Below are 119,223 nucleotides of genomic sequence, written 5' to 3'. Positions count from 1 at the left end.
CAAATCTCTCATTCCCTCTCTCTCTCTCTCTCTCTCTCTACAACCATGCAGAAGATGCGCTTTTGAAGCATTGCCAACACATTTTTATTTTTAAGAAGAGAAAGAGAAACAAAAGGAAAAATTTAGGTGTCATCATTAATTAAATTCGTATCTACTTTTAAGTTAAAATTAAGTTTCTGAATAACTGTTCTTGATGTTATTGATTTGCATGTATTGCTTTGTGCCATGCATTTATATCCATTTATATGCCCATGAATAACTCTAAATAATTATTTCAACCAACACTATTTCATACCAGACCAAATTAAAAGCCAACAATTTGAAATATAAACATAATGCATAGAGCATTTTGATAATCTTTTAGTAATATTTTAATCTGCTTAGGAAATTATATATAGGAGTTTATATATATATATATTCAAATCATGTTATATTAACTACTTAAAATTATGACATTCATCTAGTGTAAACTTGATCGTTTCATGCTCTCACACAATCACACTGGATTCTTATACCTGCACTACATTCCTTTGGAAATGGCATAGGCATTAGGACAGTGGAACACCTTATTCCTACCAACCCATATGTTGTGCAATAGATTATGATGGCAATAACAATTATATATGAGAATACAAGAATTTGCATAGTTCTCTCGATGTGAGGTACGTCCACTAATAAAGGCGATTACAAAAAAATTTATTATGGTAACAAGAAATCACTCAAACGGAAAAACCCAATATTACACTTACTGTCACTTTCACACAAGCAAAGAGGAATTTTCTTTTGCACAATTTTCTAGCCCTAACACACAAAAGTGAGAACATAATAAATGAAAGAGATTACAACTCATGCCAATAAATTCATGTATGGCAACTCAAAACTCTCTTTTTCCTCCATTTTCTTCCTCTCAGTGGGCTCTTATATATGAGAAAGTGGATGGTTAGGTTTTGCTGGAAAATTCACTTCATTGCACCATTTTCAAATTATGCAGAAATCCTAATATCTGACAATAGGCGTCGACAAGCAAAACATGCTGCCCATTCAAGTTGATGTCAACCAATTTGGGCATTTTCATGAAAGCTAGGAAAGAAAAAATACTAGTCATATTTGTGTTATTACCTTAAAATAACTAGTTAATTTAGAATTTTCTTAAAATCACTTATAAAACATAGTTTTACCGAATAAATAAGCAATATAAAACTTATAAGTAGAGTACTCTTTTCAATATGTAGCCGAAATGTTACAATTAATGAGACAGTACTCCTATGTACGCGTAACATGGGACATTAGGGCAGTTAGGTCCACCAACTGATGATATTAATCCATATCACTCTTAAAGGTAGTTTTTTAACCTCTATCAAGCTAGGATTTGCAAAATGTGTTTCTTTTTATTTACTATTATTTTTTTTTCATTCAAAATAAATAAATAAAAAGGAGATCTAAAGCAAGTCGTATGTGGATTAATTTCATGAAATCCGAACACGTGAACGGCTCCACAAAATGGACCCAAAAAATGCATCAATTAATCTGGCAGCTTACTATCACCATCACTCTTATAATGTCTTTATCACATCATCACGATGTCAACAAAACAGAAAGAAAAGAAAAAGATGATCACCATGACCAATTTATGGCAGAGAGAGAGAGAGAGAGATATTCGATCGTCTTGCAGGTTGAGACAGTAAAAATGTCTAAATTAGCTGCCATTTGTTTACCTTCTATTAACTAGTTGTTTTCTTTCTGTTCTGTTGGAGTACTTATATTGCTCTGGTTAGACCATGTAAAGCATGGAGAAACCCCTCCATCCCAACCCAAAAAAAAAAAAAAAAAAAAAAAAAACAGAAAGTTAAAAGCAAGAGTCTGAGCAAAAATAAATGCGTACAGTCAATGCAGAGAAAGTGAAATGCGAATTACCCAGCAATGAAAATTCAGAAGACAACTACGTATCATATATTAAATCTTTTTTTCTTTTCTTTTCTGCATGAGTCAGTAGCATTTGTAAGCTGAGCGGAAAGGGTGCTGCGTTGGTATGTCGTTCGGTCAGCTTACTGCATGTCCTTTGCAACTGTCATTTCTGTTAATCATATATTGATGTTTGTACAAAATGATATATATATGTTCGTGATGCCTATGGTTTACATGTGATCTAACTGATGTAGCCAGATGGGTGTTTCCTACTTTAAATTCATTAACTTTTTATCATAGAGAAAAATGTTGTACAAGCCTAGCTTGAGTTTTAACATTTTGTCAAATTAATTTCTAAGGTTTAAAATTAGTCAAATAAATTTTTAAGATATGTTCCGTTATCAAATCCCTCCCTCCAGCACTAATACACATATGGAGTTATTTCATTGGGTTTGACATTGTTTTAAACATACATGCATGGAGTTATTTCATTGGGTTTGACATTGTTTTAGCATACATGTCACAATTTTACTAAAATTCTTAACAAATAAGTGTATGAAAAGAGCTATTTGATAACAAAGCATACCTTATAAGGAGTGATTTGACAATTTTAAACCTGATTTGATAAAATGTTGAACCTCAAAAACCTCTAGAATTTTTTTTTTTTTTCTTCCTTTTGCCATAGTACTCTACCCCCGTTCCCCAGCCCCTTGAGGCTCTGACACATTCAAACCTTTGAGACTGGATCATTAAGGATGGTGTGACTATAAGCCATATTATTCGAAACAAAAGTTTGAATTGAATCCCTATTTACAGGAAGTGGAGAGCTGGCCGCTTGAGGCTCTGACACATCTCTATCGTATAATTTGTATTGTAATCAAATAATACAGCCCATAACTTTACAAACAAGGTGTTAGTATTTTTGTTAGCTTAATTTGGTTCTAAAATGCAGAGATTACTGTCCACAGGTTCAAACACTGATGTAGAATGCTCAGAATCCAATCTACACCATTCACAATGAGGATTCATATGTCATGAACATTCCTGCAAAGTTTCAGCTCAATCGGACTACAAACGTTTATTGATCGGAGCTGTTGATCAAGGTCTGACAGAAGTTCCAGAATGCTGTTTTCATCCTTTGCACACCCTATCCGGACAGGCCTTTCCCCTATCTGAACAGCATTAACCTGTCTGGACACCCCGTAAAAATTATGCCCAAAACGTCTATTTTATTTGGGCCCAGGTCTAGGATTTTGTCGTGCGATACATATACATCTCATTTAAGAGAAAGACGTACGAAATTGGAGGCTAGGTTTCGTGAGAAGCTTTACTCAGGGAGAATATTTGTTGAGAGCCAAATTGTTCATTGTAGAGGATTTTGTTAGTTTGATTGTGCACTTCATTGAGAAGTCTATCGGAAAGATCCGATAAAAGAAAATCACGTTGAAGAAAATTGTGAGCGAGAAGATGAGTTGGAGGCTTGTCGATCTTACAAAGTCAAGGTCTTGTATTAGTTTGTAAATGTTCTTAGTGTCTATAATTTCTGAACATCTTTTGATAGTAATTTCTTGAGTTTGACGGCCCTAAAGAGATTTTACTTTTAGATCATTTTTTAAAAGATTTCATCTTCATCACCAAAATTTTTGTGTAATTTTTCATATTTTGGTGATTATATGCTTAGATTTAAATGTCTATTAATTTCGCATAAATTATGAGATTTTTATGTTAAGCCTTTTTCCACAAGGAAAAAACAGCACCAAAAAAAAACCCAATCAGATAACATCAGAAAGAAAGAATATTCAACAGTTCGGTAACATCATTGAGAATCCCCAAAACGTACCCGACCTATTAGAGGGCCGGAGAAGGCTAGCTGCTAGAAAGAAGACAAATAATTGATCCAAGATCTAACCTAGAAGAGGATATATCGAAGAGAGCATTAATACCATTAAATAATATTCTAGATTAATTTCTTCTTTCTTTCTTTCTTTTTTTTTTAATGAATAATATATTCTTGAATTTCTCAAGCACTATAAGCCATATATCGTTGCCGTAAGCATCACCTTGACCACAAAGTCTAGAAGAGAATTTTCTCTATAGCTACTAGCCATCCACCGAATGGTTTCCTCCCAACAATTACTGGCCAATAGAGATAATTACACTTATCACTTGAAAAGAGGTGTCAAATCTAAATGAAACTAACGCTTAGTATATATATATATATATATCTAGTAAATCCGGCATAATTATTAGAGTAAGACCCCAATAGCTCTTTTCGGAGCGCTTTAAAGTTATTTTTAATTGACATTTTAGAAAATATTTCATTTAATTATTTAAGAAGGTTTTTATTTCCTGATTTCGCCAATTTTTTTACAGAATTCTTATTTTGATTTGTAGTTTGATTTATGTCATAATTAAAATTTTACCTTTCTTTTTTAGAAAAAAAAAGTCAGTTAATTTGCTTTAGCTATTTAAGCTCAACTTGTATACTTAGAGCATATTTGAGATTGCATTAGAAAATAGAGCTTTTAAGTAGAAAAATGCTTGTTGGCAAGCCATTTTTTTAACTTTTTGGATATTTAAAAACGCTTTCAATTTTTTTTATCAAATGAGTACTTTTTCTTGAAACAGACTTTTTAAGTGTAAAATGCACTTTTATACTCCTCAAACGTACACCCAAATAAACTCTTAGTTCGATTTTTTTTTGAATGACTAGGGCTTGTTCTCAACCCTATTTGATATTTTTCTCTCTCCCTAAATTACCTTAAAACTTTAATCTACTTGTGTTTCTTATTATCGTTATATGTTGTCAGAACAATTTTAATACTGTGCGGCGTCAAAAGCTTTTCACATTCCACATTTTATCCTCCTAGAGTTTAGAAAGCTGATTAATTAGCACTTCATATACTCCAAACTAACAAGGATCTGGAGGATGTGCGCCTCCTTTCCCCTTTTTAGACCTAAAAGCTTGGGATAATTAGCTTTGTGTGCGGGAAAGGAGAATTCTGAACATACTTTTGTCAAATTAGCAGAAGGAATTAACCAGCAGTCGTACGTCTACCAAAGAGCTAATAATATTGGAATTTTTCGATCAATGCTTGCAGCTATTAATATTTCTTCTAACAAGTTCTTTTTAAATAGTAATTTTCAAAGCACTTGAACTAATGGAAAGTAGTGATCCTTTTTTTTTCTTCTAACCTCATAAGGGAAACGTGCATAAAGCTAGAACTACTGTTACAAAGATGTTTCTTTTGTTCTTTCTTTCCTTTTTTGGTCTGGATTCTCAATGCAACAATAGTAGCTAGCCTACAACTTTAAGAGTAACTATTGAAATGGGTGAACCAATACTGTTTTTGGCTGCTTCCAATTAGGTGCTCACATGAAGTCATCATATTTCGAAATCCAACTTCTATGACAAAATACCCAAATGTATTATTTATATATATATACCCAATGAAGTAGAAACACAATATTATCTCTGATACCCTAACAAATATATTTAAAAGGGATCGAGTTAATTACATTCCTGATAACTATAACATGTTGATCAAAACCCATCCAAAAGAAAATATTTGTGGGTGGGGGAAGAGAGGGATGGGTTGAGTTTTATAGTAGATATATAGTAGATGGTAGATAAGCTGTTGCTGCTGCTGCTGCTGCTCCTGCTGGTATTCAGAAAGGTGAGAGTGATATGTCGTAAGCCGATCAAAGGCTTGTGTCTGGAATCTAGGGACCATTTATTAGGCAATAATGGTACACCCTTTAAGTCAGTCTCTCTGGCTGTGCCAACCTCACTGTCTCCTTCTTGGGATGCCCGCCACTGCTTGTTTGGAGCTAGCCCTTCAGACACAGATGAAGAAAACCCTAAGCATTTTTTTTCCCAATCTCTTTCTTTCCTTCCAATAATTAAAGCAGTGGATGGCCTTCTCTCTCTCTGAATCAAAGTCGTAGGAGGTCATTGAAGAACCCCTCTGATAGATTCATTAAAAAAAAAAAAAAGGAACTCCTTTCAAAAACTAGTGATAAACTCTGATAGGCCTTTCTCATCTTCTTCTTAGTCGTCATCATTTCTCTTCTTCTCTTCTCTTTCTTTTTTTGCTTTCCTTTAAAAAGTATGGAATAAAAAAATATTTAAGTTAATAACTTTTTTTTTTTGGTTCTGCTGCCTTTTAGGCCTTTTCGATAAATTTATAATCAATATATTTTGCCATTTATATATATATATATATATATACACATACATTATAGTACTACGTACACTATATTTAAAGCTAATTAACTTGGTTTGGCTTTAGGAGAAATTAGGGTTTTGGTTTCAGAATTGTTGGTAATCAACATACGGAAGGGAATCTGTACCTGATAGCTAGATTGGTGCAACTTCACATGGATGTGCGAAAGCTAACTTTCTTGTCAAGAAACAGAAAATTACACGGTTTTTAGGGTTTTCTGTCTTGCTTCATGTTCTTTACTTTAAGAAGTCATTGTGTGTGTATAAAATGCTAAATGAAGAAATTCAAAAGTTACATTTTGTCTTTTAATTTTTAAAGCCATTGAAGATATAAATATATATTTGTGGAGGAATTAATTGTTCGTGTCTTTATGTAAAATGCTGGGGAACCTATCCTTTTACATATCTTGTCATTATATGCCAAATTTAAGAGGTAAGGATTGCTTTGGGTGTTTGTTTGATCGAAACCACTCTCCATATTCATGGAAGATAAGATGATTTGAGTACGTCAGTTTCTTGGCTCCTTGTTTTTGACCCTAAGTAAAGAAAGTCGTACCGTTAGAAATTTTCTCTTCTTTTGCAGGATCCAATATTAGCTAGCTAGGAAACAGCAACTAGCAAATTAAGGTAGGGAAAGTTCTGATGAATATCTGCACTTGTCCCACAAAGGGGTATTCAATTCGGAGAAGGCTAGGGTTTTTTGGAGGTGTTGGGATCCACAAACACCTCCAAGCTAATCATTTTTAAAGGTGAAAAAGCATATTAATTTGCAGTTTCCTAAAAGATGATGAGAAAGAAAGTGGCATACGACTCTCAAAATGCATTAATTACTTTTTCTTGAAAAGAGTGATTATATAATCGTTTGAGGAGTGTAAGCTGAAGTTAAACTTGGTCCGTGCATATCTCTCTGCAGGAAAGTTGTGTGGTCCAATCTATTGAGTGGGTCGTGTAAAAGAGAAAATGTATTGGTCCCTCACCTATAAGGTAGCTTCTCATTGTCTGTACGTAGTAGCTATCATACACAACAAGATGACAATGCTCTTACACTACTATAGACCACACAACTTTGTAGCCCTTGAATAGACTTGTCAAAGTGGCTTTCTTTCTTCACTCGCAAATCTTTTCCATGTGTGATATCTAACTGCATATATATTATATTTGGCTTGCTTTATTTATTAAACCATTCTCTTTTTCATGCTTTTAAAACAAATACTTTAATATATATATATATATAATCTAAAACATATATAAAACTCTCAAAACTAATTTTACTTTTATGTTACAACAAAACACTTTTAAGTACTAACAAATTAACCGAGTCGAATCATTTTTAAATAAAATTGTTTTCTTCTAGAGTATGTTAATATATAGTTCATGATATAGCAATCATATGCAGCTTATAAACTTAATTATTCCCTAAAACAACAATTTTGTTCTGGGTAGCATCTTAATTAGGTCACATTTGGCCATTAATTGTGACGAAAACCATCGATCACACATGACTTGCACGCATTTGATGTAGGGGCATTTTTTTCGTAACATTTACCTTTTTAGGGTTAACCACACTTTATCCTTCCAAACTATCACCTTAGTCGGACTTACACTCATAAACTATATGTATTCCGTCCATATTTAATGTCAAATCTGACTCATATATAGTACTACTCGGAACAAATTGGTGGTTTAAGAGAAGGATTAATTTGCAGTACCAAGTCATAACTTGTGGGTGTAAGTGCAAATTAATTAATGGGGTGTTAATTAGTTTGGGGGGTCCCTGGTTTCCTTATTTGAATTAAAAAAAAAAAACCTTAATTCAAATTAAGGGTGAAATTAATTAGGTCTCATAAGCAAACAACAGATGGAACCAAAGTTGGGCGACCAAGGGTTGTTGACGCTTCCTTTGGTACTAGCTAGGCGTGCATTCATCAACCCATGTGATAGGAATTGAGATGCAAAGCCTTTTGTAGTTGTCAATAAAGCATGGCACACCGGCCACTTTTTTAAAAATGTGCAGCAGCCCTGCATGGTCCCCCAGTCGAAAATAGCAACTATATACGACTCTGTAGAAGCTACATTAATACTAGTTAACATGGTAGAACATATATTTTCCTTAAAAACCAGAAATTAGTATGTCGTTTTGTGATGTACTTAGCAGAGTATTAGCCGTAACCCTTTCGTTGAGGCAATTACTGCTTATTCAGTGAGGAGAGAAAATGATAAGATATTGACTAGCACATTTATTTAGCCGATGGTGAGATGTGCCACGTGGCTGCATATGTGCCTTTGCTTTATCTTTCCGTGGAGCATGGTCGGTTGAATTCCGGCATCTTCTTTTTCTTCTCATCCGGCTCAACTTCTTCAACAAGTTTAGTCTCTGCAATTAAAGCAAATTCCAACTTTGAAACCTAGCTATTCCCAGTTGCTTGCTCGAGTTTGCTATCAACTTGAGAAGGCACATTCAAAGGTACCTTTATATATATATAAGGTTTACAAATATTATTCAACCATGGAAATTCATCTGCTACAGAAAGAATATTTAGAGTTCATGTAAGTTCACTTGATACTAGCTAGATCTTAACCTAGCTTTTATTTCAGCAAGAGTATGATGATATATATTTAGACTTCTGCTTTGTGCATGGATCTATCTCACAATAAGCTAGAGAGTCTTGCTTTTTAACTTTGGAATCTCTCATATATATGATTTCTATTTGCCCTTCAGTTCTTGTGATTGAGAATTATCAACTAAAATTTTGAGAGTCAACAATTAATTCACTACATATTTCTCATGCATTTTCGATTCTATTTTACTTTTGGGAAAATGATTTCTCCTTATTTTAGGGAGGGTTGTGGGTATAGGGGATATACCTAATCTACTGGTTTGTTTTTTTTTTTTTTGGAAGGATTCCTTCATTTTAGGAAACCTTTCTTTATATATATATATATATATATCTGGATCCTCTTTCATCTAATAATTCTTCTTTTATGGATCTGATGCAGATATATGGTCGTGACAATTAAACAACAAATGCAATGCTCATTTAAGTAAACCTAGATTTTTTATTTTTTTTTTATATTAATTAACCAGTAGTATATATATATATGCTGGTTAATCAATGATGAGAAGCATAAGATGATAAAAACTCCAAAGGAAGCAGATTTTTCACAAAAGCAGGAAGGCAATTCGGGTGATGATAAAATCACCAAGGCTTCATCTAGCAGTACTACTTCAACACCATGGTTAAGATTGAAGGATCCAAGGATAGTAAGAGTATCGCGTGCTTTTGGAGGAAAAGACAGGCACAGCAAAGTATGCACCATAAGAGGATTAAGAGACAGGCGGGTGAGGCTTTCAGTTCCTACTGCTATTCAATTGTATGAGCTTCAAGATAGGCTTGGCCTTAATCAGCCTAGCAAAGTTGTTGATTGGTTGCTCAATGCAGCTAAGCATGAAATCGATGAACTCCCCCCACTGCCTATACCACCACCCGGTAGCTTTAGCCTCCTAAATCATCATCAATCAATATTGCCACCTTCCAATCAAGTCGGTGCTTCTCAATCTAATGACCAAGAAGGCTTTAAGTTCATGAACAGCAGTAACTTTTGGAGTGCGGATGCTTTTTGGCGGGCTAAATCCAAAGAAGCCGCAAGAGAAACAATCAATCCAAAGGACAATTGGGCAAGAAGGAATAATGAAGAAGAAAAGCTAGAAGGTAATGATTTTTCATCCAACACCTTCTTGTCAAGAGCTAATTTACCTTCCTTAGCAACAGGTTTCATGAATAGTACTCCTCCTTTGCCATATAATTATCATAATTGTGATCCTTCAAATTTCCCCCCTCATCATTTGGGAAGCCATGGATTCATCACATCACAAACAGATCAAGATCACCATAGCTTTAGCATCATGCCATTGCCTTCTGCCTTGTCTTTATCAACTGGGTCTCAAATTTTGGTTTGCCCTGGAACAACACAATCCTTTTTCCCTCCCCATGCTATGGCTTCAGGGGAGATTGATCCCAGACAAGTCAACCATTTTCAAATGTTGAGCTCAGGTAGTCAACATAATCTCTTGCAAAATTCTCTTGCTCCACCTGTATACCCTATAAGCCAATCAATAAGACCTGTCCACTTCAGCATGACTCCTAAGCTTCTTCATTCTCCAACCAACAGAGGAGTTGAGCCAAATGAAGACCAAGATTCTCCCTCTACATGATACAGAAACAATACACTAGTGTTTAAGGAAAGTTTCTGCTCGTTTGTTTCAATAATTTCTAATTAGTTTATGGTTGCCTGTTTGATTTCCTACCTAGTTTTGCTTCAGTGGTTAATTAATAAATATGCAAATAATGCAATTGATTTCAATTTAAATGTGAGACAAAAACTTCAAAGTATATTTGCTGCTGTATGAAGACTTTGATATTGGTGAGCCACCGCCTTAGATTAGTCTCGTTCAAACTTTTCATTCATTGACCTGAGAAGGTTATCTGTACTGAGAAAAAAGAAACACAGCCAAAATCAGAAAATCTGACGTTGCATTTGAAAATGTACACTTTTGTGAAAATTAACACATTGTTACATACCTTATCATCATTTTACTTAGGTGTTAAATTATCATTTATTTTAAAATTTTAAATTGGTACAAAAATTAGATATTTGATTGATATTTTAACATTCTCTCACTAGTGTGAAATATGCTCAAATTATTTCCTTAATAGGTGAGGTCTAATACGTAAAATAATTGATATTTGAAATTAGAGATGATACAGATCAAGTCAATATTGTTCAAACTTATGACCTATATATGTTCTAATACCATGTTAAATAATTATATATTTAACCCAAAAACTTAAGCTTATAAGAAATAGTTAAATAATGAATTTAATCATTTAATTAACATTTTAATAAGATCAAATCTTCATGTTTACAATCTCATTTAGAATAATATCCCACTGTGATGCATTGCTTTCTCTCTCTCTCTCTCTCTCACTTTTCTTTTCTTTTTTGTTTTGGTGGGGGGAGGGCTGTGTACTGTTGAAGCTATACAATTGCACAGTTTACATAAAAAAACTTTTTTTTTTTTTGACGTGTCCGCACAAGAGGGTGGAAGCGAATTCGAACTAGTGACCTTCACTTTATTAGGCGTAGTCCCAGCAGATTGAGTTACCTCTTCAGGACATAAAAAACCAAATTAAAACCGTCCAAGATAGGAGGGAGATTAGAAAAGCCTTTGAGCCAACCTGAAATACAAAACCTAAAGGAAGCTACTTTGGTTCAAAGAGTACTATAGAGAGTGTTGTATTTGGCTTGACCCAAAACATAATCTCATTAAGGACAATACACATTCCAAGACTTTTCCTAGAAGGTTCTTGTGTTCCTTGCTCTCCAAAGTGTATAAACCATATACCATGGCCAACATAAGCTTGTATAATGCAGAAGCAGATATGTTCCATTGTCTTTCAATAAGTCTGATAACCAAACAATACTCAAACATGGAAGATCAACTACAAAGTGAGGTTTGAAAGATTTCCAGAAGAAAAAAGGATAGAAAAAGACATGCGCCTTTGTTGAGTAAGATAAATGAGAAATTGAAAAGAGTGCCAACGTTTCCAAGAGCCAGCAAGATAATTTATAGAAGAAATAACATGTTAGTAGTATATATATATATGTTGAGTTTACAAGTGTGAGTGTAAAAATATTGAGCTCCACATTAGAAATGTGTCACAAGTTCGAGGGGTTAATATAGCATAGCTAGACTCAAAGACTCTAGAAGGTTCTTGTGTTCCTTGCTCTCCAAAGTGTATAAACCATATACCATGGCCAACATAAGCTTGTATAATGCAGAAGCAGACATGTTCCATTGTCTTTCAATAAGTCTGATAACCAAACAATACTCAAACATGGAAGATCAACTACAAAGTGAGGTTTGAAAGATTTCCAGAAGAAAAAAGGATAGAAAAAGACATGCGCCTTTGTTGAGTAAGCTAAATGAGAAATTGAAAAGAGTGCCAATGTTTCCAAGAGCCAACAAGATAATTTATAGATGAAATAACATGTTAGTAGTATATATATATATATATATATATATATATATATATATATATATATATATATATATATGTTGAGTTTACAAGTGTGAGTGTAAAAATATTGAGCTCCACATTAGAAATGTGTCGCAAGTTCGAGGGGTTAATATAGCATAGCTAGACTCAAAGTCACAAATTTGTCTTAACATGCTATGTTATGATTTCATTGAAAGAATTCTCAAAGCAGTATTAGAGCCGATAGTGGTATGTAGTATGGTGAAGTGATGCAAGCACGGACAAAGCTCCGATCCTTGGAGTAGGAATAAATGTGCAATATACGAGCATGGACGAGTGTCATTGGAGTAGAGGGAGTGTAATGATATGGTGATAGACTCACACATGAGACAAAGATTGTTAAGTTTACATGTGCGATGAGTATAAAGAGATTGAGTCCCACATTGAAAAGATGTTACAAGCTTAAGTGGTTAACTAGCATAGTTGAGCTCAAACTCATGGGTTTAAGTTTTTTGGGTTGAGTAATATTCCAAACATATTATATTATAATCTCACTGAAAGATTCTTCAAACTGTCAATCTCTTAAGAAGAGTACAGTAAAAGGACACCCCTAGATGACAATAAATAAATAAAAAGATAGTTTGTGGTAATTTGCAAGAAATAAGACAAGAATAGGAAGATGAGCAAATAAACGAGGTTTAATTGATTCCCCATCCTCAAAACCATTTTCTCTAGTTCCCTAAAACCTCTATTGTTAGATTTTGGGCGTATTTAATACTGTACACGTCTATAAATGTACTGCAAATACTGTAGCTAATTAATTGGTTAAAAAGTTTCCTTCCTAACCTTGTTGGCCTCCCAACAAACTGCCTCTATATCTAGGACAGAAGGATATGAAACAATATCTATTAGTAGAGGAACACTTAAAAAATTACTATCGGGACAAAGGCTCTCCCAAGCACATTTTAAAAGCAGATCTCATGAAAGCTGTGACATATATAGTTCGTTGCTGGAATATTGTATATATCTCGACAACTAGCTTTCCATCTCTATTAATGGGAATTGAAAAGGTTTCTTCCTAGGAAGGAGTGGGCTCGTGTAAGGAGATCCTGTCTCCTTAAAAACTGAACATAAACTTGTTTTGTCTTAATTAGTATATATAGCTGCAAATTTGGTGTTCATTGTTGTAGTCTGTGGAATCTAGCAGGAAAAATATTTGGCACCTACTGATAGCAGCCAACCATATATATATATATATATATCCTCAAGTTTCAACACAATTGTAAGTCTAAATGCTTGACAGTATATATTGAGTATCCCTTAGTTTCAGAAGTTTTCGCCAACTCCACGAGCAGGCTTGAGGTACTACTTTGACATGCCTAAAGCTCTTCCCTTTCAGAACATAACCATTAATATATCCAAGCTACCCACAAAGAACTAACATTCACGAACAGATTCCAAATATATGTCTCATCGTAGAGGCCTTATTCCAATCCTCTAATCTTTTGAGTCCCAAACCCTCCTCTCTATGCTGCTGGTTACAAGAAAAATAATTATATATATATATATATTTTTTTAAGTGGGAAAAGAATTATATTCAAGAAACAAAAAAATAGAAAGGTAGGGGCTAAGCACCAAACCCTAGAACCTAACCACCAAGTGCTAACTGCACCATGCAGAACGAAAGATATATAGTCACGATGAAAACAAAATAAATAAATAAAGCAACCAATAATTAGAGCCTAAAGACTATCTATTAGAAGGATTGAGAAGGCTAGTATCCGGACATAGAATTAAATTCTAGTCCTAATTAATGTAGACTCAAGAACCACACTTTCTTGCCACCAATGCAAATAAGAGGTGTGTTTTTAAAAACGTACAATTTTAAAAGTTGGATCTTATTTTCGTGCAGTGGGTATATATATATATATAGAAACAACACTTTTCTTTTTTATGGATTAATGATTTTAGCATACGCTTAACTGCATTTTTAAAAAACGCATTTCCATTAACTGCATTTTAAAACCGCTAAATCAATAAGTGCAAGAGTAATAATGACATAGAATTCACAGATTAATAACATTGCTCAACAATATATTCCCAAGTAACTTCGTTGGAACTTTCCATGTCCAAAACATATTTTAAAAAAAAATCTCCAACATTTTCAAAATGGGTTAAATAGATAGATTGAAGTTGCTTCTATCTATAGAATTGGCGAATGATCCAATAAATAACCAAAAGTATCATCAAATGGTAAAATCAAGGATGCACGTACATTATTCTAAGCCAACAAATTCTCATCATCGTGTATCCTTGATGGGTTGCTCAATCGGCTATAAATCATATCTTATGAAGTCAAAGTAATACTAATTCAAATTCCCTCCTCCATTTGCATCTTCTTGTGTAGACATGTCAAAAAAAGGCACACACACAATTTACCATTATCGTATAGATTCCGTTATAAATAAAGTGGAAATTAAATGATAATACATAAAACAATTCAAGAAGCCATAAAACATAGTCTTGGTCTAGGACTTCCCAGTTTTAACCGAGCTCTCACCATAGCAAATAAAAGTTATAAAATCCCTTTTCTTTTTTTCCCTAATTTGAATAGAAAAAAAAAATTAAAAAAATAAAAAATAAAAGTTATAAAACATATTTTAGAAGTTCAAATAAAAATTCCAGAGCTTTTATAGTCTTTTTCAAAGCCTATATATATATTTCACAAAGTTTAACAAAAATCTCATATTTAATTAAGCTTATAAATCGATAGAGTGTTAAACAACATACTTTTATGATCCCTAAAATCAACGAAGGACAAAAAAAAAACAAAGGGTTTACAGGTGTCAGCTATCACTGCCGCTAAGGGGCCAACTAGTTTTTTGGATTCAAATAAAGACAAAAAAAAAAAAGGAAAAACGCGTTAGAGCTCCCGGCGAGGATCGAACTCGCGACCTTTCGCTTACGAAGCGAACGCACTACCACTATGCTACGGAAGCAATCTGAAATGCGTGGCAAGCAATTTCTTATTTATTGTTTACCTTTTCGTGAAATCATTACTCCCTCATCAATCATCATCTTTTTGGTGTATATCACTATTCGCCAAATTGACGCTCCAGAAATTAATGAGAACCATAATGAAGAAGTTTGTCTATTGGGACTTCTGATTACTTGCCATAACTAAATTAGCTTTTACATAATCAAATTAAAATGCTGTTAAAATTATTGATCCATGCTGACCATAATGTTTTGTTGCCTTATTGTGGAAAGATGAAAAATCCCAACCCCCATGGGAAGACAAACAAAAAAATGGGACACATAACCTCAGTAAAAAATGGAACAATATCCGCCAAATTACTATCTTGTCAATTTTAGATGAATTCAATAAGAAAATGAGCCGTCGGAGACATCCTTCAAAGATAAGCAAATTACGAAGTCATATTGCCTTTCATCTTGATTTTTTTACTTTCGAAACTTGTTTTACTGAGCACGCTTACTAAAAAAAGATGAGAGAACTCTATAAAGACAGGGAAATCCATATCAAATGTACGTTCATTTTTAACTATTCTTGTCAGCATTATGTCTTTATACATTCTTAATCTCATTTTTCTTGAATTAAGTATTGAAGGTGGTTTTGTCGTTACTCCTTCATCTGTCACTATGACCTTTATCTTTTAGGATTTTTCAACCGAGCTGTCAACACGCTTGGTCACTGTATCAATAAGTTAGAAGATAACACTCATAAAAAAAAATAATAATAATAATAATAAAAAAAAGGATAAGACTAAAATATTAAATGTTTGACAATTGACTCCCTATGTTAACATGCATGCATATAATGTCATATGTTTAGCAAGCATGAGTATCTTCAATTGATAGAGCCAAAAGCAGAAATCTCTTGTCCAATTATACGCAGTATATACATGGAATCCCCCAAAAGATTACTTGAAGTAAAACCAACAAATGACTTTATCTAATTTATTACTTGTTAATTACAAGCGTCACTGCAAAATCCCTAAGAGTTTAAGCTTTAACTTTTGGTAACAAGTGAATTCTATTTCCCCTTCACGTGCTCAAAAAATTAAAATATTTTGGAAAACCAATTGATTAAACACATTATATATTTTTATTTAAACCAAAATAGCCAAAGAAAATAAAAAGTTCTTATTATGCTATTTAATATTTATAAAAATAGATTATCCAAAAATAAAATAATAATATTTAATAAATTATTGTATAACAAAATAATATGACAATAAAAATTAATAATTAAATTAGCCCTCGATTTTTTTTTAAAAAAATTTAAGTGCTAGTATAATAGTTAATTTTTAAGGTAAATATCTTATAAATTCTTAAATCGTGAAAACAGAAAACTGTTTAAACTTTTTTTTTTCAAATTTTTACTTCCTGCTTGAATTTACCCTCACCGTTACTTTATATCGATTGATTCGAATATAATATTTGAGTGTTAACTATGCATTTATGCCTTCTTATTTTTTAACTAGAAATTTGTGGTCCAAATTTTTCATAAACCCCAGATCTTGTGAACCCATCCGGGACAGCTGTCAACCAGAGGTGGAGGTTGCCAACCCCCTTCCCCACCCATGTCCCCCTATCATTCCTCCTCTTCGTCTCTTCTATAAGTATCGCACCTCTCTCTCTGTCTCTCTCCTCTGTCCCTCTGCGTTTGCTTCGCTTTCGATCCAGAGGGTTTTACTGGGGTTTAAGCCCATCGTCTCCACCACCAAACCCTAGATTGCAATCTTATTTGTGGTTTCTCCCGCCAGGGCTAATTCAATTCGAAGCTGGTCGTTGTTGGAGCGCTGTCTTCTGAGCTCGACTTTTTTCTGCTGCTCCAATGCTCGAAGTAGATCCAAAACCCTAGAAATGGTCGGTGAGTGCTGCTGAGCTGAATTCAATTATTTTTATGAATTCTTCTCCTATTTGTTCGTGTAATTCGAAAAAGCGGCTCTCTAGGGCTTGCTGGCTATGTTTTTTAGGGTTCTATGAAGCTTAGTTTCTGTCTTTTGATATTTGTTTCACTTTCTAGTAGGTGACAGCTCAGAGAAAAAAATTTCCAAGAGAGAGTACTTAATGTTTGTAATATGTGCGCTTGTGTATTTTATTTATATATTCTCGAAAAGTTTTCCAACTTAAATTGGCTGCCGGAACTTGTGTAGCAATGCCAAAAAAACCCGAAAACAACACTAGATTAAGCTTACTTTAGTCAGTTTTTTTTTGCTCGTTCTTATTTTTTTATTGTTTCCATGGGTTCTAGTTTAAGAAAGAAATCATGATTCGAAGTTTTGATTTCTGGTGTTTTCCAGCAATTTATCAGCTGTCGAAGGAAGGGTAATCAATGACATGATGATTTATGGGTGAGTAATGCAAATTTTGGGGAATTTGTTGCAATAAGTGGTATGTTTGGTTATGCAGCATCGAATGAAGTGATATGAGGTGTTGAATATGAGCGATGGTGGTCGGGAGAGTGAAAGAGAGCCTGAAAAACCAGCTGCTCAGAGGAAACCTAGTGGCGTTGAATTTGCCCCAGCAATTGCAAGGATTGCGGTCGCACAAATATGCGAGAGCCAGGGGTTTCAGACTTTTCAGCAATCTGCTCTTGAAAGGCTATCTGATGTTGCTGTTCGGTATATTCGTGATGTTGGGAAGACCGCGCATTACCATGCTAATCTAGCGGGTAGAACAGAGTGCAACTTTTTTGATATTATTCAAGGGTTGGAGGATTTGGGTTTGGCACAGGGATTTTTGGGTGCTGCAGATATTGAGCATTGCCTTGCAACTTCAGGCACAGTTAGGGAAATTGCTCAGTATGTTGGTAAAGCTGATCAGATTCCATTTGCCTATTCTCTTCCTCAGTTTCCAGTTGTTAAAGACCGAAAGCTAACTCCAAGTTTTTTGCAAATTGGGGAAGAACCTCCAGGTGAGCATATACCCACTTGGTTGCCTGCGTACCCTGATCCCAGCACTTATGCTCAGCCATCTACTAGGAATGAGACAACAACAGAACCTCCAACGGCTAAAATGGAGCAGGAAAATCAGCACAGAAAGGAAGAAAGGTCTTCATTGAACTTGCATCAACAGTTGGCTCGTAATGGGTTGGAAGGACCCTCCTCGTTCATTGCTGGAGATGCTGCTAAGGCAAAAAAAGCAGCAGAAAGTAACCCATTTCTTGCTGCACCTCTACAATTTGGTGAGAAGGAGGTGTCTCCTGTTGTTCTTCCAGCTAAGGCTAAGCTTTCAAATGAAGCAACTATGGGAATTTCTATTATGGAAAATCATGGAATGGATAACCATATGTCAGTATTAGAGGCGTTTGTTCCAGATATTGAAGCAATGAAGAGCAGATTATGTGATTCTAATGAGGGACCGAAAAAGGTTCTTCTGAATAGCAGGCAAACCGTGCAATTTAAAATCGGTATTGGAAAGAAGTCCTTAGGTACAATGCTAGATTTGAGCCCAGAGAACAAAAGTTTTGAGGTAACTGCACCCTGGTTTGGCAGGGAAAATGAGAAGGACGACAAGAAGAGGAGGGCTGAAAAAATTATGAAAGAATCTATGGGAAACGCAATGGAACTTGATCATTTGTAAATTAGGCTTGTTTGATTAGAATTTGTATACTTGTTTAGGAGACTGGCAGCAGCAGATGGTTCCAGGGTAGATGTAGTCAAAGAGCATAATGTTGTCTGCATAGGGCATTATAGTTTGGATATTACAAACTGCCAGATGGAAATGTTCCCACTTTAACAAGTTTTTGAGGTATGTGCATGTCAGTTGCCATGGTAGACCCAGTGAATGATTCTTTCTAATTAAAATTCTTTTTCTTTGCGTATTATGATCTAATACTGGATGGTATATGGCTTTCTCCAGTGCTGGCTTTTTCAATGCATATTTATAAATTGACTGTGTACGAGTAGCTATTATTATGAAAATCAGTAAAATTTACTAACGCATATTCTTCCGTGCTTTTAAATGAAACTGAAGTTGGAGAATAGGTATCTTTGCTTGTTCAGCTTGCATTAAATTGCTTTTCTATTTGATTAATCGCTTTCCTTGATAGCAAGAAAATACAATATCTGTGCTTGACATCTGATTTCATGATAAATTCAATTTGGTGGTTAACATACATACCGGAAGTGGGCGGTTAGGTTTTGAGACTTTCAGCTCTGAATCCAATTACTGGAGAAATGTCCTAAAAGATGCACACTATGGTATTTTACGATTTCATGTTTTTGTCTTTTGGTTGATATTGAGCCATTTAACTAATTGCATCACTAAAAGAAGACCAATTCTTTTGTTCCCTTTTGAGTTTCAACAAAGTCCCTGCCATAGAGTTGTTCTCCATCATTAAATATTTGTTTGGCATGAGTGATAGACGGATAGATAGAATGGGAGGAAGTAAAACTAACTTGTCTTTTTGCTATATACCAACATTGCATCCATCAATACCTATTTTCCCTGAATGAGAGAGATCTTTGAAAAGTTGTTTCTTTTATTCTCTCAAATAAATTTGAAGTGTAATCAAAGGCCAAAGGAGCAGCAATGGCCACCCGACTTCTTACAAAGCAGCAGAGAGAGATGGAGTCTTTGTTCTTCCATCATTCTTTGTTCTCCATCATTAAATATTTGTTTGGGATGAGTGATAGACAGATAGATGGAGTGGGAGGAAGCAAAACTAACTTATCTTTTTTGCTATTTACCAACGTTTCTGTAGCTTAAATTCACCCATCAATACATTTTTGTCCTGAATGAGAGATTTTTGAAAACCTTTTTCTTTTTTTTTCTCAAATAAATTTGAAGTGTAATCATAGGAGCAATGTCTGCCCGACTTTTTACAAAGCAGCTGAGACAGAGATGGAGTCTTTGTTCTCCATCATTAAATATTTGTTTGGGATGAGTGATAGACAGACAGATGGAGTGGGAGGAAGTAAAACTAACTTTTCTTTTGCTATTTACCTACATTTCAGTAGCTGAAATTCATCCATCAATACATATTTGTCCTGAATGAGAGAGATTTTTGAAAATTTCTTTCCTTTTATTTTTTTTGTCAAATAAATTTGAAGTGTAGACAAATGGAAAGCAATGGCTGGCCAACTTTTCACAAAGCAGCGTTTCCAATCTCCAATATGTATGTAAGACCTGTTTAGCCATATAGCAATAGAGGATTGAAAATTACTCTCTTTGAGAAGCTCCCTTAACATACTTTGTTCCCAAGGTATGTATATCGTACCTGCCTGGGGATGTGTAAGAGACAACCAAACAGTGCGCAAAAGGTGCAAGGGTGGTTGTCTTGATGTTTGTTAAGCCATGTGGGTATTTAAGCATCTAATTGTCTTGCAGCCTTAATATGGTTGTGGTGTGGACTCAAGAGTACTCTTTGCTCGAAGATTGTGGGTGCTACAAATCAGATATAATTGTTTCAGTTAATATATATTTTCATGAATTTAGACAATCTAGTTTTGGATTTAGACAATCTAGTTTCTTCACATTCTTATTCAACAATGAAGCGGGAAATTAAAACAATCTGGTCACCCTGCACTTTTGGATTCATGGGTCAAAAACATTAAAATAAAATAAAAAGTTGGGTTTCAACTCTTGCTTCAAATAATTGCCTGAGGTAAAGCAATTTAGAAACCTTCCAAAAGAGTAGAACCCCATCCTCCAACCGACAGAACTCAGTTGTTAATACTACAGGAGTCAAAGACTGGCATTGGGGTCGGAATCTGAAAAGAGTTCTATATAATCAGGGAAGTTTACTGTGGGATGAATTTAGCGTTGTGATTGATTCCATTTTCTCTTGCTCCATCACTCTGGCTACTTCTATGATGGGAGGAGATCCATCTTCTGCAACATTTTTGGATGATAGATGATGGAATACTGAAGCAGTTAATTATTTTCATCTCCAATTGGTGACCTTGTTCCAATAGACTGGGAAACCTACAATGGGAAAGTTTCGGAAGTTTTTTGTTTTATTGTTCCATGTTCGTGTTCCTCCCAAATTCTCCTTTGGCAAAGCGAAAGGTTCTGACTAGTTTTATCTTGACAGCAGGTGAAAATATTGTTGCAATTATGTTCTTATTTTGTTATATTTTACTTTATTTTTTTCTAATTTTTCTTTGGGTGGGAGATTTGATGCAGGACTGTCCACACCAAGATTCCGTTATGGTTTTTGTACATTATTGTGGTTTATGTCTAGGATTACTCTTTTATCTTGCTTATAAATTCTTAAATTTTCCTAAGTTAGATCTTTTTGTTTTCTTTCTCTAGCGATTTTGTTGGTTCTTTTTTATAGTTGTGTGTGCCTTTTCCATTTTGCTTTCTGATTCTTGTTATCACTGATTAGAAATGACATGTTGTTTCAATAAAGTTTTACATTACTTATCAAAAAAAATAAAGAAATGCCATGTTTGTTAACACTTAACAGGAGCTAGAATAATATCTTCATGCCATGTTTCAACTCTCAACTGCAGTTTTCAGATGCCATAAATGATTAATCCGAGTTTTATTGGATTTCATTAACGACTTGCGGGTTCATAGTACTCAGTTTCCACATTTCAACATCATATGTGGTGGCCTTATGGCCAAGTTGATTTCAGCTATAGAAAACAACTGATTTTAAGGTGATTAATATTTTAATTATCAGATATTGCTCATTGTTCATCCTTTTTTTACCCCTTAACTGTGATATTTTTTTAATTTGGGTTTATTTATTCACCCCATAAATTATGAGTCATTTCTCTCCTTTGATTTGGGAAAGGTTTGCAAACAGCTGAAAGTAGGGATAACTTGCAATGCTAGAATTCTTTTAGTGACATTCTGACACCCAGACATCCGGACACACCATTTTTGCATCTTGTAACAGAAGTAGGTTTCCTACGAAAATGCTAGAATATCCATCTTTTCTGGGTAATCTTCAATTTCTAAGGCTATCCTTCTAACTTGTCAGTTTCTTATAACAAGGTAAGTTCTGTTATATCTAGCAGGACATTTTGGTGTGGGGTTGGATCATCAGCCCTGGTGATGGCCTACTCAAAGGGATGCTATTGGTGAGATCGAATACAACATAGTTGACAAGCAAATTGCCCAGTAAACAATAATTCAATTTGGGAATAGGAATTTGACGTAGTGGAGGCAATAGAACAAAGAATAAATCTCTCATTTTATTAAAAAAATGCTCAATAACAACTCAACAAGTGTAATGGTCTCCATGATTGAAACATGGTTCAATACAAACCTTTTGTTACACATCCCAGTTTAAACAGAAAGCCTAAAGATATTAAAAGACTCCAAAGACTCTAAAAATGAAATAGAACAAATTCTACTACCTAGGAAAACTTAAAAAATACAAAAAACCTCATTGGGAAAACCTAAAAAGAAAATAAAGTAAAAGAAAAGAATAGAAAGAAAATCCTACCACTATTTGAATTTAGGGTGTCACTTATCCTACATTGATGCAGGATATGGTTCCAATGCTGAATTGTTTGAATAATTCTGGAGATTGTCTTATTTTGTGGGAGCAGTGCGCATAAAGTTGCTATAAAAATTCTGATTACTGGACCAATTATGGCTTTTGTTCAGTTGATGAGAAAGATCTGAATGGTCGGAATTTTGTACTGCAAACTCAAATGCATGATTGTGTTGCTTGTATAGGATTCTGTACATATGTTTTCTGAATCTTAATGATATATGTTGACCAAGTTCTTAGAATTCTTGTGGCGAAGCATTTCTTTGATGCTATTTGGGCAGTTGTCTTCTTAAAAATGATTTCTGATGATGTGTGTAGCAGACTGTATTTCAGTTAAACAGATGGATCATATATACATTGACTATAATTTACAAGTATGTTATAAGCCTCAAATGAAGATTTACAGGCTAGCAAAGAGCTACATTCTTACTCAAGTATTATTGGGATTTTATGAAGAGTACACCAACCCATCTAAAAACAATAAGAAGACTGAATCTCATCTAAAACTATGTTACCAAAACCCCCTACATGGAAAGCAGCTTCCTGCAAAGCCTACCAGGTCGGCCTTGCCGACCTATTCTCTCACTGTGCACAACTTCAGTTATTAGGTCTTTAAAGATCAACCGCTCAACATCCAACACTACCCCGGGAATTTCGCTGTGGCAATCTGTCCAATCCATTGATTGATGCATTAAATCTTCCCATATGATGTTCTGTAGCTGATCCACCTCTGAACACAGCTCTTCCAGAAGCTGCTGCCCTCTTGTTTTTCTTCCTGGTAGCTTATTTGGTGAGAACCACTGCTGGGGAGGACCTTCCAGCTGTAACTTACGATCTAGAATTTCATTAACAATATCGAATATCAGTAGTCTTTGAATTTTCTCAGCAGGTTCCGACTTGATAATCCTTTTGTCACTTTGTTTATCATTTAAGAGCCCTGCACTTGCCTTAGTTTGTTCCAATGCAAGCAACACGTTATAATTAATGGGGTAGCCTGACACTTGGAGCTGAACGGTCATGGTGCCAGAATCAAGATCTCTGAGGAGACCTGATGCTAACAATATTTCTGAAATGTACCTGTGGTCTGAATTTGTGCCCTCTTGGAGGGGTGCAATGTAATTGATGATGGGGTCCTCTTCAGTACAGTTTATTTGTTGAAGATTCTGTACTAAATGCTGGGTGCTTTCTAGTTTCTTATCATCAATGTCAGCACTGAATCTTGGTTGTTTGGTCTTCTGCAATTGAGCTAGATCTCTTGGATTCCATTCCCCTTCATCAGGCTCAAAATCTGTTGCAAGAAATTTGAGGAGAATTCAATTCATTAGCAAGTCGTGCATTCTGTGATGCAGTCTCTCTCCCTCTCCCTTTCTCTCTCGCATCATATTTAGGAGCGAACAGTGTTTCATTGCTAAATTGGTGGTAGCTTTGTTTTGTTTGGTATTATGGGATTGTAGATTATGCAAAATGAATACAAAAAACCAGGGTTACTACTTTTTTTTCCCTTGTTCTAATTGATTTAATGGAAACCATACCATCTCACCATTAGGCAAAGCCAACGGCTATCTTAATTTTTTTTTTGGATGCTGTTGTTCTTTTTAGAATTATCATGCTTCTGTTCATATATGGTATTTTTTAATCATCCCTATGAATGCACTTATCAATGTTCTAGATGCGGGAATTGGTTTGCTGTCTATCAATGGATAAAATATATTGAAGTTCCACTATACTAAGAACTGCACCTTGAAAGGCATTTGATATCTTCTTCACAGGAGATGGCGACTCATCTCTGTAAAATGTAGCATCAAGAACAGATACAGGACTTGGTTGTTCCAACGTAGCTATTGCAAGTTCTAGCATTGACCTGTCTTTGCCGAACCCTTCTGGATTCTGAATGAGAGAAAACAATACCTGTTAGCCGCATATTTAAAATTCTTTTGTGGGCAAATAAGAGAAAGAAAACGTACCTCTTGTTTCTGGCAATACTGCTGGAAGAAGGTGGTATTGATCTTATCAGATTGATTGGTGCTTGTAACTTCTGTGCCAATATGAGAGCTCGAGCTAATGCTGCTCTCAGATTGCAGAGAAATGGTGTCACCTTGGTGACTTAAATCTCTCATGTCACTGCTGGTCTTTCTCAATTGGTCATTGCATTGCTGCAAACTGTGAGATTTTAGTCTGATTTTTCTACCTGTTGGTTGTCTAGTACATTGGCTAATGGTCTTGCTTGAATCTGATGACGAGATGGTGTGAGGTGACTGCTGCTGCAATCTAAAATTCCTTTGTTGCAGTCTCGGGCTCACGGTAACTGAACTTGTATATTTTTCTCCAATGATGTGTCCAGGCACCTTTAAGGCTGATGTTGATTTTGAAGTTCTTGCATGTGTTCTCTTATCTGTGGAACAAGACAGTGGACTGAAATGGTCTTTTAGATGATTGCTTCTTGGAGTTAGATCTTTAGCTGTTCGCATGCCAACCTTTCTCCAGTCTGCAGTGTCGCCAGGCTTGCAGAGACCTGACATACTTTCAGCTGGAATTATGTTCGAAGCATGATCACATGTTCTTCTGATAAGGTTAACTGGTTTCATGATGACTGCTGGGGATTTGTAACTCTTTGGAGAATGAGACCCCTTGACTGTGGAAGAAATTGGGTCCTTATTTTGTAGCTTTCTTGGGCTTGCTAAATTTGAGTTTTGATGAGAACTGCTACTGTTACTTGTTTGAGACCCAAAATTGGGAGCCTGTTCTCTTTTGGTATCTAATGCTTCTTTTGTCTTCTGCATTGCTTCAAGTATCTGTTTAAGAGCTCTGAGATCCCTTCCAGATTTTTTGAACTCAAGATTGGCCAACCTTTGTTCGATTTCACCATAAACAGAGAGGGAGGAGTTTGAGGCTTTTGGGGTACCTTCCTCATACTTGAAAGCTGTTTGTTGAGAACCTCTGCTCCCATCTGGCTGCCTCCACGGAGCTAGCTCTGTCGGAAACCTTGAAGCTGAGGTGGGCCTCATAACTGATTCAACATTTTTCAACCTGTCTAAGGTGGGGTCCTTGTGTGAATTCCTTGGGAAACCAGAAATTTGATTTTGCTTGTTTCCATCAGTTTTTGATGCTTTTGAGAAGGAAAAAGATTTTTCTGTTCGGCAGCTACTAATAATCCCTGATGGATTCTCACTTGTCGATGTTGACTCTGGGAAAGCTTCCAATCCCATCAACTTTGCGACAACGCTGGAAGGTCGTGGGGTGCTTTCTGGTTCTTGCTGCTGGCTAAGCATCTTGCTGGAGTTCCCATTCCTTCTCTGCAGATCCTTCACAAGAAAACTTGATTTTGTTTCAGAGGCAGAACCCCCTATGGAGCCGCCTCTGCTGTCCAATGATAGCCTTGGGAGTTCTTTGAGCTTTATGGTGGATTTGCAAGCATCTTGCGATAGCCTTCCATCGTAAGAGAGCCGGGGAGCATCCTTCAGTGACGAACGCATACGGCCATCCTTCTCTTCCTGGTAATTCCTAGGTTTAGCAAGAATGCGAAATGAATCATCGAGACCGGAAGCTCTGGGCTTGACAGGTTTGGGTGGCTGCAAAGGCCTCGGGGAATCTATGTATACCAAGGTACGACTCACCACTGCTTCCTCTTTACCAGCAGTTTTTACTGATAATGCACGGGCATCTCTGTAGATGGAGTCTTTAACAACATATCGGATATCAGGGGATCGCTGGCTTAACTGCAAAGGAGCATTATTTGGTTTGTTTATGGGGCGAGTGGGAGTTTCAGGGAAAATGGGTTGATTAAACGAAGATGCCTCAGATTGAGCTGTTCTGTTATACTGATCTATAGAGGAGAAGCTAGATGAACATGAGGAAGATGAAAAAGAGGTTTTGGATGATTCTTTCGAGACTCTCTCTTTCTCTTTCACAGACTTCTTCCGATCTTTTTCCTGCAAAATTGCAAGTGAAACTATGCTCAAATGCTTCTGCTAGAAACAAGAACATGTGTAACGATTTGAGTTTAATATTCTTACTGTAGCTCTCTGTACTGCACCATCCAGCTGCGTCGCGCGGTTGCCATTTTGACCTATGGTAACAAAAAATCGTTCTAAGTGTCGAAGAAATTAACAGAATGGTTGATGGTTTTAACATGCTCGAGCTTGCAAAACAAAAAGAAGCAAAAAAAAAAAAAACAAACAAACAAACGAGGAAATTGATGCAACGTATAGTACTGAAAGTTGCTACAATCGTTAGGATGCAGAAGAAAAAACGAGATAAGAGAAAATTCCGAGCCTGTGACAGACAAAAGCCTCTGTTCTTAATTTACTTAAGAAAAAAATTAAACTGAAACAATTATTAGCAATTTATATTAAATGGCTGAAAGGAAAATAATAATAATATAAGACATATGTAATGTAGGTACAGAGAAAATTAAACGATAATCATTCGTACAAACGTGAAGTTTTCTCAAAGAAGTGATCAGAAGTAATTAATAAACAACAAAGCCTGAGTCTTAGGGACTAAACAAACCGTAGACAACACATTCCTAGAAATAAACAACATCGTAGAGGAATACCTGCAGGAAGTCTCTTGTGGCTGTGGCTGTTCGTACGTCGGCCATTGAGGAAATGGTGGCGGTCAAAGAGCTGAAAAATGCCATTCATGCACCCAATCTGCTTCTGCAGATCTTGGTTTTCATCCGTTAAGGAACGCAAAAGCCTTGCAGACATTTTTCACGGCCTCCACAAAGCAAAAAAGCTCTGATATATCACTTGCTAATTAAGCTTCCCTTAATATGCCATCTCCAAGAATGAATGAGGAAGCAGCAGCACTCCAGGCATAATATGGGTTTCAGAATATTAAGAGCATATAATCGTACAATGACAGCAGTACTCCTGTTGGGCATAGACCATATAATCAGTCTGCAGAAAAAAGCTCAGTGGTTTTTCCTTTTAGAGTTACTTTTGGTTTTTTCTTTTGGGTTGGAGTTTCAGAGAATTTTCAGAACAAGAGAAAATAGTGGAATGAACAGATTTAAAGAGAGGAAGAAGAAAGTACAGTATCCCAAGAGATATCACTATCCATGAGAAGTTGTTGTATACTTGTATTGGGGTTTTACAGAAGTATGCAGACAATATATCTTCTGCAAAACCAAAAAGGTAGCAACGAAAAAGAGAGGGTAGGGAGGGAGGGGACCCAAGACCCACAACTTACCACTTGCCCCACCTTCAAAGGACTATCAACACATATATCTGCAGGGAAGTTCTGCAAAACCAAGAAGCATTAATGTTTTTTTGGGTTTCCTCATATAACAAGAGAAACTTTTGTCCTTTGGCTCTCTCTATAGCAATGTGGGGGGTGTGGCCTGGCCTATGGCTATGGATGTAGTATATGAAGCCAAAGCTGAAATCAGCTTAGGAAGAATGAGAAGCTGTGGCAACCCTTTTTTATCATATGGCGTAAGAGAGAGAGAGGGGGGATGTGGGATATATGGGTCAAATCTTGGGGGGAGAGGAGCAAAAGTATACTAAAATGAAAAGGAAAGATGGGTGTGAATATGTTGATGAGATCTAGAGTGGTCATTTTCTCCCACTTCCATGTGGACAAAATAATGTGGTTGTCTGGAGCCTGAGCCTCAACATGAGCATGTGGAGCCTGTCAGAGAGTGGGAAGAACTATTTTAGTGGATCTATGTACTGGAAAGCAGCATGCAGCGTCTAAACCTACCCCTTTCCCAACCATTCCTCTCTCTCTCTCCATCTTTCTGAGCTGTGAGCTAACCTTACAAGATTTTTTTTTTTTTTATTGGGGTCAAATTTATAAAATAATATGATTTTTTTTTTCTCTTGGTAAGCATGTTTTTATTTCATGTAAGGGTCAAATTTATAAAATAATATGATTTTTTTTTTCTCTTGGTAAGCATGTTTTTATTTCATGTAATTGTCATAACTTATATATATATATAAAACACCTAATTAAGCAGTTTAACAATTTAACAAGTTTTGTGTTGTCTGTCAAAGTGAATGGAGCCTTTGTCGAGGCCTACCAATCACAAATAAAATAAATAGTTGAAATAGTTAACTATATCTATAACCCGACAAAAATAACACAATACAAGGAAATTGGCTAAGAAAAAGAAGATAATAAGAATTAAAAGAAGAACATTCGAAAACCGTGTCTTCTCCAATCTTTAGCCCTATGTAATATGTATCTTTTCATTGTTTGAATATTGCAGAGAAAAGAAAAGAAAAAAAATGAAGAAAGTAGAGGCACAAAGAGAAATAACTTAAAAGAAAGGGAAGAGCTAGCTGGAATATTGCCAAAGAGGGAAGAAAACTCTAAAGAACAGCAATAGGCTGGCAAAAAAGTGTCATGTGTCCATGGTAAATTTAGTTTTGGGAGGCTAGAGGGGGGTGGGGGTCCATGTAAATCTTTTTTTGGAACAAAAATTTCCTTCAGACTTAATCTAAAAACCGTTGTGTTCATTGAGGATATACTAATCTTCCCACATGATAACTAAAAAAATATATACTTCTTACATATTAAGAGACACATGACAATTATAAACGGAAAATAAAAAAAATTCCCGCGACGACCAGTCATGCAATGGAGTTGTCACTCTACATATGAAGTACTACTCAACTCTTCCCTCGATATAAAAAAGGATGTTACAATAGAGACTACACGCATGAAGTCATCATTCATACATACGAAGTCATCATTAATGATGCTCAACTACAACTACTGCATGCATGTCAGAACAAATTATGCCAAAGAAGAGAGAAACAGATCGAATGCATATTAATTTCCTTGAATATGCAAATTTTATCTGCGTTCGTTTTCTTCATCGCCAACCATTTATTCGTATGGTCTCCATCGATCGGCTCTCCCCATGAAAGAACATTTTTAATATTCCATTTTCGTATTTTCATCAAAATCCTCTGCTTTTTCTTTTTTCGTATATGGAATAATGCTTCATTCTTTTATATTATTTTGGTAATTCTCTCTAAATTTATGTTTTTCTTGTTGACAAAATCATTGCGAAGCATGCATGGTACTGGAATATGTTATATATTCTACAGAATATGTTATATATTCTGCATAAACCTTCAAGTATTGGGACCACTTGGGTTTCCAAACTTATTATGTACAAATTGATCAATCACCTCGGAATTAAGGTTGTTTAATTGCAGTGCAAATATAAATTTTGGTATCATTAAAATGGCAGGCAAAGATGTTAGCATGATCAGTTTGCTAATGGATTGATTGTCTCATTAGGGTTGTATTATTGAGTTTAGAAACTAGGGTTGTACTGAATACATACATGATGTACGTACTATTTTTTGTCTGCGTGCCATCTCTTAATCCAAAGTATAATTATCAAAATCCCATTTATTAGCTCGGCACATTTTAATAATTTTGTCACTATGCATATAACTTCCACATGTTAAAAGGAAAATATTTGGGGGCATTACAATTTTTCTTACAATTTTCTTATAAACTCACTTGATAGTTTACATTTTTACGAAAATGAGTGTCATGTATGTATAGACTATCATGTGACATTCAACATTTTAATAACTAACATGCATGGTAAGTGTCATACATGAACTACTTATACCATGCATGTCAATTTATAAGTGTAGTAAATGTCATGCGAATTGTCACGTCATAACAATCTAAATTTAGTAACTGACGTGATCAGCTGTAACTTTAAATTTTAGTCTAAAAGTGCCACCATACCCTTTTAAATTGTTATTTTCGTTTGTATTACTTCTGTATTTCGATAATTATCTAGAGAATTAATGTCACCAATATCTTTGCCACTGCAAAACAAGCTGGATAGTACATATATAACCCTGTTAATTAATTAAACGAGATCATGTGCTCCTCATGCCTTGGTATTATTATATTCTTAATTGCAGTTTTCGTGGCTAATACATATACATATATATATATAGATTATGCCTAAGGTACAGCTGCACAACTGATTTTAGAAGGTGGGCTTCTGCTGATTTTGAAATATTTTAGAAAAATTTAGAGAATCTTGAAAAATTCACTTCTTAATTAATTTATCGGCTTTCTATTCCCCCAATTCCATGCTCCTACAATTAAAATCCGACCTACTGACGTGGCTCATTCTAATTCTCTAGAATAGTAAGCTTAGGTACATACTTTAAACATTTCTTAATTAACATGGTTCTTGTCTTTTAAAAAACTCCACCATCAGATTCAATTTTCTCATTGACTTTTTCCCATTATATATATATATATATATATATATATATATATATATATATATTTTCACGAAATATCGTGTAATTATGATTTTCTCATATTTCTTGCTTGTTGCAATTTGCATAAGACCTTGCTGGCATATATAATGCAATTATGTTTCATTTATTATTGCCTGTAAAATATTTATGAAGAATTTTTTGGACGGACTAGATCAGAAGGTCTCATTTAAGTGAAATCCAATATTGGCCGGTGCAGTTTATAAATGCAGTGGGATTTTATAAAATGATGGCTTCTTTACTGCGAATTCAATTCATGATGAGGAATGGGGCTGATGGCGTCACCAGTACTGTCAGAACCTAATATGACACTATGTTTTTCCATGGACAAATAATCTCCTACATGTGTCTTATGTCAACTACTATGATTGTCCTCCCTTGTAGCCCCTTTTCTTCATTTAAAAAAAAAAAAAAAACTATGATTAATTGAACAAGTAAGCAATTCCGTACATAGGGTATTTTTGTGAATTTAATTTAATTTTTTTTTTTTAATCCAATCTAGTTCGTATTGCATAAAAAAATAACTGACCCGAGTTTGTCTTACATTCGGCGAAAGAGCGAGAAATTGATGAGTTTATAAGAATCACATATTCTCTTCCAATCAGTAATTGTTTAAGATAAAGTATTTTTGTGGGTCTTGCTTATAAATTATTTTCTTATATTTAGTTCCGTAGCGTTATTTCTTTCCTTACTCAATTCCTTTGGTATTGTATAGAAAAAAATAAATGGATGAGTTTATTATAAGCATCACAAGTTCTTTTCCAACTAGCAATTGTTTGAATGGGGTAGCATGGTTTCTCATTTGCCAATTTAAAATTGATTAAAAGAAAAATCAAACTCTGCACAAGTTCTTTAAAAATTTTGCATTATTGACAATTCACATTAGATACTATATAAGGGCATGGACCCATGGTGGTGTCACGTGCTTTGCATATGGGAAATATAAGGACTAAAAAGAAAGAAAAGATAAGAGAGAGAGAGAGAGAGAGAGAGAGAGAGAGAGGGCTTTCTTATATCTTATTATCATAATTAATTAATTAATTAATGAATACTCTAAAACAATAGTATAATATTTGTAGGAGTGGCATGGATGGTAAATAGAACAGTAATGAGAATAATTGAAAAACGTACGTCGAATTGACAGTGCATGTTGTTTAGAATGAGAAAGACTCAACCGCCTATTGAAAGATGAGTATTGGCCTCCTTCTCCAACATTACATGTGCCATTACATTATTGTTTTCTCAATTAATTAATTGCTTCATAATATTCTTCTCTCTTGTTTCCGCACTGTCCCTATTTTTATCTTTAATTAGTATAGAATTTGTGTTTTCTTAGAGATTTTCAATGCAACTCATATTTCTCTTGCATGGTAAAATCAAGTATTTATCATTTTAGGGTCCATTTGATCATACGATTTCATCATCCCGTTTAGGAGTGCATTTCAAAACCCACGTTTTCAAATCACAAGAAAAGGGTATTTTAAAGGTCGAAGAATGTTATTACCAAACATTTCACTGCATTTTTTAAAGATCGAATTTTTATTAATTGTGTTTTGAAATCGCTATTATTTCAAACCGCTAAACAAAACAGACCTTTAGATACATAATATTTTGTATAATATTGTAAGATTGGAAGGGGGGAAGAGGGAGTAGGGGTTGATGGTGATGCTTGAAATAAATTAGATTGCAAAAGGATGCCTAACCACATGGAAAAAGGGAAGATATCACATGAGGGATGCCCTTAACTTGATAAGGCACCAACTAAGGCATCTCTGTCATAGTAAACTAGGTTCCAAGAAGCATTACCATCAACCCTACCATGATTGGGCCGGCACATGATGTCCCCCACTCATCCCCCACCTATATATTTCACCATGTGAATTAGGGCATTAATAAATAGGGTTTTTTAAGTCAACAAGAAAGATAGCAGCTGCTTAGTAAATCAAATAAACAATTATGGTCTCAGAGAGAGAGAGAGATTCAAAAGCAAGCCAACGTGAGGTTCCTATCAACATTTCCAAAGAGTTTCCATAAAGGATCCAAGATAGTGTGACCAATAAACAGGGATACTTCCACGGCCTCAAAGGTTGATTCAATGTGGGGTTACTCAAGATTCCATCTTATCCCTTTTCCATATGAAATAGTTTAAAGAGTTCTATTTAAATTATATTATAACACTCAAACTCTTATTCAATAAGTGAATCTCAACACGCGAAATATTTAATTGAAATATGGTTATGATAACATTTATTCCAAACTTGAACTGATAATAAAGAATAAACGTAATTGTTTAAATTATATTCTAACACTATTCCATATATCTAAGCTGCTTGAGGTGTAAGAAACCCTAAAATTGAAGTTGAAAACAAGCTTTGTTTATAAATTGTCACCAAAAGCGAGTGCAGCATAGGCTAGCACCTAGTTTGTAAGGAAGAAAATGGCAATTGCCGTATTGGTATGGACAACTTCATAGCGAAGGTAGCATAAATAATTCAGCAAGCTTTGGAACATGTGGCCTGGCCTTGCTGGACTGCTAAGAAAGCTTTTTAACAATTATACACCAAAAGAAGAACATTATAAAACAAAAATCACAGCCAGATATACAAAGAATAATTTTTCTACTAAATCTTCTTTTCAAGTGAAATTGAGATGATCCATTTCATAATCCATATTGGATTTCACAGATTTAATGATGTATATATATCTTGTTACCTTATTTAAAATTTTAAATGACGTGACACCATGTATACTGTTAGATGTAACAAGAGCATCAAAAAAAAAAAAATCTTACGAATCTCTAGAGTATATGATTACGGTAAATTGTATATGCTCCTTTTAGTCGGCCACTTGAAGTATGCCACATTTTCTACATCTTTGTTGGTGGTCCAAGTATTGTAATCTGACATGGTGTATGCAATACGTTTGAAAACCAAGCAGCATCATACCAGCCCTATTGAAATTTCTTAGGATACATGTGATCTTGTCTATAATTGCATTATTATACCTTCTGGTTTTATAGTAGGTGTATCAAATTTGTGTGGAAAAAGATTGGCCTGAGAAAGGGCAATCGGAGACAAATGGTTTAAGGTCAACATTGGATGATGGATCCTGTGTGTAGCTGAGAAAATGTGGAGGAACACAACATGATGGCATGCCAAAATCAATGTTAGCCCAAGATATTAGTCAGCTGCTTTGTCGGATCCTATGTGGTCCACATGAGAAATACGCAATGGCTCACGTATGTGACGTGTACCCCAACTAGACAAAAGTTTCTTCCTAGGTACCCTCCAACCAGAAATTGAGGCCATGCTAGAATTGAAATCAATAAGTGTTGGTTGACATGATAAGTTAGTGTCTGTCCAATTTCGATGATAAACACTGTTCATCGCCGAAATCCGGTTATCAAACTGAATCAATAAATGTATGTTGATTTGGGATCAAATGATTGAGTCAGTCAATTATTCGGATGTCTTATCTAACTCTAATGAAATCTTAAACCCTAACTATCTCCTTTCTTAAGAGTGTGGATCTTGTTTGCTTTGAAGCTCAATGTTGTATAATCTCAGCATTTATAAACAAATTCAAAGTAAAAGTGGTCATTAGTAAAGAGGATAAACTCGGTACATCTTCATGTTTTCCATTTCATTTCCTGCTCCTATAAGTTATTTAAACATGTTTTCCCCTTTTCAGGATTCAGCTCCTTTCTATACCTAGGCGGTGGAGTGTCCTCTAATTTCTTTTGCTCTCATTAGATTGTCATATGAGTTCTCTATGAAGACAGTACCTAAAACATTGCTGATGATCATACTAAAAAACATGCTGATGATGGAATATAACTGGCTAAACTATAGTTTACTTTGTTGTGGTTACATCTAATTACATTTTATTTCCCAGGGTTTTATTGAGATATTTTTTTGAACCACTCAAATGATATCATATCATCATCTATTTAACACTTTAGTTGCATACAATCTTTTTTTCCTTTTTTTTTTTAGTTTATGCTCCTGCATGTAATAGGTATGTTCTTTAGAGTACCCAGCAAAAAATTATTCTATGAGAGGTTTCACATGCCACTTTCACTAAATATGAACTGTAAAAATGATAATAAAGTTATGATAACCTATTAACCTAGGGATACATATACCAAGCACGTCATAGGAACAGTAATCAAGACAATGATAGGCAATAGCTTTCCTTGATTTCAAAGCTGTTCTAGAGCTATTTGAACAACCAGAGCATAACAATGACTAATATATGTAAAAATTTATGATAAAAAAATAAAAATAAATAAAAAATAAAAAAAATAAAAAAAAAAAATAAAAATAAAAAAAATAAAAAAAAAAAATAAAAATCTCTTGGGACATAGAATGTGGTTAAAGTGTGCATGACAACATGAAGCTGAACATTCCGTTCATCTTTATACGGGAAAAATCCCAAATTCAAGCCATCATCTGACCAACACATAAACCTATAATGAGCACTTGAGCGGCTAAGATCACCAATAATTGGCAAGCTTCTTTTCCTGGTTCTCCTTTTTTCTTTTTTCTTTTTATGGATGAGAAAGAAAGAAGAGCTATTACAAGAGGGTCCTTTCCACTGTACGTCCTTTTCCTGGTTCTCCTTACAAATATGTCATAAAAACCACCAGCAACAAAGTTATAGTCAGTAATTGCAATTGCAAGCTCAAATGAACCTTCCAGCACAGCCGATATTGGAACATTAGTCATCCGAACATGAATGTCTCCTTTTGATTCTCCAAGCAAAAGCATAATGGTGATGATTAGAGTTCTCGAAATGGGTGCATCTCCATCTAGAGGCAATTCAATAATGGTTCTACTAGCTAGCATGTGAAAAAATTGAAGCATTCAATGCAATAAAATATCAATACACTCAAAAGAGATGGCTCATTTGATAGATCACCAGCTCTAATGATTCAATGAAGTGATGGAAGCATGCTCCACAAAATAACAAAGCATGGTCCATGTGATACAAATAACAATGCATGCCCAAAGCAAAACGGAGAGAGATTATCCTGTGGTCTGTGAGGATTTCAACGAACTGATAGCCTTCTGGTAAAAGTCCCAAGATTTACTTCTCTTAGTGATATGTCTTTGACCAAACGGGTTTCGCTTTACATACATCTGTGTATTTTCAGCCACAGCAAATCCCTCCAGATATACACGAAGATCACCACAAGAACCTGCCATGAATTACACTTATGTCATTAATCAGTTATCTTGTCTTACAGACAATAACTTTTACATACACTGCAGATGACAAAATGCTGGTCATCCCAATTCATAGTACAAAACTTGCTGTACAAGCTACAATCCATTTTTCAGAAAAAGTAGGATATATATCTAGATAATCTTTGGTTTCCTTTTATTTATTTATTCTTATTATTATTTTTTCTTCTACTTCTAAAAGAAAAATCCCCGTCTAATGTGGCATAAATGCCTAGTGTGCCTTGTAGTGATATGTTACTCGATGGATTAGAATACTTCACACTAGAGTATATATAAACCTGAGGATCCAACCAGGTGATCCCACCAGTAAAATGGTACCTACTGAGCATGTATTAAATTTCCACCATTTGTTACATTAGGCTCGGGGGGGGGGGGGGGGGGGGGGGGGGGGTGGGGGGTGGGTGGGGGGCGGTGTGGTGAGGGGGGCAAATTATCATATGATTAAGAATATGGCTTCTTATATTAAGATATCAACAGTATTCCTTATCCTTCTTCATTCCAAAGGCAAACAGAAGGCCGAATGAAAGCTGAAGATAACTGAGCTTAAAAGGTAGGGATAATCCAGGGGCAACATCTCAGCAGCGGGGTTTCACCATTCCTCGAGCATTACCTTGTGCTACCATTAGTCGTGAAGACACTATTTATATTGTGGGGCACCATACATTTTCTGAAAAGTAAAATACAAATTAATCAGGTCAATTGGCATCTTACCTAATGAATTATCGCGCTTTTTCAGAAGCTTGTACGAATAAGGGAAGATTGCAGTGTGCAGCTACAAGATGAAAGTTTCACACAACCAAAAGAAAGAGTTAGGGACTGAGTTCAAAAAACAACATAATTTTATAATATGATCACCACCCCCCCCCCCCCCCCCCCCCCTCCATCGCACAGGGCAAAAAAAAAAGGCAAAAAATCAATATCTTACAGGATTAAGCAAGGCTTTGTATGGGGAATCATCCAACAACAATGTATTTGACTCATTGTAGCATCCCTTCTCCCATGGAAGACTAGGGTCATGTTTTTCCCAAATTTTTCTCAATTCCTTAAAAACTATGGGCTTATGCTTGTCTTCAAGAGTCTTGCACTTTGTAGCGGTGCAGTGAGATAGATCCTGAAAAAACAACCCACATAAATATGCACAATTAGATGCAAGCAGATCAGCTTTCCGAGCTGTGTCCACTGAATTATGAGTTGAAAATATTAAATTATTTTAGATGTAACAATCGTCTGATAGTTGTTCTCATTAACATGCAGGGATAATAAAAAATACAAGAGTGTAGTGGTGGATATCTAGATCAGAAGGCGTTGCATATGCATAATATGTTCAAATGCATAGCTCTCACATAAATGAAGTTGATATTGTTATGTGAATTTGTTGATTCGATATTGCTTCCATACAAAATGGGAATGCCATGCTACAAACTGCATCTACTGAATAATCTAACCATCAAATGAAGGGAACTTTTTCTCAATCAGGTATCAGATGGAAAATAAAGTACGTCAGTAAGACATTGATCAGACTATCAAATTCTCCAAATGAAATGCAATAGGGGAATTACCCACAAAAATGACCTAGATTTTAGGTGCATAGACCAATATAAAGAAGTATTTAAACACTAACACAAATTTATTGGCAGAAAAGATGCTTGAAAATGACAAATGAGGAGTCAGAGCTTGTAGAAAATCAAGGAAAACAAATGAAAAGTGCATACCCAACAAAGTAGCAGCTTGTGCTTCATATCTCCCATCAAATAGTCAATCACTCTTTCCAAAATTTTCCTTAAGAAATTAATAAATAATTGCAATTAATGCTTATACACTATGCTGACTAGCACCAACCAGCACAGGCTTTAAGGAAGGGAAAAAAAAAAGGAAGAGAGGAAACAAGCTGCTTCTCTTAGAACTCAAAATTAAATGAAACACTTATATGCATCAAACAAAGTGATAGAGTGAATGAAATCCAGTTAGAATGGTTGAAGAGTACTTGGATCTTGACGACCACACACCCACTTCAAATCTCTCAAAGCAGAACTTCAGGAAATCAAGGCAGAAGGGCCTCTTGAAAACTGAAAACAAGAAGCAAAGGTATAATCAGATATAGAGGGCGAAAACCATAGTGAATCTAATCAGTGAAACAATATTACAACATCATTTCTCACTTGCACGTCCTGCAATGTTTATGTCTGATTTGTATTTCTTCGGAGGTGGATGAATTATATCCGCAAGCAGCCCATTTATGTCAAGAATAAGAAGTTTTTTCTTCGAATGACCAACATGTGCTCTTACAAGAGAAATATGAGAAACCTTTGAGGTGTTATCCTCTTCATTGGCAACAGCAAGACAGACTTGTTTACTTTCAGCAGCACCTGATAAAACAACTTTGTCTTTACTATTTTTTACATTCAATAGACAAGGGGTTGACATAGTATTCACACAATCAGCGCCAGTCAGGGAACCTTCCTCGGGCACCTGATGAATATTGACGACAGTATTAGACTTCTTCTTTCGACTTCTCCTCCTTGTTTTCTTTTTCATCACCATATTCACTTCCACAGGATTTTTGGCTGTTTCCATGCCCATCTGTTCAATTGTAGCAAAGGGAGGGCACATTGTTGAATCTACTCCTAAGTTAGTATGCTGCATCTCACTCTTGGTCATTGGAATAGAATCAGTATTACTGACAACCTTAGAACTTTCATGTGATAGACATAATGAAGAATTGTTCACTGAAAAAGAGTTTTCACCAGTACCCCAAAAAGTAACTTTTTCTTCAGTATTTCTTTCATCTGATAGAAGTGGCATTGACATAATATTCATATGATTGGTGCTAGTTACACGACCGTCCTCTGGCAGCTTTTCAGCTTGTTCATTATTATGCAGTGCCTTAGTCTTCTTTTTCTGACGTTTTCTAGATTTCTTTTGACTCACCCGATTCACTACTACAGGATTTTGGATTGTTTCCATGCCCATCTGTTCAGATCTAGCAAAGGGAAGGCACAATGGTAAATCTACGCCTAAGATAATACCTTGCTCTTCACTCCTGGCCATTGAAGAAGAACTAGCATTGGTAAAGACCTTATATGTGTCAAGTGACAGACTTTGTGAAGAATTAGTCACAGAAAAAGAATTAATTTCATCAGTACCCAACAAAACAACTTTTTCTTCACTGTTTCTTTCATTTGATAGAATTGGTGTTGGCATGATATTCATATCATTGGTGCTAGTCAGGCAGCCTTGCTCTGGCAGCTCTTGAGCTTGTCCACTATTTTGCAGTGTCTTGGTCTTCTTCTTCCGATTGCCCCTTCTCCTTTTCTTCCTCGTCACCAGATTCACTTCCACAAGATTTTGGCTTGTTTCCATGCCATTCTGTTCAATCCTAGGAAAAGAAGGGCATATTGTTGAATCCACTCCTAAGACGGTATCTTGCACTTCACTCTTGGTCATTGAAAAAGAATTTGCATTTATGAGGACCTTACAATTGTCATGTGATAGATGTGGCAAAGCATTGGTCAGTGAAAAAGAATTAGTTTCATCAGTAGCCAATGAGAGAACTTTTCCTCCACTGTTTCTTTCATTTGATAGAATTGGTGTTGGTGTGATATTCATATCATTGGTGCCAGTCAGGCAGCCTTCCTCCGGCTGCTCTTGAACTTGTCCACTATTTTGCTGTGCATTAGACTTCTTCTTCCGACTTCCCCTTCTCCTTTTTTTTCTATTCACCAGATTCAGTTCCACAGTATTTTGGGTTGTCTCCATGCCCGTTTGTTTAAAATTCTAGCAAAGAGAGGGCACAATGTTGAATCCACTTCTAAGATAGTATCTTGCAGTTCATTCCTTGCGATTGAAGAAGAGTTAATATTCCTGAAGACTTTTTAACTTTAGTGTAAAGATCGCTTTCTATTATTTGCATTAACTGGGTCAGCTTCCAAATGCTTGACGGGATCCTTTATCATTCCTTCATGTAATTCGCCCTGCAATAGTGGACAGTGGGAAATAATCCAAACAAAGTGAGAAAGCCCATCATTATATATATATATGTATAGACAAAAATCAAACCAAACCAGAACAAAATGAAACAGACAAATGGTAAAACATATATATGTAAAGTAATAACAATTCGGGATTAAAAAGCATACAAATAATTGTATATATAGCTTAGTATCTCTTGTGAAAGAAAGAGAGGAACAGAAACCTGCCCAAAATTTTTGAAAATAAAACAGAAAACCAACAAGTATTTGAAACCAAAGATTTCATTCAACAATAAATCTCCTTTATATGCTCCATGCGATGCCTCTCCAAGGAAATTGCACTCACTTGCCAAAAACTACTTCCAGCCACTAAATAAGCATGTCTGACTATCCCTGCTGTCAATGGACATTAATTACTAGGGATCAAGCATATTCTTTAATGAATCAATAACTTATGAACTCTAGACATGGTTACCATGTAAACAAAGCCATTATCACCACATCTGTTTGTTTATTCTAGGTCCAGCTACACTAGCTGTTTGCGGCCAAGAATCTAGAAGAAATTTTTGCAGATGTTGACCTACAGGCTCCAAAAACAAAAGGCAATCCACTTTTACCACCTTAGAGCTTCTGTAATTTTTTTTTTTTTTTTAATGAATTTTAGAGCTTATGTAAATTAAAGCACTTCTAATTAAACTTTTTACTCCTAGGCGTCTTTTTAGTCTTTGCTTCCTTTGTTATCGGTGAATATAAATTTTCACTAGAACAATGACCAATGAGCTTTAGCTAAAATGGTACTTCCTCCCTTTCTAGCAGGATGGAGGGTGAGGTCATGGATTCAAGTCCCACCGGGTACATATGTAACTTACCAATCAAAACCAAAAAAAAAAAAAAAAAAAAAAAAGGACCAGCCATCCTAATTGACATTTTACACCTTGTGTACTCCTTTTAGGTAACTAAACTACGGATAATTTGATTGATCTTAATCCTAAAAAGGGAAAAAATTATATTGAATGCCAAAAAAAATTTCTTCACTAGGCGATTATATAATTATGTTACTTCTCTATTTCTTTAAATATGGGAAAGAAGAGAAATAAAATGACATCATGAAGCTGCTAATGCCAGGTGAACTCATATTGGCCATAGTGGAAGTATAGGAAAATGTTTGGGAGATTTAGCATGGTGCCCATTGAACCTCCTCCATTTTAAGCGCATATTGAAATATAAACCAAACTATTTCAACAGATGATTCTCAATTACATAACAGCCATTTATAAACAATACAAAAAAGATATAATCCCAAATCAACTTTAACCTAAAAAAAAAGACCCATCAAATCCCAAAGCGAAGGCAAGCAAATTAACCAACAAAACTACTACATTCTAGCTGGTTGCATAGAAAACCAATAAAACAGAACAACTTGAATAGCATATTATCATTCTTTTTTCATCTTCAAATTTCACTGAAAACAAAACCATAGTCAGCTGTATTCGGCTCAGCCAAGTAAAACATTTTTTTTCTTGGTTTAACATGCAAAACATCAATTCGTATACGTACATGTTCTCTGTGTTCGATAGAGAGAGTTCCGACCTTTGGTTTCGATATCGCAGCGAGCGGTGGAGGCGCACGTTTTAGCGGAGACAGATACCCGGTACCACGAGGTTTTGAGGATTGGGTCTGCGTCTAAACGACGTCGTTAGTGTAAATGAAACAAAGGCTCAACAGGCCGGGCCAGCTTAGAAGCTAAGCCTATAATTCCAACCTTGAACCACAAAGCCCATAAAGGATTGTTCAAATTGCGGGTAGCCAATTAATAGAAGGGTTTACTTGTCCAAACAAATTAATCCCGCACCTTAGATTGTATAAATACCTATTCAGGTAGGTAATCTCTATCAAGGCTCTTGTTTATTGCTCGGACAAATTGTAATTTGGTCAATAAATTGTAATCAATCTCTATTTATTCTGGTCTAACTTTTAACTATGACAATGCATCGTAACCTCAATTGTTATTTGAAATTGATGATTTATCTAACTATTGTTCCTACCTTCTTTTGGGTCGTAGATTATTAACACTTAATCTAGCCAAAAAGAAACATGAAATGAATGAATGATGGTCCAATTTTCACTTGACATTAAAAAAGAGAGCATTCTATTGTCGACCCACTTAAGAAGCATGGCAGATGATGATGAGCAGTGGGTGCAACAAATGCACAGTGGACCTACCTTTGAGTGGACTTGAGGGATCCATATGGATCGAGCTAGGCAGGTTTGGTCGAGCTAGGAAGAGTCGGACCACAGATGAAATAGCACAGCAGGTTTGGTCGAGCTAGGCACATGTAGTTAAGAATATACAACAAAAAAGACATTGATATGACAAAGATCATATGCTTAAAATAAGAGATTTGTTTAACCAGAATGACAACCGTGGCTTCAACTAGATGATCACATTTTCGTCAGTTCTTCATGTGCTCAAACCCTAAAAGTCGAGCATGCCAAAGTTCTACTCCACGTGTTACTTTTACAAGAGCATCACCGGGATCAGCTGCATATCATGCATCCCATGATTATACATCCACATGCTTCTATATATAAATCTTCAATCTATAATGCTCTGCTGATAGAAGCACAAAATTATGTGCTTTGCTATGATGCCTTGTGCATTCACTTCAGTTGCAAAAAGCCTGATGGAATTAAAGGAAGTGGTCCTCAATCCGTGTTTCTAAACTGATCGGTCCGAAAACCCATCCGCCAGATGGATTCACCCAACAACCTGAGTCATTTATTCTCGAAAGCAAGATGTGTGAGAAAAATAAGGTTATAATTGAGCCGAACCGAATCAAGTATTGAATGGCAAGAAATCTTGTCCAAGCCTCAGGTGATCGAGGCTTGGACATTAAGATAATCAGATGTTTTTTCATAATATTATTATTATTATTATTATGATTGAAATCGCAAAAAACCTTGTTGATGGTAATATAAGCATCTTCAAATTATATAATAAGTTTCATGTTAAGTAAATTAAACCAGGTCAAAGTGAAGCTCAAGCAATCAAGGGGAGAGAAGGGGGGAGTTGAGTTAATTATGAGTAGATTTGTACAGTTGGGAAGTGATGTCACATTTAAGGTAATGGGTAGCAAATTAAAGCATGTAGCTCGCAGCCACTACTTTCCACTTTCCACCCCCCCAAGCCCTTCCTCAAAGAAGCAAAAAGTCACAAGCAATTAAAGAAATATGTCAACTGCCAGGAGTACTGATCAACCAAATCACAGAACTCAAGATCATAGCCTATCAAACGGGAAAGGAGATCAAGAGGTTAAGAGAAAGAAAAAGAAATGTACTCATCAGCTGCATGATACCACCTTAACGAAGCATGTGAAGCCTTTAAAAAACTGAATATTGGTCTCCCTTGCGCAGTAAATTCAAATGGAAAATGCTATTAGCTCCTTAAATTTTGGAAACTGTTGCAGATAACGTGGCTATTAATAATGAACAGAATTGTATTTTGAAAGGGAGCTATCTTCAATGCTTTGTCATTTTAGATCCCTTCTGGCTTAGTGGGGCTTAACAGGTTAGGTTTTCCCAGAATTTATTTGGCAGCCTGCAGCCAGCCTCCATGGAGATACGATCTTATAAGTTATATGATTTTATGGAATATTTTTGTCTAACGTGAATAAAGGAATGTCAACCACCAAAAAATAAAGAGATACATGTCTCTGGAGAATCTGTCATGTATTACTTCAATTCAGCGACTCAAGATTTATCGTCCACCTCCTCTGCATTATCTCGTTGCTCTGCCTCCTTAATTTCCAATTCTGACCTATACTTCTAAACATCCACCAACTACTTTAATTCGCCATCCATTTTTATCCCATTTTCTACGGGGAGGAGCCTCATCTTATGAGCTCAGTCAGACATCTCTCAAACACTTTACTGGGAATACCCTTTATTTATTTATTTCTATAATTAAACTTGTCACGTAAGACCCATCAATTTTAATTATTTAATACTTAATGTGATAAGTGTCGTATAGATTTATAAATCAACAAGACAGTTTGTGTGGCAATGTCACATCAGTCACAAGCAAATTCAACTATTTAACTTTTGGCATGATAAGTGCCGTGTACATTATTACGTCAGTCTCTAAGAATACGTGAACATATAATATGTTTAAGAGACTGAGTTTATTTGATAAAACTTTATCTTTTTCATTTTTGTATTCTCTTTTTAAGACAAAAAATTAATAGACACTCAAAATTACTTATAATTTTATAAGACGTCAAAATGCTGTTTTAACAAAAAAAAAATATAAATAAACAAGCAACAAGCAATTTTTTGACAGTATTTTTTTAATTAAAAAAAATATTTTAAGGTGACAGAAACATACAAATAGTTTTGAATTATTCATTAATGTTTTAGTTTGAAAAAACAAAATCAAAAAGAAGAATGAAAAAGTTTTATCAAAAACGCTTTTGTCCCCTACTTATTCCGATAATATTCCTTCCTTTACTCATACTTGGCGCAGAAATTTATGACGAGTAGGAAATATTTTGTAAGACTTTTTGACTAGAAAGTTGTCATCATGATATTCTTCCAATTTACCCATTCATATTTGTCAAATAAATATAGTTGTCTTTTGGGTGTTCAAAGTAGCTTAGTTTCAAAGTCACAATTCATGGGATGATGTAGTTTACAATAGAGGTTGATCCCTTCTTTGTCACATGTAATTGACAAATGATGGTAACATTACCCTCTTTTGAAGTTTCAATACAAAATTTGAATATTCTTTTTATTTTACAATAAATATCAAATTTTGAAAATAATATGTGCTGTAATAAAATAAAATCAACTTAATTTTTTTTGAAATACCCTTTGTTTATCTAAAGGGTAGGTCCAAATTTAGAAAAATTGGAGTCTAAATTTGAGAAAAGTATGAATTTTAAGCTTAATTAGTCATAAGGATAGACCGAAGGAAAAATTAATTGGAGAAATTCATTTGTTAATACTTTTTAGAAGGTATTTTAAAAAAAACGTTTTGACGTGATATAAAGATTATAGCATTTTTGAAAAAGAAAAAATAAAAAAGAGAACAAAATAGTATCACCAAACAAAGCAAATTCCACCCTCAACAACAAAAGCAATCATTAAAATAAAAAATTTTAAAAAAAAAATCCGTTAAAAAATAAAAGGCAACATAAAGCTATTTCACCGTGCGCTCCTTCCTCATAGCTACTTAATTAAAAAGAATTCCATTGGGATATGTTCTTATAAAGAGGATAATAATATATCATATTATGCCTAATTCCCTATATAATAATCAATTAAAAAGCTCTAACCACTTATAACAAAGATGCTCCTCCATGCCTCTTTTTCATATTTGGAAAATTGGGAAGTGGTCCTCTCATGGTGAAGATTGAAGAACCAATTAATAGTCAATTCCAGAACAAGAGAAGTGGACCACCAACTTTTTGATCAGCAATCAACACCGACTACCTAGCCAAATACCAGTTAATTGTTGATTCAAATCATACCCAAATTTCCTAAGATTTGGCCTTATTTTTAATGAAAATATGCGTTTTTAATTAAACAAAAAACATAAAAAAGTATTTTGTTTAATTAATTTTTAAAATCGCACGTTTCAAAACCGTGAAACCAAACGACCTTCAACTAAAATAAAGACATTATATGACAGGCCTTTAGTCCAAGGTTAGGAGTTAGGAGTATGGGAGTTATTGCCACTCACAGAAATGTGGTAAAAGTCTACAAATATTTGTAGGGGGTGGTTGGGCTCTTGTCTCCCAGAAATAGCGAGGAAAATGTGATTTTATCTTTATTCAATCATCGTTACAAGAAAGGCAACCCCCAAAAAGTAACAAGAGCCACTTTGCCTTTTAACCCATAAATTTGAAAAACATGTCAATGGCAATTTATTTATGAGAAAATAAGGAAAAGTAAATATAAATTTTACCATAATCAATATAATAAAACAGAAGCAGAAAAAGTTCAAAGAGAATTATATAATATTCACCTAAAAATAGCTTAGTGCATCATTGCTACTTATTTTTGATATGACCATCTAAGGTGAGAGGAAGTGATAGTAACCAGGGTAATTTTTAATCAATTGAGCTAACCGTAGTAATGATTGCTACTAATAAATGGAAAGAATTTGTTGTTAGTAAATAGTTATTAATGGACAATTTAGACAAGTTGTCATGGGCCCTTTTGTTTTTACTACTAGTACACTTTACCTAAAAGATGAAACTCCAAGGTTAAATTCGACAATTCAGACCAAGACCAAGGCCATATTTGTTACCCATTTTCTTTTTTTAATTTTCCACCCATTTCACACCTACTCTATATATGTACATACGTAGCGCCTCCTCTCTGAATACCTCCTCCTAGGCTTACTCTGTTTCTGTGAGCCCCTGAGTTCACCACCTTTTGCTGATTGCTCCCACCTGAAAAAGCTCTCTGTCATCTGTGTGTGTGTGTGTGTGTTTCTGTTTTTCTACATGCACCATCAATGGGCAACCTTTGTGCCTGCCTCGCACCCAAGACAGTGAACAAGAAGAAAACCACAAAGCGGCTTGCGAACCAACCACCGCTCGCCTCCAACTCCAGCAATCGCTGGACCCGAATCCGATCCTCACGTAAAGAGAAATTCGACGACGCTTTAATTCAAGAACAAGCTCTAGCCGCCGCCGCCACCATCATCTTACAACAGCACAACGGTGCTCTGCCCTTCGATCGGTCCGCTTCGCTTCGCTATCCGAACTCGGGGTCCAAGAAGAGCAACCAGCTGCCCCGGAGTTCGAGCTCAAGGGCCAGGTCACTCACAGACCCTTTGCTACAGCCTCAGCAGCTTGTTAATCAGGTTTGGATTTGTGGGTTTTTTTTATTACTTTTTTGGAAGTTATAGAATTAGACGGTGAAGTTGGAATTTGGAGTAGTTTATGAGTAAATGTGTGTGATTTCTGTTTCTGGGTTATTTGGGTTTTTAGGTTTCTCGCGATGGTATATTTCTCTTGTGATGCTGAATTTTCTTAGTTGATGATATGATGTTTGCGACATTGAAATTTTTTATTTTTTGGAATGGAAACAAATTATGATTATTTTATTACAAGGCCATAAGACTTTTGGAAAATGAATTTAGTATGCTATTGGAGGAATAGAGAGCATAAGACTTTTGGAAAGTGAATTTGCTATTCTGGGTATATTCTTGAGTGATGCCTGTATGAGATGCCCAGGTTTAAACCCACATTGGAAATATGTTGTTGGAGCCGCGTAATTGTCTCTATTTTTGGTCTGTTGGATTCTCTTTTAACGAATTAACGATCATTGAAGAGGAATCTCAAATGGAAAATTGGAGGTCATTCGACATTTAGACTTAGGTGTAGAATTTATGTCTCTATGCTATTAAATGTGCACTACTGGGCAGAATCCATTGCTTTTGCTGTAATATCATTAACTAAAAATTATGTAACTACAATTCCTTTTATAGTGGCTAGGGATGCACTTTTGGTCTGCGCATTTTCTTTATTATAGAAAGACCGAAGGAAATTAACAAAAATGACTTTCTTCTTTGTGCTAAAAATAGTTAAATGCCCGTGTGACTACTTACTTTTATGCTCATAATGTGGTGCAAGGTAAATGCAGGAAGTGGTAAAACTGAAGGCAACGAGTGGCTATATTTTGAAATGGTTTCACTTTGTTTTATAAAAAAGGGAGATGATGAGTGGTCAAATATAACACCTTAGACGTGATAATCTTTATGTGTAAAGTTAGTAAGAAACAACTGGTTGGGACCAAGTATGATGTGTTAAGACTTCAAAAGTTTGAGATTTTACTGGATGATATGCATCAAAATCAATTGAGGCACTCTATTAGCCTTGTAAGACTAGTTTTGACGTTAGTCTACACACAAATGTATTGTAGATTGTGTAGCTTCATATATCGCCTTACTTTTTTCTCTAATATTTTCGTTCTGGTTATCAACAATATTTGATAGCACATAAAGTATGCTTTCTAGTTCAATTTATGCAGATAGGCTGTGTATTTGCTATATGATGCAAGTTTAAAGCTTTGCATTTAATCACTTTCTGGTTTTAACTGGTACCTCTCTAACACAAACACAAACACACGTACATGCACACACACATATATTGTTTTTAATTTTTTCAGCTTTTATCATTTTGAATTGCATTTGGTTCCTGACTATGTCTCTCTTTGACAGGACATCAAGCTTGATGATCTAGAAACCAGCCGTTTTGTGCTTGTTCATGGAGGTGGCTTTGGTGCTTGGTGTTGGTATAAAACTATAGCACTTCTAGAAGAAGGTGGTTTCAAAGTATCTGCTATAGACTTAACTGGTTCTGGGATTCATACATTTGATACGAACAACATTACAAGTCTTTCGCAATATGTGAAGCCACTTACTGATTTTCTTGAAAAACTTGCTGAGGGCGAGAAGGTTCTTTTCGATTGCTTATTATTTTATTTCATTTATGTGTTCATTAGTGCTTTAAAAGCACCAGGCTCACTTAAGCACAAAGGTCTCCTGAAGCCTAATGCCTGATTGAAGTAAAGTACACATCTTTTAAATATAATGTGTAATAACTTCTAGGAGAAAGATTCAGAATATATAATTAAAAAAAAAAATACAAGTCAAAATATGATTATGTTTACCAAGGGGGCAGAGGGAGATGGACCTTTCCCCCCGCCCAAAAAAAAAATCTGGATTGGCCCCTCCAAAAAATTTGAAAAAAAAAAAAAATCCTTTGAGCCCCCACAAATATATATATATAGATATAAAGGATTTTATTTTTTATTTTTTATTTTTTTATCTTGGGGTAGATGTTTTGGATTTTAGATAGAAATCGGCCATGATTTTGAGATTCTTTTATTATTATTATTATTATTATTATTTTACTTTCTTGCCTTTTGTTACTGACCAAATAAAAGCTTATAGTCTAATATAGTAATGTTTTCACCGCATTAATCAAAAGTTTAAATATTCAAAAAATTTCAAACCTTATTGAAGGAAAATTCTGAAACATATAATTGTAATAGGTTCAACTTATTAAGTCTAATTACTTTTTGTTAGAAGAACAGTGAAGAAATTGTCAATAATCTCCTTTATTAGCTTTGTGTTTATTATGGTCATAGACCTCCTCCCCCAGGGAAAGAATCCTGGCTCTGCTACTGTGTTATCCTACTAGTTCAAATAATTAGGGCATTTTGCACTTGCACATTTGTCGATGGTTTAATCATCAATGTCTTTTTGTCTGCTAATAAAAAATTTGTAAAAATCAAAATACTAATATATTTAGCCAATTAGCTTCAATAATTAAGAGCATTTTCCAATTGCACAAAGGGTGTTGGTTGAACTGTTGAAGCATCAATGTTGTCTTATTGTCTTTTTTCTATTTTCCCCCAAAAAATTTGCGTGGAGAGCAGTGCGTATGACAAATCAAAAGTCCATTTTAGTTGCTTTAAGATTTGAAGTTAATTTTAATAATTTAAGCATTTGTTAAAAAAATAAAAAATAAAAGAGCATGCTTTTTAGTGCTCTCAGTTTTCTGAAAAGCGTACAGAAAGCATGTCTCAAGCACACGTTAAATCTGAATAAGACAATTTTCCAATTTGAAGACTTGCTCTTGCTGGAGACTTCAGCTTGCTCACTCCTGAATAAGACAAACAAAACTACCTACCACAGAAAAATTTACAGCGAGAGATTACAGAACTAATCTGACCTGCTCATTTTATAGGAATTTGAACTTGCTGTTAGGTTGTTGAGTTCAAAATTACTCCTGTAGTACAGATTTGGAAGTTTGGATCATGGTCGCATTAATATCAAGCATGTAAAATACTGATATATGGGTGATAACTACCTGAAACGGGGGTTTATATGTCACACTGTATTGTCTGGAAAGCCTTAATCAAAAACCTTTTGATGGTTCGCTCAATCTATATTTTCAACTAGAATAGTGAATACTACCGATGAAATGTTGTTGGTTCTATTATGGAAGTTATTTGCTATTTCCACTCATATTCTTTGGATTTACATTTGTGTTATTTTCTGTTTGAACCTGAATTTGTATACAAGTTAGTAGAACATTTCTTTTTCTTGAATATATCTCTTACTCTGTCTCCTTATCTTTTTGTTTTTGATATTTATGCAGGTCATCTTGGTGGGACATGATTTTGGTGGTGCATGTATATCATATGCAATGGAGTCTTTTCCTTTTAAAATTTCAAAGGCTATTTTTATTGCTGCAGCTATGTTGACTAATGGACAAAGTACTCTTGATATGTTTTCCAAACAGGTTTTTCCTTCACTCTAGCATATTGAAATTTTATGAACTGTGAACTTTCTATCTGAAACTTGAGCAATTTCTATGTCCCAGTTAGTGGAACACCCCTCCCCTAACCAATTGCATTTCAAAATTGAAGTCATAGGAATTAAGGATACTTTAGGTTGGATTTCCTTTTTCTGTTTGGAACTAGCTTTCTGCCTCCACACAGTTGAATTTCCTGTCATGGCACCTGTTGATGGTGAGGGTTGCCTGTAATGTAGAGTTTAGCTCTCCTCTTTATTTTTTTATTTTTTTGTCCCTTAAGATGTCAACCTCCCCCACTCCACTCTCTTCCCCCCACCACCCAAGAGAGAGAGAGAGAGAGAGAATGAAGAAAATCTTGCCTTTGCTCTGATATAGTACTCAATACCTTCATAGAATGAAATGATGCCCCCCGCTCAACTCGAGACCAAAATTTTGGGTTTAGAAGTGGCTCTGGCCTCAGGATATGGTACAAGCCTTGTGAGCCTGACACATTGAGGGGTGAACCTTGGTGAGTCCAGAGGTGAAGATGAATTTTAACCAATGTCTGACCCTTGGGTTCCTCTTATGATAATTCAGCTGTAAATGGGATTTGTTGTTATTTTTGAATATAAACGTTTATTTATATAAATGGTCTTGGTGACATTGACTTGCACAAAATTAAAATTGCAGGCAGGTTCAAATGATCTAATGCGACAGGCTCAGGTATTTTTATATGCAAATGGGAATGATCACCCTCCAACTGCTATTGATTTAAATAAATCATTGTTGAGGGATTTGTTATTCAACCAAAGTCCGGCCAAGGTACATTTTTATTTTTATGAATTATATTACTAATGAAAACCTATTGTGTTTATTATTTGATGAGGTCATTCAAATCCCTTGTGATACGATATAGCAAAATTCAAAGACACTGCTTTCACAAGCGTTTTAGGAAAATAATATGTTGAAATACACACATATGTACATGTGGAGAAGCATGTGAATGTGCATGTGCACTCTTACGTTGTTGTTGCTTGGTATTTTCTTTGACTAGACCTTCAGAATTAAGATTGTCCATCTGTGAACATTGTAGTTCTGAATAGGTTATCTCCATGACACTGGGGATGCTGATGACGGAGTTGCCAACATGTCTTTTGGTACTAGAATTGTTTAAGTCAACAATGAGAAAGAGACACATAGCACCATGTTAGTATGTCTTGGCTGGGTCTTTGCAATATCTGTGTGTGCTGGCATGGACATTAAACCAATTGAAATCATAAACATGATGAATAATTCTTTTTTCAATGATTATTGGAACATGTGCAATGGACTAAATGTTTTAGTGACTTTGAAATGGATCCTAAGAAGTTTGTCTGTTTGTTTCTGTGTTGGGTAGCGACTTCTGAGAAGTGTGGCTTTTAGGTGGCTGCTATTGCTTGCCATGCTATTTGTTTCTGTTCAACTTTGAAGCAATGCTCATTCTACAAAAGTTTGCAAGGCCCATATCTCTTTATTTGAAAGTGAAATTAAATGCAAATGTGTGGTAGAGTTTTATTTCCAAGTGTGATGCTTTCCCTACCATTTTGTTAGTTTGGTTGCGCAAATAGAGGACCCAGTTGAGTAGCCCTTAGAATCCATTCTTATTGAAGTTGCAAAGACTCTTTGTTTCTTAAATTCTCTCTCTCTCTCTCTCTCTCTCTCTCTCTTATGTATCTGTGTTTATATTCTCACGTGTCATTTCCCATTTTCTCTTAAATCATGCTTTCTATCGTTCTTGCTGATCGCTTTCTACTTCTCCCTTCTAGGATGTTGCTTTGGCATCTGTTTCAATGAGGCCAATACCCTTTGCGCCAGTTTTAGAGAAACTCTCTCTTACTGACATGAAATATGGATCTGTACGGCGGTTTTATATAGAAACTCCAGAAGACAATGCCACACCCATCACTCTCCAAGAGAGCATGATAAACACAAGCCCCCCAGAACGGGTCTTTCGGCTCAAAGGCGCTGATCACTCGCCATTTTTCTCAAAGCCTCAAGCCCTACACAAATTATTGGTAGAGATCTCAAAGATCCCTTCAACTTAAAATCAGTCTTGTAGCTAGATGGTGTCTAGAGATTTCTTCTGCTAAAGCTCCGCTGACATGATATAGGAAAACTGCTGGATTCATTGATGTATGCAGTTGCATTATAACAGAGTTTCAAGTAATCATGTATATGCTCATAGCATTGAAAGGAAAATCCATGTAGTGCTTTTTTTTTTTTTTGGACATGTCCACACAAGGGAAGGGAGAGAGAGGATTCGAACTAGTGATCTCTACTTTATTAGGCGTGGTCCACAGCCGATTGAGTTACTCTTTGGGGACCATGTAGTGCTTTTGTCAGAACGTAAAATATTTTCACATATCTTTCCGGGTTTTCTTCGCAATCAAGAGATGTTTATATTTATGCTACTCAATTATTCTTGGAATACCCAACAGTTTGGGTGCATTATTGTGATAATCTGTTGTATGCACTGCATAGCAGGGTGGGATTCACCTTGCCCTTTTTATATTAGCTATATGTACTGCATGCAATAGAATAACACTCAGATCAAAATCTTATTGGTTAATCAATCAGGATCTTTTTAAATTCTTTGGGAATTTTACCTCTTTAAATTCTTAAAATTCAAATAATTGTTTAATCTATAAAAAACTATTGGATATTGACAATACAAACAAGCAAAATTGTGGACAAGTATTACAGTGTTAGGCTGGGATCTCCTAACTTTGGTGTTATTTGATTACTAAAAATTTACGTGATAAATTATCACTTATCATATAGAGTTAAGTAATTAAAAATTAAGAAATATAGTCAATTAATTAATATTCTAACTTAACAAAACATCCTTAATATCAGCCAAATGGGTAATGGTAATATTGGAAAGGAGGATCACGTTGTTCATTATTTTGGTTTAATACTTTTAGTACAATTTATCTCTTGGGCTCACATGATCTACTTCATGATGAAAATGAATCTTGTTATCAAATCTAAAATCCAAAGCACGATGTTATACAAATGCGCCCCGATCCAAATCCCAGCTATACATATACTGATTGTGGGACTAAGATTCCTTATAATTGGCGATTTGTAGTATTATTCTTGCTCCCAATTAGTAGGTAGTTTTCATAGCCATTACAATTTTTTCTACCCCTCTTCCTTAAACAGAAGATCGTAGGGGATCTTAAATCCTTGATTGTGGCTTCACTTACGCAAAAAAAAAAAAAAAAAACTTGTGAATTAGGCAAAAACCACTCTTGGGAAAACTTGAGTATACTCTAAACTTGATGCTGGACCATTTTTGGGGTAAAGCTCCACTCACCTTTGGCTTTTCTTTGCCTCAGCAACAAGAAAGCATAAACGTAGAAGCAAAGTGCACCACAACGGTCCCCGCTCACTGATCCGAGCTGAACTGTGTAATAGCTGTGGGAAACTGATATGTCAATCTTGTCATTTTCCCACTACTTCCGATCCACATGTGATTGTGATCCACGGTGTAAAGTGTCTCTTCACATAATTGCTTGGTAACCATTTTCATAAAGTTTAATTATGTGTTTTTTTTTTTTTTAAAAAAAAAAAAAATTCTGAAAAGGCTGAAACGGCATCAATGGGGAGTACTGCAATGTCGTACAGATGCTAAGGGTGTCCGACATATCAAATCATCAAGCGGTGATTGATGCGAAATCAGCATCGTATCCCTTGGTTGGTCCCAAATGGCAAATCCACGTGAGTCCCATCACTTTGCCAACTCAGACCGACCCACCCCTTTAACCCAAACCCAAAAATGCCAGCTCAGAAATTGACCACGTCAATCCGCCTACATCACACCCCCCCGAGAAAAAAAAATGAAAAAAGAACTCGCTCTCTCTCCCACCAATTTATTTTAAAAAATTTCGCTATAAATATATACAACTTGCTTGGTTGCTTCTCGTTCTCTGTTGGCTTTGCTTCAAATTTCAGCCCCGACAAGAAAGGTACGATATTCAACCCACCACTCCTTTGTGCTTCTTCGCAGCTCAGATCCCATTTCTCATAACCGTCTTTCTTCCGCATTTGGGTTCATTTGTGGGTTTCTTCTAAACTCTGTTATCTGATTTTTGTTTATAAATATGTACGTGGGTAATTGTGCAAATTAAATTTTCTCTTGCAATTTGGATCTGTTTTACAAAGCTGACAGATTTTGGAAGTTTTGCTTGTTGGTTATGTGAACGTTATTGGACATTTTAGAATTTTGATGTGAAATTGACTTTGACAAGCTTAAGCTTTACTCCTCCGGGCTGTATTATTTTCAAAAGTTTCATGGGTATGAAAAGAGTGAGAAAGACCCATATCAAATGTCATTTTGCATGTAGCAAAGGGGTATTCTAAGCTGGGCATTGAGAATGGTGGGATCGAGATATGTAGTGTGGGAAGGTCTCAAAAAAATGTAGGAAATTTGTGTGGTCATGGCTTAGGTTAGAGATTGTTACCATCTTCTGCCAGAATATTTCGAAAAGCCCAGAATTTTTGTGCTCACTGTTCAGCACAAGAAATGGGATCGTAGATCTGGAACAATAGCATGAGAGGAGGGGAGGTTAGTTTTCTCATCCAGTGTCGGTGCCCATTTACCAGTCAAATCATGCAGATTTATGGAAAATAAATAAGCACATTAATAAATAACCTTGCTCTCTCTCTCTCTCTCTCTCTCTATGATTGTATCTGCATGTGTAAAAGTTGTATAATATATGATAACTTCCTGTATCTTGTATGCACATTTGGTGGTATTTTCTTTAACATCTTAACAATATCTTGTCTTGTTTTCACTTGCATATGTCATATGTGCCGAAAGCAAACTGTATTATGAAGTGTAAATGTACTTATCATTGGAAATTATGTGCAGTTTGGGTATCTGATTGATTAGAAGAGGAAATGGGTCGTGGTGTAAGCGCCGGTGGTGGGCAGAGTTCTTTGGGTTATCTATTTGGAAGTGGGGAGACCACTAAAAATGCCCAAGTTGCTCAGAACCAAGGGCCAGCAGCAAACAATGAGCTTTCTCAAAAGCCTGCTGCTGCGCCTGCACCTGCTCCTGCGCCTGCTTCTGCGTCACAACCAATCGATAAGGAGATTCCAGCAGGTGTTCCTGGGCATCTTACTAACAATTACTTCCGTGCAGAGGGGCAGAACTGTGGCAATTTTATTACGGTATGATGCTAGTCAAGAATGTAAGAATGATTTAGACTATATTCAATAGTATTTTTAACTGATGTTCGATTTTCTCATAGAATTTTTCCTCCTAAATCCGTAGGCTCATCAAATATTTTAGGTTACTTGAGTCTTCGGAATGGTATATTTGGGGAAGGAACATGTTAGAAATCAGAATCCCTCCTTGTAGAAGTTGTCTGGTCAAATTGTTTGTTTGTAATTTGTGACATCCACCTGGACTGCTTGGCCATACCAAGTTCCAACCTGAGAGTTTTCCTGTTAGTGAATTGGTACACTAATGGGAATTTTTCCTGTTGCAGCTTGTTGGCATGTGAAATAGAAAAAGGGGCTGATCAAATGGCATCTGCACTGTGTGTTCTGATTTAATGGACTGCTCTATGCACAATTTTGTTTTCTTTTAGAATGGGGAAGTGTAAGAAGTTGGTTTGGCTGGGTAATGGTCCCAAATTCATAACCTTCAATCACATTATGAATAGCATAGGCGTCATACCCTTCATACATTATTAGTAGGGTCACAGACACTCCCATATGCTTGATATGGCACGAGGTGGGGGCTGCATCACTACTGCAGGCCATCGTTGAGCTTGGTTTGTTTTTTCTGCTTTATACAGAACTATCGGCTGGTTGAATAATCCTCTGATGCATAAACATAAAATTTTTGGCATGGCATAGAGACTTTCTGTATGTTATTATGACTTGGACACCCTGGAAACCAAAATATTTCCATTCGGGGGTTCATGTGTTCTTTGGCTTGAGCCCTCTTGGTGATTATGGTATGTTCCTCTGTGTATAAATTTCCTGCTTTTTTGTTGAGATTTGGTTTTCAAAGCAATGTGCTGAATCAATTTCTGCATAGATGTCCGTCCAACCACCTCCTAATGTTATTGATATTGCAGCACATTATAAAAATAACGTGCACCTCTGGCTCAAATTTTGAATAAATACACCTAGATTAACCATATTTCAGTTCCTCTTCTAGTAACGTTACCTTGCTAGCCTATACTAATGTCATTTTGTCTCTTTTCCCCAATTTCTAATCAAAGGCGAAAGTATTCAACGTGCACCCATGACACCTAATGCTTATCAATCTGGAGCATATCATATTTGTTATAGTTTGGGGGGAGCTTGTAACTGTACTTATGTATTGTTTTCTTTTGTGCTCTTTGCCTGAAGAATATTAATTAGGTGATTTGTCCTTGATTGTGCAATTTGGTTGTCAAGGATCTCTTTTAAGTCCCACGATCATAACATTGTGATAATGTTTTGACAATGGTTTGCATTTGTGGGTCCAGGATCGGCCATCCACCAAGGTTCATGCTGCCCCTGGCGGCGGATCTTCCCTGGGGTACCTCTTCGGTGACGGTGGGAAGTGATGTCTTTGATCCTTAAGAATGCATCAACCGCGCAGCAGAGCGGACGCCATTCATTATTATGAACATTAGTATTTCTATCTAAAAAGAACAATTGTACTCTGTCCTTGTGCAGAGTTATGTATTGCCTTGTGTAATTCATGTGGTTTGGACATGTTTGGTCATGGATTTCATATAAAATGCTCGTCCCTTGTTTAGCATTTAATCTTTTTTTTTTTTTTTTTGGCCGAGCATCTGTTTAAATATTTGATCTTTTTATCATAATCTTCAACTGCCCAAAGAGAAGATGGCAAGGGTAATAACAGGGGCATGTGAGAGAGGTCCCCTACCCGAACAGGAGAGCCCTCTCACAGAGCATCTGACCAAATAGGAGGGATAGGAGGAAGAAGAAGAATTCTGGATCTCATCCCTATATAAGTGACTTATTATGTTGTGTAAAGTAAATTTGATTCATTTACTTGCCATGAAGACTATAAGATGAGTTTCAAATTATTCATTGCATCCCATCTACGAATCTCCAAAATCACTGAGCACAAAGTTATATAGACATTTTTTGAAAGATATATGCTATAATTTAATAAAAATTCGGTATTTTGCCTATAAAAGTTTATGTGACACGATACCATATCATTTTCTTTTTGTTGTCTTTTTTCTTTAAAAAAAAACAATGTGGTATTTTATTGTATAGACTTTTATGGACAAAATATGGAGTTTTCATTAGATTCTAACATTTCTCTTTCTGAAAATGTACAAAATGCAATAAGTTGCCAAGGTCATTCCATGGTGGCAACTGAGCACATCATTTCTTTGCACAGTGATCATTCAAAGTAATTTAAAATAAAGAAAAAAACTAATAGATGAAAGATGGGGCATGGATTGAACTTTTATTAATAAAATGTTAAAAAAATAATGTATTTTGATAATTTTAAAATTCATATGGGTTATGATACAACTCTTTCTAAATGTTACACAACTTAATAACTTTTTAACTGCCCATCAATAATTTGTCAATATTTTTCTTATATTCTTTTACAAATTTAATAGATTAACCATTAAATTTGTGGGGTCCATTATTAAATTTGTGTGGAGTCTACATAAGTCCACAAATCTTCTGATTAATTTGTAAGATGAAACGAGAAAAATATTGGCGTAAACCATTTATCTTTTTCAAAATCCACTATAGGATTATATTATGTCCGCGTACTCATCAAGCTTACAAAATATCCAGAAAATTCGAGATTAAAAGCTCTCTTATCTAAAACATGCTCAAGATTATATATTTTATAATCTAAAATTCCACCAAGCAAATGAAGTTGAGAGTAAATACTAAATAATATTTGATGAATTTAAAACTAACATGCTTAATAAATATTTATAGGACATGTAATCAAACTTAACAGAATATTAATTTAATTAAAATTTGATTGAGTAGTATAATATCACAAAATTTACATTAAATGTAATTTAAACCCAATATATTCACACGTGAGGGGAAAAGGATAAGAGTAAATATAATTAACAAGTTATGGACCGTAAGAACCGTCTAGTATAGCATATCAAAACCTAAAACAGTTCCAGCAGCTGATAGCCCAAGCCCCATTGAGCCTACCTAGGGTTTCTCTCTCTCTCTCTCTTCCTCTCTCTCTGTGCTGTGCTGCAATAGCTAGGGTTTTGAATTCGTTGCGGTTGCAGAGAGCTTCAACAATGACGACTGTGGTTCCAACCTCCGAGGAAGATCCCGCGCTCGCCGTCGTACGATTTACTTCTGAGCTCGCCTGGGCCGACGCCGGCCCCGAGGTACCCATCTCTCTATGCATATTAATGTGTATTTGAATTTATATGTGAATATGTGGGTGTGCCTCAAATATTATTCGTACTTTGTGATTTATTTTTGTTGATGGTAGAATTTTTTTTGTAGTCATTAAATTCAGTGATTATCCGTTTGAGTACTGGGAAAATCTGGGAGTTGTTGTATAATTTGACTAGGCCTAGTATGGCCATGTGGCGCGCTTGCCAGTCTGATTGAAACTTCAGTTCAGTGTGCATTAAATTGTGTGTGTTGGTCATTGGTCAGGTTGCCGAGCCACAAGTTAACAGACTTTGCGTGGAAGCCCAAGAATGTATGGTAATGAACAAGTGGGTGGAATTGGCTTCGCTGATGCTCACTTCTGCTGACTTGATATTCTCAAAGGTGGCCGAGAAAGGTGTGAATGCTTTATTTTCACTGGTTTTTACGATTTTTGAGGACAATTTATTGCAAGTATTGTGTGTGTCCAAAAATATATATATTTTTTATTCATCAAAAAAATTGTGTAGTACTTTAGTGAATAATTTTCGCCAATGTTAGTGGCTTTCTTGAGCTTCTGAACAATGTGCAAGTGTGTAATTTGAGTGAAGAAAAGGGTGTCAATCAGTTTTTTCTGAGATAGACACTACTTGGTTATCAGTTTTGCATAGGCTCTATGAGATTTGTATGAAGTCCTCAAATTTATGGGTATCAGGAAGGATTATTGAAATCAGTAGAGTATCAGGATGCAGTGAGATCTATTGCCTGCCATTTCAGTTCCTTGGTGGTTATGTCATGGCCAATTCTGGTTATTTATTCTAGATATGTGTTGGTAGGGGTTTCTTTTTGTTCTAACTCCAGGACCATTCGGAGTTGTGTTGTGACACCTCATAAAGTTAGTCCTACATTGGGAAGATGAATTGCTTATATTAAGTGGGTGAATTATACAGGTAGTGCTCATGGGTGCTATGTAATGGTGCAGGAAAAAGCGCTAGCTATATCTGTATTATGACCCCAAAAGGACTAGTCAATTTGGAGCTTTCCTAAAATTCATTATAAAACCTTGTTTTACCTAGTAACTAAGCAATGTAGAACTTAACACTCATGATTATCTTTATAAACCACCCACTTTATGTGGGCTACTCTTCATCTTCCTAATATGGGACCAGGGTGTTACATGCTAAGTCTCATATTAGTTCCTTATTAGGTGAGATTGAGTTTTATAAATAATTTGAGGGAGGTCCAATTGCAACTTGACTAGTCCTTTTGGAGTGATAGCGCATATGTGGTTTGCACTTTCCCTAGGTCGTTACATGTGTGCTCCTATATTTCATCATTATTGGAAAATAAATAAAGGTTTATGTTAGGAGAGGAAGGTACAAGAATTAGAGTTTATTTTCCTCCCATTTTCTTTGTTGAATTTATTCATTAATAATTAAATATTGAATTCACTCTCTTACTAGAAAAATGCTTTGGTTCTTCAATAATGCTGCAATATGCGGACTCTCGTGGTTTTTCCATAATGTGGGGTTATTATAGGATTATCTACCCCAATTTCTTAGCAATTTAACTTTAGGATGGTGCATCTGTTTGTAGTTTCCTGATTGAATTATTTTGAACATGTCTTCATCATTTTAAGGCAAATATTATGGCACAGATAAGCTGATTAATTATACTTTGAATATTGTGAATACTGTGGTGGCCAGTGTGAATGTAGTCAATCACATCTTGTAATATTTAGTGAGCGTTAAACTACTGAAAATTATTGTTTGTGTTTTTATGGATACTTACCAATGTTATCATTCATATGAACAAGAATTGCTGTTTGTTGATATCTTCTTCAGATCTCGAGTGTATCTTCACTGTTATCTGCAATCTTGTTACGAAGTCTGAAAGTCCAGATGAAGAGATTGAGATGGCAAAACTTATATCTGGGAAAATTATTCAGCAACCAAATGATAAACCTGCATTGCGGTTAAAGATGTAAGGTCACATTATGATTCTAATTTTAGGTTATAAGGTTTTGAAGGCAGTCTCTCATATTTGTTCCTTTTTCCTTCTAGCTTGTTCAATCTGTACAACCTACTGGTAAACCCATACAATCAGTTCCATATTTACATGAAGGCCCTAACTTTGGCACTCAATGGGAAAGTCACTGAATACATCACTCCTTCATTCAAAAAGATGGATAGCTTCCTCAAAGAGTGGAATATCGGGATATCTGATCAGCGAGAACTCTTTCTTACCATCTCAAATGTTTTGAAAGAAAATAAGAGGTATGAGGGGAAGGGTTTCTCTCACACAAAAGTGAAACTAGTTGTATATATCAATTGGACAGGGCACGGTATTGGCTTGCAAGTTTACTACTGAATCAATAAAAAAAACATGTTCTCATTGTCTATCTATGTCATCATTAGTCTTTTTTTCTTGATTAAGGCATTACTATTTGCTTTTATGATTTTTTTTTTTCTTTTCTTAAATTCCAGTTCAGCAAAGGACTCTTTCAAATTCCTGACAAAATACTTGGCAACTTTCTCTGGTGAAGATGCATATAAAATGAGTGAAGCCAAGGAAGAAGCTGTACACGCAATTGTGGATTTTGTGAAGGCACCTGACATGTTTCAGGTATCAACACTCTTATAGAACTCAATGACTTTATTAACTACTATGAGTGTAGGTATGGTGCTTTATGTGGGCATATACTCTATATCTATACGTTTATATATTTTATCAACATAGTGTTGGGTATTTTGTAAGTTTCCTTATTAGTATGCTAAATATTTTCTTTCTGGTAGCCAAGTAATTTAAGAAACCTTACTGTGGTGCTTGGCTCTCTCTATTGCTTTCAGATCTCAGAGAAAAGGGATTTTTTTTTTCAATCTTTTAATGTACTGATTGAAACAAAAGGAATCTTCTATTATAATATAGTTGCAATGACCAGTAGAATGGTTTGTGCTGTAACAACTTAACGGTCTGAGATGAGCAATGACCTCTTAAACAAATAATGGTTGTAACAATATGGTGACTAGTGGTAAATGCACTCGGCCCCTTGCAGTACTTGGTTTTGAATCTCACTACACTTGAGTTGAAGTGGGTGGTACCTAGATCTATGTGGTTGCTCAGTTATACCCTTCTTAGAGATGCCTTCCTAGGGCTGTGGGTAGGGAGTGTCATCACCCCACTCCTCACCTTTGCTGCTTAACAAAAAGGGAAAAAAAAAAAAAACTATTTGTAAGTAAAAACCTTGCAAGAAATGCAATATGAAAACATTACTTGAGTTAATTATGGCAGAAAAGGCCAAAATAGCCTCAAGTACTTTTTCAAAGCTGACATCTTGACTTGGTCTAGCTTAATATAATCCCAATCGTTTGTGCTGCGGATATTGCAAGTATTACTGATGCACTTCTTATTAGAATCTATTAAAAATAGGTCTTTTAGAATACATTGGAGAATCTTTTGCTTGTTATACCTTAGGTTTTTTCTGGAATTGGATTCTAATTTGGGAAAAATACTGTAGCGGTCCTTGGGGTTTAACCTTTTATCAACACTCCCTAGGGTTTAAAATTGATCTAATCACTCTATGAGGTATGTTGTGTGATCAAATCTCGCTCTCTCTGTAAACTTGTGTTAGAGTTTTTATTGGAATTGTGACACATAGGTGTAAGACTACTTTATACCCAATAAAATATTCCATGTGTACAAAAGAACCACCTTAGCTTGATGCATGACAAAAAAAAAAAAAAAAGAACCCTAGAAGGGAAACAAAGAAAAAAAAACAAAAATGAAGAAAAAAGGAGGGGGACGGACCATCCCTCAACAGATGTGTGGTTGGGTACCAATCACCCCCCTCCCCCTTTTTTTATTTTTTATTTTTTATTTTATTTTTTTATTTTCTGGTTTTGGGAGCTCGTGGAATTGACTCTTTATTGCTACATTGCAGTGTGATTTGCTAGATATGCCTGCTGTGGGCCAGTTGGAGAAGGATGCTAAATATGCATTGGCATATCAGCTTCTCAAAATCTTTCTGACTCAGAGGCTTGATGCTTACCTAGAGTTTCATGCTGCAAATTCTACTTTGCTTAAAAGCTATGGTAAAATTTCAATATTGTGTAAATTAGATGAGCTAAGCTTTATTAAACTTCACATAGCTTAAATTTTCGCCTGGAATACACTCCTTTGCAATGGTTTAGGTCTTGTACATGAAGACTGTATCATGAAGATGCGGTTGATGTCACTGGTGGATCTTGCCTCTGATGAATCTGGCCAGATTCCATATGCGCTTATCAGAGATACACTTAGAGTAAATTTCTTTGACCTCCCTTGCCGTGTGGTTTTTCTTTTGCATTTTGGTTGATATATTGGTTTATGTTGCAGATCAATGATGATGAGGTGGAATTGTGGGTTGTTAAGGCAATAACTGTTAAGTTAATTGACTGTAAAATGGACCAAATGAATCAAGTCGTGATTGTGAGGTGCACTCTTAGATCTCGATCTCTCTCTCTCTCTCTCTCTAATGGGTTTTGATTATAGCAAGATCTGATTTCAGTACTTGGCTGTTGATCTGTGGTTCATAGTCGGATAATAACAAGTCAAATTAGTCAATTTCTTGTTTCCCTAACAATTTGTGTTTGATATGCAGCCGTTGTACTGAGCGTGTGTTTGGGCAACATCAGTGGGAAACACTTAGAACAAAGCTTGCAGCATGGAGGGTAAAGAACTTACTCTGTTTTCTTTGAAATAAATATGCTCCCTTTAATATACTTCCCATATAAATTTATTGTGCCCCTCTGCTGGTTTTTTATAAGATTGAATTACTTATAAAAAAAATTATGTAATTGCCAAGAAGGAAAGAAGTCTGTGGTTTATTGATGCTTTTCTGACTACTAAAGAAAAATCATGTTTATCTTGGAGATAAAAAATTGAATCATTTTTTTGATAGTGTTGGGTTTGCTATGCTGGTGTGATTCTCACTGGATTTCTTGTTGACTAGCTGATTATTCTGTCCATGGATACGGACTTAATTGTTTGTGGGAGAATGATTAGATAAAACTTCGCCTTTGTTTATGCACAAGGTACTTAATTGCATAATTTTGTTTCCATTTCCAGGGTAATATTGCCAATGTCATCAGCACCATTCAAGCTAACAGGGTCACTGAAGATGGCTCACAGGCAATGCAAGGCTTGGCGATTCGTTGAAGTGTTATTATTATTTGCCTTATAGCAAAATTTTGTTTAAAAGATCTTTATCATGAGATAGCCATGACTGTAATGTGGTTCTGATTTACAGGCTTTTGATTCCCATTTTTGATTTGGGAACGAAGACCTAATCTATTGGGAATTTTCATGGGATGCCATTTTAATTCATAGTTGTTTATCATGCTACCTATGCTAAATCTTCTATTGATGGAAGGAATACTCACGAACTTGACGGCTGTTACCGTATTTGGAAATTTGGGTGCATTTGCCCCTTCCACCACAAAATCAACACACAAGATATCTAATTGTGAGTCTTAATCCATGACCTGTAAGGTGAATTCCGTATTTTAGACCTTGTTACATTTAGATACTAGTACAACTAAAGAGACGTTAGGGGCCAGCACTAATCCAAAACTACTTATATAAAATAACATTAAGCACGCCTTTTTGGTTTATCTGGCTATTTATTTACTTCCATAACATTTGAGAAGTTACAAGGTTTGTAGACATCTCGTAATATTAAGTAGGAAAAGCCAGAATCGTAATTTCAATAGAGTGACCTCACTTGTCATTTTGATTCATAGATTTGGCCATAAATCATTTTAAACTACACTTCAGTCTTTGGGGCTTGTAACTGTCTCTTCACCAACGCAGTGTAAATTCCATCCTGGCTGAGTAGCTCTTCGTGGGTGCCGCTTTCTGCTATCTGACCGTCTGCTATAACCGCAACACTGTCTGCGCTTTTGACAGTTGAAAGTCTGTGCGCTATGACAAGAACAGTCCTACCCCTCATCAAAGAATCCATGGCATCCTATACATAGCATTAGAATTGGTTAATTGATATGTTTGATAAATGAACTAAATAAAATGCATCTAAGAGTACAATAGATAAAATCGGGGACATTTTGTATATCTTTGTCTTTTCGTCTTACTCTTCTTCATTTTAATCAGTAAAGAAAGGTCTAGGGCAAGGATCAAGGTTGAATATGCAACTTTGCTAGCTACAATAAATTACAAATTACTTTGCTAGCTTAAATATCTTAATGGGCGTGCTTGCCAGCACAGTATTATGTAAATAAAGCATTTCAAGGGAGGGGTGTAGCTCCTGACGCATAAAAATAAGGTGCACATTTTCTTTTCTTTTCTGATAATTTTGGGGCTGGAAAGGAGTAAGCTATGGGTGACCAAGAAAATGTTAAAATGGAACAGCAGAGACGCTAGTAAACATTCATACAAGAAAGTTGAGCAGCTCCGCCGGATTCAATGACCAGACCAAAAGTAGACAGTTTATTATCTAAGGTTTGGTTTGTGTCCTGTGCATGTGCGCACATGATACAAGCTGAGGTGCCACACATCCCCAATAACTGATGTCCAGCTTGCGTCATGTGCACATAGAATACAGGACGTAAGCCATATTCTATTATCTATTATTGAAAAGCAAGAACAGCAAGAACAATAAATGATTGGGTAGGAAGAAACTGAAGGTCCTTTGGAGGGGGAAGGCTGGAGGAGACTTTGAATCTATAAAGTACAGGGAATTACATAAAGGGGGAAAAGAAATATGTTTCTATTAAAAACGAAGTTAGATATGAATATTAAGTCACATAGCGCTGGCCCATTACGTCATCAGCTTATATATGCAAATGCAACGCATTTGGTACTTTTTAAATCCATGAATTACTAAGATCAGCCAATCTTACCTGAACAAGGTATTCACTCTCGGCATCTAGAGCACTAGTGGCTTCATCCAGTAGCAAAACCCTTGGGTTCATTAGTAGTGCTCTCGCAATTGCTACTCTTTGTTTCTGTCCTCCTGAAAGCCTCAATCCTCGTTCTCCAACAACAGTTTTATACTTTTCTGGAAACTTTTCTATGAATTCATGGGCATTAGCCATTTTCTGGAACATTTATCTCTTTATCAGTATAAATGGAGAAAAGTAAAAGTTGAAGATGCTCATTTGTCCAAAGGAAAGGGGGGAAAAAGGATTAAACTCACAGCTACATTTTCTATATCAGTAAAGCTTGCTTTTCCGTTGAACCCATAGGCAATGTTTTCTTCCACGGAACAATTGAAAAGAACAGGCTCCTGGCTCACTATACTTATCTGTAAAAACATTGAAATATAAGGTGTTGTTACGATTCTGTTATTATAAACTGTGGTTAGACATCATAAATGAAGAGAGCATGATAAATGGGAGATGTATTAACATTTACCCTCCCAAGGATTTTGAGTACACATCTTTTGCATGAATTAGAGAGGGGTGATAACATTAGCACCTACTAAAAATGACCCGATTATTTAACCCATTCAAATTTGTCACAAAAGTCAAATAAAATCATTCACCTCGTCCTCGTCCTCGTCTCTTTATTGATATGCAAAATATTTATTTTAGATTCATTATATTAGAGATGACAAAAACTGCTATAGCTTACATTGTCAGACATCAGAGGTGAGTGAAATGAAATCACTCTGTTTATAGGTGAGCAAAACACTTAAATTAGGTATCATTTTATAGTTCACTCTTTGCTGGGTTAGTTAAAGAACAAAAATCTCATTGCCATAGGTGGGTTACGAGTCAAGAATTGAGTTAATGAAAATGGTGCCAGCATATAACATGGGAGTTTGAAGATCCAGATCATTGTGATTTGCCTGGGTAATTTCAGTGAAGCTTGGAAAGAACATGCTTAGACAGAAAAGATCGTCCATGGGAAACCTTCATGAAGAAAAATAGGTGACTTTTGTTCATTATCTTACCCAGTTCCGATGATTTTGCTTTCAGAGGTGAAATGATATTGTTGCAAATATTATTGATTGTAGATGACTGAGAGCAAGTTCAATGGAATGCTAATGTTCATGGGCATGCTTATAACTTCCATGCTGGCTGTATAGAGAATGCAGCTGTCATCTCTGATATAGCTACAGTTTTCTTTGCAGGTAGTAGACGAGTGAAGACACTCTACTACTAAATTACACATTTACACGCATGAACAGAAAAATATCCAAAAACAAAATTACCTTTCTATGGAGATATTCATGTGATATTTCCACTAGTGGAACCCCATTTAGCAAAATCTTTCCCTTGAGAGGGTCATAGAACCTCTCAATCAAGTGGGCTATTGTCGTCTGCAATAGACAAATAAATAATTGTAACATTCAAAAAAGTCAAATTTGCTTTTTTTACTCATTTCACGTAAAGGCAAAAATGATACAAGAGAAAGTGAAAATGAAAAGTTGAGGATAATATTATTACTTTTCCACCACCACTTGGACCGACAAGAGCAACTTTTGAACCGGGCCTCAGTTTTAATGTTATTCCCTGCAATTAAAATAGTGGTTGTAGATGGAGTCACATGTAGACTTGTAGTGATGGAGCTAGCCATTTTATTTGGGGCATACGTAAAATAAAAGTTAGATAAAAAAATTTGTGCAGATATAAATGTTCATTCAATAGAAAAGAGAAAAAAAAATATTGATGCAATCCTCTTGTTCGCAAGATATCAATTCTCATTATTACCTTAAGTACCATATGACTTGGCCGAGAAGGGTAAGCAAACCAGACATCATCCAATTCCACATCTCCATCAGGATTTCTGCCATCAAGGCTTCAATATTACTCAGAATAATATTACGTCAATCTCAATAAGAGGATAAAAGTACGAGATGGAACAACTAACTGACCCAATAGGGCACTTATCTCCTGATCTTGGCATGGATGAGATACGATCCATGAGCTGAAAAACTCTCCTGCTTGCTCCTGCAGCTTTCATTGCTGTTGTATATAATCCTGATAAAGAGGATACCGAGGACCCAACTGTAGATGGATAAATTGATTAGTTTTGTAATGTTTTAGTAGCTATAAAGCTTTCAAAGAAGCAATGAAAGACAGAAAGAAAAGAGGCAGTTACAAGCAAGCAAACAATACAATTGAAAGCATGCTAGCCTTGGCTAAGACAGTTGGTTTAACATAACCCTAAATAATTGGATAAGGTGATTTACATAATTCCAAAGCAGAACCCTAACGTACGTCATGTAACTGTCAACAGTAATCAAACTGGAAGAGCCTCTTAAGAGGCTTTGCATTTAAAAGAAATTTCCCAATCTTTAATAATCATGCACAGAAACCTATCACACTTCGAACACTTTCAATATATATATATATTAAATGCAGAATGTTCTTTTACAACAAAAAATCTATAATATTGGTCGAGTTTCCTAGAAAATTTTTAAGTGTCTTATGATTATGTCTAAGACAAAAGCTAAACTCAAACATAATTTTCCCATGACAGGTACAGTTTGCAGGCTGTAGATAATGAGGAAAGTACCTGTTAGGCTATAAAGAATGAAGGATGTAAGAGCGCCTGCAGTCATGGAGCCTGTTATTGTCAAGTAAGCTCCATAAACCACCACTACGATGACAGATAATGTGGATGCTGCATTTAGTCCTCCAAAAAATAGGCCAACTACTCTCTGTGGCAGAAAAGGCAAACCTTAAAAGCTCAGAAATTCTCTCAAATATATGAACTCACAGCTTCCAAATGTGATTTGTCAAGAAACTCACAGCTTGTCTGAGGCCAAGCTTCAATGTCTCATCAACTTTTTCTGAGTAATTTGAAACCGCATAAGCTTCTTGAGCAAAAGATCTGACTGTTCGAATAGCCCCAAAAGATTCCTAAAAAGCAATATTGCTCAGGAACAAGGTTGACTTTCTGAATTAAAAAATTGACTAACATTCTTAATAATGTCTTACTTGGCTGTTCTACTTGTCTAGAACCATTTAACATCAATAAATTGACCTAGGATACCAGAAGCTAGAGGAACACATGCACAAATCAGTTCAGAACTACATTTGAGATATAATCTTTTTTTTCTCTTTTCATCTTTATTTTATCCTTTAACTCAGCAATCCTAACTTCTGTTTGTGCACCTACGAGTTCAATCATCAATAGAAATACTAAATTCGCTCCAATTGCCTGCATGGGTTGTATTATGAAACTTATCGAAGTAGCTCCTTTATCTAGTTGTCTCTTGATAAACTCTTTGATGCATTTAACATAATCAAGTCTTTAACTTTTTCTTTCCTTTATCTTAGCATTTTTTTTATAAGTAATCAAAATGTCATTAAAAAGCAAAAGGTGCAACCCAGGTATATAAGAAGTATACAAGAGAAACACCTAAGAAGGAGAAGAAAAGAGAACAAGGAAATCATGAAAGCTAAGCACAAAGAGAGCTAAAACGCAGCTGTCCAAGTACACAGAGTATTAAAAAATAAGGACATAAGCTCTACCAACGCCCTCTCACGGTCCTTGAAACATTTATCATTACGTTCCCTCTAGATATATATTTTTTTAAATATCCTTCTCCCTGTCCTGCACCCCACCTTTGCCATAAAACTCATCATAATCTTAAATCTAACCTCTTAAAACTCCCTTTTAGAATTTCTTTTTTGCACTTCAATTTTTCCAAATATCATTTATGCAACAAAAAAGTTAGTAATGTCGAAAATGCATGGTTCCCAATACCATGAATTGAAAACTTCAAAATAAATAAATAGCAATATAAAATTCATATTATGCTCACAAACCTCCGCAATTGAGGCAGCCACTGCAGCTGCAGCTTGAGTTGAGTGAGAAAGTTCACGAAGATAACGCCCAAATTTTCGAACAGCAATGGAAATGACTGGCACTACGGCCAAAGCCAACACTAAGAAGGAAGAAACATACAATAAGCAAAATTGGTACTAGAGTAATGAACATTGCTGTAAGTGAATAAAATCAATTACATGTTAACTTCCATGAAGATGAGAACATGAAGCCAATGCCAATAAATGCAGTTGTAAGATTTCGAAGTGCCTCAGAAAGATTGGTAGTTGCAGCATTCTTTATGATCTGTGTGTCTTCAGACAGCCTGCTTAGGAGTTCCCCTGTTCGAGTAACATCAAAAAATGCTATTTCCTGTGAACCATGTAGGATCAACCATGACAAATGGTATTCAGAGTTTCACATCAATACCAGTATGAGAATGATAGAATTAATTGGTACTGATTATCTAAAATATTGACTTCCATTGTTTCTAATGCTGCTCAACCTGCCACACTTAGATCTCACACTAAAGATGTTATTGACAGTTGGAAAATCTTGGTAGCATGACAGATTGATTAAAATTCCAACAAACCAACGTGTACAGTGGTTTAAAAATTGGTAATCTCACAGATGGCTGCTGGAGATTTTTTAATTCTGAGAATTAGTGTGTCTAACCTGATGTATAAGGTGACTGAATAAGTCCTTTCTCAAACGAGCTACAACCCTTTCACTTGCAGAAGAAAACAACCATGCTCGAACTGCTGTGCACAGAGAACTAAAAAAACTATGGTCAATTGACAGCAAACAACACAGAACAAATATGGGCTCTTAAAATATGAAACAATGATAGAAATCTATCCACATAAACACCAGAACTACACAGGTACAACTTCTCCTTTAATTTAGATAGTTCTATCTCAAATGCACTATTACCATCCTTCTTACGCATCTTACAACTAACTCAAACAAAAATGCATTTGATAGAGATCTTGTAGATTCGTGGGTCATTGGACAATATATATTTGCATATTATGGTGTAAAGCTCTAAATTATAGTGAAGTGAGCTCTGAAGTTAAAAAAAACAAAGTTAGGTTAATAAAAGTTACAAGAATTCTTGCCTTTCTTGTTTCTAGTTGGAAGAAACTGACTTTCTTGCCTACAAGTTTCTACTTCGGTGAAGGCTTTGCCGAAATAAGGCTTCCTTGTTTTGACTTTTTGATACTTGTGGTGTTTCCAAGCCAAAAAGAAAAGGGTAAAATCTTTGGTCCTCTTAATTCTTATGTTCTGGCCAAAGCATGCTTTGATTTATTGGAAATTGTACGCGAGAAGTACTTCTGCAAATCTATCCTCTTTATATAAAGCAATAATGGAATTACCAATGAAAAGTGAACAAAAAAGACATCGGTAATGATGTAGGACAAAAAGCCCTGTTTGAGCGGCTCTATTTACCATTCAAATGGACGCGGTGGACAGACTGCAGCAAAGGTTTTCTTTTCACGGATTTAAGTAGGTTTAGCTTGGTTTTTAAGGGTAATTTTTGTCATATTCTGTCATTAAGGTTAGCGTTTACTATTATACCCATATAAAGGCATGCTTTGGACTTCTTATTATTAGTTACCAATTCATCAATAATGTTTTAGTCAAATTTGTTCAAGAGTTAAGCAATGTTAACTCAAATCCCTACTCCTTCCACTGCGTCAGTTGATCCTATTGGATTGTAATGTTATTAGATTTATGCTTTCACAGTAGTTTATTTATTCAAATAGGTTTCTTTACTAATCAGTTGAAGCCTTTTAGGATCTTTCTTGATGCTTTTTGTGATGTTGATTACATTCACTTTTTTTTTTCTTTTTTTTTTTTCATAACAAGGTACACGCATGTGCCTGCATGCACATCATGTTCTCTTTAAAGTCTGAAAATGTTTGACAGCAGCCAATTGAACTGCCCCTTGAGGTCCAAACAATTCTTACTTAAGAGTCACTAGAAACTATTTTTTCTCAGGGCAGTAAATATGAGAGAGTATATCATACCCAATTACAACTATCAGCACAATATCCAATATGGTGTCCCTGATGGCATCCAGAGCTTCTGCCTGCTGTTCGGGAGTTCTGATTTCTCTTGATACAATGTCTATTATCATACCACCATATTTTGGCTGCACAGCAAGAATAATGATATATCTTTATAAAGACAAAGATTGCAGTAAGAACAGACCAAATTACATGTTAAAGTTTACTTTAGAACTTTTAAACTTGTCTCATGATCCTATGTGTACATATTCTTTCAGCTTATCAGAAGATAGGAGTCAGAGCAAAAGCTTTTACCTTTACGAACAAGTACCCAACTACAAAAGGAACTATCAATGGGGAATAGTAATATTATTATCACCCATTTATGTGAGTGCACATGTGAGTCACATATTGAATAAATAGTGAGTATTGTTAAGCCCAAACTTATAAAATTAAACTTTTAGGTTAAGTAGTGTCTAAACATGTCATATCAAGCCCCCTCACTTGAAAACTTCCCAAGTGTTTATCTTCCAATGGTTTAGCTTCTGATGGAAGTTTCTTGATCTTGACATGTTTGTGGCTTTGTTAAGCATATGGGTAGCTCCAACAGCGAGGCGTGTTTATGTGGTCACTACATTTAGTACAGCTCTTATATGCATGACAGCTTTTGTAATGTGAAGAACTCATACGCTAGGGGGATTTTATTTTATTTATAAATGCATGTGTGAGTGTTAAATCTCACATTGGATAATAATCATAACAATAATTAGTGGTTAACATTACACTTTTAGGGCCAAATCCATAGGCTTAAGTTTTTGGTTTAAGTGGTTTCCTAAACATGTTGAATCAAGTCCTCACTTGAAGACTCTCCAAGTGTTTATCTTGCAAACACTTAATAATTAAAACAATGATAAAGAAAGGTTTCTAAAGTCAAAAGTCCAAGCAAAATGAACAAAGGAATTTCCATGCAACAAGCTAGCTTACATAAACGTAGTACTGTGCAAACTCCTAGGCCAGTAGCAAAGAACTAGACTAGTGCCTGGGCGGTCCTATTGAAAATCGAGGTGATCAAGTGTCAAATGGTCATCAAGTCTCACAATCATCTCATTGGAAACAGCATTCATAATGCATCAGGCAATAAGAGGATTTGAAACAGACAAGCAAGACTTCCCATATTGCATTTAAGAAAACATTTAGACAAAAAGGTCTACATGCATGATTGGGCTTGCAAAGTTTTGATATGTTTTAAAAAAATCACATAGTTTTCAAGGGTCCTTGGCGCTCATGTTTCAAACATGAGTAAGGGCAAAGAAAGCTTCTGAAGCTAATTTGTGTGCATCCACCTCAGTTGATGGAGAGAATTTTCTTCAGGTTTGTTATTTTAACCAACTTTGATCCTTGGTTAGTATTACAAGCTGCTGTTTTGCAATTTTGCTAAAATAATTCCGTAGCATTTGTTTTTTTGATAAGTAATAGACTAATAGTCCCTTCTTATTAAAAAATAATTCTGTATCATTGCTATCTATATTTCAGATATTGATGGGAGAAAACCCCGAGAAAGAGGAATTTCTGAGCCCTTGGGCTTGTGGAGAAGCAGAAGTTGAGTTTGTAGAGATCCAAGTGACCATGGAGGTCGCAGTTTTCATAGTAAGCTTCAATATGTCAGGAGAGCATATTTGAAACGAGACAGATGAAAAAAGGCAGTGGAGGATTATCCTCAAATGACAATCTACAATGCTCATCTCAAAAAAGGGGGAAAAAAAAAAAAATTCTAGGTGGAGTTGAGAAGCATACTGTTAGATATAATACACAAAATGTTATGTTATTCTATATCGTCAGTCAACCCTAAAACTTGTAGTAATTCAACATGTTTACATATTTATGTTTGTCCTCGTTAAAAAAAAAAGGTTCCTGTTTTCCTTGAGTCTCCAACATATACAGGATTGACAATATAGCATAAACTTCCAACTGTATTCATTGATCGGAGACAGTGAGCCAACAGCAATCGTAAAAGAAGCTTTGCAGTTAAATTAACAATCCATTCAATATCTACCATTTGCTATTTAGTGTTGAATGATAATTAAGCGGAGGAGATAAAAATGAGAGAAAAAGAGATTGTGCATCGCCACTGATAGGAAAATTAACATACAATCAGAATACTTGATGTGGATGCTATCAACAGTGCAATGGTGGCAACAACTAGCTTCCCTGCATCAGGTTTTGCCTGTGAAACAGAAGGATTTAAACAATTAGACATATTTCAGCATTACTACTACATTATCAGAACCCATCACAACTTTCCCATTTACCAGTGATAATACTCTAGAAAATCCAACATTCGCTGCCTGCATTTGCCAAAACACAATTATAACTTTTTGCTAAAAAAAACTTTGAATTAGAGATGAACAAAATTTGTAGGCTTGCATAGGATGACTAGTCATCACCTCCACTGCATCCCCATGCTCAAGGTCTGTTGCAAGTCCATCAGCCGATTGGTCTTCATATGCTTTCCTCTTTGCCTACATCGATCAAAGCAATTTGACTTCCTCTTTTTTCAGGACCAATTAAAAGGGACCTTAATAGTCTTTCTCCAATCAAAGATTTAATATTTTCCTTTTCAAAATAACCAGACACTACCAAGGCCGTCTAAGAAAAGGTACAGATGAATACACGCACACAAATCATGGGACTGAAACAAGGAAGAACTGGATTTTGTTAAAGTGTTGATTAAATTTACTTCTTCCTATCAGCTTAAACTTTAAGAATAAGTGGTCTTTTAACATTATATCAGAGCCAGAGATCCTAAGTTCAAACTCTGACTCTATTAAATTCACCCCTCCTCCCATTTAAATTAAATATTCTATATATTGGGCCTCACCTATTAAAGAGGAGTTTAAGTCCACACGTGAGGGTGAGTTAAAGTGTTGATTAAATGATTAAATTTACATCTTCCTATCCGCTTAAGTTTTTGGAATAAGTAATGATTTAACAGATTTTTCATGAATTAGGAATTGAGAAAACCGGTACCCTAATCAAACAATATCAGCATACTTGTTATTAATCACATCCAAACCAAAAAAAAAAAAAAAAAATCAAATCAAATCAAACTCGCTACCAATCAACTCATGGGAATTAAGGATTTAAGAGAGAGGAAAATTAATGAACACAAAGAACGACTTGAAGAGGAACTAAACCACAAGATTTTCAAAACACCTTCTTTCTAAGCATGTAGCAAGCAACCCAACCATGTCACCAAGAACACATAATAAGAACAATTTATATAACAGCACACAGAAATACAATAGGCAAAGCTCAATTGGCTGAACAGATACTTGGAAAAAGAAAAGGTGACATCACTAAATACAGCAATTGAATAGGACCAAGTTCTTGACATGGGCATGTTACAGAAAATTGAACAAACATGACCCTCAAACATATGACCCATAAATAAATCTCAAATAACAACAACCTAAGATGAGCAAACAGAAAGTTAGAAACAAGAAGAAAGAAGAAAGAAAGCACACCTCCTTATTCAAGAGAGAGACTCTCTCACTTCCAGCGGAAGAAATGGACTTGGAGGTCCAATCCAAGTGCTGCTTCTTGCCCATCAAAGGAGGAAGCTGTGTTTCGCGGGAAATGGAGGTGGGTCAGAAAGTCGTTGGCAAGTGAGGGGTTCAAAACTCGGGGACAAAGATCTTCACAGGCCAAATGTTTTAAATTAACCTTTTCAAGAACACAAAAATGGATTAATAATGATAAATAAATTTATAATGAGAACGAATTTTCTTTTTATATACTTTGAGATGACCAAGTCAAGTTACACCCCCACCAGTCCAGCACCTGAAGCCTCAAGGAGGAATCACAACAACATCAAGAATCTCACCTTCCCTAGCCTATCAAACTCCAGTTGCTACCCAATTCTACATGTGATCTTCCTTTTCTTTTTTTTTTTCTTTTGTTTTTATTATATATATACACATATTTTTATTTCCCCTTTTGTGTGGCTGAGGGGTTCACTGAATGAGAAATTGACAAGTCCGTTTATTATGACTCACGAGTCACGACTATGTACTAAAACAAAACATCACGGATTCAGATCTCGTGTAAAGTTTTTAATAACATATTTTACTTTATAAGATAATTTAATTTTAAAACAACCATTGAGATTGCAACAAAGGACTCAAATTCTCAATAATTATAATTTTTGTTATTATTCTTGCCCCTTCTTTTAGCAGAAAATTATTTATTTTGATCCAAATCTTAGATAGATTGAGAAATGCAATCAAAATATAAGCATCCGTACATATGATATCAATATATCATGTCCAACAATTTTACCTACTTTACCTAAATATTTTTTATTTTTTTTCTTTTTCCCTTGGGTATTAAACTATACTTTTACTAGGTATAATATGTGAAGAAGGACACAACGTGGTACGTACAACGTGCCAAACAAAAAAGGGCACATGATCAAGATTTGTCCAATTGTGACGTGGTACAACTTTACCTAAACCTATAGATTTCTTGCCTTCTCGGTATTTGACTTAACCTACACCTTCCTTTTTTTTTTTTTTTTTTTTTTTGGTGGGAGGTGGATATTATTTATAATATTCGACCCCCACTACCTCACTGATCACTCCAATAATTATATTCTCTCTTGTCCTGCCATAATGAGTTGTTAAATAGTCCAAAAACAATAGTCCGAAAACATGACCTTGACCCTCCTTCCAAAAAAGCAAATAAAATTATATAATTATAATAATTAAATATTAATAAATTTAAGACAAAAAAAAAAAAAAAATAGTCCCATCAATTAATTAATGATATGTCACTAACAAATAGTGGTGGTGCCCCTCTCTAGAATAATTGGTATGGAGTGTTTTAATTTGTTAATTATGATATTTAGTAATTTAAAATAATTGTGTCGCATGTTAACGTACTAGCACATTATATGTTAGACGAGATTTGACGTGATATTTAATTTTTTTGAAGTTAGAAATGTGTACAAATTATTCAAAATTGACAATTATATTGTCTTTTAGGGAAATTTTATATTCAATATTTTATTGAACAAGAAAAGGTTCAATCTTTAAATTTCAACTACCACGTTACCAGCACAATGTGACTTGTCAATGATAAATTGATTTGCCTAACTTGACTCGTAAACTGAAAACCAAGAACTTAAGAACAGTAACATGGTATAAAATGGGCAAGAGATTGTTAAGATGAACTCCATTGGAGCCCAAACTATTGAAGAATTTTGGCAACCCACATATTCACGGCAGTGGTGAATAGTATATTAGCTTTGAGTAATGATATGGATCATCTTTTTATTATCATAAAGCTGATGTGACTTTTAAAATCACTATTAGATTTTATATGAATCATATTTGAATTTTGATCAAATGGTAATTTAAAAAGCCACATCAGCTTTAGGATAATAAAAAGATGGTCCTTAGCATTACTTATTAGCTTTTATGTATTTGTCAAATTTTATAAAATAGAGAATTAGTTCTTAGTTTGTAAATTCCATTATTTGAAATTAGTATATATGTTTTCATAAAAAGATTTAAACAAGGTTATGAATAGCTAAGATTGATTGTTTATAAATCAAAATCAATTTAAAAATGAAGTAATTTTTATTCTAGAATTGGTTCATTTGGTTTTGAACCAGGTCTGTGCATGGTTGGCCAAATCCCTAGAACCTGAATTTTATCTCACTCTCTCAACCAATATACATCGCCTTATTATTGCCCAAAATCCATCTATTCTTCAATAAAAATAAATAGAAAATGTTTCTATTTGCTTGACCAAAAAATGTAAAAGTATTTTTCTGTACGAGCAAGCTGATGCTTGGGCCGGAAAACGAATATTGTTCAAATTGTTGCCAAAAGTCGAAATGAGGCCTTCTAAGATGGCCTATCAAGACCCAGCTCCAGCCCTGCTGACTCTTGAACTATACTTTGGGCTTACAATTAATGTTAAACCTTAACCCATCCGATCACCCATGGTCCCATATTGTCCAAAGCCTGCATTCGTAAATTGGTAATAAAGTAGACTAAAGTTTTCCTAAATTGAGGTGACATGACAGTCCATAATTAGTTAAGTGACGAAGAGTGTATAATTGACAAGTCAATCACTAATTAATTAAATTGACAAGTCAAATTTTTTGTTTAATCATTTCATAAATTGTGAACTGTCAAGTTAATTTGTAACAAATCGCATTGCTCATAAGAAAGGAGATGATATTTTGATTGGCAAATGGTGTATAGTTTTTTTTTTTTCCTAATTAAAAATGTATGGGGACAATCAAAGTTGCTACTTTACATTGATTTGATTATAGTAGCACATGCTCCTAGGAATCAATGACAGGAAGAGCCTAGATTGTGGGAAATCGTATGCACTCTCACAAAGTTGATTGAACCATAACCTGACTCAGCCTCACTAAAGACACTAGCGACACCCAAGTTGGCGGTATGAAAATAATTTCAAATGCTTTCCATTTGAAAATTTGACTCAGAGACCTTTTACCCACAAACCATTAAGAATTAGCCCGAATACTACTAGACCACCATCTTCGATGGTAAGTGGTTTATAGTTTATGCGGTTCGTGGCGTAGATTCACAAAAGTGGTGTATAGAAGATTAGGGAATGCTAATTAAACTATTATAATCAATTGGCCAATATATTTGTTATTTGATGATAATAGACTAATCATGAATCGCATGTAATGGATTCAATCCTGCCGTTTGGAAATAAAGAATAAAATATTTAAATTAAAAAAAAACACTGTTACTAAGTCTAATTGCCTCTAATCCACTCAAATTTCCAATTTTATTTATTTATTTTTTAATGCATATTGTCTAAAAATTTGTTGTCTTTGTGGCAACGATCAGAACTGTTATGATTCTTCTGAACATTGGGCTAGGAAACCTAAACCTCATCACTTGATGGGCCTCCGATCACAGAAATCAGCGAAGGTACATGATCAAACCAAAAAAGATAATTTCATAAACGGTTTGAGTTTGGTTCCTTGAGATTAGGGCAGCAAATTTTAGATAAGTTTGTAAATTCGACATAAAATTAAAATATTATGATTTAACATAATTAATTTTGGGTCACTAATGAGTTGACTGTTCGACCCATTTAATAAACGGGCCAATCATAGGTTTACTCGCTTAACCCTCCGGTAGCCCGTATAAAATCTTTTCTCCTTTAAAAAAAAAAAGAAAAGAAAAGGTAAACCCATAATCATCGTCCTGCAATGTTGGAATTTGTTCTTTCAAGTTTATTGTCTCGAGGGTGCAGTGCCTTATGGAAAAAAAATAAAAAAATAAATAAAAATACTTCAAGTTGATGTATATATATATTCTTTGTAATCAGAAAAGTTAATCAATCAGTGTCAAAAAAGAAAAGTTAACGTATCTCCACACTAAATTATGGTCCTTCCACGAATTTTATAAAGTAAAAGCTTATGCATAAAAGAGAGCGAAGAAATGTGACACAACATATAAATTAATGTTCTTCCACGGTCCACGGACCACTTTCGCCTTTTCCAAAATTGTAAAGCAAGACAGTCAGATTTCTTTAAAAAATCATTAAACTTCTTTAACTTATTGCATTTATCAAAAACCAAAATAATGCATTTAGCCCTATTTTTATATTAAAAAGAAAATTAATGCATAATTCTAGAAAGAGAGATTATATGTAGTGTAATTTGGCAAGCCTCAATTAAGGTTAATATCGTCCCTAAGAGGTAGCTTAGTCGGCTATGCATCACGCCTAATGAAGTGGATGTCACTAGTTCGAATCTCCCCCCTCTTCCCTTGAGTGGATATGTCAAAAAAAAAACAATTAAGGTTATTACCATTTTTCGACTAAAGTACGTTTTTTGGCGCATTTAGTTCATCCTGGTTCCTTTGGTCATGAGTCTCTTCTTTACTCAGTATAAGTAGACCTCTCGAGGTAGACAACGTATGTGAGGGAGTTGTGGAGGAGTCAGCAATTTGTATAAATTGTATTCGTGTGTGGGCAGGGCGGAACCACCTTATGGTTTGGAGGGGCATAAGTAGTCCCCAAAAAAAAAAAAATAAAAAAAAATTAAAAACATATATATATTTTTAGGAGTAACTTCACTTTAAACCTTTGAATTATCATGCGATTTGACAAGACCCCAAAACTTTAAAACCTCTCAATTTGAATTCTTGAACTTTTAATTACAGTTAATTTGAACAATTTCGTCATATTTTAAACATTAAAAGTGAGACAATAACGTTTATACCCTGACTTTTTTATAAAATTCTAAATTTATCCTTAATTTTAAATTTTTTTTTTAATTTATCCTTAATTTCAAATTTATCCTTGAACGGTGTTGAAATCTTTAAAGAAAGCGCCTTTAATGGCAATCTCGCCGGACCCAATCCAGATCCACTTCCGTTGACCCCTCGAACAGTCGTGCCACCAAGACTGCGGACGAAGTCGAAGAATTACAGAACAACAATAGTTGTCGTCGTTGGTGGAGTTTCCGGGTTTGTTGTGCTGTCGATCGTCAGTTTCTTGATTTTACGGCGGCGCCAGAGAGCTAGGGATGGTACTACATGGTGGGGTCCAAGTTCTTTTTCCTTGACCAAGTCAATGAAGACCCACACGTCATCTCTACCGTCCGCTCTTTGTGTTGTCACGTCTCATTACCTTAGATTAGAGCAGTCACCGACAACTTTAATAAATGAATCCTGAAGTTTTTTTTTTTTTTTTTTGTGAGTGCAATTATCATTTGGCAGACTGATGTACTCGTGGGCCGTGTTGTATGAGCTAGATTGCGAATCGTTACAATTCTAGCATAGCCTAGCCTTTTAGTATTATTATTATTATTTTTTATCTCTTAAGTTGATGCAAAATCCTCTTTCACGTCATTACATATATAGGGCTTATATGTGTTTGTGTGTCTTTTATCAAATGTAATTTACCAAAAATTTGAAAAAAAACAAAGATATTCATACTTTATATATTTTTTTTTCTTCTAATTATTCATGTGTCACTAATTCATACTTTATACTTAATTAATTCGCAAAGTGATGAGATTAAACGAATTACCAGCAATAAATGAAACTAAACATTTAACAATAAAAAATGAATAGAGAGTAACCCAACACAAGAAGGTGACTGACCCCCAACAGTGATGAGACTAAACGTAGCTTGTGGGTTAATGAAGAAATTCATAATGAAATAGAAATAGAAATAAATTACGTCGATCAACTACCTACATTCACAGATAAAGCCCAAAGGACTACATTAAGCTTTTATTGAATGAATTGTTTACAATACAGAATGCTCTATTTATAGAGCTTATAAATAAATGTAATCTTAATCAAATCTCCTAATTTAGGGTGATCAAATCATAATCAAATTCCTAAATTAGGCTAATCTAATATTCATCAAATCCATAACTTTAGGGTCATTCAAATATACTCATTCAAATATACTCTAACAGTTAACAATATATATATATATATATATATATATATATATATATATATTGAGTTCTCAAAATAGAAATGGTAACAAACAATTCAAAATATAAAATATTTATCTCCCATCCAATAAGGCTTTACCTTGGGTTACCAAAAATCAGCTATATTTCTTAAAGTATAAGAAATCAAAACCCCTTCCAAGAAACATGGTTCGAATTGACTTTTTGATTAAATACATTGGGTCAAAAAAAAAAAAGTAATTGTTGCATTAAATTTATGTAGAGTAAAAAATGAGGGAGCCAGCTGATTTACTGTAGTTCTGCTGTAAAAAAAGATCAAGCGCCCAGATTTAGCCAAAAAATTTTAAAACCAAACAACGTCATTTTTTTAACCAAATTCGGTTTGCTTCGATCAGACAATGTTTTTGACAGCGTTGAAGGGGAAGGGGAAGAGCGGCTTGCTTTGAATATGTGGAGAAACACAAAATCTTTCATTACTGCTTTAGCAATTCCCTACAGTGGAACTTGTGGACAAGACTTCAGAGGAAGGGGGTTCGTGGTACACAGCACTAGAAGGGGAGGCTCCTTTTCCTTACTTTCGACAGATCCTAATTTACAAAAGAGCGCCTCTAACTTACTTTTATAGTTCACTGTATGAAGTTAGAATTGCATCCCACTGAGTTATGTCCACTTGCTACCTCCAACAAATATGGCTACCACGGGGCGTGTGGAATTTCAGATTTTGTCTGCATTAAAAAAAACAGGAACAGACATCAGCTGAAAATAACATAATATGTTAACAATTCTCTAAAGTCTAAAGTATTAGACTTAAAAACCTTGAATTTTATTATTTGGTGATTGCAGTTTCAACTAATTGTGATATAATTGACATTAATTATCTGCATCTTGCTTGCATATTCCTAATGGACATTTATGTTTCAGCAGGCTTAAAGGGACATCGTCCCCAAACACATTCTAAATTTTTCGAAAGAGACATTGCAACATATCACTCTTCAGAATGTATCACAGATAATGGAGTGCGGTGAACTTTGTACGGGTTCAGTATCCCATTGGGGTCCATCAATTTCTTGATGGACGCCATTAGATGCTCATGCACCTGTCCAAACAAATTCTTCTTTTTAGACAAGAGAGAAAGAACCCACAACAGATTGTACATGGCAAATTCTTTTCCTTACTTCCGACAGCAACGAATTGATTATAAAAAAAAAGCACAATGACAAGTTTCTGAGATAAATCCACGAACCCAAAACACACCCACTTAAACTATTAACCTAGCTACGTAACCGCTACATATTCGTCAAACCATACATATCTACTAAACCATGCAAAAAGGAAAATTAACTACTCTAAAGAATGTTGCCATGTTGTCCACATGCTCTGGCCACGTCTGAAGCCACTCTCTTCGCCCGTCACGTAGATGGAGCTCTTGTGCAAAAATTGCAGGAATTAGGATCTTTGTTCATTTGAACTGGATAATATTCAGTTAGTTATAGTGGATGTGCATTTGTGTCTCTTCAAAAAGTGAAAAGACAAAATTAATACCCCTCCACTATAACTAATTGGATATAGAAAGTGTTAATGAGCCAAATAAATGAACCCAGAAAAATTTTCAAACTAACGTGACAGACCGTGAGTGACAGACAAGGGAGAAGAAATTGCATTTTTTTAATTTAAAAACTCTTGCCACGTCAATTTGAAAATTTTTCTGGGTTCATTTGTTTGGCTCCCTAATACTTCTCATTGGATATTATCTAGTTCAAATGAACTGAAAAGAATTTTGTTCCAAATTGTAGCTCTCACCGCCGTCGTGGCTTCAGCAATAATAGTTAGGCCAATGATATATACTGCATCCCAATTAACTTTTGTAGAACTCATAGTAGGCATTGTCCACTATTGAGTCATGGAAGTCTCCCTTTCCCGTCATTCACACATCTTTGTATTTGCATTTTGTCACCAAGAGGTAACTCAACCGGTTGTGGACTACGTCTAATGAAGCGTAGGTCACTAGTTCGAATCCCCTCTCACTAGTTCGAACTCATAGTAGGCATTGTCATTAGAGATTCTGATGCATTAATATTCTCACAAGTTTGCCAGGATGGCAAAATTGCCCTCCATATATCACCAAATTTTGCCTAGGCCACAAGGCCCACAACCGGCATGAGTTCAACCTCCTCATCATCTAATTTATTTTCCATATCTGGCACAATGTGAATAAACTACCCACTCCCCGTGCAACTCTTTTGTATCTTCGTCGTACACATATTTCGTGCATCTCTTGCTACGGGACAACTCCACAAAATATGTTCTTTTTTCTCTGGCTCTAACTCATATTTGGATTTTGGCCTAATTAATGAGTCCTTGACTATCTTTGTTTTGACCAAATTATCTTTTGGAGCCTAAAATTTCTAAATAATGAGCCTAAAAATCCTTAATAATCGAGATCAGGATAAAAGTCCTCAATGATGGATATTAAAGCCTGTAGAGTAATATTAACCAAATAGAAATTCGGCAATAATAGAGATAAAAGCTTATGACATAATATTCTTCAAATAAAAATAAGCCAATGGTAGGAATCAAAGCATCCCTTTGGGACCAGCCGCTCTGGAGCGATAGTAAAACAATTTCCGAGAAGCATCTTCCATTTTGGAAGGATCGGAAAGAATAATCTAATGCAAGACTTTAATTAAGTGGACGATAATATATCTGAACCATACCCCTATATAATATGGTCGACTAAAAGAAGTTAAATCTTGAATATGATAATTACATTTATTAATTTCATATAGATATATGTTCATCATACTTATATCTATTAGCTCGTAATTGGTTAATTTTTTTTTTTTAAAAAAAAATGAATAATTGATTAAAATTCATCATCAATACATCATTTAAAATTAATTAAGATATATACTTTTAATTGAAAACTTTTTTTTTTTGGGAGGGTGGCTAATTTAGAAAGAGAACAAGAAATGAAATCGATCGAAATGGTTACAAAAATCGTAGAAAGATGTAGCAATTAAGGGCCCTATCTGTCCACTTGCATGAGGATGATAGCAATACACAATACGCAGAACGATAGCCACAGTACAAGACACCATTTGTTTCCAACTTACAGGACAAATTAATCGCTTTACTACCAGCTTGCAAAGAAAGCATGCGGTGCAATTTGCTTGGGTGGTCTATGTATGAACATGACAAGTCGAGAGTGAAAATTTTCTTCTCGAGACTTTTCTGCTCGAAGAAAAGTCCTTATTCTTTTTCTTATCTTTTTGGGTGTGGAAATTGTCTTCCCTTCCCTCAAAAACGGACTTTGAAAAGAATACACACAGACACTGAACATGCATCACCTGACTTGACAGTAAAGGAGATTCTCCTCTTAGATTGAGTAGCTCTCTCTCTTCCTCTGCAACAATGTGGAACCGAAGCAAAACAAGTCTTTGGACCACCCCCTCACCACCTTTAATTCCACTCTATCTAGCCTTCTTGCTAAACCACCTGACCAGCGCCGTCGCCCGTGCCACCCCGTCTCCTTACACACCGACCGATAATATTCTCCTCGACTGTGCCTCCTCTGAGAATTCAACTGCATTAGACGGTCGGCTCTGGATTGGAGACGTGAATCCAGAATTCTTCCCCCTTGAACATTCACAAAACCAGGCCTCTCTAACCACCAGAGCTGTTCCACAATCCCCCGTTGCCACCCAAGTACCCTACGCCACTGCCCGGCTCTCGCTCTCCCCATTTACCTACCTGTTCCGAGTCACTGCCGGCCAAAAATTCATTCGACTTTACTTCTACCCTAATTCGTACCCCAACTTTGATCGCTTTAAAGCCCTCTTCTCTGTCAAAGCTGGTAGTTTTACTCTTCTCAATAACTTTAACGCTTCACTCACAGCAGATGCCGATGATGATCCCGGGGATACCATATTCAGAGAGTACTGTGTCAACATTGAGGAGGGTCAGAGGTTGAACATAACCTTCACCCCGAGCGCTGCTAATGCATATGCTCTTGTCAACGGAATCGAAATCTTGTCGATGCCTTCCAATCTCTATTACACTTCGTCTGACAAAGGGCTTTTTTTTGTCGGCCAGTACAACCAGTTCTACATCGATAACAACACTACTCTCGAGATGGTATATAGACTAAACGTTGGAGGCCGCTCCATCTCAGCTTATGAAGACACTGGCATGTTCCGGCGCTGGAATCAGGACGACAATTACTTCCATGCGGCTCAACAATCTGTTGTAATTACTAACACAAGTATTGAGCTAAAGTATACTAAGGTACCTCCGTACACTGCACCAGATGAAGTCTATACTACTGCCCGGGCAATGGGACATAACAAAACTCTCAACAAGATGTACAATCTCAACTGGGAATTGCCCGTAGACTCTGGGTTCAATTACCTTGTTAGGCTACATTTCTGCGAGTTTCTATCAGAAATTACTCAGCAAAATGAAAGAGAGTTCCTTATTTTCATAGCAAATCAAAAGGTTGAGCCAGCAGCCGATGTGATTTACTGGAGCGGTGAAAATGGTGTTCCGGTATATAGAGACTACGTCGTTTCGATGTTTGACAAAGAAGGAGTGAAGAAAATGAACCTCTCTATCGGATTACAAGCAAACCCGCAAGACTGGATGACTGTTTACACTGATACAATCTTGAATGGTGTCGAAATCTTTAAAGTAAGCACCTGCAGTCTCGCCGGACCCAATCCCGACCCACTTCCTTTGGGCCCTATAACAGTTGTGCCACTAACACCACCGACGAAGTCCAAGAATAACAGAAGAAATATAGTTGCCGTCGTTGGTGGTGGAGTTTCCGGCATTGTTGTGCCGACAATTCTCGGCTTCTTGATTTTCTGGTGGCGCAAAAATGTCAAGGACTCTACAGAGACCGGTAACTCATCTCTACCATCCGATCTGTGTCGTTACTTGTCATTGGCTGAGATCAGAGCAACCACTAACGACTTTGACGATGATCTCATTGTTGGTAATGGGGGGTTCGGCAACGTGTACAAAGGCTACATTGATGACGGAACCACCCCAGTGGCGATCAAGCGATTGACATCCGGTTCTAAACAGGGGGCCCATGAGTTCCAGACTGAGATTGAGATGCTCTCCCAGCTCCGCTACCTCCATCTCGTTTCTTTGATCGGATATTGTGACGATGGCGATGAGATGATCCTTGTCTATGATTACATGGCCCGTGGGACTCTTCGTGATCATTTGTACAACACCGATAATCCTCCTCTTCCGTGGAAGCAACGACTCGAAATCAGTATTGGTGCTGCGCGTGCATTGAAGTACCTTCATAACGGCGCGAAGCAAATGATCATTCATCGTGACGTCAAGACAACAAATATTTTATTGGATGAGAATTGGGTGGCCAAAGTGTCCGATTTTGGCTTGTCCAAAGTAGGCCCCTCTGGAATGTCCAAAACCCATGTAAGCACTGTGGTCAAGGGTAGTTTTGGGTATTTGGACCCAGAATATTACAAACGTCAACAATTGACTGAGAAGTCTGACGTGTACTCATTTGGTGTGGTTTTGTGTGAAGTATTGTGTGCAAGGCCGCCCATAATACGTACTACAGAAACAGCAATGAGCCTAGCGAGGTGGGCGCGAGAAAGTTACGGCAATGGAAAGTTCGAGGAGATGGTTGATCCATCAATAAAGGGTGAAATAGGGATTCGGTGCTTGAAGAAATTTGTTGAGGTCGCGATGAATTGTTTACTTGACAACGGAATCGAACGGCCATCAATGGATGATGTGTTGGGGGGCCTTGAGTTCGCATTGCAATTGCAAGAGAGTGCAGACGAAGATGTCGGGCTTAATGCGGTTGAAATTGAGGCACTGGATAATGAGAAAGGTCTCTTCCCCAAGTCTACACTTGATGACTGTGATGACATGTCTAGTAGCAGCGGTGGACAAGTGTCAAGTACAAATAGCAACAGCAGGGTGACAATAATGACCAGTGGAGAGCAAAGTTCTGCCAGTACCAATAAGGATTCGGGCAAACTGATGTCCTCTGGGACAATATTTTCTGGGATTGTGAATCGTAGCGGTCTGTGAAAGAAGATGGTAACTGAATTTTTATTATGACTTATTTGAAGTCATATTGGGGACCCGGATAAGGTTTGCCAGCAGTTCATTCTATTTCATGACTGAAGCAAGATGATAGTGTTAGTGCATGCATGATGCATCTAATTGAACCACGTCTAAAGTTGTAAATTATTGGGTTCTTCTTGACTTGGCTTTTGTGATAATTTAGATCTTGGCAAGATAATATGTCGACTAAAGATTAAGCAAGTGTGGGCTTTCATTATTGAGTGCAACTATTCTATGAAAATGACAAATGTGGTGAAGCTATATTTCCATATTAGAAATGTAAAATCCTTTAAAATATTGTCTATTTATGTTATAGAGCCTAAACATGTTATACCTCGGTAGAGTATTTAGTTATCATTAAGGCTCTATTTGTTTTGACGTAAAATGTTTTCTATCGGAAAATGTTTTCAACAGAAAATGTTTTTCTGAAAAATGATTTCTTGTAAAACATTTTACGGTGTTTAGCACATACGAAAAATCACAATTATATATAAATAAGACAAACCCTAGAGGAACAACCGCATCTCATACTACGTCTCTCTCTCAGTACTTCACTCACACCAATGTGAATGTCGGCTAGGTATGACCCTTTGGACTCACAACTTTTCTTCTTATTATTACATATACAAATCATTATATATATATATATATATATATATATATATATATATATATAATATGATTTCAAGGATTTATAAATATATACATGAGGACTACTTTAAAGTGTATATATATATAATGATGGAAGTATCTATAAATACACGTACATCTGGAATGTTTCAAGATATATAGATATATATATGATGATTCAAAGTATTCATATATGTACAGATGTAGTACCTTGGTGTGTATATATAGGTACAACAAGGTTTGAGCTATACTTAGCTATATATATATATAGAGAGAGAGAGAGAATACATGAGAGTAATTTTTTAAAACAAAATAATTTAAAGTACATTAAGATATATTATATAAATATATGTATATGAATCCTAAGGAATAAAATAATTCCTGAAAATTTTATGGGAAAGCATACCTAAATACCTAAGTAAGTTCATTCTCAATTGATTAGCAAGCCAACTCATAATAGTAATAGAATGCTTTACTGTGAGATGTATGAGGGTAGTAATGTATTTGTATTTCCTTCAGGCGATTAGTTAGCAGTTAGAGGAAATTCTTAGCGACAGTCAAGAGATAAGTGAATTTACTATCCATTCCAGAAAAATTATCATGTCATGCTATTTATGCAATTTTGTTTCAAACTGCAAATGATTATTTTGTTTATATTATGGAATTATGCTGCATGCATGACAAGTTTGAGAAAAAGAAACATTGTGAAAATAGTGATGCTTATAAAGAGAATTTTGCGAAAATGATATAAACCTTCCTACATGATGCCCTACGATATATCTAGAGATGTACAAAGAAAATACAAGAAATGAGGAAATAATGTTTTAAAATGAGGGCACATGTAGGGAGGAGTGTATTTTTGGCCCCAAGAGAAACAAGAGAGAAGCTCGGTACCAATGCTAAGGATAGAGGCGCAACCGCTGAAAGAGGATCTGCCAGAAAGTGGTTCCATCATAGCTTTTTTTGCCATGCTGAGTGCACCCAGAGTTAATCGGCTGGCCAAGGGGACGGGGCTGCGGCCACAGTATCTCATCCCAGGTCGCAAAGATTGCGCAACCCTAGCATACGGGGGTAACAATATACATGAGCCTAGTATGAGATAAAGACTATCAGAAATTTTATTGATGATAATATATTTTATTTGCTTTCTATTATGTTTTCTTAAAAAAAAATATACTGGGAACATATGTAGTTATGAGTTCCGATTTTCAAAATGGGATAAGGAGTAAAATTGCTTATGGTTGTGGATATCACTTACTGGGCCCCCTTTGGCTCATCAGTTTTATTTATTGTTTCAGGTGGTGATCAGGTTGCATTAGGAGGCCGGAATGGGGGCAGGCGTATTTAGGATTTCTTGTGATTTCATATTAGTCAAGTTAATAAGTGTGTTGACACAGTTTTCTTTCAGAAATTGACGAAATTATTTTAATAAGGATTAATATTATCGTTGTGAGACATATTTTTGTTAAACATGAATATTTCAGTTTATTTTTTTGGACGTGATATTCTAGGCTTTAATGCATTCACTTCTTACTAGTCTTATATGTTTGACAAGTCTTATGGATCTTTGTGAGTAAGAATATGGATTTACAAACCTAACCCAAACAGGCTGAGGATGTTACATATTGAAGAGCGGAAGAATAATAGGGAGAGCATAAGCACACAATAGACTACATTGTATTAAGTCTGATATGATAAGGAATACAGAAACCTTTATTTATAGAGAGGCTATGAGTGATAAGCAAGGGACCTAAAAGACTAAGGAAAGATAAACCTAATAGACCTAGAACACATAAGGAAATAAATAACTCTAACATAATATTCTTAACAATATATATTGGCACATGAATTCTTCTTGTCCACAGTGTACGGATCAAGTAAATTTACTGAATATATTATTTACAAATAAGCAATCCATGTATTCCAAATTTATGTTCCATCTTAAACCTCGGTTTAGAACCCTATTAATTCCAATATATAGTTTCACTGGTTTAAATAAACCAGATACTAGCTAGAAAGCTTGACTATGGAACTCTGCATATATGTTTCATATATGGTATTATAGCAGAAAATCGGACCATTTTTCTCAGAGGAGCTAACAACTTAAAACAACAGGCTTTCATATGCAAATTAAACAGGATGAGCTCACAATTAGTCTAATCTAATGGCATATGGGATGATAATACAATCCAACTCCAAGGGTCAATTTGTCAAAATACTCATATATATACTACAATTTATTAAGAGGCGTAACATTGACAAAGATTTACACCTAGTATAAGTACTTGACCGAGTTGACTCAATCGTTTGAATATATATATTAGAGGAAGCTCAGAGAAAAATCCTCACAAAAAATGTTTTTTTCGCTGAAATCAAGTCACCTATGATTAATAATTATCTTCTTCTTTTTCATCATAAAAATCTTAATCATTTGTTTAATTTTGTTGATACCAAGATGAAATGGTGGAAAGTTGGCTTTTCATATTCTGTAAACTCAGTCTCATTACGTGATCACCGGGTTAATTCATCCTGTTTTGTTGGAGCTATATTATAATATTTCTAACATGTAATATAAGTAATAAATATTGGGTACATGCAAAAGTAATCATTCCTACTAGCTACTTTTACGTTTGTACCCAATTTCTAAAGGCACCCGAGATATGGTCCGAATACTTTTACCAACAGGCTATCACTGTTTTGGAAAGCAATGGAGAGAAAAATGAAAAGTTAAAGAGAGAGAGAAAAGAAATATGACCCACTGCCACTTGTAAAGCTAAAGTTGGTAGGTAAACCATCCATAAATTAATATAGCACTGGTCTTCATTTTTTGTTGGTTCACTGGGTTGGTTTGTGTAAAGGTTAAAGTAGCTAGCTTTTTTGGCTAAAGTTTTTCTTTGTAAGATACATTGTGGATAATTATTGAAAGTTACTCGTTCATAAAAAAACAAAAAAACAAAAAGTTGGAAGATAAGCCACTTTCATTGAAAAGATTGAACTGGCAAGGATTCCTATGCGATAGGAGCCCTGTGGATTGCATGTATGGATATCGTATGATCGGGAAAGCATCTCCATATCAGTGGCGGAGCCACGTTGCTCCTTGGGGGTGCCGTGGCACCCCCTAAGGATTTTATTTTTTTATTATTATTATTTTTTTAACCCACGGCACTCTTCAAATAAAAAATAAAGAAAAAAAAAATTTTACAAAAAATTCTATTCTTTTTACCCTCAAAATTCTTTTTTGTTTTAACTCAAGGCACTTTCAAAAAATTGTTTTAACCCACGGCACCCTCAAAAAATTCTAGACAATTTTTTTTTTTTTTTTTGTATTTTTATCTTTTTTATATAATGTCGACATGTTACATTTTTAATATATCAATTTGAGCACATATTTATGAACTTTTATAAATATTTTTTGTAATGCATATATTGTGTGAATTACTAAAATTTTAGGATAAAAAAAAATTTTAAGACGCAAAAATTTTTTTAATGTCACATCCAATATAAAATGACTGACTCCACCACCGGTAGTGGAGGACTTCTTTCGTGCATGTACTGTTCACAGTCCTCTTTCGTGCATATCCTTTTCACAGGGGTAGTGGAGGACTTCTTTTTTAAAAGTCATGTCCAATACGATTATTGTAGTAAAAGATAATTTCAAGAAATGAGTGATAACAGGAGACCAATGCCACTCACGTTTATTCTATTCCCATACCAACCAACACAACTTGTCAAACAAGGGAATGAAATGTGTGTATATAATTGGTTCACTTTCCGTTTGTTAAAGGCTTTAGAGGTTTTAGTGGAAATATATTTTTTTGACGTAAAAAAAAAAAAAAAAAAAAAAAAAAAATTTGGAAAAATGAAAAAGTATGGATGTTTTGTACGAAAAAGTGAAAATTTTTAATTTTGTAATGATTTTTTTTAACAGTAATAAAAAATGATTTGTGTAATATAAAAAGTAAGAATGTTGAGAAAATGAAAAAGTAAGATAATAGTATCAAGTCTCAAAGGCCTTTGCCAAACGAAACCTAGGAGTTGTTTGTTATCAATTTGTGGAAAAAAAAAAAAAAAAAAAAAAGAAGAATAATAATTAGTATAAAAAAGTAAAAATAATTATATTAAAAAGTAAAAATTTTTGTTTTGTAATGATTTCTTTATTTGAATAGTAGTAAAAAATAAATGATATGATATAAAAAGTAAATCAGTGGTGGAGCCACGTTGCCCCTCACCGCACCCCCAAGGATTTTAATTTAATTTTATTATTATTATTATTTTTTTTTTTTTTTGGTTTTAACCCACGGCACCCTCAAAATAAAAAATAAAGAAAAAAAAATATTTTTACAAAAAATTCTATTCTTTTTACCCTCAAAATTCTTTTTTGTTTTAACTCACGGCACCTTCAAAAAATTGTTTTAACCCACGGCACCCTCAAAAAATTCTAGACAATTTTTTGTATTTTTATCTTTTTGATATAATGTCCACATGTTACATTTTTAATATATTAATTTAAGCACATATTTATGAACTTTTATAGATATTTTTTGTAATACATATATTGTGTGAATTACCAAATTTTTAAGGTAAAGAAAATTTGTAAGACGCAAAAAAATATTTAGTGGCACCCCCAATATAAAATGGCTGGCTCCGCCACTGCTCCAAATGACAGTCACCGTGAAGATATACGGCTTAGATTAATCCACACCTGCGCATAGGTGAAATCTGACGCGTGTTTGATGATGACCGACTCATTTTGTTCAAACGCGATCATGCACTTTTAACAACTTGTATTCGAAGTTTAAAACGAAAAGAAAATTGAAGGAAGCTTTCGAAAGCAGAGAGAGGGAGAGAGAAAGAGAGCTCGAGTGAGGGAGAGAAAGAAAGTGATAGAGAGGGAAAGAGAGAAGGGCTTAGAGAAAGGAGGTCTTGAAGAGCTCTACAAGTGCAAGCCTATCTAATCTGGATTTCATTGGTGTTTTTTAATTAATGCTTGAATTAATATTATTTGTTGGAAGATTTAAAAAGTTGAGTTAATTTGTTGGTTTCATTTCATCTTTTTATTTATTTATTTATTTATTTTTTTAAAAAAAGAAAAAACAATGCAAAGCGATCAACACTTGAAATTACTGAATAACATTTTTCTTTAAGAGAAATATTAAATATACCATAAAAAGCACGTAATTGGAAAATACGAATCATAAATCTTCCACATACTAACTACCCAAATTATTTTGTCATTGATGCTTTAACTTTTGAAATCATAAAAATAGTTTTGTACTAGAAAAATTCCCTCACAGCAGGTTTTCTGCAGATTTATATATAGACTTAAATCCTGGCATTTCATGTGTACACGCTTAGGTCAATTCTAAAAGATCATATCTCACTTTTCTTAAATTGGATTAAGACATAAGTTTTTGACAAACTGAGTTGTAGAAACTTTTACAATTTAGCATTATAAAAGTAACATGTGTCACTTAACATATGAGAAGCAAATGTTTTCACGTGCTTTTATAATAGCACTAACAAGAAAACATGTTCTTCTCATTAATAGCAAATTTTTTTTTTTTTTTTTAAGCAAGTTCAAGGGAACAAAGGAGAATAATTACGTTAAAAAAAAAAAAAAAAAAAACACTATTACTAATTGGCATCCAAGATTTTAAAAAAAAAAAAATTACTAATTGGCTCTGTATAAAAGAAAAGATAAAGTAGAGGAAATTAAAAAGAATGAAGAGAAAGATACAAATGAATTTATGTAATTCGGTCTATAACTTTTTTTATTTTTTTTATTCAATGTGGGGAAAGGGAAAAGGGGATTAACTCTATGATATACATCCACATATTAAATTCATAAGAGCTACATTATACTCTTATTTAATTGGTATGATTGTGTACAAAATGCTCTATTTATAGAGCTTATAGATGAATTGAATTTATTCAAATATAATGAAATTTCTTTATTTAATTAGAGTAATGTAATCTAACAAAATATTCATCAAATCTCTAAGTGTAGGCTAATCAAATATACTGTAACATCTCCTTAAATTCAAGAGGAAGATTTTGACAAGCTTGAGTTTTAAAAGAAGTTTTTTCTCCACCCTTTTTTTTTTTTTGGAGATGGCAGCTGCAGCGGAGGCAGAAAACTTGCTAGAGTTTGTGGCTGCCAACAGTGATGACTGGAGGTGGTTGGAGACGGTGATTAGAGATGAGTCTTTATTAATAATAGGCTAAAAAAGGCCAAATTCTAAACTGTCATGTGGCTCGATCTGTGAAGCTCAGGCCACTTTGTAATGACCAGGTCAAGGTGTACATTAACAAATTTATTTTTTATTTTTTATTATTATTTTTTTAAGCAAGATCAAGGGAACGAAGGAGAATAAGTATGTTAAAAAATAAAAAAATAGATAAAAAAAGGTGGGCGGCCTACTAAAGACTCCAATATAATCGATATATTGCCAAAAAAAAAAAAAAAAAAACAAAACAAAGATTTTATGAGATGATCATAGGCCAAGTGAATGACTTGGCTCACTAACCAAGAAACAGAACCATCTAAAATAACAGTTTGTAGAAGCAGTCGAGAGGCTGATTTGCGTAAAATAAAACATACTACAATAACAAGTAAACTTGAGAACTAAATAAAGAGAAGAGCACTGGTAGTGGCTGAACTGAAGATTTCAAAATAGACCACCATCATAATATCCAATAAAAGAGGTACCCAATGAAATAGATTTTGTCGACACCCCGCATAGGGATATATAGCTGAAATCAGGTCACCTATGATTAATAATTATCATCTTCTTTTCATCATAAAAACATTAATCATTTGTTTAATTTTGTTGGTACCAATTAGATGAAATGGTGGAAAGTTGGATTTTCATAATCTCTAAACTCAAGTCTCATTACATGACTGGGTTCATCCTGTTTAATTAGTTGGAGCTATATTATCATATAATTTCTAACATGTAATAAAAGTAATAAATATTGGGTACACGTGTAATCATTTAAACAACTTTTATTACATTATTTTTCTAATCATATAATAAAAGTAGTTAGAATGATTACGTTTGTACCCAGCATTATTTGTTTATGATCCACTAAAGGGAGGCACCCGACATATGGTCCGAACACTTTTACCAACCGGCTATAACTGTTTTGGAAAGTAATTAATGGAGAGAAAAATGAAAAGTTAAAGAGAGAAAGAGAAAAAAAATATATATGTCGACCCACTTGTAAAGATAAAGTTGGAAGATAAATCATCCATTATATATATTAATTTTACTAACAATAAAATCAACACATTAGACAATACAAAATCTATTAGTGAGCTATCAGAAAAAAATAAAAAATCACATTACACCTGAGAAAAACTGGATATTGACTACACACAAAAGAGATGTAGCTAATGATTTAATTATACTGAAAATTTTCCAAAGAATCCAACAAATTATCGCAGAGAAGTTTTAATTATTTAATAAATCTCAGATGTCCTAAGTTATTAGATTTTATATGGCATAAATAAATATATTTTCCTTTTAAAAAATTAGGAATGATAGTAAGCAACCATACTAGAAGGAAATTTTATGGCAAGATTATATAAAAATTGCAAACAAAAATCCAATAGTATTTAATTTCTCTAATAAATTATCACTGGGTCTTCTTTTTTTGTTGGTACGTACGTCATGGTTGGTTTGTATAAAGGTTAAAGTAGCTAGCTTTAGCTTTTGCTAAAGTTTTTCTTTAATAAAGAGATACCTTTGTTGATAATTATTGAAAGTTACTCGGTCACTTAAAAAAGAAAAAAAGAAAGTTTGAAGATAAGCCACTTTCATTGAAAAGATTGAACTGGCAAAGGATTCTCAGATTAGGCAATCAGACCCTAAAATGTTATGAGATATGCATGCCGATCATGTAAGAATATTTTCGTAATCTTCAATTTCATAATCATCACTCCCTTATTCATGATTGGAAATAAGGAATTTTTAGAACAATAATATGGTATAAAGTGGGATGTCTATATATAAGGGGTAAGAGAATGTTAAGAAGAACTCCACTGGAGCCCAAACTATTGAAGAATTTTGGCAACCCACCTATTAAGGGCAGTGGTGAATAGTTTATTAGCTTTTATGTATTTGTCAAATTTTATAAAATAGAGAATTAGTTCTTAGTTTGTCAATTCCATTATTTGAAATTAGTATATATGTTTTCATAAAAAGATATAAACAAGATTATGAATAGCTGAGATTGATGGTTTTATAAATTAAAAAAAAAAAAAAAAAATCAATTTAAAAATGAAGTAATTTTTATTCTAGAATTGATTCATTTGGTTTTGAACCAGTTCTGTGCATGGTTGGCCAAATCCCTAGAACCACAATTATATCTCACTCTTTCAAACAATATTCATCACCTTATTATTGACCAAAAAATGTGTAAAGTATTTTTCCGTAAGAGCAAGCTGATGCTTGGGCAGGAAAACGAGTGCTCAACAAAAAGTAAAAAATAACATCTAGATAATATAGTTCAAATTGTTGCCAAAAGTCGAAATGAGGCCTTCTCAGATGGTTTATCAAGACCCAGCTCCAGCCCTGTTGACTGTTGAACTATACTTTGGGCTTACAACAGATGTTAAACCTTTAGCCCATCGGATCACCCATATTGTCCAATGCCATTCGTATATTGGTAATAAAGTAGACTAAAGTTTTCCTAAATTTGGGCATAAAATTAAGGTGACATGATAATCCATAATTACTTAAGTGATTAAAAGTGTATAATTGACAAGTCAATCACTAATTAATTAAATTGACAAGTCAATTTTTTTGCTTAATCATTTCACAAATTGTGAACTATATATCATGTCAATTTGTAACGAATCGCATTGCTCATAAGAAATAAGAAAGGAGATGATATTTTGATTGGCAAATGGTGTATAGTTTTTTTTTTTCCTAATTAAAAATGTAGGAGGGACAATCAAAGTTGCTACTTTACTTTGATTTGATTATAGTAGCACATGCTTATGGTAATCAATGACAGGAATGACCTAGACGGTGGGAAATCGTATGCACTCTCAAGTTGGTTGAATCATAGCTTGACTCAGATTCACCAAAGACACTAATAACACCCAAGTTGGCGGTATAAAAATAATTTCAAATACTTTCCATTTGAAAATTTGACTTAGAGACCTTGCACCCACAAACCATTAAGAATTAGCCCGAATACAACTAGACCTCCATCTTCGGTGGTAAGTGGTTTATAGTTTATGAGGTTTGTGGCTTAGATTCACAAAAGTGGTTTATAGAAGATTAGGAAATGTCAATTAAACTATTAGAATCAATTGGCGAATATATTTGTTATTGATGATAATAGACTAATCATGAATCGCATGTAATGGATTCAATCCTGCCGTTTGGAAATAAAGAATATATATATATATATATTTTAAAAAACACTATTACTAATTGCCTCTAATCCACTTAAATTTCCTTTTTTTTTTTTTAATGCATATTGTGTAAAAAATTTGTTGTCTTTGTGGCAACCATCAGAACTGTTCTGATTCTTCTAAACATTGGGCTAGGAAACCCAAACTTCATCACTTGACGGGCCTCCGATCACAGAAATAAGTGAAGGCCCATGATCAAACCAAAAAGGATAATTTCATAAACGGTTTGAGTTTGGTTCCTTGAGATTTGGGCGGCCAATTTTAGATACGGTTTGCGAATTCGACATTAAACTAGAATATTATGATTTAACATAATCAATTTTGAGTCACTAATGGGTCAACTGTATAACTCATTTAATAAACGGGTCAATCACAGGTTTACTCGCTTAACCCACTGATAGTCTCGCTAAACCCATAATCATCGTCCTGCAATGTTGGAATTTGATCTTTCAAGTTTATTGTCTCGAGGGTGCAGTGCCTTGTGGAAAAAAATAAAAATAAAAATACTTCAAGTTGATATATATATATTCTTTGTAGTCCACTCTAAATTATTGTCCTTCCAAGAGTTTTATAAAGTAAAAGCTTATGCATAAAAGAGAGTGAAGAAATGTGACGCAACATATAAATTAGTGTTCTTCCACGGTCCACGGACCACAAGTTCTTCGCCTTTTCCAAAATTGTAAAGCAAGACAGTTAGATTTCTTTAAAAAATCATTAAACTTCTTTAACTTATTGCATTTATCAAAAAAACAAATATAATGCATTTAGCCCTATTTTTAAATTAAAAAGAAAATTAATGCATAATTCTAGAAAGAGAGATTATATATAGTGTAATTTGGGAAGCGATCAATTAAGGTTAATATCATTTTTCCACTAAAATAAAGTACTTTTTTTTTTTGGCGCATTTAGTTCATCCCGGTTCCTTTGGTCATGAGTCTCTCTTCTTTACTCACTATAAGTATAACTAGACCTCTCAGGGTAGACAACTTATGCGAGGGAGTTGTGGAGGAATCGGTAATTTGTATTTATGTGTAGGCAGGTATGGAACTACCTTACGGCTTGGAGGAGCTTAGGTAGTCCCAAAAAAATTTAAACTTTTTAAAAAAACATATATATATACCTTTAATAATTAATTTTTGCCCCCTTTTTTTTTTTTTTTTTTAAGTTTTGCCCCCCAAACTAAAAGTTCTAGTTCTGCTTCTACGTGTCAAGTTTGGGTCGTGTCAAGACATGAGTATAAGACTATATAAGTCAATCATAATCCGACCCATTTAATTAAACGGGTCAAATTCATCAACCTTAACCCTCTAATTTTGTATTAGGTTTGTACCGGATTCTCAAGTTATATAAAAAATTGAGAGTTATTATGCCGCATGTTAGGTTTGAGTCATGTCGAAACATATGAATAAAACTATATATGTTAACTCTAACTTGACCAATTTAATTAAACAGGTCATATTCCTCAACCCTATTTCATGTTAATTTCATTTCATATCAGGCTCGTAAGTCATATAAAAAATTGTCGGCCCTAACTCGTATTAATAGGGTTTAGTGAGTTATAAGATGGAGGTCATGTATAATAGGAAGGGAGCGAGAATGTATCCTCCGGCAGCCATCTTTGAAATCATGCTGATCATGCTCCGATCCTTAAAATTGCGCGCATTTCCTTTTAGCTAGCTAGATGTACGTACTTGTTCTCCTATATATACACCCTATATTCTAATTGGGTTTTTCTTTTGTTTGTTTTTGTAAGACATATATTCATGCTGTATTGCGAGGATTGTGAATCCGTGTGCATGTGTTTGTGTTTTAATTAATAAAGTATGTATTTTCGTCGGAGAATAATTCGCAATTTCCACAGTGATCGATAGAAAACTTTACATGGCTGTAAATATTAGAACCTCTCAATTCGCAGATGGTTGTGGACTGAGTCAACTTCCATGTCTTTTCGTGCATTGACCTCCTTTATTCATTTTGTCTAATAAAGTAGAAAAAAAAAGTTTGAAGAAAGTGATGAGAAGCTTCTAGTGGATAAAAGGCAGGTATCAACAGTTGGTTGGCAGGTTAATATATTTGTAGTCGGTTTATGCTTTCAAAACTCTCATAGGGAAGCAATTTACAAAATACTTCAATATTTAAAATCTTCACTAGGGAAACCGTTGTTATTTGCCAAACTGCAAGTAGAAGCTTCTAATTAAAGACGCATATTGGGATGGATCAGCCACATATCGAAGATTTACTTTAGATTATTGCACTCGTGTGAGACATTAACAATAATCTTTAGTTTAGATTATTACTCTCATGATTTCTTCCTTCTCTTCTAGCTAGGCCTATTAAGGATTGGGTCTTAGCCTTTTTTTTTTTTTTTAATAGGGTTTTAGCCATTATTTACCCTTCCAGTAAACTTGCTATTCCTAAGGCTGAAATTAGAAAATTTCAACTATTTGCAATTCTAACTTTGGATTTTATTTAGTTGTCCAGGAATAAATTGATTCATGAGCCATTGCAACTTGATCCGCGAAAGGTTATTTTGCAGGTTAAGATCAACCTGGATTCTCATCTCTCTGCTTGGCAGGCAGCTGCACTTCCCTCCCTCTGGCTCCCTCCTCGGATTGACTGCATAAAAGGAAATTTTAATGTTGCAATTAGAGACAACTTTGTGGTGGCAACTGCGGTTATTAGTGATTCTTCAGGGAATATTATTCTTGCAGCTACGCAGAAACTGTACTTCACTGATGTTCTCTTAGGAGAAACCACAACAACTCTTTTGGCATCTCGACTGGCTTCTACTATGGGGTGTGGTTGTTTTGCTTTGGAAGGGGATGTGTTTCTAGTGATCCTTGCTGTGAATCAACCTCATTTCTTCTCCTTTTGGCAGTTTACCTCTATTGTATCTGATATTACTCTTGATCTCTCTTCCTTTTAAAGTGTTTATAGATGTGCCAATTATCGTGCACACTTATTAGTTAAATGGATATACCCATATTGTGTTTGATAACATTCTCAAAGGATTCTTCATTCTCTCTTCCATTCAGATCAATAATGAAAAAGATTCGCCCATGTAATTACCTATTTTTCTCTTTCAATTAGGGAATAAAAAAAGAATAGTAGTTTGAAGGAAATATATATATTTTTTGCTAGAAAATACTATAAAAATGTATTTAATGTTTAAAAATAAATTATAATAAAAAAAATTCCGCCAATCGCGGTTTATGGGGTAGTTTAACTTTATGGTCGGAACGAAAAGGAGCTTTGCCCGCCTGGAACAGATTCATCTAAAGAACAAAAGTCCTCGCGCGAGGGTTGAATTCCTGTAGGCTGTAGTTAGAATCTGACTTGAGCATTAATGTATCCTGATCCTGTAGTTTTAGTAGCAAACAATTTCGTTATATATAGAACGACAACTCCCAGTGAATGATTACGAGAGTCATCAGTCAATTCAATCTCTATCTTTTGTGCTAGCTCTCTAAGTGTCACACTCAGTGATTTCTAGCTGCCATGAAAAACCTCTCAATGCTCACCCCTATCTTCTTCTTATTCTGCCTTCTTTCTCATGATATCTCTTCAGTCTCTACTTTGATACCTCGTTACACCGCTGCTGATAATATTGCCATCAACTGTGGCACTCGTGACAACTCAACGGCTATGGATAAGCGCCTGTGGGTCGGAGACATACACTCCAAATTCACTCCCATTGAAGAAGGTGATCATCACAAATCTAATGCCTCTACACCCCAAATCCAAGACAGTTCTGTAATCACTGTCCCCTACAAGACTGCCCGTTTATCTTACTCAAAATTCATGTACGAATTTCATGTAACCCCCGGCCCCAAATTCTTACGGTTCTACTTTTACCCGGTTTCTTACTCGCGTTTTGAAGGGTCTCAGGACTTCTTCACTGTCAAAGCCAATTCCTTCACCTTACTTAGCAACTTCAGTGCTTCCATCTATATCCATGCTGATTCCTTGAAACAAGATAAAACTCTTTCTAAGGAGTTCTGCATCAACGTGGAAAAAGATCAAATATTGAATTTAACATTCATCCCATCTCCAAGCACAACTTCTAGTAAGTTCTATGCTTTTGTTAATGGAATTGAGATTGTCTCCATGCCAGAGAAACTCTACTATGCGGGAGAAGGTCCAGACGTCCCTCAATACGTCGGCCAAACTTCCCCGTTCCCCATAAACTACGATACGGCACTCGAGAAGGTTGCTCGATTAAACGCGGGCGGTGGCTTCATATCGGCGGTGGATGACACTGGGATGTTTAGAGCATGGTCCCAGGACGCTGATTATTCATTGGGTGGAGGCGTAATCCCTCGTAATCCATATTTGAAACCCATATACTCGATCATACCAAATTACACTGCACCTGATGATATCTATAAGTCCGCAGTGTCAATGGGTTCAAACAGAACCAACAACTTGCTTTCTAATTTGACGTGGCGATTACCCGTTGATTCTGGATTCAATTATCTGGTGAGGCTCCATTTCTGCGAAATACTGCCCGAAATAACGAGAGTCGGCGAAAGGCCATTCATGATCTATATAGACAATAAGATAGCCGATGACAGGGCTGATGTACTTCTGTGGAGCAAAAGAAGTGAGACGCCTGTGTACAAGGACTATGTAGTAAGGATTCAAGGCAAGGCTGCTCTCTTCGTTTCTCTACACCCAAGCAATTTTACCTCTGCGATCAACGATGCCATTCTTAATGGTATGGAGGTGTTCAAATTGAGCAACTCAGATGGCAACCTTGCCGTTGCCGGACCCGATCCTGAAAGTGTGCCCTCTCCACTAGCGGCCCAACAACCTACTTCAACAGCCAGCGAGTCCAAGACAAAGAAAACAATAATCGTTGCCACCATTGGAAGTGGTGCAGGCTTCTTGGTTGTGCTCACTCTATTATGGTTTTGATATTTGTCACATGTGGTATGTTAATAATAGGGGAAACTTCACTTTGACCCCCTAAATTTTTACCAAATTTTACAAATCTTCTGTACTTTCAAATCATTTATTTTGGACCCCTGAACTTTCAATTACTCTCAATTAGAACCCTTTCGTTAATTTTAGCCGTTAAAAATATAAAAATGACCAAAATGTCCTAGATTTTCTTTTTTCTTTTTTTTTTTAAATAAAAAAACGTTTTGGAAGTTGAAATTTTATACAAAAATCAGGTGTATAAACGTCATGTAACGTTTAAAATCTGACGGAGGGGTTCACATTGAGAGTAATTGAAAGTTTAGGGGTCCAAAATAAGAAATTTGAAAGTTCAAAGGATTTGTAAAATCGAGTGGAAGTTCAGAGGGCCAAAGTGAAGTTTCTCTTAATAATATATATTCTGAATGAGAATTTTATAGCACTTGTATGGTCATCCTTACGTATTGTGTTCTAGACCATAATTTTTCTCTTATAAAAAACTACTCGCTGTTATAATTAAAACTCTTTAAAACTACTTAAATAACTCGCCAGAGTTTGGATTGCTAGCAATTTTTACCCCAAACCTGGGTAATGAGACCAAGAGCTAGATCACCATCATACCGAAATTTAGTCTCTAATTGTAATATCAAAATTTATTTTAATCCAATTTTCTAGGGGAGAGTCCATATTTGCTTCTTAAGGGACGAGATTTCTATTTTTCCCATGCTTTAATTAAAGTGCTCCAGGGTGAACTTTTATTTTTGAGAAAATTAGGCATAACTCTCTTCAAAACGAATTTGGCTTAGGTGCTGTAAAAAAAAACCACTACAGCATCTATGATGTAGTTTCTTTAAAGGTTCATTGAATTTTAAGTATTTCACGAGAAAGAGAGAAACTGAAATTCAATCTAGACTCTTTAAAAATTTCGGTATAGACGCTATTTAGCACTTAAGCCGTCTTATCCTTCTCAAACTACCACCTAATTATTAATTAATGTTCCATCAAACTAGAGCTTGTGTTTATGTCCCTGTAAATTACCAAAAATTGTCATTGTCCCCTAATAACAAAAAAACCCTTAATCATTTTTTTTAATAAAAAATATAACCAAAAAAAAAAAAACTGAAACACTAAAAAAAAAAAAAAAATTAAAAAGCCCGGCAACCAAATTACTTTTGTTTTTTTTAAGAAAGTCAAAAAGTCAAAAAAAAAATTAGTATTTTTTTTACCAAATAAACCAATTTTTTGTTTAGCATAATTTTGTAGGTATCAAAATATTTCTTAAGCCCTCTAGCACAATTTCAAACCGTCTTTAACAGTGGTGCAGCCACCTCTCAGCCATGTATAGCAATTGTTGACCTAAGACATTTATCCGGGCCATTGGATGTCACATAATATTAATCTATGGTATTTATTTGGACATAAATTTTTTCCAAACAACTTACTCTAATAAGTGCCAAATATCCTTTAACATATAAGAGACACATATTTTTTTTAATATTCTTAATAGTTATTTGTTATTTTTCTATTAACCTAAGAAGTTAATCATGTTAGATGAGACTTGAGATTTATTAAAATGGATTAAGGAAATTTGTGTCCAATCTACCTAACGTCAACTTTGAGAAAGTTGATCCAACGACTTGCCAAAAGCAATGCCTTTTTTTTTTCTTTTTTTTGTTTTTTTTCTTTTTGTCTTCACGGTTCTAGGCGCGTCTGTCATGTGGAAATACTTTTGACCATTTGTGAGTATTAATATTATCTCGCCTGTACGTCATGTTTCCCTTGAACCTTTTTAATAATAATTAAAAAAAAAAAAAAAAGGCATTATATATATTGCCAAATGAAAAGGAAAAGATTAGTAGGCCCAAGTTCTATGGATAATGCACAAAGTGGTCAGAGTCGCAGGAAAAAGAAAAGGTGACAATATCACTAAATACAGCAATGGAATAGGACCAAGTTCTTGACATGGGAATGTTACATCGAAATGAACAAACATGACCCTCAAACATATGATCCATAAACAAATCTTAAATAACAACAAACTAAGATGAAAAAAAAGAAAGAAAGCAAACCTCCTTATTCAAGAGAGAGACTCTCTCTTGAATAAATTAACCTTTCCAGAACTCAAATGGATTAATAATGATAAATAACCTCTATCAATCTCTTGTCTAATTAATTAACAATATGTTTCATCAGACCGATTAATTTGTAACACATAATTCCCATTTGACAAGTGTCATATGGTGAGGGCTGGCCTCCCCTCACCGGTTAGTGGTGGTCAACTACTTCTCATTAAAACATTTATTTTTAAATGTTTAATTTTTTTTTTATTTAGGATATATTAATAATTTAAAATAATTATGTCAAGCAACACGTATAGTTTAGCACATGACGTGTTAAATGAAAACCACGTGGCTTTACTTGATTTATATGACGTGATATACTGTTAATTAATTTAACGGTAAGAGAATGGAAACTTAAGAATAATAAAAACCTTAGAAGCCGTCTTTTGGCCTTTCTCCTCATAAAACAAATTTGAGAGGAAGAGGAAGCAGATTTGCTCCCTCCTTCTCTCTCCTTCCCCTTCTACTCCCTGCTCTTACCCTCCCCCTCTCCTTTTGGTTTTTCTTTTGTCTTTATGTTTGTAGGTGTTCTCCGACCCGATCAGCAACTTCAGCCTCTCTACTATGCGTCCATCCACCTTCTACCGTATTATGTCATTCATCTCTTCTCCGGCTGCCTTGCTAGTTGTTTGTTTATTTTTTTGTTCTGAATAAAAGGTTTTTTCTCTTTAGATCTGCCCTCATCATGAGCGATGATGAATAATTAGGTGTGAGGAGTTATTTCTCACGGCCTGGATAGTTTTGTGTGAAAAGTTATCTCTCACTGCCAGTTTAAATAAATTTTGTTAGAAAATTTGGCTACTTATATCCTAGATCTAGTTTGCTCAAAGTAGATCTGCTCTTTAACTATATTTGTACATAGGTTAGCGGGAGATTGAAATCATAAATAACACTTGATTGTAAGAATTTTTATTTGTCTCTATAACTTTATAACCTCCTAGCATTTTGCTATGATTTTGCAGAGTTTTATACTTTGTGTAGTAAGAATTTTTTGCTTTGCTCTGTAAGAATTTTATGTTTGTTATCTTTAATCAATGAAATCCTCATATTTCCATTAAAAAAAAAAAACAGTATATATGGTATAAAATGGGGTGTTTATCATGTGTAAGTAAGAGAATGTTAGGATGTACTCCATTGGAGCCCAAACTATTCAAGAATTTGACAACCCACATATTCAGGGCAGTGGTGAATAGTATATTAGCTTTTATGCATTTGTCAAATTTTATAAAATAGAGAATTAGTTCTTATTCTAGAATTGGTTCATTTGGATTTGAACCAGTTCTATGGTCGGCCAAATCCACAGAACCTCACTCTCACTCAATATACATGGCCTTTATCATTGCCCCAAATGCATCTATTTCTCAAAGAAAAATGAGAAATGATAAAAAAAGAAAAAGAAAAAAATTATTCTTTATTTCATTTTTCATCATTTTTTTTTATAATGAATGGATGAATTCACTATTAAATTTGTAAGATAAACATGTGAGTCCACAAATCCAATAGTAAATTGACAAAAGAAATTGTTAAAAGATGATTAAAAAAATAATGTGTAACAATTCTTATAAAAAAGTTTCTGTAAGAGCAAGCAGATGTTTGGGCCGGAAAACGAGTACTCAACAAAAAAGTAAAAAATAATAATGAGGCCTGCTCAGATGTCCCATCATGGCCCAGCTAGCTCAACAGCTCGAACTAAACTACCATCTTAAAATTGATAAATCACACAAAGAAGCAAGGCCCATGATCAAACCAAAAAGGAGAATTTCATAATCAGGGCTATAAATTTTTAAAACAAACCCAAGTTATTCATTCGTAAACGGTTTGAGTTTGGTTCGTTGAGATGGTCGTTTGAGCTTGTTTATGAACTAAACAAACTAAGATCGAGCTCAAATCTTTTGTACTTCGTATGTCCAACTTTAAATAACAATTGGTCTAAAACACTTTCTTATTTCGTGTTTTAGATCAATCACTACACTACTGAAACTGAAAGGTAAACGAATTAATTAGTAATTTCTTAAGAGTATAGTTTGATGGGTAATATATACTAATAAAGCTTAAATATAAATTTCTTAAGTATAAATTCTCTTAATTTAATAAGATTGTCTTCTTTACTTTTTTTCTTAGTTTTTTTTTTTTTTTTTTGCTCAAGGATAACAACAAAACCAGAAGAGCTTGATCTTTCTTAATAAACCAACGAGGATTATTGGCCAGCTCCACGCGTGGGTCCAACACGTGTTTAGTAAGACAATTAATTGTGCTTACTGGGCCCAAATTCCGTCCATTTATTTTATACCCATGTGCTGATGTTCTCGGTCTCGATCAGAGTCAGAAAAGTTAAATGCATCTCCGCACTAAATTATTGTCCTTCCACGACTTTTATAAAGTAAAGCATGTGCATAAAAGAGAGTGAAGAAATGTAACCCAACATACCTTTACTGTTTCCGTCCATTTCCTCAAGTCTACTTAATTTTGCTAAGCATAAATCTGGATGACCTAAAAAGTGGAATGAGTGAGGCGTGAATCACTTTAAACTGTAAATGTCTGGCAACTTCATTCTGACCAAGCGTACATTAGCATGGACAAGGGAACAAAGAAGGAGAAAAAGTAGATTAAAACAAAAACAAAGATGATATTGCAGCCTAATAAAAACCCAATATACTTACCAAAAAAAAAAAAAAAAACCCAATATAACTAATTCAATGTAGAAAAAATCTAAAAATTATTGAGATTTGGCACATTAAATTCTTTGTTCACCCGCCAAAAAATGAAATCAAGATAACCTTGATTAATAATTAGGATTAATAATTAGGGTTAATACTTTATTCATTTCTATGGTTTAAGTTTTTTATTATTTGACCTGTAGGGTTTACTTTATTCATACTTTAATTTTATCCAAAATTTGACAGAATGTCACATCAGCATCAATCACGGTTTGACACATGTTTATATAATTAATTAATTAAAAAAATAAAATTTAAAAATATTAAAAAATATTAAAAAAATTATATTTCATTCAATTTTTAAAAATAAAATAAAATAAAATAAAACAAAATAAAAAATAAAAAATTGGGGGTGGCTCCTTTGGTAACAGAAGGTAATTTTTTCTCCCCACCTCATCTCTCTCTTCAGTGTCTATTTGTCATGGGGTTTCTCTTGATTTCTTGGTATGGGTAGTTGTGGATTGGTGTTTCGAAGAAAGATTTGTGATGGGTAATGATAGAATTTCTTTGATTTTCTGCATTTGTGCTAGTATTCATAGAATTTGTGGTTCGATTGATGGAATCCATGGAGTAAGCTTCTGTTGATATTGGAGATGTTTTGGTTGATGGAAGACGATAGGGTTTCAATGTGCTCTTGGGGTGAAAGGGGCCGATGAATACAATGGTTTGGGTGAAGGAATTTCGGGTTTGGGGCCGATGAAGACAAGCGTCTTTGATTTTGGTTCTGGTTAAGGAACTTCGATTTTGTATTTTTGTTGTGGAGGATGATTGGTTCTGACGTGGTGTTTCGTCAAATTTTAGAAAAAATTTTGACGAAGGGACCATCTTCATCTTTATGCCAAAAGAATCTCTTGTGATAAAAAGTAAATTCTATGAGTAAAAAAATTAAAAAAAAAAATTAAACAACATGAATAAATAAGATATTTAACCCTAATAATTATCCTCTTCTTTTCATCATAAAAATCTTAATCATTTGTTTAATTTTATTGGTACCAATAAGACAAAATGGTGGAAAGTTAGACTTTTCATATTCTTGAAACTCAGTTTGAGTAACTCCAGCAAAGAAATTGGACAAAAACCCTTTCCCTTTATAGGGTTTTTCATCTCAAAATTTTGGTGTCTTACTTATGGGTTGTTTGATTTATTTCTCTACATTATTGGTGAGTTGTTAATTTAGTGTTAATTTGACTATTTAATTTGCACAAAGATGAGTAGATAAATTTATGTTAAGCGTACCTTTGATTGGCATTCACCCCTAATAAAGTAGTATCAAATCTTTGGTAAATTGTACATTTACCGTACAAGGGTACTTAACATTATTGTGGGTTAGTAAACTCATGATTGTGGGTCACCAGAACCACAACGGGACCACAGCCAAACCCACCGTAGGTCTGGGTGTGACCCACTCTAGGTCACCTTATGTGATCCATTGTCGCGGGTCACTCCACGACCCAAGTTGGGTCATGGCATGACCACCAAACCCTACTGTGGGTTTAGTCGTAACTCATATTGCGTCACATTGGTCACTTTTATTTTAATTTTTAATTATGAAAAATTTTGGAATTTTATAAAATTTTCAGAGGTATAAGGAACATTTTACCCATTTTGTTATATGATTTAACCCCAAATCTTAAGTACGGATGCCATTCAAAAAAATTAAAAGTTGGACACACTAAATTAAGAATTTTTAAACTTTAGAGAGGTATCATAATGATTATGAAAAATCGGATAAATTAAGTGAAGTTACCAATTAACCTTTCATAGCATAAAAGAGGGCACTTTTCAGGTATTCACAAAACTGTTAGTCGTTCGTCCTGCATTGCCCAACATGTCATCGATCTTTTGCATACTCGATGCCATATCCGATTGTAAAATCACAATTTTTGGAGGGTGCCCTAATTGTTCTAGGCATTGAAATAAACTTGACCATCTTGAATTTCGCTGGCAACAATTCTGTTTGGAAAAAAATTCTAAGGTCTTGGCTCTAAACGCAAAATTGGGTACTAATAGTTTTTCCTGGATGAAAAATTGCAGTTCTTTTTTATTCATAGACTAGGGAAGATAATAGATTCTTTAGAAAAGTAAAACTAATATGGATTGGAGAGGCCTACATGGCTACAATGGTCCATAGGATTACATTCGGTATCTTCCATTAATTATTGCTAGACATGTTCAGTGCACTTATCCTATGCACAGATTAAAAGAGACTAGCAATTGTCACGCAGATCACGCTGATGCTGTTTTATTTTTACTTTTCTAAAATATTCGCCATTTAAATATTAAATTACAGATGATTCTCAAATATTTTCCCTTTTATCAGAAGTGAGGGGACAACTCACGAAATCTCGAGGAACCAACGCCTCTCGCAAAACTTTATGTACGTAGTTGGAATAAGGAGGAGCTTTTAACTTTCTCTAATTTTTATTTTTCTGAATCTGTTACTGTCAGATTTGTAACATCTGTTGCTCCCATGAGGAACCTCTTAGTGCTCACCCCTATCTTCTTCTTCGTCTTCTTTTTTTCTCATATCTCAATCGCTACTTCTACTCCTCCTTACGTCGCTGATGACGATATTACCCTCAACTGCGGCACTTCTGGCAACTCAAAGGGTAGAGATCAGCGAGTATGGATCGGAGACAATGACTCCAAATTTGCTCCCATAGTAGAACCCAATCACAAATCTACCAGCTCTGAAGCAGAAAGCCAATACTACATGGACCCTGTCCCCTACAAGACTGCCCGTATATCTTCTTCTCAATTCACCTACGTATTTCCTGTCACCGGTCCTGGCCCCAAATTCGTTCGCCTGCACTTCTACCCGGCTTCTTACTCAGGTTTTGACAACTCTACCGACTTTTTCACTGTCGAGGCGGGTTCGTTCACCTTACTTAAGAACTTCAGTGCTTCCATCTATATCCATGATAATTCCTTGAAAGAAGAAACTCTTTCTAAGGAGTTCTGCATCAACGTGGAAAAGGATCAAGAATTGAATTTAACATTCATCCCATCTCCAAGCACTTCTAGTAAGTTCTATGCTTTTATTAATGGAATTGAGATTGTGTCCATGCCAAACAAACTCTACTATGGGCCAGCAGGTCCAGGCGTCCCTTACGTCGGCCAAAATTATTACTTCTCCATAAACTACAAGATGGCACTCGAGAAGGTTGTTCGATTAAACGTGGGCGGGGGCTTCATATCACCGATGGGAGATACTGGCATGTTTAGAGAATGGTCCCAGGACGCTGATTATTCATTGGGTGGAGGCGTAATCCCTTGTGATCCATATTTGAAACCCATATACTCGATGATACCAAATTACACTGCACCTGATGATATCTATAAGTCCGCAGTGTCAATGGGTCCAAACAGAACCAACAACTTGCTTTCTAATTTGACGTGGCGATTACCCGTTGATTCTGGATTCTATTATCTGGTGAGGCTCCATTTCTGCGAAATACAGCCCCAAATAACGAAAGTCGGCGAAAGGCCATTCATTATATATATAGACAATAAGACAGCCGACGACAGGGCTGATGTGCTTTTGTGGAGCGAAAAGAGCGAGAAGCCTGTGTTCAAGGACTACGTAGTATGGATTCAAAACAAGGGAGTTCACAGCAAGGTTGATCTCTTTGTTGCTCTGCACCCAAGAGAAGCTAGCTTTGCGATCAACGATGCCATTCTAAATGGTATGGAGGTGTTCAAACTGAGCAACTCAGATGGCAACCTTGCCGTTGCCGGACCCGATCCTGAAAGTTTGCCCTCTCCACCGGCGGCTCAACTACCTGCTTCAATAGCTAGCGAGTCCAAGACAAAGAAAGCAATAATCATAGCCATTGGAAGTGGTGCAGCCTTCTTGGTTGTGCTCACTCTAGTGTGTTGCTTGCTTCTCTGGAAACTGAGGAAGATCAACCGCTACGCTTCTTACCATTTGCCAACGACTACATGACAAGCGGAACTCTCCGCCACCACCTCATGACACCCACAACGATCCCCTTTCGTGGAAACGAAGGCTCCAAATTTGCATCGAAGCGTAATGACGCTAGGACCAAAAATATTCTGGTCGACGAGAAATGGGTGGCCAAAGTTTCGGATTTTGCGTTGTCTAAAACGGGTAAGGATAGCACAGCGGTCAGTACTATGATATGGAACATGGAGATATTTGGATCCGAAGCTCGGCGTCAACAACCAACATAAAGATGTGACGCGTACTGCTGTAGCGTGGTGCTGTTCGAAGTTACCTGTTTTTCCAGGGTGGGTAAAGGTCTGGTTGATTGGCTTGGAAAAAGTTAAAAAAACAAAAAACAAAGAAAAAAAAAAAAAATGAAAAGAAGAAGGAAGTGTACGATAGTATGAGTGTGGTTAAGATCGTTTGACCATCATTTTTGCTTTTGAAGGCTATGTTGGAATAACGCAAGGAACGTTATTCTGTACACAATGCATGTACGTATTTACATAGTCTGATATATATAGCTTTTCTTTATTATTGCATGAGAATTAATAAACAGTTTTGGCATGATTTTGCCACAATATTATTCATTCCACTTTTTCATTTTTTAGCATTTTCTTACTTTTTATATAAGATCAATTATTTTTTATTATTATTCAAATAAAAAAATCACTACAAAATATATATATATACCAAACATTCTTATTTGTTCACTTCTTTTTTTTTTTTTTTAAAAAAAAAAAAAAACATTCATACTTTTTTTCACATCAATTAATTTTTGCTACAGTATCGATCCAAAACCGAAACAAAATCATTTACCAAACGAATCCTTATATATACTTGTATGCTAATTCTTACGTATTGCATTCTAGACCATAATTTTGCTTAAATCTTTTTTTATTTGCTCCTTTTGTTGGTGGATGAGATTTAAAAAAAAAAAAAAAAAAAAAAAAAAATTTAAGTAAAAAAAAAGAGAAATGTTAAACATTCCAAGTTTTTGTTTCAAAAGTTGGTTCTTATGTCACAATCTCATAAGTTGATGACACACTTTCTAAAATAATAAATTTTATGAGATTGTGACACATCATTTAAAAACTAACTTTTGAGAATAGAATTTGAGATGTGTAGCATTCTCTTAAAAAAAAAAAAAAATTACAAAAGGATTCTTTCCCGGTGTAAGGTAAAGAAGAGGAAAAGAATCGGTAGGAAATGGGAATGCTTCCTGAGAAACCATAGAAGGTAATCATAACATGAGCGCAAGTATTTACGCCTTTAGCGACATGGACTGTTGACCATGGATAGCAGTTGGAGAATGTTTAATTTTGGTAAAAATTTTCCAATCAGATTACTAGTTGGCCAAAATTATAGTGAGAGAATTACCTAACAAAATTATGTGCTCCTTGCCAGAGTTCGGATTCCATGACTAGCATGTTTCTCTTGATTCAATTAATTCAGAGGTTAGAAAGATTATCTCAAATCATTAGAAAAGTGGCATGCAAGGAATATGTGTTCTAGAGTCTTCAAAGAGGGAAAGTTTGTCTCCCACCCTATTAGCATTAGGTTAGCCATGGCAAAAACCCACTATTTAATGATGCGATAAGTGTGATTTTATTTTTGGTGATGTGGTACGGCTGAAGTGGAGCTAGGGACGAGATGGAGAACTAATTTGATAGATTTTGAGGTAATGATTATGTGAAAATAGTAGTGCAATGTGATTGAACCAATTGAATTTTTTTATTTATTATTATTTTTTTTAACATATGTCAAATGGCCCACTAACAGAAGTAAACAAATTAAATGATTGATTTTACACTGGCAAAAAGCTTAGTAACAAATTTGATCACTTTTGTATTTAACCCTATAAATTCTTTTCTCATCAATTTAAGCTTTTAAATAAATAGTAATTAATATGATATCAAAAGTCAAAAATCTTAAGTTTAAACCATAACCATGTCAATTCACTCTACTCAATTAAAATACTCTGCTACAAGTTATTTGATGTTTGAGCTCGTCCCATTCTGCACATGCACAAAAGCTTATTCGATCCCCTGAATCACTCAACCAAATCACATGAAATAATTTTCAACATTGTTTTCTCAAATGTATGCTTTTTTAAAGGATACTTTCCTTTGCTTGGCATTTGCTGCTTAAAAGAATTCTCCGGGCCATTGGACATCGCATTAATCTACCTAACATCAACTTTGATAAAGTCGATGAAATGACTTTGCCAAAAGCAATACCTTTTTTGAAAAGCATATGTTCTGTCCTTAAGGTCATGGGAACAATTTTTATTTAGAGGTATAATATTGACAATTGACAAAGAATTACCTCAAGTATAACTTGAATCTATTGTTTGTTAACACTTGTCTCATAAACTTAAGCTTATTATTTAAGTGTAAATGAAAGAGTTAATGTTCGAACTCATTATCACTTTTAGTTCTGATATTATATTAAATCATAATTTTTTAAAAATTTTAATTAAGTTGATAGGAATAGGTAAATTTAATTATCAATACTTTAATAACTGCATTGTCAAGTTGTATGACATACTTACAATAGTCTACTATGTTATTCATTTTATTTGAATTTAATATTATTTTTTCAAAAGCTAAAATGTATATGTTATTGTTTAATTAAATTATGTCTTCTTTTTAAAAAAAGAAAAAATATACATTGATTAAAAATTATGTCCACTTTTAAAACAAAATAAACAAGATTCTTAGTCCGTTATTTAACATTTTTATCTTTCATTAGTACTCGTGTGAATTTTTGAAGCATAGGGAACAATATTTTTAGTTACATTGGAATTTTTTTTCCCTCATGAGCAAGAAGCGGTTGGTTGAACCGTTGAGGGGTACTCGAATCGGTCGATGAAATTAATCACTGGCTCAGAGAGGGACAACCAATATTCATTAGTCCTAAAGAAACCAGACGGTAGTCTCTGTGCCTCAAATTCTCAAACTATCAGTACTGTGAATGAGAGCTAGCTGTACCCATTAATTTGAATATGATAACAAGGTTACCAAAACTTATCGAAAAAACAATCTTTCACGGAATTAAAATAAAAGTGTATCATATCTGTAATTTACTCGATCTCTCATCTGCTGGGTGTTACCTCCTTCTTAGGGTCACACTCTCTAGTGAATAGCTAGGAGTTACTTGATCTGTGTGAAGAAATTTTCATGAGTGCAGTGCATAGATTCGAGAATTAGTCAGTGGACTGGAGCCTGTCTAGACTTATGTACTTAGTAAGCCCTCGTCTCGGTAGTGTAAGCCCAAGGCATCGTTCGGGCCATAGGTGAAATTGGATACTCGTAAAAAAATAAAAAATAAAAAAAAATAATAATTAAAAATAAATAAATAAAAAGCTTAAGCAATACGTGGAAAAATGGAAAGGAAATAAAGGAAAAGTGAAAAGGAAAACAATATCCAGATTAGAAGGGAAAACAAAAGTGATCGATAAAGCATAGGTGTAGAGAGGACGGAAGAAAAGATGCCATCACTTGGCTGTGCCCTCGGTGAAACTAGTCTTGAATGTGACGTCACTGTTTTGTGTAAAGCTGACTAGCTCTTTTGCTTTTCATTTTTCTTAAAAAAAAAGTGAATGTAAAACATGGACAAAAGTGTTAGAGAGTGTGAAATGAGAATTCTGAGTGTATTCTTTTTCTTTGTGATTTTGAGTTTTTTTTTTTTTTTTTTTTTTTTTTTGAAAAAGTGATTTTGAGTTGTTTGTTAAGGAGAAGTAAATCTTAAAAAAATAAAAATAAAAAAAAAATAAAAAAAAACCATTCAATCATTTACAAAATGATTGTCCTTCTACATTTCTAACTTTTTATGAGGCAGTTGTACAACTATTAATTATTGGCATATATATTAAAGTTGACGTGACATTATTGATGGAAGACCTAAAAAAATACCAAGCAAAATAGGACCAGGATCCCTTCCGATTGAAAATAATTAGAGAATCTCATTTTTTAAGATTTTAGCCATTTAAAATATCTAAGGGTCTAAAAATATTTAGAACACAAAACTTAAAAATAAACTCAACACAACTTATTATAAATAATAAAAACATTTATTTATTTTTAAAAAATAATTGGAGGAGAAGCCACCCCATGAGGCGGCTCACGGATGCCGGCAGCCATCCTATGGGTGGCGCGTAAGGGTGCAAAGGCGGTTACGGTTAGCGGTTAGTGGCAATAACCGCTAACCGTAACCGCCCTAGCGGTTAGTGGCCGGTTAGCGGTTAGTGAAATAGATAACCGCCCGCTAACCGCTTTTTTAAAATTAGGCTTTTTTTTGGGCTTTTTGGGCTTTTTTTTACCCTCATATTTTTTTTCTTGTATTTTTAATATCTTCTTGAGCCCAATTGCTATAAAAAGAGCCCATATTGAAAAATCAAAAATATTTGACCCAAAATTTACATTTACTTGTACTTAAAAAAAAATTTCCTTAAATATTAAATCATAACTCGTTAACTTTTTTTTTTTAGGAAAAAAAAAAAATTCAACACAACATACAAAAAAAAGTTCAGAATTCAGATAACTATCACAACATATAAAAAAAATATATAAAAAAAGTTCAACACAAAGCATATAAAATAAGTTCAAATAAAACATTAAATGATACAAATAGTCAAATAAAACATTAAAACTTCATCAATCTTCTCATTTGGTCCTCTAGCAAATCCTGTGGACATCAAAAGAAGAAAAGTTATAATATTAAACATAATAATATTAAGGCACAAGCATGTACACATATCAAAAAGTGCTTAATATAATTGTATTGTAATTAAAATACTATGACAATTCAAAAAATAATAATCTTCGTTACTAACAAACCTCTAGGAATGAGATTTATTAGGTTTAGTTTAAGGTTAGGAAGAGATGAATATATATGGGTATTAAAACGACGTAGTTTTGGCTTGTTCAATTTTAAAAAATTGTTCAACAAATGGTTCAAAAAATTGGTCAAAAAATTGTTAAAAAAAATTGTTCCAAAAATGGTTCAATTTCTTTTTTCATAAAATGGTTTAAAAATTGTCAAAATAGTGTTCAAAAAAATGAAAAATATATTAATACTTAAATTGTTGTTATAAGTAATTGTTGAATCTAATGCTAATTGCTTAATTTGACATTTTATGAATCACATTGTCATTGTATATAAATATTATGATTAAATATTTGAATTGTCATTGGATCATATGATTAAGTGTTGATCTTATAAACTTACAAACAAACAAAAATACTTCAATTGTAGTTATAAGTAACACATTGTTTAATCCAATGTCAATTACTTAATTTGATATTATATGAATCACATTGTCATTGTCATTGTACATGAATAATTGATTAAGTATTGGAATTGTAATTGGATCATATAGTTAAGTATTTATCTTATACATTTATATTATTCAATATGCATATAATATAACTATAAGCAATTATATATATATATATATATATAAAAAATTCAAAATTGTTCAAAATTGTTAATTTTCTTTTTTTTTTTCTTTCAAAAAATGGTTAAATTTCTTTTTCTAAAAAATGTTCAAAAAATACATTAATACTTCAATTGTAATTATAAGTAACACATTGTTGAATCTAATGTCAATTACTTAATTTGATATTATATAATCATATAGTCTCATTAAATTATATCGTATGATTCATATGATTAATTATTTAAATTCTTATCATATTTACTTATAATATTTTTTCTTTGAATTGAACTTAATATCTAATGGTAAATGGTAATGTTCAAACTCCTAAATCCTAAATTCCTAAAGTATCTAATAATGCTTTAATTAAATTGTAGACTTGTAGTTATAAGTAACATATTGTTTAATTCAATTGAATCAATTGTGATTATCATTGTACATGAATCATATGATTAACTTGTAGACTTATGACTTATGAGTTATGTCATATTATATATGTATTATTTATTATTATATAATCATATGATTTAATGATCAAGCCATCATGTGATATAATCATATCAATTATAGTGATAATATATAAATTACTAAAATTATAATGATAATAAATTAATACTTAAATTATGTTTATAAGTAACACATTGGTCATTGTTTAATCCAATGTCAATTACTTAATTTGATATTATACGAATCATATCATCATTGTACATTAATAATATGATTCACTTGAAGTCTTGAATAAAGTATTTGAATTGTCATTGAATCATATGATTAACTATTGATATTATACATTTATATTATTTATATACATATGTAGACTTATATAGACTTATAGGTTTATAATATACATTGGAAATAAGTCTCTAGATATTTAATTGTTGTATTAGTATGAATTGGTATACTTATGAGTTATGTCATATTATATATGTATAATTTGTTATTATATAATCAAATGATTTAATAATCAATCTCATGTGATATAATCATATAAATTATAGTGATAATATATTAATACTCAAATTGTGATTTAATTATTTTTTAAAAAAATTGTGATTTAATGATCAAGTGATTATGTTATATGTATAAATATTTTTATAATTATAATTATAAAAATATATTATATAAAAAGGCGGTTAGCGGTTACGGTTAGTAGACCCAATAACCGCTAACCGCTAGGCGGTTATGGCGGTTAGCGGTTAATGCGGTTAAACGGTTAGGCGGTTAGGCGGTTGGCGGTTATAGCGGTTAGCGGTTAGCGGGCGGTTAAAAACCGCCCGCCTTTGCACCCCTAGACTGGCGCGAGGCCACCCCTAGAAGGCCATGGGGTGGCGCGTAGCCGCCCCATGGCCAAGGGGTGGCCTCACGCCACCTCAGAAGCCCATGCGGCCACCCCCAACAAATTTGGGGGTGGCGCGCAGCCACCCCATGTGGCCAAGGGGTGGCCTCACACCACCCCAGAAGCCCATGGGGTGGCCGTGCGGCCACCCCCAGCAAATCTAGGGGTGGCCACGCGCCCAAATTTGCTGGGAGTAGTTGCGCGGCCACCCCATGGCCAAGGGGTGGCCATGCGCCATCCTCAGGTAGGCGGCTCTAGGCGAAGCCTTTTTTGTTGTTGTTTTTTTTTTTAAAAAAAAGTAATAATAATAATAATAATTAATTAATTTTTTAATTTAAATTTGTTATAAAATTTTGTGTGGTTGTGTTTATGTTTGAGTTTTGAGATTGGAATATTTAAAACCCTTAGATGAATCTAAGGGTTGAAATTGGAGAAAATGAGATTTTCTCCCTCAAATGGAGGGGATCCTGATCCAGCAAAATAATAAAAGCTCAGACCAACTGTAGAATGAGAGAGGCGTGGATCACGTGAAACTGTGACGCTCCGGCTACCTTATAATGACCAGGTGTATCTTGGTAGAGCTTTTTTTTTTAAAAAAAAAAATAATAAATAAATTTATTATTGAAGCAAGCACAAGGGAGCCAAAAAAAAAAAAAAAAAAAAAAAAAAGGTAGGACGGGTCAATAAAGATCCAAATACAATTAAAGACACTGCATAAAAAAGCTTAAAGTTTGTTAACAATGGGTTAAAGAAATGGGCAGTACAAAGGTACGTATCTCTGTTTGAAATAATACATGCTGCAATAACAAGTAAATCATAGCTAGCGACAATGTCCGGTGAAAAAAAGTATCCAATGAAATCACCGCATGCATCTAGATCGCTGACATCAGCTCTATTAATTAATAATTATCTTCTTCTTTTCATAGTAAGAAATGATAAAATTACGAAACATGTTATATAACTATCTTTAAATTATATTTTAATTATTTCTTTTAATAAATAAATTATTGAATTTGTAAACTCATATATACATTACACAAATTTAATAGTAAACTTATCCATTCATTATAAAAATATTAAAAAATAATAAATTTTATCAATTCTTTAAAAATATTAATCACTTGTTTAATGTTATTGGTATTTGGTACCAATCAAATGAAACGGTGGAAAGTTGGCTTTTCATATTCTGTAAACTCAGTCTCGTTACGTACATGTCTGGGTTCATCCTGCTTAGTTGGAGCTATATTTTCGAATAATTTCTAACACATAATAAAAGTAGTAGGAATTTGATTACGTTTGTACCCAATATTCATTACTTGTTTATCCCCTAAAGGAGGCACCCGAGATATGGTCCGAACACTTTACTAACATGCTATCACTGCTTTTGTAAGCAATAAAGACAAAAAGAAAAGTTAAAGAGAGAGAGAAAAAAGAAATATGACCCACTTGTAAA

General features: G+C 34.7%; 10 protein-coding genes, 1 non-coding gene and 1 pseudogene across 24 annotated transcripts; 8 read left to right on the top strand and 4 right to left on the bottom strand.

Moving 5' to 3' along the window:
- Positions 1-8,386: 8,386 nt before the first annotated feature.
- Positions 8,387-10,521, top strand: LOC132181316 (transcription factor TCP13). Of its 2 annotated transcripts, none has more exons than XM_059594480.2 (2): positions 8,387-8,594; positions 9,128-10,521. In XM_059594480.2, the coding sequence occupies exon 2, from the start codon at positions 9,261-9,263 to the stop codon at positions 10,341-10,343; it is 1,083 nt and encodes a 360-aa protein (XP_059450463.1). In that variant the 5' UTR covers positions 8,387-8,594; positions 9,128-9,260; the 3' UTR covers positions 10,344-10,521. The 2 variants fall into 2 exon arrangements, with proteins under 2 accessions (XP_059450463.1, XP_088372927.1); XM_088516801.1 differs by lacking the exon at positions 8,387-8,594 and adding an exon at positions 8,602-8,677.
- Positions 10,522-15,095: 4,574 nt separating this feature from the next.
- On the bottom strand, positions 15,096-15,167 carry TRNAT-CGU (transfer RNA threonine (anticodon CGU)). Its single transcript has one exon. It is a non-coding gene; the product is annotated as a tRNA-Thr (tRNA).
- A 1,644-nt stretch (positions 15,168-16,811) lies between these two features.
- On the top strand, positions 16,812-19,018 carry LOC132180920 (transcription initiation factor TFIID subunit 8). 3 transcript variants are annotated; one of them, XM_059593918.2, is made up of 2 exons: positions 16,812-17,062; positions 17,605-19,018. In XM_059593918.2, exon 2 carries the CDS (start codon positions 17,635-17,637, stop codon positions 18,775-18,777), a length of 1,143 nt encoding a protein of 380 aa, XP_059449901.1. In that variant the 5' UTR covers positions 16,812-17,062; positions 17,605-17,634; the 3' UTR covers positions 18,778-19,018. The 3 variants fall into 3 exon arrangements, with proteins under 3 accessions (XP_059449901.1, XP_059449900.1, XP_059449899.1); XM_059593917.2 differs by having other exon boundaries at positions 16,813-17,058; positions 17,496-19,018; XM_059593916.2 differs by having other exon boundaries at positions 16,813-17,062; positions 17,496-19,018.
- A 3,960-nt stretch (positions 19,019-22,978) lies between these two features.
- On the bottom strand, positions 22,979-28,243 carry LOC132181376 (protein LONGIFOLIA 2). Of its 2 annotated transcripts, XM_059594569.2 has the most exons (6): positions 27,845-28,243; positions 27,207-27,525; positions 26,665-26,717; positions 24,616-26,580; positions 24,391-24,538; positions 22,979-23,939 (listed from the first exon to the last, which is right to left on the bottom strand). In XM_059594569.2, exons 2-6 carry the CDS (start codon positions 27,358-27,360, stop codon positions 23,176-23,178), a joined length of 3,084 nt encoding a protein of 1,027 aa, XP_059450552.2. In that variant the 5' UTR covers positions 27,361-27,525; positions 27,845-28,243; the 3' UTR covers positions 22,979-23,175. The 2 variants fall into 2 exon arrangements, with proteins under 2 accessions (XP_059450552.2, XP_059450551.2); XM_059594568.2 differs by having other exon boundaries at positions 27,207-28,243.
- Positions 28,244-35,325: 7,082 nt separating this feature from the next.
- LOC132182837 (uncharacterized) lies at positions 35,326-41,784 on the bottom strand. 4 transcript variants are annotated; one of them, XM_059596188.2, is made up of 7 exons: positions 41,696-41,784; positions 38,330-40,141; positions 38,155-38,236; positions 37,883-37,949; positions 37,096-37,281; positions 36,882-36,942; positions 35,326-36,124 (listed from the first exon to the last, which is right to left on the bottom strand). In XM_059596188.2, exons 2-7 carry the CDS (start codon positions 39,924-39,926, stop codon positions 35,952-35,954), a joined length of 2,166 nt encoding a protein of 721 aa, XP_059452171.2. In that variant the 5' UTR covers positions 39,927-40,141; positions 41,696-41,784; the 3' UTR covers positions 35,326-35,951. The 4 variants fall into 4 exon arrangements, with proteins under 4 accessions (XP_059452171.2, XP_059452172.2, XP_059452173.2 ...); XM_059596189.2 differs by having other exon boundaries at positions 41,729-41,765; XM_059596190.2 differs by lacking the exons at positions 35,326-36,124; positions 36,882-36,942 and adding an exon at positions 36,597-36,837.
- A 4,718-nt stretch (positions 41,785-46,502) lies between these two features.
- On the top strand, positions 46,503-52,899 carry LOC132183423 (putative methylesterase 11, chloroplastic). Its single transcript, XM_059596856.2, has 5 exons — positions 46,503-47,009; positions 48,369-48,605; positions 50,317-50,460; positions 51,145-51,276; positions 52,260-52,899. The coding sequence occupies exons 1-5, from the start codon at positions 46,659-46,661 to the stop codon at positions 52,536-52,538; spliced, it is 1,143 nt and encodes a 380-aa protein (XP_059452839.1). The 5' UTR covers positions 46,503-46,658; the 3' UTR covers positions 52,539-52,899.
- A 1,457-nt stretch (positions 52,900-54,356) lies between these two features.
- LOC132181125 (protein SPIRAL1-like 2) lies at positions 54,357-57,267 on the top strand. 2 transcript variants are annotated; one of them, XM_059594207.2, is made up of 3 exons: positions 54,357-54,464; positions 55,370-55,671; positions 56,985-57,267. In XM_059594207.2, the coding sequence occupies exons 2-3, from the start codon at positions 55,399-55,401 to the stop codon at positions 57,063-57,065; spliced, it is 354 nt and encodes a 117-aa protein (XP_059450190.2). In that variant the 5' UTR covers positions 54,357-54,464; positions 55,370-55,398; the 3' UTR covers positions 57,066-57,267. The 2 variants fall into 2 exon arrangements, with proteins under 2 accessions (XP_059450190.2, XP_059450191.2); XM_059594208.2 differs by lacking the exon at positions 54,357-54,464 and adding an exon at positions 54,465-54,555.
- A 1,343-nt stretch (positions 57,268-58,610) lies between these two features.
- LOC132180918 (uncharacterized) lies at positions 58,611-64,232 on the top strand. The gene is made up of 10 exons (XM_059593914.2): positions 58,611-58,859; positions 59,137-59,266; positions 60,693-60,831; positions 60,912-61,124; positions 61,335-61,473; positions 62,789-62,939; positions 63,039-63,148; positions 63,223-63,320; positions 63,488-63,557; positions 63,955-64,232. The coding sequence occupies exons 1-10, from the start codon at positions 58,767-58,769 to the stop codon at positions 64,042-64,044; spliced, it is 1,233 nt and encodes a 410-aa protein (XP_059449897.2). The 5' UTR covers positions 58,611-58,766; the 3' UTR covers positions 64,045-64,232.
- Positions 64,233-64,448: 216 nt separating this feature from the next.
- On the bottom strand, positions 64,449-75,582 carry ABCB27 (transporter associated with antigen processing protein 2). 6 transcript variants are annotated; one of them, XM_059596752.2, is made up of 18 exons: positions 75,517-75,582; positions 75,158-75,356; positions 74,078-74,152; positions 73,943-73,978; positions 73,783-73,857; positions 71,655-71,779; positions 70,300-70,399; positions 69,825-69,996; positions 69,627-69,745; positions 68,604-68,714; positions 68,368-68,512; positions 67,724-67,856; positions 67,560-67,635; positions 67,296-67,361; positions 67,061-67,168; positions 66,041-66,148; positions 65,745-65,942; positions 64,449-64,855 (listed from the first exon to the last, which is right to left on the bottom strand). In XM_059596752.2, exons 2-18 carry the CDS (start codon positions 75,239-75,241, stop codon positions 64,652-64,654), a joined length of 1,935 nt encoding a protein of 644 aa, XP_059452735.2. In that variant the 5' UTR covers positions 75,242-75,356; positions 75,517-75,582; the 3' UTR covers positions 64,449-64,651. The 6 variants fall into 6 exon arrangements, with proteins under 6 accessions (XP_059452735.2, XP_059452732.2, XP_059452739.2 ...); XM_059596749.2 differs by having other exon boundaries at positions 75,463-75,546; XM_059596756.2 differs by having other exon boundaries at positions 75,158-75,253; positions 75,517-75,535.
- Positions 75,583-84,438: 8,856 nt separating this feature from the next.
- On the top strand, positions 84,439-87,464 carry LOC132180777 (receptor-like protein kinase FERONIA pseudogene; annotated as a pseudogene).
- A 13,314-nt stretch (positions 87,465-100,778) lies between these two features.
- LOC132180731 (receptor-like protein kinase FERONIA) lies at positions 100,779-103,201 on the top strand. Its single transcript, XM_088516853.1, has 2 exons — positions 100,779-102,201; positions 103,165-103,201. The coding sequence occupies exons 1-2, from the start codon at positions 100,790-100,792 to the stop codon at positions 103,199-103,201; spliced, it is 1,449 nt and encodes a 482-aa protein (XP_088372979.1). The 5' UTR covers positions 100,779-100,789.
- A 6,252-nt stretch (positions 103,202-109,453) lies between these two features.
- On the top strand, positions 109,454-111,086 carry LOC148585995 (receptor-like protein kinase FERONIA). The gene has a single exon (XM_088516618.1). It carries the CDS (start codon positions 109,519-109,521, stop codon positions 110,992-110,994), a length of 1,476 nt encoding a protein of 491 aa, XP_088372744.1. The 5' UTR covers positions 109,454-109,518; the 3' UTR covers positions 110,995-111,086.
- The last annotated feature ends 8,137 nt before the right edge of the window (positions 111,087-119,223 follow it).

Source organism: Corylus avellana, chromosome 5, assembly GCF_965113065.1.
Source record: "Corylus avellana chromosome 5, dhCorAvel1.hap1.2, whole genome shotgun sequence".
In the NCBI taxonomy this organism is placed as follows: Eukaryota; Viridiplantae; Streptophyta; class Magnoliopsida; order Fagales; family Betulaceae; genus Corylus; species Corylus avellana.
The sequence above is the reverse complement of the archived record's forward strand: the minus strand, read 5'-3'. Positions and strand labels throughout refer to the sequence as shown.

Coding starts and splice junctions, on each gene's coding strand:
- LOC132181316 (XM_059594480.2), top strand. CDS start 9,261: ATGATAAAAACTCCAAAGGAAGCAGATTTTTCACAAAAGCAGGAAGGC.
- LOC132180920 (XM_059593918.2), top strand. CDS start 17,635: ATGAGCGATGGTGGTCGGGAGAGTGAAAGAGAGCCTGAAAAACCAGCT.
- LOC132181376 (XM_059594568.2), bottom strand. CDS start 27,360: ATGTCTGCAAGGCTTTTGCGTTCCTTAACGGATGAAAACCAAGATCTG. Junction 26,581..26,664: donor GTGCAGTACAGAGAGCTACA/GTAAGAATATTA, acceptor GCAATTTTGCAG/GAAAAAGATCGGAAGAAGTC. Junction 24,539..24,615: donor AGTATTGCCAGAAACAAGAG/GTACGTTTTCTT, acceptor TCTCTCATTCAG/AATCCAGAAGGGTTCGGCAA.
- LOC132182837 (XM_059596188.2), bottom strand. CDS start 39,926: ATGGAGACAACCCAAAATACTGTGGAACTGAATCTGGTGAATAGAAAA. Junction 37,950..38,154: donor GTGTGGTCGTCAAGATCCAA/GTACTCTTCAAC, acceptor TAATTTCTTAAG/GAAAATTTTGGAAAGAGTGA. Junction 37,282..37,882: donor ACAAGCTGCTACTTTGTTGG/GTATGCACTTTT, acceptor TTGTTTTTTCAG/GATCTATCTCACTGCACCGC.
- LOC132183423 (XM_059596856.2), top strand. CDS start 46,659: ATGGGCAACCTTTGTGCCTGCCTCGCACCCAAGACAGTGAACAAGAAG. Junction 48,606..50,316: donor AACTTGCTGAGGGCGAGAAG/GTTCTTTTCGAT, acceptor ATATTTATGCAG/GTCATCTTGGTGGGACATGA. Junction 50,461..51,144: donor TTGATATGTTTTCCAAACAG/GTTTTTCCTTCA, acceptor TTAAAATTGCAG/GCAGGTTCAAATGATCTAAT.
- LOC132181125 (XM_059594207.2), top strand. CDS start 55,399: ATGGGTCGTGGTGTAAGCGCCGGTGGTGGGCAGAGTTCTTTGGGTTAT. Junction 55,672..56,984: donor ACTGTGGCAATTTTATTACG/GTATGATGCTAG, acceptor TTGTGGGTCCAG/GATCGGCCATCCACCAAGGT.
- LOC132180918 (XM_059593914.2), top strand. CDS start 58,767: ATGACGACTGTGGTTCCAACCTCCGAGGAAGATCCCGCGCTCGCCGTC. Junction 61,474..62,788: donor AGGCACCTGACATGTTTCAG/GTATCAACACTC, acceptor GCTACATTGCAG/TGTGATTTGCTAGATATGCC. Junction 63,558..63,954: donor CAAAGCTTGCAGCATGGAGG/GTAAAGAACTTA, acceptor TTCCATTTCCAG/GGTAATATTGCCAATGTCAT.
- ABCB27 (XM_059596752.2), bottom strand. CDS start 75,241: ATGGGCAAGAAGCAGCACTTGGATTGGACCTCCAAGTCCATTTCTTCC. Junction 68,513..68,603: donor AGCTTGGCCTCAGACAAGCT/GTGAGTTTCTTG, acceptor TTTCTGCCACAG/AGAGTAGTTGGCCTATTTTT. Junction 67,362..67,559: donor CAAGTCATATGGTACTTAAG/GTAATAATGAGA, acceptor TTTTAATTGCAG/GGAATAACATTAAAACTGAG.
- LOC132180731 (XM_088516853.1), top strand. CDS start 100,790: ATGAAAAACCTCTCAATGCTCACCCCTATCTTCTTCTTATTCTGCCTT. Junction 102,202..103,164: donor GTTGTGCTCACTCTATTATG/GTTTTGATATTT, acceptor TTAGCACTTAAG/CCGTCTTATCCTTCTCAAAC.
- LOC148585995 (XM_088516618.1), top strand. CDS start 109,519: ATGAGGAACCTCTTAGTGCTCACCCCTATCTTCTTCTTCGTCTTCTTT.